The 144,179-nt window shown below is 37.9% G+C and overlaps 2 protein-coding genes and 1 non-coding gene across 8 annotated transcripts; all 3 read left to right on the top strand.

Annotated features, from left to right (window-relative positions):
* The first annotated feature begins 3,438 nt into the window (after positions 1-3,438).
* On the top strand, positions 3,439-12,333 carry EIF5 (eukaryotic translation initiation factor 5). Of its 2 annotated transcripts, XM_039368907.1 has the most exons (12): positions 3,439-3,654; positions 3,826-4,056; positions 5,593-5,872; positions 5,958-6,039; positions 6,672-6,844; positions 7,417-7,528; positions 8,876-9,021; positions 9,263-9,418; positions 9,553-9,714; positions 10,970-11,134; positions 11,632-11,769; positions 11,956-12,333. In XM_039368907.1, exons 3-12 carry the CDS (start codon positions 5,801-5,803, stop codon positions 12,046-12,048), a joined length of 1,299 nt encoding a protein of 432 aa, XP_039224841.1. In that variant the 5' UTR covers positions 3,439-3,654; positions 3,826-4,056; positions 5,593-5,800; the 3' UTR covers positions 12,049-12,333. The 2 variants fall into 2 exon arrangements, with proteins under 2 accessions (XP_039224841.1, XP_039224842.1); XM_039368908.1 differs by lacking the exon at positions 3,439-3,654 and having other exon boundaries at positions 3,787-4,056.
* Positions 7,673-7,797, top strand: LOC120319764. The gene has a single exon (XR_005559829.1). It is a non-coding gene; the product is annotated as a small nucleolar RNA SNORA28 (small nucleolar RNA).
* A 54,400-nt stretch (positions 12,334-66,733) lies between the features above and the next one.
* Positions 66,734-143,976, top strand: MARK3 (microtubule affinity regulating kinase 3). 5 transcript variants are annotated; one of them, XM_039368931.1, is made up of 18 exons: positions 66,734-67,706; positions 86,638-86,829; positions 96,872-96,925; positions 100,278-100,326; positions 105,331-105,396; positions 111,563-111,633; positions 113,980-114,036; positions 114,975-115,211; positions 115,330-115,449; positions 118,900-118,999; positions 119,188-119,300; positions 121,211-121,364; positions 125,203-125,420; positions 129,606-129,709; positions 131,478-131,735; positions 135,520-135,546; positions 139,455-139,499; positions 141,103-143,976. In XM_039368931.1, the coding sequence occupies exons 1-18, from the start codon at positions 67,650-67,652 to the stop codon at positions 141,446-141,448; spliced, it is 2,268 nt and encodes a 755-aa protein (XP_039224865.1). In that variant the 5' UTR covers positions 66,734-67,649; the 3' UTR covers positions 141,449-143,976. The 5 variants fall into 5 exon arrangements, with proteins under 5 accessions (XP_039224865.1, XP_039224866.1, XP_039224867.1 ...); XM_039368932.1 differs by lacking the exon at positions 135,520-135,546; XM_039368933.1 differs by lacking the exon at positions 139,455-139,499.
* The last annotated feature ends 203 nt before the right edge of the window (positions 143,977-144,179 follow it).

Here is a 144,179-nt window from a genome sequence, read left to right as displayed (position 1 = left end):
ACCTCTTCTGTTTCAAATAGCATCATATATTTGATTAACTACAATTAGCTGTCATTAAAAACTTGCTGTTTAGCAGACTGAAAAAAGAAACCTATCTAGGGCAATAGCCATCAACTCTTTATCAGTCAGCTGCATTGAAAGAGAAAACATATTTGTTCTTTAGCAATCACAAAGGCTGGCTCAGCTTTTTCACCAGGCCTGTTTCATGTGACATCAAGAATGGCCACATCAGTAGTATTTTTCCTTTTGTCCCCAAGACAAAAAGGAACATGCTTCTATTGTAATAATGCCTTTTTATATTCTTTCCATCCTTCCATTCTTCCAAACCAAAAAAAATGCATGAGATCAATACAGTAATTATTTCTTTCTCTCAAATGTCTGGATTCTGAGACAAGAAACACCTGCCTTAGCCCAGAAATACTTTAAAAAGCATTGTGATGTCCAAAACATGCATTCCACACAAACATGCCTACCACTACAGCAGAGTTTTTTCTTCTTTTCTTTTTCTTCATAGGCCAAGATTAAAACAATCCAGAGCAACTCAGAATCCACCAGAAGAATCTGGCTTAATCATATTCTATAGTTAAATCAAGTTAAAATACAGACTGGAACACCTTCAAAACAAAGTAGTGCTTATGCAAAAGAGTAAGTAAGCTGCTAATTTAGCTGCTCAAGATACTTTACTGAATTGCATAATTTATCACATGAACGACAATGCTTGAGAACCACAACAGCATAAGCTCAAACTAAGGAAAACATTATGACTTAGCCTTAATCGCTGACATGAAGGTATGCCTTCTTAAAAACTTATAAGTTCTTCTCCTATCTGAACAGAAACAAAAAGACTTTAAAAATTCAGGCAGCATTAATCAACTCTTCAATATCAGTATGTGCTTATACAACTAGAGGGATTTAAATTATTTAAAAGAAAACAGAGCAAATAAAAGAGTAGTTGCAATATATGTAAGAAATAACTACATTTCTACAGAAATAGAGCACAACAATGATGAAAACTGTCTTGAATGCATTTGGGTCAATATAAAAATGGGGAAAAAATAACATCGCCATAGGTATATAATAATATAGGCCACCTAACTAAACAGAAGAAATAATAGAGGAACTTTTTGCTAATCAGTTAATTAAGGTATGTAGGAAGACCTCCAAGGTCCCTTCCAGCTCTATTCTATTCTATTCTATTCTATTCTATTCTATTCGAGAAGCAACCTAGAACTAAGGAGAAATTTCGTGACTGTTAGAATAATTAGTGAAACAACTTGCCTTCAGAAGTTGTGAATGCTCCAACAGTGTAAGTTTTTAAGAGACTGGAACACTATTTGTCTGAAATAGTATGGGTTTCCTGCCTGAGCAGGGGGTTGGACTAGAAGACCTCCAAGGTCCCTTCCAACTCTGTTATTCTGTTAATGTTGTGAATGGTTTTCTTCAGTAATAGAGTTATCACTATCTTTTCTCTATTTCGTTTTCCTCTGATTTTATTATTTATAAATCCCTCTCAAGCAGATGTATATTAGTAGCTCAATATTTCATGCTCTTAATGAAATGGGATAAAGTACATAAATGTTATTTTATACTAGGTTTTGCTTCAAAATCCTTATATTGTTTACATTAGGACTGTTTTACAAATATTAAAAGAGAGTACAGTATTGCAATGAAATATTGGCCATTATGCAGAATCATTTTATTTGCATACTGATTGTTTGAAGTATTAATGTAAACCGCATTGAGTCTTTCCAATTTGGCAGCTATAGAAGTCTAATGAATAAATAAAATGTTCTATCATATTATGTTAAACCTTCTGAAAGGTAATTATTTGGTTTGCTAAAATTCCAGAATTTTAGAATTTGAAAATTCCATACATACTCTGGATATTTTTGAATATCAGGAAATACTGGTATCACCTTCAGAAAGGCAGGAATGCATTTTTACTTAGAAGCAATAAAAATTACAGATCAGGGTAACATGAAATTACAACTAAAATAATTGTTAAGCGCTGGCCTTGGACAATTCAACATAATTTTCCTAGAGCAATATGAGTTAACATACTATTATTGCATGTTACAAATATAACCATAAGACAAAAACATATTCTTTAACTAATAATCTGAATAAATAATACAACATTCTATGTCAAAGACACAACCCACAGGAAAGAATATTATTTTGAATTTTTTTTTGTCATTCTATCCTCAAAAAATTTCCCTAATTTAAGGCCTGTTACAATTGTGGAGAGTTTGTGTGGTGGGTGGATTTGGGAGGGGCATTTTAAAATTATTAGCAAATGCTAATAGAAGCAAATAGAGAGCTCTTTTCTTGGTTTTAGGGTCTATATTAGCAACAGTGATAACAGTATAATGATAAAGAGATGGGGGAGTTGTAATAGAAAAGTTCTGATAACTAGGTAAGCTATTTTCATTCACTTTTGAAAAGCTGAATTGAGTTTTCAAATGTATTTATAAAGCAGGCTCAATAATTAAATTCTCCAATCAATTTGTCCTTAATTATTTTCCGTGTGCTTTCAAATACCTTGTTCTTCCAAATACCATATTCTTCCATTGCATTTCACCAAATGCAATGGAAGTACATACCCAGCAATTGCATTAATACACTGATTCTTTAAAGGACCCTGCCACAATTTATTTCTATTTTAAAACATTTATACATACAGTACACGTCTACTTGATAATGAAAGCCAGAAGTAGCAATGTTTTAAAAGCTATTTTCGTCTGAAAACATATTTAATAGAAATAATCTTCCATATTTTCCTGCACACCGAAGATTAACACGAAAAGCTAAACTACTGTCCAAATGAACAGATCACCCTTTACAGCACATAGCTACAGAATATACACGAGAACGGTGACAAGCCGATTCTTGGTATTTTTTATCCAGTGGCTTAACTAAATCACAATATTCTGACATCGGAAAACGTGCCCCAAATACTGCAGCACTTTTCTCAGATGAGCACTCAAGGCAACCAGCCCTTCCTAAAAGAATGTAGTGATTAAAGCATTGCATAAGATCCGGGAGACCAAGGTTGAAGTCCGTCTTTTACCACAGAAACCCAGGGATTAAAGCTAGTCCAGTCACTTTATGCCCGACCAAGGGGTTTCGGGGCACTAAAACAGGATGAAACTATATCGAGCGCCTTGACGAAAAGCGAGATACAGTAAGTATATTTATTTCCCGCCTAAAAAAAAGCTACTTTTTTAATGCAACAGTAGCATTCAATAGTAAAGAATACGGAAAAGGTATTCGGAGAATAAAATTCATTTCTTTACATGCACTCTCTGCACGCAAGCTGGTAAGAAACCGTCCCCTCCCGCCCCCAACAGAGAACACTGACTCATTCTTCCCCTTCTGCATAACTCTCGCGACATTCTGGCTCTCGTCAAACGTGATGTCCTTTTGGGCGCTGGTATTTCTTCAATCGACGGAGTTGACAGGGTGGGAACATAGAAAGCGAATATAAGGAGAGGTCGTCTTACATGATGACTGACAAGTACCTGAAACCAATGAAAAAGAAGAACGGCGAACGATGAGCCAATACGACGAAGAGGAAGGCGTGGATTCTCCGGCGGTTGATTGATCCCAGCCTTCGCGACGGTGTTGTTCAGTCGGCGCGAGAACATTCTAGAGGTAAGTACTCGGCGGCCATTACAGCGGTGCCCCTCCCCCTCTCCTTTTTTAAAAAAACCTATCCTAATGCTGCCGCTATGGCAGATTTGATCTCGGTTTGAATTTAGGTGCGGGCGCTCCGCCGCCTGACTAACAATGCTGCCTCAGCTGATGGTCTTTCCCTTCCGGCAGAGTAACCGGCAAGGCTGATCCCGCTGATCCCGCCCGCCTCAGGACGCTTGGACCCCCCCTCCCCTCTCCTGGCGGTTGCGGCGTCCGCATCCGCATCTGTATCTCTTTAGGAAAAGCGCCCGGGTGCTCGGCGACACCCTCAGCTCCGCCATCGTTCTCCTCGTACTAATTCGGCTTCGTCACAGCCCGGGGCGAGCAGCGTTGGGTTTATGTCTGTATTGGACGAAAACGGTAAGTAAAAGAGAAGGGGAGCGGGTGGGAGAGGGTAAGCATATGGAGGGGGGCAATGGGGGAGGGCTTCGCTTTGCTGGTGGGGTCGGGAAGACGGGCAGCGGCCTGAAGAGCTGGGCGCTTGCGGGTCGTTCGCCCCCCCCCCCACATGTACACACTTGTGTAAGTGGAGGGTGTTAATATTGGTCCGTAATGGCTCGTCCCGAGTAACTTCCTGGCGGACAGAGGGGCAGAATGCTGAGTGGGGGACGAGCAGACAAGGCACTTACAGACATTGTCCTCGGGGTTTGTTACAAAAAGAGCTCGTTCTCGAGAAGGGGAGGGCGGCAAGGAGGACTCGTAGACCAGACTTCGGCCTTGGATCGAATTACCCTAAGCAGCGTGCGAGATGGGCCGTGTAGTCCAACACCTCTAAGAAAAGAAGCTTGCACACGGGGGGGGGTTGGCGGCCTCTCCTTCACTCAACTGCCGGTGGCGGTCGTTTCCCCGCTTCGCCTCCTCGAACGAACGCGCAGCTCTACAAGATGGCGGCCGCCAGGTCTTCCGCGCCTCAGTCCTCGTGATGGAAGGGGGGGCGGGCGGAGTGCGCGCTCTATGGCGCAGTTCCTAAACCCGCAGTGTGCGAAGGGGGAGGGCAGCGGGCGGATCCGCTCCGGCGCTTTCGAAGGAAGGGGCGATGGGGCGGGGAGAGGGATGAATGGCGACGACACCGCCGCCCGCTGCTGCCGCTTTGTATTTAGGGCTGACTCAGTGCTTAATTGCTGCATTTCTGAGTCATTCCGACGCTGGGTTGAAGAGAGGGAGGAGTTCATTTTTTTTTTAAGTGGGTTTTCGCGATAGCTGCATCGTAGTTTTATCTCTATGATAAAATACTAGACTTCCTTTCTTCCCCCCCTTGTAGGATTATATTTTTTTTCTTACCTCTTCATTTATATTTCATACTATAATAGACACGTGTGTAGAGCACGTGGGGGGAAAGAAGTTCGGTAGTTTTTAAATTCATCTGCTTAAGTAAAAGAATAAAAGGCATGATTTAGTTTAAATTTTTGCAACAACAATTACGTTATAAGGCATAGTGTAATCAGCTCATTTAGATATTTTTTAGAATATTTTACTCATTTTTGTTAAGAATTAGATAGTCATTGTTTCTCTCAACCTCATAGTTCCCAAAGTTCATTTCTTAATAGAGGATACCACTGAAGTAACTATTGCATTGCAAACTAATATATGGCTCCTGCCAAAATTAGGACTGGTTATCAACAACAAACCAATAAAACTTAAATGGAAATATTTTCTCATTGCTGGCTATAGAACAATATAATGTAATAAGTTATAACTGTTAACAAGCAGAGAAACACAATCTACCACTGATTTATCATATCATAGTGTTCTGACAAAATCAGCATTTATAATTCAGTATTGTTAGCTGTAAGTTTTATATTGGATAAAAAATATAGACCAGTTATGATGTTTGAATTCAAACAAAACAACAGGCGCATATGTGAAGTATAAACGCTTTCTATATTAATATTGCAGAGCTGTTGCGCAGCCATTGGTACCTGTATTGGGGAAATATAGCATACAAGCAAGAACCTCACAGCCTCAGTGGCGAAAATTTTTTCATGTCAGAGACCGAGAACTCTTGCAGTCGTTTATGTCATCACGTCTTCTCCAGACAGAAGATACCAAAAAGTTGCAATCAAAGATCTCTCCATCTTATTGATAAAGCTACTAATAAGCCAAAATGTCTGTCAATGTCAACCGCAGTGTTTCAGATCAGTTCTATCGCTACAAAATGCCCCGTTTGATTGCCAAGGTAGATATTTCACCATTTCTTTAAATGTGGGTTAAAGTTGCCGTTTAATGATGTGATATCATATATACTTAAGTTTTCTTTTCAGGTTGAGGGCAAAGGAAATGGGATAAAGACAGTTATCGTCAACATGGTTGATGTTGCAAAGGCGCTTAATCGGCCTCCTACGTGTAAGTTGTATATCATTTTCCCTTGAGCTTCATTTTATTAGTAAAAAAATATTTTTAAAGTATCTTTTTGGAACATTTAATAGTACTATAGTAAATAAATAAACAAACACACACACACACCCAGAGCCCTACTCCATTTTCTTATTTCCACCCCTTTCAGTTTCCCTTGCTTCATGGAAGTGTGAGATAACTCAATTACACTGCTATTGTCACTGTGTCAGCCTAAATACACAGTTCTGTCTTCTGCCTCATGGAGTCAGCAACTTTTAAAGCAGAGGAAAAGAGCTGACATGAATAGCTTTTATAGTAATGATTTCTATTGCGCATGGTAATCTAAAGCAATGCATAATTGTTTTGAGGCATTCTATATTAAATAGGGAATGCTTCTGCAGAAACAGTTAATTGATGTGAATTCTAACGCTTGTCTTACAATTGTAGTAAGATAATAAAATAATTATAAAATATTGCTTTTTCATGGGCAAATGGAGGAAGAAATAGCTATCCAGTAGTGGTTTGGAATTGAGTAGTGCTAAAAATGACTAAAGAAAAATAAATTTGCAGAGGTTTAGTCAGAAGTGAGTGTGGGGAGTTGATGGGAAACTTCATGACTAATTTTTCTTCTTTCTTGAAAGATCCCACCAAATTTTTTGGTTGTGAGCTGGGAGCGCAGACCCAGTTTGATGTTAAGAATGACCGTTACATTGTCAATGGATCTCATGAGGCGAATAAGCTACAAGACATGTTGGATGGGTTTATTAAAAAATTTGTTCTCTGTCCTGAGTGTGAAAATCCTGAAACTGATCTGGTAGGTGATGCTTTTAGAACGCTAAGACTTTATAAAGAAAATTATATACAAAGTTTTTTTAAAATCTGCAATGCAGTTTCAGCAATCTCAGTTTTATATTTGGTCAACCCTGAGGTTTCTCATGAGGTGGCCTACCAATGTCACACTAAATACTTTCAAGAAAGGCAGGAGATGCTTAGCTTAATATGTCTAATTAGAAGACAACATTTCAAACAGGAATACTTTGGTACTTAACAAAGAAACAGTATGTGTGACAATAAGGTAGAATGTAAATATATGCCAAAATTACTTATGAGTAAATTTGAGTAGTCTTTGTGGTAATAAGTTAAATGCTAAGCTCCCAATGTCTAGGTAGCTCTAGCATCTGCAGTAATTTAAAATAGATTTCCAGGACTGCTTTATATAAGAAAATAAAACTATCAAGCTAGTCCAGAATTTTCTACACAAGTTAGTTAGGGCATATATTGCTTCTGCTGTTTCATTTTCTTTAGAAAAGGGCTATAAAATGGAAGGAGATAGCATATATAGATATAAAAGAAATAATTGGTATTGAAACTTGCTCTCTTTGGCAGCATGTCAATCCTAAGAAACAAACTATTGGTAACTCTTGCAAAGCCTGTGGCTATCGAGGCATGCTTGACACAAATCATAAACTCTGCACGTTCATCCTTAAAAACCCACCTGGTGAGTGAATGTTCTTAATTTTGATATTTACCTATAAATGATCATTTATTTCCTACTTAATTGAGGCAGAAAACTGGAGGAGGTTTTTAAACAATGTGTGTTGGAACTGGTATGGAAAACAGTGCTATGTGGCAACTGCAGTGCAAGCAACACTCTGTGGTAGATAACTTAGTTGTGTATCTCAATTTAAGCTTGCAATACTAAACATAGCCTGGCCTATTCCAGTGGTCTTTAAAAATGAGGCCATCTGTTATACAGGCTCTAACAATATATTGATGATGTTCTCTATAAGCAAACATTCTGGAGTGGATCTGGATATATTCATGGCTGCATTTTCAACTTTGTATTATTGGCATTAAAAGTATAGATACCAATGACCAAGCACAAATACAAGTAGTACTGGACTTAACAGTTCATTTAATGACTGTTCAAAGTTACAATGGCAATGAAAAAAATGACTAGAACCGTTTTTCACATTGCAGCATCCCCATGGTCACATGATCAAAATTCAGACACTTGGCAACTGACTCATATTTATGACAGTTGCAATGTCCCGAGATCATGTGATCTCCTTTTGCTATCTTCTGACAGTCAATGGGAAAGCCAGATGCATTTAATAACCCTATTACTAACTTAACTGCAGTGATTTACTTAACAGCTGTGGCAGTAAAGTCATCAAATGGGGCAAACTCACTTAACAAATGTCTCACTTAGCAACAAAAAGTTTGGTCTCAATTGTCGTAAGTTGAGGATTACTTGCATTAGTGCATTCCAAGCGATGTGAAATCAAACCGCTTATTTAGTATTGTGCATAATATCTGTTATTTCCCATTGCTTTACTTTTTATTTTATAAATTTAAATAACCTTAATTTAGAAATTAGAATGTCCATAACAGGTTGGTTGCTGGATTACTTGAGCTAGAAATAAACTTCAGTGGGATTTCTACACCTTTGGAAAGCCTAATGTTTACTTTTTGTTACTTATTAGTCATATTCCCATTTCTCTTGCCTGTAGGAGTCTGTCACAGTCTTGTAATGCCTGTATTATAGAAAATATAAATGTCCTTGGGGAAAAAATCAGTCTAAAGGCTGATAAATTGCATGTGGAAGTTATTTGTTATATATTAAGACTGAACCCAAAGTTGAATGTATAATAGGCTTTGTAATTGGAGAAACTAAGCTTCTGTAGTTCAAACATTTGTATAGAAGCTGACTGGTCTAATATTCCAAGTATATCCAAATACTTTAAGATACAATGGCCAGCTAAAGACTGAGTTTGTAAATTAAAAATCTGGATGCATGTCTGTTTAAAAAAATATTTCATTGGACACTTGCTAATGTTCACAGAGAGCAGTGAGTCTGGTACAGGCAAGAAAGAGAAAGAAAAGAAGAATAGAAAAGGCAAGGATAAAGAGAATGGTTGTGTATCTAATACCGAGACGCCACCCCCACAGTCTGCTCCACCAGAAGAACTTAGTCCTCCAAATGTAGTGGTAAGTAGATCTGGTCACAGTAAAATGTGCAACAAATGTATGGTTTCATTGTAAACATTGTGCTTTCTTGAAGATGAGTGACCTTTTTCTGATCTAATTAGAAGGTTTTTTATTTTTATGATGAATTATTCAAGGGAATAACAGGTTTTTTTTTCCAGGAAAACACAATATCAAAGTGGTTGAATTGTTCATATTTCTTAAACTGGTAATGTATGAAAATGGTTAACTTTCTAAATTTCAGGAGGAAGAAGATGATGACTGGGGTGAAGATACCACTGAAGAAGCCCAAAGGCGTCGAATGGATGAAATCACTGATCGTGCAAAAGTACTCACATTGACTGATGATCTAGAAAGGACTATTGAGCAAAGAGTCAATTTACTATTTGACTTTGTTAAGGTATTTCAGATAAATGGAGTGTTTTTCTCATTTCAAAAACTTTTAAGTTGAAATGAGATAATTTCAACTAGTGAAATAATTTTAACTATTGAAAAATATATTTCTTTTAAAACAAAATGTCTTTTTTGTTCCAGAAAAAGAAAGAAGAAGGTGTCATAGAGTCCTCCGACAAAGATATTGTGGCAGAAGCAGAAAGATTAGATGTTAAAGCTATGGGCCCTCTGGTGTTGACTGAAGTCCTCTTTGATGAAAAAATAAGAGAACAGATAAAGAAATACAGGCGTCATTTCTTGCGTGTAAGGTTTTTTTGTATGTCAAAAACATTCTAAGATGATGGGAGGGCTTTCTGCTTCCTGTCTCAATCTGATTCACTACAGAATGTATAGAATTTGTTAAATTTTAAATTTTAGCTTCTTGCACATGCAGTTTAATAGCACAACAGGGTGTAGTATTGAAAATTTAGTTTCTAGACCACAGGTTGGGAACCTGCGGCTCTTTGAGCCTTCCCCTGTGGCTCCCAGCCTCCTGCCTTTGCAGACAGAGAGAGGCAATTGCGCTTCTCTCTCTCTCTCTCTCTCTCTCTCTCTCTCTCTCTCTCTCTCTCTCTCTCTCTCTCTCTCTCTCTCTCTCTCTCTCTCTCTCTCTCTGTGTGTGTGTGTGTGTGTGTGTAAAAGAGACTGCACTCCCAGCGTTCTCCGAGGGGCTGAAAAGCTTACTGGGCGGAGCTCCTCCCTTTGCTACGTCTCTGCAGGAAGCAGGAAGGGCAGGAGAGAGCTAGCTAGCCCAGCTAGGCTGACTCAGGAATTCTGGGAGTTGAAGTCGATGAGTCATAAAAGAGACGAGGTTGCTTACCCCTGAGCTTGTTGGACAACAGCTTGAAGCTTGCCAGGTGAGCAGCAGATAGGAGGGGGAGAAAGAGAGAGAGAGAGAGAGAGAGAGTGGGGGAAGAGGAGTGGCAGACCAAGGGCAGATAGAGAGGGAGGGAGAGAGAGAGAGACCCTTTTGACATCTAAAATGAAGATAACACTGCATATATCCTTTTTTTACCTTTGTGTGTATGTAATTTTATTCTTTTAAAGCATTCTCTTGGCGACCATTGTTTTAATAGTATGGATATTCCCAATAGTCATATTTTTACTTTTTTTTTTTTTTTTGTGTGTGTGTGTGTGTGTGTGTGTGTATATATATATATATATATATATATATATATGTACGTGTACACACACACACACACACACCCCTCTAATAAAGGTAAAAAAGGATATATGCAGTGTTATCTTCATTTTAGATATCAAAAGGGTTTTGTGGCTCCCAGTGTTTTGTTTTTGGTGGGAAACGGGTCCAAGTGGCTCTTTGAGTGTTTTGGGTTGCCTACCCCTGTTCTAGACTGAGCAGGTAGGACATGGAAGTTATCTCAATCTAAAAAGAAGTATTTGCATTTACCCAGCTTATTTTATTTGTGTGAAATATCTCTTAGCTTATATGATTAAGCAAGTGGGCTACACATGCTAATACAGCTTTTTTCCTAATATGTTTTGGTTCGCGTTTTAGTTCTGCCACAACAACAAGAAGGCCCAGAGATATCTTCTTCATGGCTTTGAGTGTGTAGTAGCTATGCATCAATCGCAGCTGATTTCTAAAATTCCACACATCCTGAAGGAAATGTATGATGCAGATCTTCTGGAAGAAGAAGTCATATTGAGCTGGGCAGAAAAGGTCAGTTTTTACAAATTAAGGCAGCTCTTGCAAGCTACATTAATCCCTACTATTTGAAAAACTGCTTGCATTGTAGGATTTGTGCTTGATAGTACTTCATTGTTGATGCTAAAAAGGAAAGGGAAAAACCACACTCTAAATGTAATCTTTATAATGGAGGGGCAAGCACAAAATACATTGGTATTTTCTGGTGATTACATTTATATGGCATTTTTGATTATTCTAAATGTTGGGGTGTAGAAAAAGTTTTTGAGTGAAGTAGGGCTAGAGCTTGAAGTAGCTGTTTTTTGTTTGGAGCACCTGTTTTCCATTCAAGGTAAGATTTCATGGATAGAACGTTCCAACCTTGGAACTAAATATTTCATTCAATTGAAGCAGTTAAAATTTCACATTCTAATCATTTTGTGTATCCTATACAATTCTATTACTTCGGTTTAAAATACCATGCTCATAAAACAAATCTGCATAAATTGTTTAAATTTTTTTTTGTTTTTTAGGCTTCAAAGAAATATGTTTCTAAAGAGCTTGCCAAAGAAATTCGTGTCAAAGCAGAGCCATTCATTAAATGGCTGAAAGAAGCTGAAGAGGAATCATCTGGCAATGAAGAAGAAGATGATGAAGATGAAAACATTGAGGTGAGCTTTAAATAAGTGCTCTTTACCCACATGTATTGTAAGCTCTGATTTGAAATATCTAAATGTATGTTAACTGAAAAGGAATTGTTGCTCCAGTGCTTTGCTCATTTTATAATAATTACATAGAGATAAAAAGCCTCAAATATGTAACAGTGTTACTATGAATAAACTTGTCTGTTTTTGCAGGTGGTGTACTCAAAGACAGCCAGTGTACCTAAAGTTGAAACAGTGAAAACTGCAAACAACAAGGAAGATGACATTGATATTGATGCTATTTAAAATGAATCTACCTAGTTTCCAACTTCTCTGCATCTCTTGCCAGAAGTGCAACTTTGTGCACAAGCTATAATAGCTATAAACATCGTGCTATACTTCTTGAACTCAAATGTATGTTACCATGACTGGTATTTGTAACTAAGCTTAACAGATGAGAGGAGTTAATACACCAGCAGACTGATCTAAGTTTGCTTCCTGGCATGTTTCTTTTAAACTTGTATTGGACATAAATACTTGGAGCACATTTATACAGTTGTGAAAATAAAGGATTTGGTTTTGGAATCTTCAGTTCCGACACATTTTAGTGTTTTTTCTAACCTAATGTGGGCAGTAATCAAAAATTAGGTTGTGTTTGTGAGCCCATTTAATTCCCATTTGAGCATCTTTTGTTTTCTCATTTGGTATATGGAGAGGAAAGTAAACTGGGGACATTATTATAAAACCTGTCTAAGATACTCAGTGGCCTGGCATAGATTAGTATATGGTTGGGATATAATCCATATAAAATGACTATGAAATCATGATAAATTTATGCTTCAAAAGAAAAACTGAAATTTGTGGCCAACTTTTGTTAAATTTTTTAATTGATGTTCTCCAGCTATCTTAAACGTCTTGTCTGGAGATTCTCGGTCATCCAGATCATGGTTGTCCCAAAGGCGCTTTTTCAAGAGGCAACTGGACTTTCTTGTTTTTCTTTGAAGATGTTTCGCTTCTCATCCAAAAAGCTTTGAAGAAAAACAAGAAAGTCCAGTTGCCTCTTGAAAAAGCGCCTTTGAGTTAAATGCCTTTTCTTTGGGAAAAAAAAAAACCTTGCAGCTGCATATAAAGCATACAGAACTAGTTAGTAGAAATATGATTGTCCTATGCAAATAATTTGGGTATGTTCCCAAGACTTAGGCAATTGTGAGGACTGAATTCTTTTAAAAGGCTTATTGGGTAATGCAGGAAAAATTAGAACACTGATCTAGTCACTAGATGTTTGTTTAAATTGGTAGCATTTCAATACAGAAAAGTATTGTAAGGAAAGTTACAAGTAATATTCTGGTCAGTACTAGTAAGCATTTAAGAGCAAAATAGATGTATTTTCTTGTGCAGTACAAATCTCAAGCTAGTTTTATTTATGAGGGTAATGGGCAATGTTCACTGAGGGTGAAAAGTTGGAGAAGCCAATTTAATTACAGTATGTCCCTTGGTTAAAGATGACCCATAGTTAAGAATGAGTCTTGTAGCAAAATCTGAGTTAAATACATGATGAATCAAACACACAATGGCCTAAGTTCATTACTCAATTTTCCTTATACACTATTACATAATGCTTTTTGGCTTAACATACAAATTTGACTTAAGGATAGGCCATAGGAACAGAAATCTGATTCCTAAATTGGGGGTTACCTGTATAAATATTTCAGGCTTAATATCACAGCAAGAAAAATTGTAGGAACAAATGAAGATTTGCTAAATCGGTAACTGGCAGAACTATGAACAAATCTACCCTAATGTCGCGATGCATGATCTTGTATTACTGAATTGTATAAGGAATACTCTTCCCTGCTTTTTAAAGCTTGGAACATAAGTAGCTGGTTATTTTATTTAATTATATTCTAAAATGAAAAATTTGGAGGTAAAGGTTGTTTCAGGGTTAGAACTTTCCATGATGGACTGTTTTATACACCTAAGTAGTTCTTTTCTCTAGCAAGTTCAACTTTGACCAATTAAATCACCCAAGAGCAATCACTTGCAGTCAGTGCATATACAGTTCTCCCATCAAAGCTACTAGTGAGCACAAAGAAAACTTACATTTTAAATCAAAAATCATGACCAAAAGTACATCACATACTAGATTATCCGTGGTTCAAAAGCAAATCTAGGAATGTTGGTTACAGGGTTTTATAATAAAGTTGGAAGGGACTTGGAGGTCATCTAGTCCAACCCCCTGCTCAGGCAGGAAACCCTACACCATTTCAGACAAATGGCTGTCTAGTCTCTTCTTTAAAACGTCCAGTGTTGGAGCATTCTCCACTTTTGGATGCAAGTTCCATTGGTTAATTGTTCTGTCAGGAATTTTCTCCTTAGTTCTAGGTTGCTTCTCTCCTTGACTAGTTTCCATCCGTTGCTTCTTGTCCTGCCTTCAGGTGCTTTGGAGAATAGTTTGACTCTTTGTGGCAAGCCCTGAGAAATTGGAATACTGCTATCATGTCACCCTTAGTCCTTTTCATTAAACTAGACATACCCTTATATGTTTTAGCCTCCAGTCCTCTAATCTTTGTTGCTCGTCTCTGTACTCTTTCTAGAGTCTCAACTTTTTTACATCATGGTGACCAAAACTGGATGCAGTATTTCAAGTGTGGCCTTACCAAGGCATTGTAAAGTGATATTTATACTACATGTGATCTTGATTCTATCCCTGTTAATGCAGCCCAGCACTGTGTTGGCTTTTTTGGCAGCTGCAGCACACTGCTGGCTCATATTTAAGTGATTGTCCACTAGGACCCTGACATCCCTCTCACAGTTACTATTATTGAGCAAGGTACCCCCTATACTATAACTGTGCATTTGGTTTTTCTTTTGGCTGAAACAACCATAGAAATCCTGGAGTAGTTTTAAATGGCAAGTATACATATATGGAAAGACACTAAATATTAGCATAGAAAATTCTTCCACCTTGGCTTTTTGCTGTTACCTAGATTAACTTGGTTTTGTGCCTATTTACATTAAAACTACCCAGTTTCATTCTGAGAATGGTCCAAAACACAAATTGGCCCTGGACCAGAAAAGAATGCATGTTCTTACCACAGAAATAGCTGAACCAGATCCCTTGGAAAAGTAACCCTTTGTCCCAACATTTGTGAAAAATCACTTTTTTTTTCAAAGCTTCTACTGTAACAGGGAAATTCTGCAATTATTTTCTACTCAACAACAGAAAAACAGTATCTCATTGTCGATTTCAGAAAAGTCAGGCACAACCACACACCTCTAGGTATTAATGATTTTGTGGAGGTTTTTAGCAGCATCAAGTTTCTGGAAGTTCAGGTACCGAATAGACTAGCTTAGTCACTCAACAGTGAGACACTGATGAAGTAGGCACAGCAGCGCCTGCATTTTCTGTGTTGCATGAGAAAAGTACATCCTTCTTCCCTATCCTTACCACTTTCTACAGAGGGATGACGATGAGCATCCTATCCTATTGCATTAAGCAGTGTTTCTCAACCTTGACAATTTTAAGGCATGTGGACTTCAACTCCCAGAATTCCACAGCCAGCATTGCTGGCTGTGGAATTCCGGGAGTTGAAGTCCACATGCCTTAAAATTGTCAAGGTTGAGAAACACTGCATTACAGTCTGATTGGAAGCATTACTGCTTCAGACAGGAAGGCGGTGCAGAATGGTGAGTATTGCAGAAAAGATTATTGTCGATTCAATTCCTTCTATCCAGGACATAGCATATAAGCAATGCTTCAAGGTCCTCAGGATTGGGACACTACATATCTTCTTCACAACCTGTTTTCCTTGTTATGTTCTGGGAGGAGGCTTTGTAGTATCCGAAGCAGAGCATCCAGATTCAGCCACAGTTTTGTTCACATACAGCATCAACCTTGTGAACTCAAGTTTCCTCTTTCTGCTATTTATTCAAAATATACAGTGATTAATATTCATATGTTGTATGGGGTAGGTATGTTTTTGTGTATATAGCATGTATATATGTGTGTTATGCATGTGTATGGGAAGATACATACTTTTGAGAGCAGGCAACAGAATTTCATTTTTAATGTGGGCCAGTGTGCTCATAGTAAAAATGACAATAAAGGTTATCTTACCTTACCTTATCATCTTATCTTGGGTTTATTAATGTATTACCATGTTAATTATAATACATTAAGTATTAGGACTTCAAAGGTATAATTAACTTTTATTTTTTAAAAAAATATATTTTATTTTTAACATAATCACCTTCATTTTTGGTAAACAGCGTGTTGTCTGGGTTTATACTTAAAAATAATAACAATTTCTATAATTCTATAGTCCATATAATGGCTTTGCTTGATTTTCTCTTCTTCCTATAATATTCTTTTCCTAGCCTTAAATTAATACACTTCTTATTATTTGAATAAATGACCATTAAATATAGACGTTTTTCTCATGTTTCTGCAAATAATAACCACATCAATATAAAGCTTCTTTTCTAATTGATCATCTTGATAATTAACTTTTAAATTTGACCCTAAAAGAAAATGGGAAAAAGAGACACTGTAGGTATCTACTGAACAAATGGAAAGAGCTTCCAGGAAAGGCCAATGTTCTTGTGAAAGTAGAGAAAAACATTTTTTTGTCTAAGAAAATAGACTTTTAAGACATGGTCAATTTAAGGCTGGTATAAGGGTAGAAGTTCAGGTCAGAGTCTGCTTGTTGTCTAGAGTCTGGGCTTTGCCCTTTCAAAAATCATATTAACTAAACATTTTATGTTTAACATGTAATTAAGAGATTAATTACATAAATTAAATTAAATAATTTAAAAAGCCAGTTTGGTCTAGTGCTTAAAGCACCAGGCTAGAAACCAGGAAACTTTAATTCAATCCCATTTTAGGAATGAAAGCTGGTTGCATTACTTCAGGCCAATCACAATCACGTTCAATGTTGTGGACATAGTATACTCATTTCAATAAAGCATTTGACAAAGTAGACCACAACCTACTTCATTGTAAGATAGAAAAATGTGGGATAAAAAGCATCACTATTAGATGGATTCATAACTGGCTGACAAAGCGCACTCAACATGTTAGTCATTAATGGTATTACTTCTATATGGAGGGAAATCCCAAAGGTTCCATTTTAGGCCCAATACTATTCAATATTTTCATAAATGATTTATATGAGAAAATAGAAGGGGAACACATCAGATTTGCAGACAACACTAAACTGGCAGGAACAGCCAACACTCTAGAAGATAGGCCCAAGATACAGAAGAATCTCAATAGACTTAAATACTAGACCCTATCTAACAAAATGGAATTCAATGGTGAGAAAAGTAAGGTTTTATACTTAAGCAAGAAAAACCAAATGCACAGATATAGAATAGAATGCCTGGCTCAATAGCAGTAACTGCGAGAGGGATTTCAGAGTCCTAGTGGCCAAATATGAGCCAGCAGTGCAGCTGCCAAAAAAGCCAACAAAGTCCTAGGCTGCATTAACAGAGGAATAGAATCAAAATGACATGAAGTGTTAATACCGCTTTATGATACCTTGGCAAGGCCACACTTGGAATATTGTATCCAGTTTTGGTCAACATAGTATAAAAAAGATGTTGAGACTCTAGAAAGAATACAGAGAAAAGCAACAAAGATGATTAATGCTGGAGGCAAAAACATAAGAATGGTTGCAGGAACTGTGTATGCCTAGTCCAGGGGTAGGCAACCTTGACTCTTTTATGACTTATGGACTTCAACTCCCAGAATTCCTGAGCCAGCCATGCTGGCTCAGGAATTCTGGGAGTTGAAGTCCATGAATCATAAAAGAGCCAAGGTTGCCTACCCCTGGCCTAGTCTAATGAAAACAAGGACTAGAGATGAGATAATAGCAGTGTTCCAATATCTCGGGCTGCCACAAAAAAAAAAAAGGGGGGGGGTCAACCTATTATCCAAATCACCTGAAGGCAGGTATAAGAAGTAATGGATGAAAACTAATCATGGAGAGAACTTAGAAATAAGAGAAATGTCCTGACAGTGAAAACAATTAACCAGTGGAATGGCTTGCCTTCAGAAAGCTGTGAGTGCTCCATCATTGAAGAGTTTTAAGAAGAGACTGGACAATCATTTGTCTGAAATAATATAGGGTATCCTGCTTGAGCAAGGGCTTGGACTAGAAGACCTCCAAGATTCCTTTCAACTTTGTTATTCTGTTTCTCTCAACCGAATTCACCTCACAGAATGGTCAGGAAAGTAATACAGAGAGGCATATTGGGAGTATTTGCTTCCTTGAATTTGTAAAAATGATAAAGGTGGGATATAAATTAAAATAAATTTATAAATAAAATTTAGTTTTTCTACAAAATTCACCGCCATGTTTGGCCCTTGATACGACTCCAGAGTTGTCCATTCCTATGCAATGGGCAAGTTAAGAGACTGAAATGTAAAGCATGTGGTCTTTTAGTTTGGGTTCCATTACCCCATGCATAACCACATTGGCTACTGGAAACCAGCAATACAGTATGGGAAATAATAGTAATATTGATAGATCTTATAGGGTTGTTATGAATTATTTATTCATTATTTACTGGTTTTATTTATTTGCTTTTTTATATAGCCAACTATCTCAAGTACATGACTGAGCAGCTAACAAAAAACCCCAATAAAAACATGAAGCAAAATTATAAATAAAGCATACATATGCTTTGAACATTTGAGAATGTTATAGTAAAATAACACCATTATAGATGCAACTCAATACTTTGCAACTAGATTTAATATTATTTTCTTAAGTATGATATGACCTATTCTCCTTGAGAAAATAATGCTACAAAAAACAGTGCTATAGCCATGTTTCTGCCCCCCAAAAGGGTAGTCTCATCCTTCAAAAATATTTATTTATCAATTGAGGTAATTTCTTTAGATTTCCTGTATGATTAGTTTTGGTTTTTCTCAGCAGGAGGCAGCACCTAGCTACCAAATCTGGGTTTAGAAGCTAAAGTTGGTCATCTTATTTAATACTTGGAAGAGTATTAAAAATCTCCAGAAAAAAGAAGTCCATCTTCCAAGTAAAAGAACACAATCTTGGAGGAGACTACAGTCGTTGAGAAGGGAAAAAAATACCTAGTTAAACAAATCTCGTTTTGAACTGAATTTGTCTTAAAGATATAGGATACAATCTGTCTTAAAGAAACAGGAACATGAATCTTATCACTGTCAACTGTCGTCTGCAAGCTGCCGACAAACTCCAAACACAGAAGGAACAGGTGACCAGCAAACTTTAATGCAAAGAAAAAGTCAGCACTGGGAGTGAACTGCTCCCAGTGCTTTACATAGATGTGCCTCACCCACCAACCCTACCCCAATCAGCAAACCAGCATCCGGTCCATATGGAGAAAAGGCGCAGTTCAACGTCTGCATTCCCCCCCTTCAGACGCGCTCATGTAGCCTCTGCTGTTCCAGGAGTCTTCGTGGGCAACCAGGCAGCATTCTGCCTCCTCCTCCCTGCGTCCGGCGGGAGGGAGAGGCAGCCAAGGTGAGGAACAATCCCCCCTCATCCGGCTGGCTTGGCCCAAACATCCAGCCAGCGGCAGGAACAGTCCCGGCGTCCCATTCTTCAGGGGGAGGCACCCGTGGCATCCGACAGCCATGCCAAGCCTCAGCTGCTGGCAGGGAGCTGGGCCGACTCCCAGCTGACTACCAGAAGCCGGCCGATACGCAGAGGCTGGGTGGCTCCCAGCTAACCTTCGGGAGTCTGACGGTGCAGGCATCTCTGCCGACCCCCAGCTGGCTCTCAGGCGCCAACCCGACTATCAGCTGGCTGTTAGGAGCCAGTAGTGGCGGCGCGTAGTGGCCTCGCTGGTCCGCCGCCGAACTTCAGACTCCGACCCGACTCCCAGTTGACTGTCGGGAGTCGGGCGGTACACAGGGCTCCTACACGGACGTCCTTCGGCTGCTGGCTGTGTGCTCCCTGTCACCCGGCCCTTGGCAAGCCCAGGGGCTTGACAATCACTGGTAGAATACAACATGCTGAGCTGATTAATTATGTGCAATTGGTGCACAACTGTTTCATAACTCCACAAAATAAGATTTGGCCAAAGAAGGAAGGAGTACACCAGTTTGGTGTAGTGGTTAATGCACCATGCTAGAAATCAGAAGGTCCACCTTACATAGGAAGCCAGGTGGGTGACTTTGGGCCAATCACTCTTTCTCAACCCTAGGAATAAAGCAATAAACCACTTCTAAAATGTGGCCAAGAAAACTGCAGGGACTTGTCCAGGAAGTCACCAAGTGTTAACACTAACTTGAAGGGACAAGAACAACAAAAATCAACAAAGAGGGGAAAGGCAAAACAAAGCTAAATGCTTTAATTTCATTTAATCAATAGTAATCTCTGATTAATCAACTTAAAATAATTATATATAATTGATATGATTATTCTTTAACTATTAAATCATTTGTCACATTAAATACTGCCCTTTAATTTTAGAAGGGCTTGCGATCAAAACTTCAAAGGGTCTCAAGTTGTGCATCTCTTCAAAATCTCCCAAAACATGTTCAAGTGCAAATTAAATATTTTAATATTTAATTTTATTTATATTTCATATTTTTAAATCACCCATCTCTTAATAAGATAGTAGTGAAACAATGGATTGGTATTGGCATGCAAAACAACCCTAAGTCAACAAATTTTTCAGTGTTGGGACATATAGTTATACTTTGATATTTTAAAATGTATTTATTAATTGGCAAATACTTTTTATTATTTATAGTTTTATCATAGATAATAAAGTACAAAACAGTAAAACAAATATACAAAATGAAACAAAACAAAAGCATACATTCAACCCTAACAACATCAAAAAGAAAAAATAGTGTACAAAAAAAAGAAGAAAAAGTGCTCAATTAAATTTAACATTTAATATGCAGGATTCACCCTGGCTGGGTGCTGGAAGAAAAGTAAATTCTCCTCCCCTTTTACATACATACATACATACATACATGCATACATACATACATACAAGCAGTGCTTTTTTTCTAAAAAAAAAAAAAAGTGCCGGAACTCACACATGTCATACAACCCACCTTGCCTACCCTACAAGGTTTCATCCAAAAAGATGCCGGAACTCCCTTCTGGGCGTTCTATGAGAAAAAAAAGTCCTGCATACAAGAAGAAAAAAGAAAAAAACAGTCAACAGGTTGAGCTAAACATTACACTAATTTTCAAATCCCCCTGTTAACCATCTATTATTATATTTAGCACATAGAAAGTCTACAAATGGTTTCCAGTCTCTTATAAAGCTGTCTAGTCCATTATCTCTAATCAAAGCAGTTAATTTCTCCATCTCTGCTAGTTCAGTCAATTTCAAAATCCATTCTTCAACAGTCATCATCTCTTTTTCTATTCCATGTGAAGGAATAGCACCCCAACTTCTTTTTCAATTGGCTTGTCCATCATACCTAAAAGAAAGGTTTAAGTTTTCATTAATATTTTTATCTTAAATATTTTTTGCATTTTCATTGCTATGTTTATCCAGTATGTTTTCACATATTTGCAAGACCACCATATATGATAAAATGAACCTGGATTTTTATTACATTTCCAGCACTTATTAGAAATCCCTTTATACATTTTCACTAGTCTATCTGAGGTCAGGTACCAACAATACATCATTTTGTAAAAGTTTTCTTTCAAACTATAATTTAATGTGAATTTTAGTCCATTTGTCCATACATTCTTCCATTTATCTAGCATTATATTATACTCAATTTTTTTGCCCATTTTACCATACATTCTTTAGCATATTCATCTTCTAGGTCAGTGGTGGCAAACCTATGGCATGGGTGTCAGAGGCGGCACTCAGAGCCCTCTCTGTGGGCACGTGCACCATTGCCCCAGCCCCGCCTCCTCCCACGGTCCCCTCCTCACCAGCAGCCCCCCTGGAGGAGAGTCACCCTGGAGCATGGCCCGTGCAGAGCAGTGGAGCCAAGGACATGGCAGCGGGGCAGCAGGGACATGACTCCACCCTTGCGCCCTGTCGCGCACAGTTGATGCTGTAGGGCATAAGTGGAGGGCGTGGCTGCCATAGCACTGCTGGGTCGCCTGGGTGATCTGTGGCAGGCCATGGCCCTGCGGGTGGGGGCGGAGCTGGGATGGAGCAGGCAGGAGCGTGGGCAGAGCAGGGGGGGCAGGGAGGGGCCAGGTTTTGGGCACTCGGTCTCTAAAAGGTTCGCCATCACTGTTCCAGGTTCATCTTAAGTAATATTTTATATAATTTAGAAATCAAGTGGTCATCTCCAGAACAAAAATTAACGTCCAATTCAGATTTAGTTCCTGTGAAAACAAAACTTTACCAAACTTAAATCTTTCAAAAATTCTATAATAATTAAACCAATCACAAGCAAATCCTTCATTTACTAGTTGTTCTCTTGTCTCTATCTTAAATCTCTCTTTTTCAAATATCAATAAGTCTTGATATGTCATCCATTTACATTCCGAAATCCTCTCGGTTCTATGCAGCATTTCATGAAGTGATAGCCAAAGTGGCACTTTATCAGCTAATCTTTTTTTATATTTCCACCGTACACATGCAATCAATTGCCTAATAGCATGAACCTTAAAAAAAGTTTAACTTTTACTTTGTCATACCACGGATAGGCATGCCACCCAAATCTCAAATCAGAACATTCAAGGTCCAAGAGCCTTGAATTTTTTAAAGTTATCCAATCTTTTAACCACACCAGACAACAAGCATCATAATATAATCTAAGATCCAGCAAACCAGACTTCCTCTATCTTTAGAATCTTGTAGCAGCTTATATTTAATTCTTGGTTTTTTATTTTTCCAAATAAATTTAGATATATCTTTCTGCCACTGTTTGAAAATGGAATCTCTAATCAATATCTGTCTAGTCTGAAATAAAAATAGCTTTCTAGGTAGTACATTCATTTTAATTACTGAAATTCTTCCCATTAATGACAAATTTAATTTTTGCCATCCATTTAAATTTGATCTCCTTCCATATTTTACTGTAATTATTTTTGTAAAGCTTAGAATTTTCCTCAGTGAGAGTACCTTTTTCACAACTTTAAAACCAGTTTTAAATTATAATTTCTTCTGATCTCCCACTAAGTTCTTAGTCAGTATTATTGTCTGATTTATTTATTCTTAAACCTGATATTTATCCAAACATTTAAATCTTCTTCATAACATGCTCAATGTTCACCATGATATAAAAAAGATGTTGAGACTCTAGAAAGAGTACAAAGAAGAGCACAAAGATGATTAGGGGACTGGAAGCTAAAACATATGAGGACCAATTGCTGGAATTGGGTATGTCTAGTTTAGTGAATAGAAGGACAAGGGGTGACATGATAGCAGTGTTTCAATATCTCAAGGGCTGCCACATAGAAGAGGGAATCAAGCTATTCTCCAAAGCACCTGAAGGCAAGACAAGAAGCAACAGATGGAAACTAATCAAAGAGAGAAGCAACCTAGAACTAAGGAGAAATTTCCTGACAGAACAATTAATCAGTGGAACAACCTGCCTCCAGAAGTTGTGAATGCTATAACACTGGAAATTTTTAAGAAGAGACTGGACAGCTATTTGTCTGAAATGATATAGGGTTTTGGACTAGATGACCTCCAAGGTCCCTTCTAACATCATCATCATCATCATCATCATCATCATCATCATTATTATTATTGATCATCGCACAGTCAGCCAGATGTTCAGACTGGATTTGGCATTTTGTCTACCTATCGAGTCCTTACCCAGGATCTGGGATAGGCAGATGTGGATGTTTGATGGTATTACAGGTATCGTCGCAGGATGGAAGCAGTTCCTAATAAGGCCGCCTTTTGCAATTGACTAATAGCGAATTTGTCAATGCCAATGGTGTTCAAGTGGTGCTCCAGTTGTTTTGGGATTGCACCCAAGGAGCCTATGACTATTGGTACTACCCTTGCTTGTTTTTGCCACAGTCTTTCTATTTCTATTTGTAGGTCTTTGTATTTTGTTATCTTCTCCAGTTCTTTCTCGTCTATTCTGCTGTCTCCAGGCACTGCCACGTCCACTATCCAGACTTTTTTGTCTTTCTTATCGACAATTGTTAAGTCTGGGGTGTTATGTTGCAGGTGCTTGTCTGTTTGAATTCTGAAGTCCCAGAGCAGTTTAATTTTATCATTTTCTATGACTTTCTCTATTTTATGATCCCACTAGTTTTTGCTTACAGGCAAATGATATTTTTTGCAGATCTTCCAATGCACCATTGTTGCGACTTTGTCATGCCTGTGCAATCTTCTTGCAACAGCTTACCAGGTGGTCCACTGTTTCTTCAGCTTCTTTGCATAGGCGAAACAATGGACCACCTGGTAAGCTGTTGCAAGGTATTATTATTATTATTATTATTATTATTATTATTATTATTATTATTATTGTTGTTGTTGTTTTCTAGAGCTCTTGCACACTCAATACTAAATCGTCAGCAAATGCATGTAATTTGTAATTATGTGCTTTAATTTGTAGTCATTTTGCTCTGTTATCCTGTCTAATATCTCTATGTAACAGTTCCAACACTAGAATAAATAATAAAGAGGATAAAGGACACTCCTGTCTTGTTCCCTTCTGGATTTCACATGGTTTTGTAAAGTCTCCATTCACCTTTTTTGTGCTTTCTGGAGTGTATAGATGGACTTCAGACCTAATATAAAGCCCAATCCAAAATCCATCTTTTCCACTACTTTAAACATAAAGCCCCAGTTCAAGTTGTCAAAAGCTTTTACTGCATCCAGAAAGACTAATGCAACCTATTTGTCGCTATGTTGTTATAAATATTCAATTATATTTGAAATTACTCTTACATTATCTTTTAGTTGTCTTTTAGGTAAGAAACCACACTGATCTTCATGTATATAATCCTGTAAAACTTTTTTAAGTCTTTCAGATAAAATAGATGTAAAGAGTTTGTAGTTATTATTAAGGAGAGAAATTGGCCCGTAATTCTTCACAGAAGTTAAATCCAGTTCCTCTTTGGGTATTAAAGAAATGTAGGCATTCTTCCAAGAATCTGGTATAGGGTTCCCCTGTAAGATAGAATTAATTAAGTCCTTCATCAAAAGAAGTAGCTGATCTTCAAAAATACTTTTAAAGAATTATTATAAGAAATATGTTATACTTCTGAACACTGAGAAGGAAATCTTAACTTTAATGGATCTAGTGTGAGTTGAGGATGCACTGCTTAAGCAGTGTTTTAAACAATACGGAAAATTCAGAAATTATATCTATATATCTCCCAGTTGTTTTTCAACTGGGCACATTTATAGTCAGAAATTTCTTTTTTCATTAGTGGGATACAGTATTGTAGAAATAAATTTTAAGGTGTTTATCAGATTATGAATAACATATTGTTTTAAGACACCTAATACAAAACAGCATTTTTTGATTTGCATTATTTCACTTCTTGTTTTCAATATTAATTTTATGAATTATTAAGGTAGAAAAGAAAAAAAATACAGCTGTGGGGGTGGTAGAAAAGATTAAGATAGTAGCCACAGAAAGCCTCTCCAATTTTTATATGTGTCACATGTAAAAGAAGGTAGAGCTTTAATGAGAAGTCGTGGTTACCATCTTGAGTTTTGATGTGAAGCTACTACTCAGTGTTCTTGAAGTCATGAAGAAGGTATATCTAGGTCTTCTTGTTGTGATGTCAGAACTAGGGATGTGAAAAGGAAAGCACTGGAAGAAAAATATGTACAAATCAGCATGATCTGTCATCCACTGGCCAGATCACATAAGTTCTGAGAAATTTCATACAAACAAGAAGCTAAATGCTAACGTCGGTCTTTGCCTGTAAGTGACATATAAGAAAGGGCAAAGTTTCAATTGCATGGCAACCATCTTGACTTTTGTGACCCCAAATACCCCTGGCTATATATAAATTAGAATCTATAGATTTTCATGGCATGAATCTAAATATGGACCCCATCAATTCACTTCGTATTAGGCTGGTTTAAAAACAGATTACAGATGGGGGCTGTTTCAGAAATGGCAAACCAAAATCAATGGCTGGGGAAGAGGTTATGATGACAAGATTTCAACATTTTTGTATAATTCTGTAGATCAGAAACCCTAACATAAATAACTGCAAATAACAAATTCATTAAGAAAACACTAAACTCAAATTCATCAAAAGTTTTAACATCTCATAGAATAAAATGAGACTAAGATTTCTTATTACAGGTAGTCCTTGAGTTACAAGTGTAATGGAGCCTGCCCATTCCACTCGTAACTCAAAAACTCGTAGAGTGAATCTCGTTTGAGGTATGAGATCAACCCCTTGCTTGTTAAAATGCACATGGCTCGTTAAGTGAACATGAGGTATCTCAGGATGGGAAATGCCATGGAGGGCCTTGTGCTGGAACAGGCTCCCAAGACTCCCTGACCCACTAAGATACCACATGCTTCCCCCTCCCTTCCTGCCATGCCAGACTCACCTGGAAAAGATCCATCTCCTCTCTGTTGCAGTTCCTGCTGCCACCTGGATTTGAGGCTGTGGAATGCTTCCTAGCACCCCACGTGGCCCGATCCAGGCTCCAGAGGCCTTTTCCAGGCTGCTGCTGCCCGGATTTGAGCCTGGGGAACACTTCTGCGACCTCCCCGCAGCCTGGTTGAGGCTCCGGAGGCCTTTTCCAGGCCTGATTGTGCCGTGGGAAGGCTGTGGATGTGTTTGCCAGCCTCAAATCCAGTCAGCAGCTGCCTGGAAAAGGCCTCCAGAGCCCGGATCCAGCCTCCGAGGCACATCCCCCAGCTTTGGTTCCATTCTCTGTTGCAAAGAACAGAGGCCTAAAGTACCATGAGATGACGCGAGATCAGTAGCGTGAAATCTTGCCCCACTGATCTCATGTGATCTTGTATTACATTAGGCCTCCATTCTCTGCGAACGCACCAAAGGCCTGAAGCAACCAAGAAAGCGCAGGGTGAGTATTGAAGACCTGGTGCCTAGGAAGACCCGGGGTGGGGCTGGGGAGGGAGGGAATAACCAGGGTGAATGTTGCAGAGCCATGGTGGTCGCTCGTAAGGGCGAACAACTCCCGTGGTGCTGCAATATTCTTAACTTTGGGACTTGCTCGTAAGCACTAGGGGGCGCTCATCACATAACTTTGACCAAGCGTTAAGTGAACGCTCATAACTCGGGGATTACCCATACTTGTCTCACTGATGCCAGAATGCCTGTGTCATATTATTGTAATGTTCACTACCTTTCCTGTTCCTCACACCTACTTTTCTCCTTTTTTTCCCCTCCCCTCTTGACAACAGCTATGTGCATCTATTGTGCACTTTTCTCAGGAATATACTCCATCAGTTTAATGATCCATAAACACTTATGCAATAATGCATCACTTAATGTTTAAGAGATCACAGAATAATTTGGAGTGGTGGTGAAAAAATTACATAGTCCTTTTGAATTCAAATTGACAGCTTCCCCAAAGCATTTATAGAGTGATAAAATGAGATAATATGTTCCCTGGCTTACATCTTAACAAGATAAGACTCCAAAGAAAAAGCTGTGGAGAGGAAAAGGAACATCATCCTTCATTTAGTTTACAAAGGTTCAGTTCAACCTGACTACAAGAGGTTGGAAGGATTTTTGGTTAAACTGAGAAAAAATACAATAGGAATAGCTCAGTAATAATTCCAAATCTAAGGTATTGTAACATAGGTTTTCTTTCCTCAACAACTTCAAGCATTGGCTAGATAGATATGTATCAGACAAGTGCTATATTTTTTGCCCCGAGCTGGATTATATGGTCTACAAAGTTCCCTAGTTTTATTTTTCAGTTGATAAGAAAAGAATGTGGAAACAAACTGGATGATTTTTACAAATCTCCATTTCCCAAAGGTCATCTGTAAAGATAAAGATAAAGAAAAACAAAGATAATTATGCTACAATATTCAATATATACATACACAAACTACTCAGTTGTGCCACCCAGCTTCAGAGGCAAAATGTGTAGTTCTCCAGCAAAAACATGGGTTAAATGTCAGTACTATGGTAAGGATATCCCAATCTGGGTTAATAACCTTGAAGCTTGCTCTGGATGAAATGAGGATTCAGGGGCAGTAATTAGGTTCTGCACTATGAAACTTGTCACCAAAGAGAAATGATACCTAATGATATCAAAATTCCAGCATTTTGGCTCTGAAATGACCTAAGAGTGATACAGGTTTTAGTTAATAATATCGATGTGGACATAGTTTTGGAAAAACCATGAATAATACATTTCAACTGCAAATCTGATGCATTTCAGTATAAGCTTCTCTTCCTTACATCAGGAGCTCTTCGATACAGTGCTTTCTATGGCTTTAGGAGCCTACACTGGTCCTCCCATCCTGTTTGACATTAAATGAGGCATACAATTGGGTGCAAATTACATCCCAGATCATGATGTCAGGAGAGGAGTTTAACAGAGCAGAAGAACTATGATGAGTGCTGCTCAGCAGAAAACTAAATATTCTGTTGTATATGGATGAAAGTATCTCTCTGTGTGTGTGTGTGTGTGTGTGTGTGTGTGTGTGTGTGTGTGTGTGTGTGAGAGAGAGAGAGAGAGAGAGAGAGAGAGAGAGAGAGAGAGAGAGAGACGGAGGAAGGGAGGGAGGGAGGGATGGAGGGACGGAGAGGGAGGAAGGGAGAGAGAGATTATAGCTGACTGCAGACATCCTTTTAATTCCCATAATGGACCAAAATTCGTGTAATTTAAAAACTTGTTAGATTTATCCATATTCCAGGACTACTCCAATCAAACGAGCCATAGGGTAAAGAGCAGGCTCCACAGAGGATTCATTGTCCAGAGCTCTTTGAATTGAAAGCTGGAGCTGGAGAGATGAAGCAGTGGGCTGCCATTGTCCTATATTGTGGCTGTGACTAGCTGAGCATTCAATTGCCCCGTGAGGAAGAGCAAGAAGACCTGTTTCAGAAATGATGGAGGCATCTAGAACATCCCAAATCATTCATTTCTACCATAACTGACCATTCCTGAAATAGTTTGCCATCAAATACTGGTTCCCTGATAATTTAATTTTCCTTTATCTTCCTTGTCTATTTCACTTTCTGTATTTTTTTTCTTTTTATAATGTTAAACCTAAAAGGACAAAGGTTAATTTATATAATATTTTAATTACCCTGTCAATCTTTTGGACTGAAAAATAAAGTATAAATACTTTTAATAAAAATCAGTAATCATCTGTGTTGGGAATCTGGCAAACCACAGAAGGGCATTTCAACCTTTGTTAATGCCAAGGAGATTAATATAATTAATCTACTTTTACTTAGTTGCTGTGAATTCATTCATGTACTGTAAGCGCAGTTTTCAGCTGGTTTCAATATGGTTAATTACAGAGAATGAGGCTATCAATGGCCACTAATTGTGATGGCTCCATAGTACCGTCATCATTAAGAATAGGTTTGTTAATATCAATTGCAAGTATAGTATGTTTCTTAAGACCAATCATTAAGAACTAATATAGCAGACTGCTCTAGCCATGTACTTCCAGAAGATGCAATACTGCAGATAAGCACTCTCTGTAGTGGGAGAGCAATTATCCAGATTTGGGGCTTTTCTTATTGTTGTATTCTACCTACAGTGATCTTTGCCTGTCAATTACTCCAGAATCACCTCTTTATATGTAGGATGGAGATGATTCTCTGCTTTGGAACAAGAGCTTTACTTGGCCTTTGAGCAGCATGCTGGGGATGGTACCCAAAATGGGCTGGCCGAGACAAAGACTTTAGGGAGGCCCAGACAAATTCAATTTAATTAACACTATGCATACAGGGTCTTCACCTGTACTTCATAATTTTGTTTTCTCACACATTAAAAATTCTAATTTTTTAGCAAGTTTTGGAATTGTTCAAGAGGCCACGTCTAAAGTTTTGAAGGGCAGGGAAGAACCTGCAGTTATAAATTACATCCTCTTCAAATAGGATTTTGTATCATTATATTACAGAAACCACATTGTACTACTTTATTTGCTATTTGATTTGCATTCAGCTTTTCTGCTTTTTATTCAGGAGCTCAAGGCAAATATACAGCACTCAGTCATATTTTTCTCCACAACAACAAGTCAATTGGGCTGAGAGGGAGTGGCTGACCTAAAGGCATCCAACAGGCTTCCATTGTTGAGGGAGTAAGTTATCCTTGCTACTTCTGTTCCGAACTCTTAACTATTTCACTAAACTGGCTGTATTATAATTGTTGTTACTGTTGCTACTGCAACCAGGGCAATGAAATTATAATGCCAGAGGTGATATAGGATATTCAATTAATCTCTACCTTAACTTGTTTTTTTTCATTTTATACACAAATTTGTTTAATAATTCAGCAGTTGAAGGGCTCCAGACTTCCAAAACAAGATATTTCCTCTTAACTGATGGTCTGATGGGCATATTTGATATTATCACAACATGTTATGGGAAGCATTACAATTGGCTGCTGTGGTGTGAATTGCAAGTTCCACACACATATTAGAAGGCAACGTGGTAAGGTTGTTCTTTAGCCCACCAATACCTGTGTTTGTAGAATTCCTTGAAAGAAATTCAGAGACGAGGTTCGGAGTAGCAGAATAAAGTTTCTTTTATTATCAAAAATCAAGTTTAGCAGGAAAAGACGGTTTGCAAAGCGTGGTGGAACTTAACCCGTACTCACAAGAGTCACAAGGAAAAGCCACACCTCCTACAGAAGCTAACAGCAGTTATACCCCTCCCTATCTCCTCCTATACCTACGTCAGCTATTCCTGACGTGGCAGGTCACAAACCTATCAGACGACACAATTATTCTATCTTACCTCCTACCTTACCATATATGGGTATTCTTTTGTTCTCTACATGCGGACATTCTTTACTTAGTTCCAGGCACGTACTCAGGTTTTCTTGCACATGCTCAGTGAGCCTGTTGCTGAATAGAAAATTTTAAACTTTTCTAGAACCTTCCCATTCAATTCCCCCATTTCTTATTTGGTCACTAGTTTAATATTTTCTTTTATTTCATTTAACCTACTAGTTTCCTCTTTGGTAGTTTTCATTGGATGTGAAGTATTCATATTTTCCAACAACTGGATTTGGTCCTCAATTTCTTTTAATACCATTATGGACTTAGCATTTTGTTGGGCTTGTAATATACCGTGGACTGAACTGTTTACTAGGTTCTTTATTACTGGAATCAGACAAGGTAACATCATTATTCCAATGAATATAATACATACCATAAACAGAGCCTGTTTCCAAATATAATTTCGTTAACATAGTTTTAATCTTTCCATTCATTTTCAGGTCTCTGTCTTGCTCCTGTTTTAGCTAGACCTACATATATACTAAAATTGAAATATGTTGGCATTGATGGATCATAACATTGTATCTTCTTGTCTTCTCCCTTACAAACTGAATATTGTGTGTTATTTAATTGACACATAGATTGAAATATACATCCCCTAGGTGCTGGGGTATAATATACCAAGGTTTTAATTACTGCGTTTCCTTTGGTGGCATTCGTAATGCAGGCTTCACATCCTTCTGTTTTTGTTGCTCTCCTATATCGTTCTCCAGTCATAGATCTGGTTTGGACATTCGATTACTGTCGCTTTAAAGGTTCTGGATTTGGAACACAGGTCCACTGTTCTTTTGGTTCAGCTACTGGTCCCTTCACTCGTGTGTAGTGGGTCCACCCTTTTTCTTTCGTCCAGACTGTTGTTTCAGAGGTCAGCAACACTGGAATGGTCCTTCCCACTTAGGTTGCAGTTTTTCCTCCTTTCACATTCGGATCAGGATCCACTGTCCCACCTCAAACTTGTGGACAGGAAATTTCAAAGGGGGTGTTTAGATCAGCAAGCCTTGTTTCCTGAGATAAGACAAAGCAGAAAACAGCCCCAGTATCTAATTCTTTATAAACATGTCATTAGTTTTCATATTGTGGAATTTCCTACTTGAGATGATTTAAAACCAACTTGAATGCATTGAAATAGCCTCACCATTAGATGTTATAGAGCATTTTATGTATTTGTCTACATATCATATAACCAACCATATATTAACCATAGAAAAGTATCAATTATCCCTCCCCTAGCCATTTCTTTTATCCGTATTTACAAACACATTGCTTAGTAAAGAGCCAACAAAGGAGCGCTCACCAACTCTGCTTGAGTTTGTTTGCATACAAATCTTTATTCAAAACATAGCTCATTTATAATCCCAAAATTTTCTCAACTCCTTCGTTTTAAACAAGGGTTGAATTACCATTCCTTCAGGTCTCCTAGATATTATGTTTTTATCAGTGTGTCCTGCACACAGACATAAAAACATAAAAATAAAACTACAGTATAGGTGTATTCAAGTTCTTCTCATATTTCATTACTATAAGAATGGGTATTAAATTTCACATCCACCCCACCTTCCTCCCAAAGCAGAATTCCAAGCGGAGAAAAAAGTTAAAATGAGCAGCCCCCCCCCTTTTCTTTCTGTCTCTCACTCTTAAAGCAACACAGCCAGCTGAAAATGAAGGGGGAGGAATGGCTTTCTCTCCTTCACATGAATTTGCCATAAATTCTCTCACATTCTCCATGGAACTCTTCTCATGCAAACACTTGCTAAAACAATAAAACCTGCAGTTTAGATGGGGGAGAAACTCACTCACACACACAGAGAGAGAGAGAGAGAGAGAGACAGGATCAGCATATCCATACATTCACTTCCATTCAAACTGCTTGTATAAACACTTTCACATAGGGATATTTCATTTCATACTTTCTCTTGACAAATCAATAACTATTATTATTATTTCAAGGAGCTGTTCAAAAGCCAATGAGCTCCTTTCCCTCCCCTAGTAAAAACTATCCTCTTCTTCCCACACTGAGTAAACTTGCTGTTCTCTCGCGCGTTTAGGGCAATTTTTTTTTTTTTTTTTTTTAAAGTGGCCCTTCATTCCACATCCAAAGCACGTTGTCTCCTTATTCTGGTATCCACCTTGAAATCCTCCAAATTCCCTTCCTCTACTCCCATTAACATACTGGTTCCTTTCATCCCCCCTATATCTTGTCTCAAAGGGACTCTTCTTATCCCCAAACTCTCTTCTAGGAGGTTTTTCCTGCTTCATTACTTGCTGTTCTCTTGCTACCATCATCTGTCACCCAAATTAGCGCATAATCTAATTCATTATCTAAACTCTTACATTTCTTTTTCTTCACATAGTTATATAAATTGTGACACTGAAAATAATCTGTGGAGCCATTCCTTGGCCACTCCACATTATCGTCCTCCCACCAAACAAAACAACATAAATTAACCATATCTTCTTTATTCAACCCCAACCTCAAAATCTCCCGGTTATAGGGCGGGGATCCCCATCCAGCCAATATTTTGCCCAAAGGGCCATTCGGGTCGATTTTAAGTTTGGGGTTTTTACGGATCCTTTTAACACACTTTTTCCCCGGATTGGTCGACCCTGTATTGCCCCCCATTTCTTTTATGGGTGCTCAGCCTATCTTGAGTATGTGTGCCTATGTCCCTCCCAGCAACTCCTTCTCAATTCCACACGTCACCGTCTCCGGATATTCAATAATATCCCCTTCACTCACTCCGTCCTGCAGACCTCCCCGAGGTCCCTCAAAAGGACTTCCACCCGGCCCCGTTGCCAGTTCTCACATCCACACACTCTATCCCGACCGCCCTGGACTCTTGTGTTCTGGTGTTTTCAAACCAGTACTCACCAGGGTCTGCGCGCAGATGTTACCCGGTCTGTCTTCAGGCTGTTCCGCACTTTATTCACCCTTCTCCTAATACTCGTCTTTATTAAAATTTTACGGGTTTTCCAAGAGCTCCGCAGTCCTCTGGGTGGTTCCCCTCCTTTCAAAAGGAAAGGGGTGCACCTAAGGAGGACCCCTCAGAGTCCCAGCGCAGATTGGATCCCGGTCGAGCCCCCAATTTGTTTGTAGAATTCCTTGAAAGAAATTCAGAGACGAGGTTCGGAGTAGCAGAATAAAGTTTCTTTTATTATCAAAAATCAAGTTTAGCAGGAAAAGACGGTTTGCAAAGCGTGGTGGAACTTAACCCGTACTCACAAGAGTCACAAGGAAAAGCCACACCTCCTACAGAAGCTAACAGCAGTTATACCCCTCCCTATCTCCTCCTATACCTACGTCAGCTATTCCTGACGTGGCAGGTCACAAACCTATCAGACGACACAATTATTCTATCTTACCTCCTACCTTACCATATATGGGTATTCTTTTGTTCTCTACATGCGGACATTCTTTACTTAGTTCCAGGCACGTACTCAGGTTTTCTTGCACATGCTCAGTGAGCCTGTTGCTGAATAGAAAATTTTAAACTTTTCTAGAACCTTCCCATTCACCTGCTTACCACTCCTTACTATTCTAAGCTTGTTTTTTCTTTGATTTTTCTTGGGCGGGGAACAAGTGAGCATGTCTCTAAATAAATATCTATAGTCTCCTGCCATTTTCATTTTCTAAGAGTTCCTATGGGCCTGATGTGATGAGGCTATAATAGGTACTGGCACTTTGCTTTCTGTTTAGAGTATAAATATTATTTAATTTAAACAAATTCAATTAAAATGTGAACATCATATGAAATATAAAGCCCAGCAAGCACCATATTAAAGTCGCTTCAAGTAAATAATATGAATGAAAGAATAATCCAGCCCAGATATTTTCAGGCAAAGCTCTGAAAGAATTCCCATCTATAAAAATTATGGAGAATTTTTGTTAGCCAGATTAGATATAAGATAGCAACCTGAACTTCAAAGAGAGCATGGACAATTTGGCTGTATGAGGAACTGAACTACAAGTGAACCCACCACATATATTAGCAAGTTATGCCGCAGCAGTCCATATAGTTTATAGTACTGGATGTTGTGTAAATGCTGCACATTGGGCTAAGTTACTCATAGATAAGGGTGTCATGCAATCTAACTCATTTCACCTGCAGCGTTCACCTGTAATCTAACAAGAAACACTTTCAGGTTTTACTGGTTCATAAAACCTGCATTCTGAATCATGTAATCTATCAGTAAAAAACAAAACAGTATGACTGAAGTTTTGGGACAAATTATTCCCTTATATATAATCATATTTTGCCCAGCATTGTTTTTCCCTCTCTATTCTTACACACTTGAGAAATAAATCCCATGTTCCTTTAGGTGCAATGAAACTGTATAGGCCATTCAGGAAATATAGTCATGATTTATATTGCCTGGAAGCACATCTTAAATTGCAGCTCGTTTCCAATTTCATTGCAGAAATGGGCTTCTTCCAAGGAGGAAGGAATGCAATTGATGTGCACTCATAGGAGACTGTAATATTGCCAAGAAATATATTCTAAAACTGTAAAACACAACTTACATTTTCAGAAGAAACTCTCTCCAGACCACTCTCTTCTCTTGTTTTTCATCCACTGGAGTAACTTTGATTCACTTTGCATTTATAGAAATAATTTTATTTAGACTTTAGGAGAAAACTTGTTTCTTTTAGAAGAAGCTCTCCGATTCTACCTCCTCTTACAATATTAGGCAACACAGTATTAACAGGAGAGACCTTCAGGTTTCTAGGTTCTATTATCTCCAAGGTCTTGAAATGGATACCTAACATTAGAACCAAAAGGCACAACAAAGAATGTTCTGTACACTGCACAAACCAGAAACAGGACTGAGAAAATAACTATAAACCCATCAAATCCTGGACATAAACTGTTTCAACTTCTCCCCTCTAAACGTTGCTATAGGGTATTGGATGCCAAAACAATTAGACACAAAGATTGTTTTTTCCCTTCATGCCATCACTCTGCTGAACACCTAATTCACACAGTACTGTCTTTGGCCTAAAGATATTTACCAGGTAGTAGGACTGTATTGATTGTCTCATCTTTCTCATTTTCTCATCTTTCTTAGTACCTTCTCCTATTGGTATCTATGATTTATCACTTGTATCTTATGATTAATTATTGTAACTATGATATATGAGCTATCACTTTGTTGTTCTATGTACAGTGAGAGCTTATGAACCGAGGACAAATTCCTTGTGTGTTCAATCACACTATTCTATTCTATTCTACTCTATTCTACTCTACTCTACTCTACTCTACTCTACTCTACTCTACTCTACTCTACTCTACTCTACTCTACTCTACTCTACTCTACTCTGTTCTATTTGAGTTTAGAATAATCTGAGTGTTTTCCTTTATTCTAAGAGATGCAGTAGAAACTCTCAAAATTCCAAGTGTGGGCTCCATAAAAAATGTTTCTTTTAGGCTGGTCTCATTTAGTTTACTTTCTGTAGATTTTGAGAAACTCTCAGAATGGTATGTAAAGTCCATCTTCTGTTAAGTTCTCAGAGTAGTTATAGACATTATGTTAGATCCCCATGTAAGAGGTTTCTTGATATCTCTTCTGTAACGTCTGAATAGCAGGACCAGGATAACTCCTAAAGTTAATGTGTTACATATATTGCATTTATCTAAAATGCAAAGATCTGTGAGTTCAATTCCATATAGAGAGTTTGAACTCTATTGAAAAACAACTGACTACCTGTACTTGATGATTTTCAATAAGGATGAAACTGAAAATGTGGTACCTGCTTGCTGGTCAGCTAAAAAATAACTTCATTCCTCTAAAAGATCCAGAACGTTTTGTGCTCCAATTGAATTTGAACAAGATCTCACTGAGACATGACTCTGTTTTTCCTTGATTGCAGAACCTCAAACTCTGGAGACAACATCATCAGATATCTACTGAATCCACAAACCTGCAGGCCTGCTGCTATTTCTGCCTTTTTTTTATCTAGCCATTCCAAAATTTATGATTTAACAAAAGCCAAGGAGAAAAATCCATAGTTGAGTCTTTAGCAATATCAAGAATGTTGTATCATACATTAAAAGCCTGAGAACCATAAACATGTGGATTTTTTAAAACAAATATTTGGAAGCCATATTATACTGAAGTATCTACACCAGGGGTATCCACAATGTTAGGTACTGATTTCAAAATGGCAAGCAAGACAAGGCAATCTAAACTGTGCCCTTTTTTTTAATGTGTAGCACTTATATTGTGCACAGACAAAAAGTGCTTCAATTGCCTATCTAGTCTGTAACCCTTACCCCCCTAGTTTGATGTTCACACACATCAGCTGCAATGGAAGATCATTTTTATTGCCATGCATTTTGCTTGTGCACACGGAGCAATTACCAGGATCACTGAGATAAAAACACAATTATGCTACAGAGAATTAATATAAACAGCTGCTCTTATTTCTGCGGAGTAGTTTGATTTGAGTTAGCAGCATGTAGTGTGAAATCACTTTTTTGTCCAAGTGCTTTACATATGGTGTTCTGCTAGGTAGCATGTGGAGCCTGTCAGCATACCCGTATTATTTGCCAATTGCCTACAATTGAGTCACATATGTCCATTATTAAAGATGATCCAAATATACCAAAGGAAGTGTTTTTACACTTTCCAAGATCTCTGCTTTCTCCTGCTGCTCGTTCATTGCCAACTGTTCAGGCTAAGAATGTCCATCATCTTAGGATGACAAAATTGGCCATTATCAGATGGCCTGACTTAGCATTTTAATTGTTTTTTTTAATTCAAAATTCTCAGAGTCATTGTCATAGAAGAAAAAGGTCAATAGCCAGGTTCAGACATCTCATTAATGTTTGGTTTGTATTAACTATGCTTTGTAAAATAAGCTGCAGTGGCTGATTTAGAACAATATCTTAAGTCTTAAAAAACATTGTTGTTCACATAATGCATGATTCAGAGCTATAGTTTATAAATCACAGTAAAGGTTTTATAATGTGATTAAGTTTGATTTTATTGTGGTGTATCTATCACCTAACTTTATGTGAAATTATGCACTTCCTTGGAAAAAGTAATTGCAGCCACAGGATGGGTGGGTGTCAAAATAAGCAAGATGGTGCATATGGCATTGCAGTAGATACCTCTTTGTACATGTGTCTGGTATGTGTAACTCAGGACTTGCCATCATGATGTCAAGTCTGTAATATTGCCTGTTTTGAACTTTTGTAGATGCCTCTGCCTCACATATAAACAGATGGTGTTGAAACTGACTGCCATTGTTAAGGAGAGAGATAATGGAGGTGAGGTAGTGACATTTTCATACAGGTCTAAAATATAGAAAAATGCGGGTTAGACAGCATCACCACCAGATGGATCCATAGCTAGTTGACTGGCCATACTCAGCATGTGGTCCTCAATGGAACCATGTCTACATGGAGGGGTGTAGTGGGGTACCCCAGGGCTCTGTTCTGGGCCCAGTGCTCTTCAACATTTTCATCAACGATTTGGATGAGGGGATAAATGGGGAAATCATCAAATTTGCAGATGACACCAAGCTAGCAGGAATAGCCAACACTCCAAAAGACAGGCTTAGGATACAAGAGGATCTGGACAGACTTGAACATTGGGCGCTATCTAACAAAATGAAATTCAATGCTGAAAAAAGTAAGATTCTACATTTAGGCAAGAAAAACCAAATGTACAGGTATAGTATAGGGGTACCTTGCTCAATAGTAGTAACTGTGAGAGGGATCTCGGAGTCCTAGTGGATAATCATTTAAATATAAGCCAGCAGTGTGCTGCAGCTGCCAAAAAAGCCAACACAGTGCTAGGCTGCATTAACAGAGAGATAGAATCAAAATCACGCGAAGTATTAATACCACTCTACAATACCTTGGTAAGGCCACACTTGGAATACTGCATCCAGTTTTGGTCACCACAATGTAAAAAAGATGTTGAGACTCTAGAAAGAGTACAGAGAAGAGCCACAAAGATAAAGGCTAAAACATATAAGGAACAGTTGCTGGAATTGGGTATGTCTAGTTTAATGAAGAGAAGGACAAGGGGGGACACGATAACAGTATTCCAATATCTCAGGGGCTGCCACAAAGAAGAGGGAGTCAAGCTAATTTCCGAAGCGCCTGAAGGCAGGACAAGAAGCAACGGATGGAAACTAATCAAGGAGAGAAGCAACCCAGAACTAAGGAGAAACTTCGTGACAGTTAGAACAATTAACCAGTGGAACAACCTGCCTCCAGAAGCGGTGAATATTCCAACAATGGAAGTTTTTAAGAAGAAACTGGACAGCCATTTATCCGAAATGGTATAGGGTTACCTGCCTGAGCAGGGAGTTGGACCTGATGACCTCCAAGGTCTCTTCCAACTTTATTATTATTATTATTATTATTATTATTATTATTATTATTATTATTATTATTATTATTATTATTATTATTATTATCGATCATCGCACAGTCAGCCAGATGTTCAGACCGGATTTGGCATTTTGTCTACCTATCGAGTCCTTACCCAGGACCTGGGATAGGCAGATGTGGATGTTTGATGGTATTACAGATATCCTCGCAGGATGGAAGCAGTTCCTAATAAGGCCGCCTTTTGCAATTGACTAATAGCGAATTTGTCAATGCCAATGGTGTTCAAGTGGTGCTCCAGTTGTTTTGGGATTGCACCCAAGGAGCCTATTACTATTGGTACTACCCTTGCTTGCTTTTGCCACAGTCTTTCTATTCTATTTGTAGGTCTTTGTATTTTGTTATCTTCTCCAGTTCTTTCTCTTCTATTCTGCTATCTCCAGGCACTGCCACATCCACTATCCAGACTTTTTTGTCTTTCTTATCGACACTTGTTAAGTCTGGGGTGTTATGTTGCAGGTGCTTGTCTGTTTGAATTCTGAAGTCCCAGAGCAGTTTAATTTTATCATTTTCTATGACTTTCTCTATTTTATGATCCCACCAGTTTTTGCTTACAGGCAAATGATATTTTTTGCAGATCTTCCAATGTACCATTGTTGCTACTTTGTCATGCCGCTGCTTGTAATCAGTTTGTGCACTCTTCTTGCAACAGCTTACCAAGTGGTCCACTGTTTCTTCAGCTTCTTTGCATAGGCGGCACTTACTGTCTGTTGCTGTCCTCTCAATTTTGACTTTGTATGCATTTGTCCTTAAGGCTTGGTCTTGTGCAGCCAGAATTAGTCCCTCGGTCTCTTTCTTCAATTTTCCTGCTCTTAGCCATTGCCAGGTTTTATTGTTATCTGCTTTCCCATCTATTTTTTTCATGTATTGGCCATGTAGTGCTTTGTCTTCCCATGCCTCTATTCTGTTCTTCATTTGGTCTTTCTTGTAGGCCAGTTTGGTCTCTCCAGTAGTCAGTAAGCCTTCCTGATATACTAATTTCAGTGCATCTTCATCATTGTTCTTCAGATATTCTTCCAAAGCCATTTTTTCTTCTTCAACCATCTGATGTACTTGTAGCATTCCACGCCCACCTATTTGCCTTGTAGATAAAGTCTGTCAATGTCACTGCGTGGATGAAGGGCGTGATTCATTGTCATTATTTTTCTGGTCTGCCTATCCAGTGCTTTTAGTTCTGCTTGAGTCCAGTCCACTATTCCAGCTGTGTACCTAATGACTGGGATTGCCCAGGTGTTGATTGCCTTTATGGTATTTCCTCCATTGAGTTTGGATTTTAATATCTTCTTCACTCTCTTGATGTATTCACCTCTAATCTTTTTCTTGACTTCAGTGTGCTTGATGTTGTCCGCTTGAAGGATACCCAAGTATTTGTAGTACTCTTTCTCATCCAGACTCTTAATGTTATTTTCGTGGGGCATCTTGATTCCTTCAGTTTTCATTATTTTTCCTTGTTTGATAGTAAGTGTGGCACATTTGTCCAAGCCAAACTCCATTACAATATCTTGGCTATAAATACGGACAGTGTTGAGCAGCAATTCTATTTCAGATGATGCTTTTCCATACAGCTTCAGATCATCCATATAAAGGAGGTGGGATAGTCTGGCAGATGTTTTTGATGTTTGATAGCCATGTCCTGAGTTATTCAGTATTGTTGACAGAGGAAACAGTGCAATAACAAATAGTAATGGTGATAATGAATCTCCTTGAAATATTCCTCTCTTGATATTAACCTCTCCCAGCCTCTCGCCATTGATCTGCAACTGTGTCTTCCATTGTGCCATCGATCTTTGCACAAATTTTCTGATGTTTCTACTGACTCCTGTTATTTCGAGGCACTTTATTATCCAATCATGTGGCAGAGAGTCAAATGCCTTTTTGTAGTCAATCCATGCAACATTCAGGTTGGTCTTCCTTCTCTTGCAGTTTTCCAAGATCATTTTGTCTATTAGGAGTTGATCTTTTGTTCCTCTGCTATTGGGGCGGTTTCCTTTCTGCTCAGGTGGAAAGAGATTGTTTTCAACTAGATGCTGTTGTACTGCATCAGCTACCACACCAGTTAGTAATTTGAAAGTTGTTGGTAAGCAGGTAATTGGCCTGTAGTTACCTGGTGTTGCCCCTTTTGCTGGATTTTTCATTATTAGGTAGGTTTTCCCAGTTGTTAGCCACTTTTCAATTTCTCCTCCTTGTAGTATATTGTTGAACTGTTTGGCAATGAGTGGGTGTATAACAGTTAGATGTTTCAACCAAAACCCATGCAGTTCATCTTCACCTGGTGCTGACCAATTTTTGATTTTCTTTGCTCTTTTTTCTACCATTTTTGTTGTTATTACTAGTTCTTTCATTTCAACTTCTGTTTTATTTGCATCCACCTCTTTTAACCAAGCCGCATCCTTGTTGTATTTCTTTGGGTTATCCCATATCTGCTTCCAGAACTGCACTGTTTCTTCCTTGTCAGGTACTGACTGATTCCTTGCAGTTTCTCCATTGATGGATTGGTAGAAATGTTTCTGATTGGATTGAAATTGGAGGTTCTGCCTATAGTTTGCAATTCGAGCTTCATATCTACTGATTTTCCTGGCTATACCTGTTGTTGTTGTTGTTGTTGTTGTTATTATTATTATTATTATTATTATTATTATTATTATTATTATATACCACCAGAGAATACAGTAAATCCATGTTATGGCTACCATACCTCATAAAGGGTTTCAGCAACATCCTATGAGGAAAATTTAACATGTTCGTGTTTTTTTTTAACTTGAGAGGGAAAAAAAAGTAAAGGAGGATTCTAAAATAATTATACAAAATTGCAGATGGAAACAGGATTCCATTGCATTTATCTCCACCATTCATAATACTATATTTCTGGATAAATCCCAGGGACACTGAAGGAAGTGAATGGTGGGAGATGCAAGGCAGCAAAAGGAAGTATTTTTTTCCTTACGGCATGTACTTAAACTCTAGAATTTGTAGCAATGCAATGCTGGCCAACAGCTAGGACAATGATAGCAAACCTTTTGAGTCAGCATGTCAAAAATTTGGAAAATGCCTAATTTGATTCTGCTGGCCTATCACTCCCACCAATGAAAAGAGAAACAATTCCCTATCTCTCTTCACCTAATCTAGGACACCCTGAACAGCAGCACTCAGCATTGAGGCTGGGCCACCTAGTACAACCACTGTCACTGCCATTCAAAAGGGCCACCTTACGCCATTCCCCAAGGCACACAAGCCTTGAGGAACTGCATGATTGCCTCCACAGGCCAGTTGTCCCTGTTAAGTCCTCAGTGAAATGGCAATGATGTGAGAAGCAGTTGTAGTTCTCAGGAACCTCTTTATTTCTGTTCAACATACTGGTTACAAGACGCCAACAACGCTCAAGTCTCCCTGCCCCTTTTATAGGCGATCCCCGGGCCAAACTGTAACATTTGGCGCGCCTGCACTTTGCACATGCGCGCGAGTGCTGGTGACAGCCAGTCTGGTCCCGGGCAGCTTGCACCTGCCCGGGACCGTTGCAATGCCCCGAGCCTGCCTTCACAGGCTCAGGACATAACAGTGCCCATGATCGGTTGTGCACTGCTTACCTTCAGACACTGTTCTCTTTCTGTTCACAGGCTGCTGCAGCCTACCCGAAGCTACTCAGGGCCACATGAGTTTAACTCTGTTTCCTACTGCTCAGGACTCTAGGGTAAGCTTACAACTTGTCTGCAGTCGTTGTAAGGCATCCCATCCTCGTCGCCAGTGTTAAGTCCTCAGCGAAATGGCAATGACGCGAGAAACAGTTGTAGTTCTCAGGAACCTCTTTATTTCTGTTCAACATACTGGTTACAAGACGCCCAAGTCTCCCTGCCCCTTTTATAGGCGATCCCCGGGCCAAACTGTAACATTTGGCACGCCTGCACTTTGCGCATGTGCGCGAGTGCTGGCGACAGCCAGTCTGGTCCCGGGCAGCTTGCACCTGCCCGGGACCGTTGCAATGCCATAACATGACATAACACCCTATCATGACATAACACCCCTTCCCCCCGGCTAAGACTATAATCATACAAATAATAATATGCAACCCAATACGAGTGTGATACCCATACTAGCTTTCGTACCAGTTATCTCTTTTGCTTCTATTGTTCCCAGTGTTCCATTTATTTCTACATGTACAGGAATACTCTCTGTTAACTCTGTTTTGCCAGTAGGGTTACAAAATCTTCTAAATACTTAGGAGATCTTTTAGCTCTCTGTGACCTCCTGATTTCTGGGTACCTTCCAAGTACCCCTTGACTGAGGGGTGCTGTATGCTTGTTCCCCTTGCTTGGCCCTGGTGATTCCCAAGGACTGTGCTCCAATGCCTGGCCTGCTTGCTTGCCCACTGGGCTCGTCAGGCCAGGGCTTCTTTCTCTGTTTGACCTGGTTGTCCTGCCTGGTTGCAGGCTCTCTGGCCCTCCTAAGTGACTGCCACTGTTGGGCAACTCTGTAGAACCTCCCAGGTCTGTCCTAGACCTATCAAGAGGCTGTCTTCCCTCATGTTCCCGTTCTGTAACTGGGCTTACTAGGGTTTCAGAACTGTCCCAAAACTCAGTTGTCCCCTGAGTGATGCCAGAGGTGTTGTAGTCGGGATTCGGTTCCTCGACCACCTCCCTATGTGCTTGCCCCCTTCTAGGAGCAGTGGCAGTGTTGGGCCAACTAGACGGAATGTGTGCCAGCTCTTCTGCAGGGTGTGGGTTGTTTGGATGCTCCCGGATATCCTCCCTGACTGGAGTACTGAATGATGCTGGTGTGTAGTGATTATGCCCCCGGGGTGACTCCCTGGCTGGAGTAGGCACTGGTGCCTGAGTTCTAGTTGGACTCCATGAATTCCTGTTTGGAGCACTCGCGGAATTTTGGAATGAGCTGTCTGTGGTTCCCTCGTTAATGATAGGCTGCAGCCCACACCCTTCACTTTGCCCATAGGGGTCCCCCTCCCCCCTGGAAAAGAACCAGGAGTCTCAGTGGGAAGGTCCCGTCTTGTGCGTAGCTGATCGATATGTCGTTGCAGGACACGACCGTCTTCCAGGGAAACCTCGTAGGACAAAGGACCTGTGACCCTGGACACAGTGGCAGGGACCCATAAATGTCCAGGCCCATAGTTACAAGTCCAAACCGGGGCACCCACTAGCAGTTGTCTAGGTGCCCTGGGGTGTGTGATTGTAGAAGGTAGTCTGTCCGGGTGCAACCGGTCAAGCTTGGTAGTCAGTTTGCGCCCCCAACGAAGTTCAGCTGGGCTCCTCCCGGTAGAAGTGGAAGGTGTAGTGCGATAAGAAAGGAGGAAGTCAGCCAACCTGTGATGCCAGTCTCCATAGGTTAGTTTCTTCAAAGCATCCTTGGTGATGCGAACCATGCGTTCAACCATACCGTTGGTGGACAGGTGGAAGGGCGCAGAGGTGGCATGACGAATCATGTTGGCCTGTAAGAAAGCTTGGAATTCGGAAGAAGTGAATTGAGGGCCATTGTCAGATACGAGGACATCAGGAAGCCCGTGTGCAGCAAAAATTCAGTACTTGAATAGTCTTTGCAGTGGTGGTGGAAGAGACAGGTACAACCTCAAGCCATTTTGAATGGCTATCAACTAAGACCAAGAAGAATTGACCCTGAAAGGGCCCAGCGTAGTCAATGTGCACCCTAGACCATGGAGACTGTGTTTCCCCCCATCTATGTACAGGAGCTTGGGGCATTTCAGAGCATGAGCATTGACAAAGGTGGCATGCATGCACCTTAGCTTCAATGTCTCTGTCTAACCCAGGCCACCACAAATGGCTGCGCGCAAGCGCCTTCATACGTACAATGCCAGGATGACCCTCGTGGAGGGAACCTAAGACCCTAGTCCTCATTGAGGTAGGAATGACAACTCTGCTCCCCCAAAGCAGACAACCCTGGAAAGTGGATAACTCGTTCTTTTTGGACCAGAAACTCTGAAACTCAGTGCCTGGACAGCTCTCTGGCCATCCAGATAAAACCCAAGATAGGACACGAGAAAGTGTGAGATCTGTGGCTGATTCAGCAGCCACATCCCTAGCATCTAAAGGGGACTCAGGCAAGGCTTGAATTGAGAGGATATTGATTGTTGGTGCAGGGTCAGCCTCTACTACTGGCAGGGGTAATCTACTGAGGCCATCAGCATGGCCCATTTCTTTCCCAGGTTTGTGAAGTAAAGAAAAATCATAGGCAGACAGAAAGATAGACCATCTCAGCATTCTGGGGGAGATGATTTGGGGGGTTTGTTTATGTGTGGTAAACAGCCCCAACAAAGGCTTATGGTCAGTGAAGACCGTGAAATGCCTGCCATATAGGAAATCATGGAACTTTTTGATTCCAGCAACAACAGCTAAAGCCTCCCTGTCAATTTGAGCATAATTTCGCTCTGCAGAAGACAAGGTCCTGGAGTAATATGCAACAGGAACCTGAGTTCCATCTGGTCTGAGGTGGCTTAGTACGGCTCCCACCCCATAAGGAGAAGCATCACAAGCGATGCACACAGGAAGGGATTCATTGAAATGTGCAAGCACACTGTTAGAAGTGAGTAAGGCCTTAACCTCATTGAAACTTGCTTCATGTTTTTGTGACCACTGCCACACTGCCTGTTTGTCCAGGAGCCTATGAAGAGGTTCGGCTACACTAGCCTTGTTTGGAAGGAAGGAGTTGTAAAAGTTCAAAAGGCCCAGGAAGGCCTGTAGTTCGGCCTTGGACTTTGGCCTAGGAGCATGCATAATATCTTTTAATTTGGACTCAGCAGGGTGAATCCCAGTAGCATCAATTTTGAATCCCAGAAAATCTGTAGAAGGCACCCCAATTTTACATTTGTCCTTCTTGAGTTTGAGGCCCGTTTCCCTGAACCTCAGCAGGACAGCCCTTAATCTCTCAGCTAAGTTGTGTGTGGAGTCTCCAGCAATTAAGACATCATCAAAATAGGGGCAAATCCCTGGTATACCCCGTAGTGTGTTTTCCATTATGCTTTGGAAAATTCCAGGAGCAACATTTACTCCAAATTGTAACCTCTTTACCTTGAATGCCCCCCTGTGGGTCACAAAAATTGTTTGAGCTACAACAGCAGCAGCATCAACAGGCAACTGTTGATACGCCGGAGCTAGGTCAAGCTTTGCAAAAACACGCCCCCCCTTGAGGGAGGCCAGAATATGACTGACCACGGGGACAGGATAGGCATGTTGCTGCAATGCCTTATTCAGAGTGCATTTGTAATCTGCACAGATGCGAATGTCCCCATTTGCCTTAAGAGGCGTGACAATGGGGGTCTCCCAAGGACTGGAGTCGACAGGTTCTAAGACTCCTTGCTGAATCAATTTGTCCAATTCGGTATCAATTTTACCTTTCAAAGCAAAAGGAACACTTTAATTCTAATAGGGGTGACAGTGGGGTCTAGTTTTAATGACACAGGGGGTCCTTTGTACGTGCCCAGCTGTGGGCTGAAAACATCTGCAAATTCTTTGCAGACTTCCTGTAGGTCTACTGCTTGCAAGCTATTGAGCCCTGTGACATGTATTCCCAAGGCCTCAAACCAATCGAGTCCTATGAGACTCGTTCGCTCACCCCCTACTACTATTACATCTAATGGACCTTCAAAATCCTTGTACTGCACGTTAAGGGTGGCCTCCCCCTTAACACACACTCTGGAGTTTTGAAAGTCTGTTAACACAATGTCGGAAGGCCTCAGTTTGGCCTGAATTCCGCTGCCAGAACAATCTTCCTGAACGTGTGCATGGAAATGATTGGAAGTGCAGACCCCGTATCCAGTTCCATAGCCAATGGAACCCCTTGTAACTTCACTTTAAGTGACAGCTTTTTCTTAATGGGCTTGTGTGTGCCTGTCCTATAAATGCTTCTTCGCGAAGCACAGAAACCCACCCTGTTTTGGCTGGGGACCCTGGTACCTTTCAGGCGCAATTCTTCTCGAGGTTGTACCTTCTGACGGCCCAGACACACAGCTGCAATGTGGTCCTGTTTTCCGCATGCTCTACAGATAGCGGAGCGAAATCTGCAGTCGGTCCTCTTGTGACAACCTCCACAACCGAGGCACTTGGGGACAGCTGAAGAGCTTTCCTTCTGCTTCCCTTTTTTTGTGGGGTAGAGACGGTCTACTTTATCGTCAGGATCCTCCTCTGGGTTCCTTTGGACTCCTTCCTGGTGCACGGACACAGCTTCTGGAGTACTTCTGATCGGCCTCATGTTCTTGATGGCGCCACCTGCTGCCTCTTCTGCAGTAACCTCTCTCACGGCATCTTGGAATGATAAGTCTTCTTTAGCGAAAAGTCTCTGCTGCAATTCTCTATGTCTCAGTCCGCATACAAATCTGTCTCTCAGCCGTTCTTCTAGATCTTTGAACTCGCAGTGTTTAGCGGCTTTTCTCAGCGCAGCAATGTACTCTCTAGCTGATTCTCCGGGCCACTGATCCCTCTGTTCGAAGGTGTGGCGCCAAGCGATGACTGACAACTTGGGCTGGAAGTCTTCCTTTAGTAGTTTTTTGAGATCTGTGTAGTTAACAGATTCTAGAGGTGCAGGTGCTGCTATGTTTTCAGCGATCTCGAATGCGTCTTGACCGCAAACGCACAGCAGGGTGGCAGCTTTTAAACTATCTTCTCTTACTTGATTGACTTTAAGATAGTTTTCTACCCTGGCTACGTAGGACTCCCATCTTTCCAGATGCGAGACGTCGAATTCTGAAAGTCTTCCAACTTTTGCCATTTTTGTAGTACAGGAAGGGTCTATCAGCCAGCTTACCCCTGATGTTCGCTGAATTGTCAGTCAGCTGCTGAGTTTAACGCCGTTTCCTACTGCTCAGGACTCTAGGGTAAGCTTACAACTTGTCTGCAGTCGTTGTAAGGCATCCCATCCTCGTCGCCAGTGTTAAGTCCTCAGCGAAATGGCAATGACGCGAGAAGCAGTTGTAGTTCTCAGGAACCTCTTTATTTCTGTTCAACATACTGGTTACAAGACGCCAACAATGCCCAAGTCTCCCTACCCCTTTTATAGGCGATCCCCGGGCCAAACTGTAACATTTGGCACGCCTGCACTTTGCGCATGTGCACGAGTGCTGGTGACAGCCAGTCTGGTCCCGGGCAGCTTGCACCTGCCCGGGACCGTTGCAATGCCCCGAGCCTGCCTTCACAGGCTCAGGACATAACAGTGCCCATGATCGGTTGTGCACTGCTTACCTTCAGACACTGTTCTCTTTCTGTTCACAGGCTGCTGCAGCCTACCCGAAGCTACTCAGGGCCACATGTGGCCTTTGTTCTGGAACGGGCTTCACAGAATGCTCTTTCACAGCTTCTGTAGCTCCTAAAAACCTCACAAAAGCACTTCCCACTCTTGCATGATTTTCAAAAATTAAGGAAGCCTCACACAGTCTCCAGAGCCTCCAAAAATCATGTGAGAATAGGGTGTGTTCTCACACAACTTTGGATCGGTCTGCAGACTGTGTAAAAGCACACCCCACTATCATGCAGTCTTCATAGTTTCTGAAAATTGTCCGAAAGCATGTTGCAATCATGTTGCACATGATTTTGAAGACCCTGAAGGCCACGCGACAGCATAGCCCTCTTGTGCGATTTCCAAAGTGTCCAGAGACCATGTGAAAACACATTCCATTCTTGTGCAGGCTCCACAGCCTCTAAAAACCACACAAGAAAAGGTTGTACTTTCAAGAACAGTTATCAGGTGTTAAGTAAATGATGGCATGTCACCCAAAACTTCATGGTGTGTCAGCTTTGACCCGTGTATTATAAATTCCCCATCACTGAGACTTAAACAAATGTATAGAATTGGATAATCTGGGAATTAATATAATAAAAAGTAGTCTAATACCAGCAATATGGCTCATGAAAGAAATGAATTGCAAAACTATATCAGTGCAATTGGACCCCAATTCTGCTGTATGAGTAATATTGCAGCATGAATTTGAACAATTTTTCAGGCATACTGAAATACTAAAGCCAACAGAAATACAATTAAAACTTCATGATGGAGAAAAGTTAATTCTCACTGGAGTGATATCTATAAATGGAAGTTACAATAACCAGCAATGTGTTAAGCTTATTGGACTTACATCTGAAAACAGGTGGATTATTATTGTTGAAGAAGTTGCTATTGGATAGAAATCAATTAACAAACTGCCAGCTTCACTTTCTATCACAGAAAGTAAGCTGAAAACCACAATGAATGATGTTGTCCCTGTCTCAACAGGTCAACAGTAGAATCGTGCTTCAAGAAAATGCCACATCCGAGTTTCACAAAACATCCCAGTACGGTACACTATACACAAAAAGGTATGTATTGAGTCGGATAGGATAGCTGAAGGAATTCTTTCAAAAGTTGATTGGATCCAATGGCCTATATACAGTATATATTTTCAATTCTATAAAGAACAGAACTATCATGATCTGTGGTGATTTTAAAGCTATCATTAATCCACCATAAGAGGCTGAGCAATACCTCTTGCCTAGAATTGAGAAAATTTATATTAAGCTTATATTAAGCTTAATAGGGAACATTTTAATAAAATAGAGGTAGCAAAGATTTATTTACAGGTGGAAATGGAGGAAGACTCCATGATGTTCCTCACTATAAATACACACTATATTATGTAATAGAATTGTTTTTGAAATAATATCAGTCCTAGCATTTTCAAACAAAGCAATGGACCAAGTGCTACAAGAATATTCTTGAGGCATGCAAAGCTACTTAGACATCCTTACTATGACTGTACAAAACGACAAGGTGCATCTGCAAATTTCAAGGCATTGCTTGTAGAGATGGGATGACTAAAGCCTTAGAATTTAAAATGACAAATATGAGTTCTTTAAAACTGGCATTACATATTGTAATTATATCATTGATGCACATGACCTGTACAAATGTACACAGAAACCTTAAGCAGTTAGGAATGCCCAAAAGCTGCAATATGTCAGTTACAATGCTTTTTAGTGTTTATCAATTATTATAAAAGACTTCTGTCAAACTTAGCCACTGCAATAAATATTAACTACCCTTTGAACTCTTTATTTCATGTGGGGAACACATGATAATAGTGTAAACAAGCTTTCATGGAAGCAAAGAAAACAGTGATATCAGGTACAGTGCTCACAAATTATAACCCACACTTACCAATGACATTGGCTTGTGATGCCTCATAGCACCGAAGCAGTTATGTTACACTTTATAAAAGGCAGCAGTGAACACCCAATAGCTTTTGCATAATGCTCACTCACAGCTGCAAAGCAAAAAAATGCACTAAGTTTAGTTAGGGAGCTAAATGTTTGAAGCAGTATTTGTACAGAAGGGAGTCTACCCTTATCACTGGTCATCAGCCACTACTGTCAATCTTTGAGTCCACAAAAAGGATTCTTCTTACAGCAGCTGCTCAACTGCAATGTTGGGTTTTGTTCCTTGGAGGGCACATTCAGAACAATATTCAAAAGGCTGCCTAATCCCCATACCTGTGAGATAGAGCAGGGAGAGAGAAGGAAAGAAAACGACAGGCAGTCCTGGTCCAATAACTTAACCAGTACAATACATATAGGTTCAAACAAATTTGTACCAATATTACTAATTTAAATTAGTTGTTCCTTTTCTTTTCCTATCTAGTAAGAAATGTTTTCAGTATGCCATTTTGGTATCGTACAATGATTGCACACTTTTTAACTTACAAGGTTCAGTTCCTGCTGCCAGAAGTAGCTTTTTCTCCTTTTCAAGGGTACACTGCTTATAGCCCTGAACTCCTATCCTTCTAATCAGCAATGTATCCTTTTAGCAGATGATGCTGAGCTGCTAATGGCAAACCTCCACCTCTATTTCAGCAGCAATATCCTTGCCTCCTCCATGCCTGAGAAGGTTTTTCATTTGAATTGTGCTAAATTGTGCTGTGGATTGTGCTAAAAAGAATGCTGCAACTTGATGGGATAGCTTTCAGCACTATTTCAAAATCCTTTTCCTGGTCACATCCAGCTCAAATGTACGCATTTTGTACAGTCATGTACATATCAATCTGCACCTTCTTATACTGAACTGCATTTGCCATTTTGATGCTGTTTACCAGTTTGGAACAAGAGCTTGGAATGATAGGTAATCCTTTTTGATTTTTACTAGCCAGAAAAGTTTGAAACAACCAACAAGTTTTTTAATTATACCACTCACCATTTCAGATTCCTTATAAACAATTTTATTACAAAATGTATTTTTCAGAACACAGGCAATGCTCCCTGTAAAAGTAGTTTCAACATGTTTAAAAATGCAACCAAGATTAGAAGTCTAGTATCAGTTGTCAGCAAAAGGACATTCTGCTCCTTGGAGCAATGCAAAATGTTATTAGAATATGCTGTGATGACATCCAAGATTGGTCTATATAAGTAATACAAGAGGACTGAATGAGCACCAGGCACAAATCCAGTCTACAAAAGAAAAAAATATGGCACACACAGAAACTTGTAGACAAGAAAATCTTTCATTTCAGGGACAACACTAGTTGATGCAAGTAGTTTTGGGACACTTGTCATGATCAAAGTAAAAATAATTTTAATTCTGAAAGAAGTTTTAATTTTCATTCTTAAGCAAGTTTTTAAAATATATTTCAAACCACAAAAAGATGGTGCTTTCTTCATCAATTATTTCAGGGGGAAAAAATCCTGATCAAAGTGAAGAATCCAACTGGCTTCAATTAGAAAATAAAGGAGGTGACCTTGACTGAAATATGCAAGAGCCATTATCTAGGCAAAGAAAGCTGAAGCATTCTTTAAGTCCTGGGAAACAAGATAATATTCAGAAGCAACTCAGACAAATGTCTCCTTGATTCATTGAGGTAGAAGAAGAAAGGGAGGTACAGCACAATGAGATTTACAAGATTTTGTTATTATGGAATATCTCAGTAAAGTAAAATTATAACTGGTTTTCTAGTGTGGTCTACACAGTAAGGCTGACACTATCGGGTCCCCACAAAATTTATTCTTTTGTGCATGAAAATTGTTTACCTAAACTCTCCCTCATACTCTGCCCTGATGGTGAAAGGGCATCACTTATGTCCTGGCCAAACCCATACAGTCCTTTCTCTCCCTATTTCTCTCTATAGTTGAACCCCACTGCTTTACCATGAGTACAGAGGCAGAGAGAGAGGTTACAGCAATTTCGGAGTCAGTTGCTCCTCCTCTGCTTTCAGAGAAGAAAGAAAGTGGGAAACCATTTGAATATGGCAATTCTACAGCAGAAGCAGATTGATCTCTAAGCCAAATGACAGCCACACTATTTCCCAAGGATATGACCAAAAGGGGACCAGAGAAGGAATCATTTGGTTCAGTGCTCTATTATGGCAGCAACAGAGAAGCAACTATTGTGGTGATTTGTGAGCCAGTGCTCGCTCTCTCGATTTCCCCAACATGAATAGAGGCAGAGGCTGGATCACTGGAAAATACAGAGCCTTTCAGTGCTCTGTATTTTTGCTATCCATCCCTATTTCAGTTGGCACAAACTATACTGACATGAAATTTCCTGTCTGCACTAATAGCTGTCTTACTTGTATTGTTTAGTTATGACTCACTGCCAAATAGTTATGTCCTGATCATGCATGTGCAGGACATATGAAGTAAAGCTATTAGTTTAATTCAATGATTTTGCAGGCTCACCCACCTCAGTCATCACCAGCCAGTAAGGAAACATCCAACAATCACTACAATGATGTGGAAATAGGGTGGGGCAACTTGATGTCTCAGAGAAATAAAGGTTAATCCCAGGATAGCTATCATGTTTGTGAAGAATTTGTCCGAAAAGGTGTCATTTGTCCCAAATGGTGTAGGGTTTCCTGCCTGAGCAGGGGGTTAGACTAGATGACCTCCAAGGTACCTTCCAACTTTTACTACTATTATAAGAATGTTGAATCACACATGCATATATCTCACGAATATATTCCATCAGCTTCATATTTCAATAGCCACAACAGCACAATCATTAAACTACTCATCTTGCACATCCATCATGATGCAGGAGGGAAGGAAAGAAACATTTCTTAAAAAATATTAGATTGTGGCAGCAGCACAGCTTGTATTCTTGGATATTCTTCTTCTCACCACCAATGTGATTTTCTGGAATGAAGCAGCTGGGTGTCTGTCTAAACTTATATTGTCTTGTTGGCAGCTAAAAGTGCCTACAAATTTAGTGCCTTCCCATTCCATACTGTGCTGCTAATCTTAACTTGGGGCATTCATGTCAACAGGTGCCTTCAAGAAAAAGATGGATGTGGGATATTGGTACAGCTGGGGCAAGTATTTATAGTCTCGATGTTGTTTTTAAAGAGTAAGCTTCTATATCATATCTCTGTTAATATATGTAACATAAGCAGGGAAATCCCTGTTTTTTAATATATTCCACTGATACAGAATTTCCTGTGGAATCTTTTTCAGACCACAAACTTAAGACTAAAAATAAACATTATTAAAAGCTACACGTGAAGTGAAACATTGCAAACATGGAGATTTAAAAATAATCTATGTTAAGCAAAATACTGATGAACTATTGATGAATCAGCAATGACTATATAAAGTACATTTGATCATTTCCTGCCTTATTAGCAGACTACAGGACTTTTTGTCAAATCTATTTGCTAGCAAATGCTAAACATTTCAGAACTGGAGCTGATTAGCATCAGCAGCTCAATCTGTCTGTTCGAACTCAATCAAACAAGATGCAATTCCACTGCATTTCATTATTCTACAAGCCCCTGAAGATTGTTTGGCATCTATGTACAATTGTTTACAGCACCAGAATCAGCAAGTATATCCATGTCCCATCAAAAAATTGGTTTGGATGGTCTCCAGGTTTCATTTCTAAATCAGGCTTTCTGACTCACATATTCAGGTAACAATGCATTTGTTCTCAGTTCGGATATGAAAGATGCTGACCAGAAGCTCAGGTTTAACAGATTCCTTCAGCAAAAGTAGCTTTTGAGGCAAAAGCACAATACCATCCAAGGCAGCAGCCTGTCAGACTGAGTTGCCCATTTTTTTTCCATGAATAAATAATTGATGTTGTTTAAGCATAATGGATATCAGATCATTCTTGCAGCTCTGGGGATTGTTTCAGCCTTCATTTTCATAGAGGCAACTGTTGTGTTCTGAGCCTGCAAAAGCAGGCTTGGGACGTTGCATTGGTCCCGGGCATTCCAAAAGCTGCCTGGGACCAGACTGAGTGGCACTGGCTTTGTACGCATGCACAAGGCGCAAAAACACCTTGTTACTTTGTTTTGGATCTCCGGACACATAAAGATGCCTGCGCGCCTGTTGTTTTTGTTCGAGTATTGATTGAGGAGGAATAAAGAGCTGTTGAACTTCGCCATGTCTATTCATCATTCACAAGCAAACGGAGTATTTAACAGCAACCATTTTAGTTTGGGACAAGATTATGTTTATATTTGTGAACACAGTAAAAGCAAAATAGCTGAAAAAGGTAGCGAAAAGATCTGTATATCTTATAATTCCCTATTAGAATTAGCAATACACATGGGAGGTCAATCTTTATAATGTATGGGAAATGCATCAATTCATTTTTGTCCTCTAAGCTCTTAGATAGCATGGTGTGGATACAGGGAGGTGGGGATGCAGCCCGAGCTTTTTGAATCTATCTTATTTTGGCTTGGAGGACATGTTCTTTGAACCATATGTGCATGTGTATATGTGTGTGGGTGCATATATTCATACATGCAACTATTGCTGATCTGCCACTTAGTTTTAGCAATGTGACCTTGGGGAACTCCAAAGGCCTCAAAAAGAGGAAGTTGGAGGGTTGCAGATTGTTCTCCCATGTTACACTGTGTGGCTTGTGCAAAAAAGCTGATTAACTCTTTCATAAATGGGCTGGTTATATTCTGTCTTATTACTGAGATACATCTCACTGATGGGATCATATGCAGCGTTTGTCCTAATTTCACATCTCTCATGAGAAGAACAGAAATTATATGAAGGAAATGACAAAAAATTTGTAGTCCCTCCTTATTTGTGGCTCTAACTTCAGACCCATCCATCAAATGGACCCCAACTCTGAGAGAATGTGGCTCTTTAAAAAGGGGGCATAGTCTTTTAAACATCAAACAAACAAAAAAAAACCCCACACAGCTAACTCTACCCCAATAGTCCTTTAAGAATCTCTCCCCATATCCCATCAATATGACTTCATTATTTCATTAATATGTCCACTGCAGCTTTTGGCCATCTCAAAATAAAAGTGTCCCCTGGCTGCTAAAAGATTGCCTGTCCTAACATGCGTGCAAAGGGGGTGAGTAGGATAGAAATGAAATTACAGTGGTCAGTCTTTTTGCTACATTTCCTTGGTTATGCCATTTCTCATGTTGGAGGTTTGTCTAGATTTTTAATTGCTTTAAAGTACAATTATCACAGGTTCTTCCTTTGAACTACCAATAACTTGGCCGATCCAGATTCAACAAACAAAAAGCATTGGAAACTTGGCAGTTGATTGGGGTTTGCATGTCCCTTCAATGAATGGGGTGAGATTTTTATTTTACAAAAGGAAAGCTGACAAATTCAATGGTTTTTTAAAATCTTTTTAAGTTTCTGCTTTCTGTTTCTGTACTGTTAAAGTCTTTGTTTCCTCTTCATCTTTTTTCCTTGTTTGATCTTGGCTGGGCTTCTTGATTCTTCTTCTCTTCTTCCAAATCTTTATTCCATCGGAGGGAAGCCACTTTAAGAACTTTTACCTGACATCAGTCTGAAGGAAGGAGATAAATGCCTCTTTCCCCCCAGTTTTCTCAGCTGCTGCTCCCTTTCATGTTGCCTCTTCTCAGTCTCTCTACTTTGACTCCTGGGATTTGGCTGTTTATCCAGCCTATATCTTGTGCTGGCTCATATTTAAGTGATTGTCCACTAAGACTCCAAGATCCCTCTCGCGGTTAGTACTATTGAGCCAGATACCACTTATACTATACCTGTGCATTTGGTTTTTCTTGCCTAAATGTAGAGCCTTACTTTTCTCACCATTGACAAAATTTCATTTTGTTAGATAGGGCCCAGTGTTCAAGTCTGTTGAGCTCCTTCTGTATCTTGAGTCTATCTTCCGGAGTGTTGGCTATTCCTGTCAGCTTGATGCCATATGTAAATGTGATGAGTTCCCTTCTATCCCCTCGTCTAAATCATTGAAGATATTGAAGATTGAATATTCTTTTCTATTAGTTGTTTAAGTGCAAAACTGCATCTGTGCATCTTCTATTTCTTTTAAAACCCATCTGCTCTTCTTCTAGTTGTAGTTCTATAATTAGTCTTAATCTCCTTTCTATTATCTTGGCGTTCATTTTCCCTACATGACTTAAGAGTGAGATGCCTTGATACTGCATTCTCATTGCTCCCTTTGTTTTTCCATAGTGGTATTATTATTGTTCATTACCAATCAGTAGGTGCAGTGAGTTGTGTTCATGCTTTGTTAAGGATTCTATGAAGGCATCTGATGCTGCTTTCCCATGCTGCTTGAATTATTTCTGTTGGTAACCCATCTATTCCTGGAGCTTTGTATTTGGGTGACTTTTTAATAACTCTTGCCATTTCCTCAATCAGTATTTCTGATAAGACAAATCACTGCAGATTTCAATTTTTCAGATTGTATGTCAAGAATATGAATTAGTAGTGTAATGTTATTTTATGCTTGGCAAAGTTTTGTAAAACCACATTGTACTGGATTGATAATAAAAGCAATTATCACATATATGTCATGATTGCGGTCAATATTTTGTCATCATTTTACAATGAAATTGGGTGATAATTTGCACTGTCAACAGGAACCTTATCAGTCTTCATCAGTTACACAAGCATTATTGTGGAAGGTTAGAAAAACTTTACAGTATTTAAAAAGTCATCCTCTTAGACCTCAAATGATATTGGGACACAGAATTCCATAGATAAAGCATAGGACCAGTAGACCATGATTTTCTCTGTTTTCATAGATTTAACTGCAGCTAAAACAGTTTGATCATATATAATTTTAGGAACAACTAGAATATACAAAAAGGATTAATTTCTTTCTCCATTTACATTTGATTAAATATTATAAAATAATAGACTAAACATTTAAAAGGCTAAAACATTATTGAGTCAGAATTGCTACATATGATACCCTGCGCATTCTTAACACTGTGTTAGAAGTGATTATTATTACATTGTGGCAAGTATTTCAGTGAGATAACTTTCCTAAGTCTTTCCTTTTGTTTCCAATTATCTTTGCTTATATGATTAAATAAATATTTGGTTTCATATGCATAACAGTTTTCTAGCACTCATAAAAATTTAATATAATTCTAGCAGGTCATTTTGTACATTGCCTGAAAAATAAGAATTATGGTAACATGACAAACATTCCAACCTTAATCTGTACAGCTTATTGTTTCTATGGCTGAGCATATATCTTCCTCATATATCCCCTTTGTAGTCATTTGAACAGCAGGAAGATAGGAATTACTTTGCTCAGTAATATAATGGACTCTCCTTCCTTGGATATATTGAAGCAGAAGCTAAATTGCTACCCTTCATGGGCCAGTCACCTGAACTAAAGAAGAAGTAAACACAGTAGCCTAAATGGCCTTTTCCAACTCTGTGGTTCCATGACAGGTGGAGAGATAAGTGTACAAATTAAGAAGTGGATAGGAAGATATTTCTATATTGGTTCTTTGAATTTGTAGTAGTAGTAGCTTTATTCATATAGTAATATAATCAATTATATTATAATTAAAATAAGGAATCTATAAACTAAAAAGTCCAGGACATATAATTAAATTAATCCTAAACATTCAAAATAAAAATTAAGAATGGATATATTTATTTAAAAGGAATTTGTTCCTTGGGATTCAAATCATAAAAATAACGTAGATGCTTTAGATCAGACATGTCAAACTCCGACGTCACATGACATCACGCAATGTATCGAGACTGTTTTGGGGTGGGCGCGGCTTCTGTGTAATGTGTCTGGCCCATGGGCCGGCAGTTTGACACCCCTGCTCTAGATTCTATATAGCCATCTCATCTTAAATTGTCCCTCCTCTTGTCTAGAACATACTGTTTGTATATAGCTCTGCCCTTTTTGTTCTTTTAAACATGGAAATGTGATTGTTTATGAACTAACGAAAATTAGTTCATAATTACCATAAAGTGGGAGATTTAAGAGGCAAAAGTCAGTATTTCTCTACCTAGGGTATGGAGTTCCTACTGAAGACCCACCACAAAATGAAACAAGAATAATCTGATATTTCTGCTTTGGACGTTTGGCTAATTAAGATGCCAACAATCCTAACATTAGGAGAGATATGTGATTAAAAAGTTTCATTTTCAGATTTATTGAATATATAAGATGGTTGGACTATACACTTGTATTACATTATAGCTTTCAATTTCTTTAGGGAATGAGTAGTTTTTCCTTTGTTTCTCTTTTAACTGCATACATAATAATTGACTAAATCACTGCACCACTGCACCAATCTGGGAATCTTAGGAAATATCAAATTTCTTAAGGCAATAATAGTACCAATTTAAATAAAGGACACAATCAGTTAAAGAATTACCACAGAATTATTCTTTTGTCAAACATGGGCAAGGTGTTTATGAAAGCAGTCCAAAAATGCCTTCTGAAGAGAACAAGTCAAGAGTTTCTGTCAAGAAGATGCTGTGTCCAAATTTTGTATTACAATAATTGCTCAAGGAACACACCAGAAGTGGAAAGGAGCTCATAATTGTGTTAATCAATTGCATTAGCCTTTGATAATGCCCATCAACCAACACTTTGATAATGTCCATCAAGCACACGCTGCAGAACATATGCCTGCTAAAACACTATTCTTTCTGCAGTAGCTTTCTGATAGATCATGAAATTCTATTTGCATTAATGGCAAAATATCCAAAGATTTACTGGTCTAAGGCAAAACTACATTGTATTTCCTTTGCTGCTCAACATCGTGACTGATGCGGTCTTACAGAAAATCAATGACAATGTGGTGTCAAATTTGGACAAGATGAATTCATCACAGATTAATGCTTGCCAATGACAGTGTGATTTTTGCAGACAGTGAAAGAGATGTTTATGACATCCTACTCAGTGTAAAAGCTTCTGCTTATACAGATGGCTTGACCAGTTGATCTTGAGCAAGTTGAATTATTTAAATATCTTGGCTCAATTGTTCAAGAGGAGAAGATAACTGCTACAGCCAATATTAGCAACTTAATCAGTCAGGCTGCCTCAGCCTAAAATAGTGCCTCTAAGTATTGCTATCAAAATGTGCATCTATCAATCATTAATACTACTGATACTTATATGGTGCAGATTCTTGGATTTTACATCAAATAATTGAAAAAAGCTTGAAATTTTCCAAATTCATTGCCTGTCCCTTATTCTATATTAGGGTTTTGAATTATATAAGCTATAAAACAAAACTAAGAATCCTGCTATTATAAGTATTATTATTAGATCTTTGAGTTTAAATCCAAAATTGATTTGTACTGTTATAAGCTCTATAAAGGCTTTTTAAAGGTGTTAAATGGAAAATGGTACAAATGAAAGTTTGCTCTTATTTAAAACAAACTAACAAGAAAGAACACTTTATTTTTATTTTATTTATTTTTTAAAATTTATAAGCCGCCCCACTCCCGAAGGACTCTGGGTGGCTAACAATAAAAAAACACATAAAACATAACAAAACAACAGTACAAAGACAATCATCCAGGGGTCAGGTTTTAAAAACCCCAGGCCTGCCGGAAAAGCCAGGTCTTAAGTAGCTTACGGAAGACCAACAGGGTGGGAGCGGTCCTAATCTCCGGCGGGAGCTGGTTCCAAAGCGTGGGCGCCATCACAGAGAAGGCCCTCCTCCGCGGCCTCGCCAAATGGCACTGCTTGGCCGACAGGGCCTGAAGGAGGCCCAGCCTGTGGGATCTAACCGGACGTAGGAAACTATGAGGTAGTAGGCGGTCTCGCAAATAGCCTGGCCCTGAGCCATATAGGGCTTTAAAGGTAATGACCAACACCTTGAATTGGACCTGGAGACCAATAGGCAACCAGTGCAGCTCACGGAGGATAGGTGTAACGTGGGTGTATCGAGGAGCACCCACTATCACTCACGCGGCTGCATTCTGGACCAACTGTAGTCTCCGAATACTTTTCAAGGGTAGCCCCATGTAGAGCGCATTGCAGTAGTCCAAACGTGAGGTGACAAGGGCGTGAGTGACTGTAAGGAGAGCCTCCCAGTCCAGGTAGGGTCGCAACTGGTGCAACAGGAGAATTTGTGCAAAGGTCCTCCCAGCCACAGCCGTCAATTGATGTTCCAAATTCAGCTGTGGATCAAGGAGGACACCCAAGTTGCGAACCCGCTCCGAAGGGGGTATATTTTACCCCACAAAAGTCAACACTGGACAGTCGACATGATCCTTGGGAGGCAACATCCAAAGCCACTCGGTCTTGTCAGGATTGAGCCTGAGTCTGTTAACCCCCATCCAGACCCTCACGGCTTCAAGGCAACGGCCCTTCAAGGCACTTTAAAGTAATATCCAAGAGCATCAACTGTTTTTGGAATCCATACTTTTTATTATAATTATTTTTAAAGCACAGTTCTTTAATATTGTTGTATATATTTATATTTCCTTTTATCAAGTAGTTTAGAATAATGCAAAAGGGAAGAGAAAAAACATCATTCTCATGTTTTATTATCAGTTCCATCTGGTAGAAAAATTACATTATCAGTTTCAGTTGACTATTGTCAAATTATTACTCTTATTGTTACTCCCCCCCCCTCCTCCTCCTCCTCCTCCTTTTAACGCAAAGGTTGCATATTTCATTGCTGCAGAATACAATAAGTTCCTTTCTGCTAATGTTCAAGCTTATCAATAATTAATTTGTACTTAAACCTCTTATATAGACTGAAATCATGCCTTTCTTCCTGTCGTGAATGGAATCTTTGATTCCATATTAACCACATAGAAAATATAATTTTGGTGCAATAACATACCTGACTCAGAAGGCAGAGCATCCAAAGAAGGTGACTCGCCAAAGAGGACATGCTATGATATGAATAGAACATTTCTATAAAACAAGTTTGTTGGTTTTAGAACACGTTAGACAGAATAATTGGCATGACTTCATCATCTTCAAAAGAAAAATGTTAAGAAAAATTTAACCCATTGCTCTTAACAGCATTTAATTTACACAGCTTGAGTATCCTGTACATACATTATGGGAACTTAACAGAGCAATATTAAACATCTTTAATTAAAATAATGATTTCAGTATGAAAGGAATTAAGGTATCATAAATATTATCAGGGCTGCTAACTAATAATGCTATCAATGACATATTTTCAGCACAGTTATATATGTATAGCAAAAAATCAGCCCCCTTCTGTACAATCCAAGGAAATTTGATTAGTATTGTTTAGTTAAGAGTAAGGTCCAAGTTAGCATACATATAGCTACTATTTTCATTAATCTTTTGTTTGTTTTGTTTTGTTTAGAAAGGACAATTGGGACCTATCTGGTATGAACTATTGGTCTATTTTCTACAATGATTTCTACGAGAAATGCATACAGTATTTCAAGAGAGCTGGTAGCACAGATTTGTATCAAATTATTCTCTTTTATTTGTTACCCATTTTCCTCTATTTGGTGCTCTCCAATGTGTGAGACTTCAATTCCCACAATCTTCAACTGACATAGCCTACAGCTAGGGAAGTCCCATAAATCTAGAATGCACTAGCTTGGGGACAGCTGTTCTATTTTTCTCTTAAGATTTCCAGTATGATCTTTACTTTTTTCATAGAAGCCACAGTTCAGTTTTAACTGCACTACTCAAGGCAAGCTCAAGATCTGTTTCCTCTTTACTCATTGGCTATAATATACCCATGCTTATGCTAAATGGCAACATTCTTTTTAACACTCTCTCCTGCATTTTGGAGAAATCATTATGGGCTCTAAATCACTCAGACATAACTTTGCATAATCAGGAACCTTGGCCATCTCACTGCAAATCATTTTTTAACAAACCTATCTCCAGTCATGAATTACTCACTACTGAGCAAGAAGGGGGAAATAAATACTTAGCAGGGTCAATATGGTAGAGATCCCTTGGGGGGAAAAAAACCAGAGGCCCACTGTGCAGATGACTAGTTGTTGCTTAACATACTTTGAGATGAGTAAATGATTACATGTTACAGTACTTTAAGAGAACTTCATTATAAGATAATTAAGAACAACAAAATTGCAATTATATTTGCTTTTTTCCTCATTTGTAAAATTACATATTCAGGCAAGAACAATTTCAGTAATATTTCTCCTTCATTATTCTTAGGCTATGAAAACTCAATGCTGCTATCTAAGCAGATGTGATATTGAGTATTTATAGTCTACTAATAAGTATACATATTAAACTAGCAAACTATTAAAAATACAAAAAAACAAACAGGACACTATACAAATGTCAGCACTATTAATTGCCACCATTATACAATGTAAGGTGAAAGCTGTTTAAACCAGTGGTTCTCAACCTGTGGGTCGGGACCCCATTTGGGGTCGAACGACCATTTCACGGGGGTCGCCAAACAACGCAGTCCGCCATTTTTTCCCCCTTTTCCTTATCTGTGCTACTCCCTTTTATTCTATTGGCTTTTGAAAGCCAATAGAATAGACTCTCTTGAATAGAGTCTAATTCTATTGGCTTTCAAAAGCCAATAGGAATTGTCCAGGCTGTCTCTGCCCTGCTGAGCCCGCCAAAAGTCCCATTCTGCAAATGGTGCTGCATCAGTTGAGTAGTCCTCGACTTACAACTGGTTGAGTAGTCCTCGACTTACGACCGGTTGGGGGTCGCGGCATTAAAAAGGTTGAGAACCACTGGTTTAAACAGATATTTCAGATGCTAGAAATACTTATACATTTATACAAATGCATCCTTTGGTCCTTTTTTAAAAAAAAAAAATGCCGCACATGAAATCAAAAGCTACAAAAAATAGCCAGAGAAGAATGATATTTGGAACTTATGGCATTTATGAAGCACATTTAATAAAGCTATAGTGATAATTCACAATATGGGATTGAAAACAGAAAATGTTATATATTTTATCTCACCTTTGTTTCTGTTCTCCAATTTTTCAAAAGCAGTAAGAAGGGGATTTATGATCCTCAAATTTGCTGACCTCAAAACATAGAACAGTAGCTACCGGTAGGAGCCACTGACTGAATGGACAGAGGCTTGCATTCCTAACCTATCACTGGTTTTAATTCATCGCTTCTCCAAGGAAAGTCTAGTATCTCTTTGATCCCGTTCATCTGCTTTATCCATTCTCTTCTCCATTTATTTCCCTCAACCCTGACAAGCATATTAGTTTTTCTAGGCCAGGGGTGTCAAACTCGCAATGTCATGTGATGTGCCATGACGTATTGTGACTTTTTTGCCATTGCCGGCAATGGGATGGCTGTGGTTCGCTATGATGCATCTGGCCTGTGGCTGGCAGTTTTACACCCTGTTGTAGGCCTTCATCTGCTTCTATCACATGCCCAAGATATTTGAGTTTCTACTTGTTGAGAGGTCATTCTTTATTTTTTGTAGGCTAAATTTATTCCAGCCACCTTCTCTTACAATCCTGTCATTTTATAATCTAACCATTGTATACATTAAATAAGATATCATTTTTGTTTCACTCCATTACCAATAATTCTTGCAATAGCTTATTTTTCTCTAGTTTACTATTTGCACACTCTCTTGTATCCCTCTTTTTTTTGTACAGATATGTGTACCAATCTTTTCCACACTCAAAGCCAATCATATTTTCTATTTGTTGACACAGAGTTGTTAATATTTTAACTCCCTCCTCTAGAACTATAGACATTTCAACAGATTCTCTTCTATTTGACAGTAGATATATACAATGGTATAGTATATATTTTAACTGCAGTAGATTTTTATTACCAACACATACAGTACCTTATAAAATCTTTTTTGAGTAACATTGTCATATTATTCTTTCATATTGTAGTAGAATAGGAGAATGACCTTGGAAGATAAGGGCTGGGGTGGGGGAGAGATATTGCCTAGAGAATGATCAGATAAAAGGAGAAACCTGCAACTGAATAACAGAGAAAGAAAGCTAGAAAGAAGCCACCTTAAATAATCAGGTGATAAAAAGAAAGGTGGGAGATTTGTATTTTCAGACTTGTAAGTTTCTGTTAATGTAGCCTTACAAAAAGTAGAATTAGTTTATCTTGGTGTGTTCCCTGTCTATTTGTGAGACTATACAGATGGATTTGTGCTTTGTAGATAATAAGGACAGTGACCATGATGGAAATATGCAAGAATCATTACCTAGGCAAAGAGTTGAAAATGCTTTTTAAACTCCAGAAACAAAATAATATTCAAAAATAGATCAGGCAAACACCTCTTTGATTCATAAGGAGTATAAGAAGGAAGGGAAATATATCATAAGCAAACTTGCTAGATTCTATTGTTATAACTTGTCTCAATGAAGATAGTTCTATTCTTCCTATGGAGTTGGTCTCTTGATCTGGGTTACCTAATGCAGCTGCCAGTTCTGAATAATCTATAGTAGACATGTCAAACTCGTGATGTCACGTGATGTCGCAAGACGTATCAGGACTATTTTGCCATTGCCGGCAATAGGGTGGGCGCGGCTCCGGTATGATGAAACCTGCCCGCGGGCCAGCAGTTTGACACCCCTGGTCTACAGTATTCACCTAAATTAAACTGGCCTGTTTCAGTTTATCTAAATTATTCGTAAAATATCCATTTTAGCATGCTTAGCTTTTGCTTTGACACATTATTTCCTTAGTTTATGCTTCTCACATTCCATGTACCTATTATGTGTTCTTGTAAAGTACTGATATCCTGAGTTGTCTAATTTCTTTGTGGCTTAATATATTTTATTCCCTTCAGATCTTTAATCTCCTCCACCACTTCAAAGGCCACTTTACTTTACTTTCCCACCACCACTTACAAGGCCACTTTCCTACTGGAGGATGTCTCATCATCTAGCATCCAAATGCAAACAAAATGTTACAGCCACTTTTTTACAATATTCTTGACAAAGAAATAGAAGTGATTTGCCATTGCCTTCTTGTGGGTTTGACCTCCAAGTTCCTTTTCATAGGTAGAACGGTGTCTTTCATGCTCAACATGTCATGACATATTTTACTTTAAAAGGTCAATTAAGCTGAGAAGCCAGGAAGCACAATAAATTATAATATGGAGGGGAAAGGGGAAATGAACCATTCTAGAAGCTGCAGCATTTTAAAACAAAGCTTCATATAACTGCAGTTTGAAATATTCTGCAGATGTGCTTTAAATAAATCAGATCAGCTACTGTCAATTAAATAGGATCGAACTGAAATAGCTTTCAAAGTAGCAAATGCCTTGCATGGAACTATCCTAGGAGTCATCAAAAACTACTTTACATAAAACATTAAAGTTCAGAGTATACTTTTTAAAGACTAATGTGTGTCTACTTTATTTTTCCTCCCACAAAATTGTCACTATTTCAAGAACTACTAATAAACTGGAGTGAATTTCTCAGAGAAGGCAAATAAAGCACTTTACACAATATGAAAAATACTTTTACCATAGGAAGTAAATGTAATAGTTTCTTATTTGTACATCTGCCATCTCCTTTGATAGGTTCCAGAAGTCCTCAATAGGTTGCACCATACCACTAGAATAAATTTTGTACACTTTTATAGGGCCAAAAGACACAAGACTCTTGTCTGATGCTGTGCACGTTCTGTTGAAGAAAAGGCAGTTCAACGTTTTATTTGAAACTACGCTCTCCGGAAGAAACAGGACCTTTTCTAAAAGCTTGCTCTCTGAACGAGCCGTACGATATTGCTGATTGCAGCCACAACTGCCGCTCAAGAAAAATGGTTGTCTAACCTCAAATTTAAATAATTCTAATGAAGACGAATCCACTATTTCCGAAGCGGTTTGTTAGGAAACCCCACCAATTTCTTAGACAAACGTCTGCTTTTTCCACTCTCGGATACCGGGCTGCCCTTCCGAGCAGCGAATCCCAAGTCTGTCTTAACACAGATCACCTTTCCATATACTAGAATTCCGCTACCTTTAAATTTCTCGCGCGTAGGCTAACCGTGGCTATGTTCGATTTTCCAACCATTTGCAGAAAGCCTAAGCCTAACCCAAGTTCGGCAATAAAAGTGATCGAAGCCTTTAAAGGGACCGTAAGTTGTCCGGGTGACTGCGCAAGCCCTCAGTCTGTCAAGAGAGGAGCACAAGGCTTCTCGTCTATGGCGATTCTCAGTCATCCAGATCATGGTTGTTCTCAGAGCTGAAGAAGCTTCTTGGATGAAAAGCGAAACGTCTTCAAGGAAAAGACGTGAAAAAACACGTTTGGGGTAACTATGATCTGGAAGACTGAGAATCTCCATATAGACGGTTGTCTCATAGGTGTTTTTTCAAGAGGCAACCGGACTTTGTTTTTCTTTGAAGACGTTTCGCTTCTCATCCAAGAAACTTCTTCAGCACTTTTGAAACACAAGGTTTCTCCTTTCCTCCACATGAAAAGCGCCCAACAAACGCCGCCCCACCCTGCCAAAACACCTTAGCAACAAGAGGCGAACCAGGCACGCACGCCTGCGCTTGCGCCCTCGGCCTCCCCTCCCCATGGCCTGTCCCTGTGCAAGGGGCGGTCTCTTCCGGTTCATGTAGGAACAGAGGAAGCCGGGCGGCCATCTTGGATCATCCGGGAGCGGCGGCGTTGTTGCCGCTGCTGCTGTTGCTACTACTTGAGAGAGAGCAAAGGGGACTCGTTTGGCGGCGGCAGAGGGTTCGCTTCTACAGCATTCCACCCGGCAAATCCTCCAGGCTGTGACGGGAGGGTCTTTTCTCCTTGGCTCTGAGCCTTCTTCCCCTTTGGGATAGGGGTAGGGAGCCAAGGAGTTGGGAGTTGTCCCGGAGAAGAAGGAAGAGGAGGGGGCGTAATTAAAACATGAGAGCCGAGGCCCGGTGAAGCGATCCGTGTAGAGAGATAAAACGCTGAGGGCTTGGCCCGCTCCTTTGACCAGCTCTGGGTGGTTCCTTGTTCTTTTCGCAGCCGACAGTGGTTGCGCGGAAAGCGACTGCTGGTTTTCCACTTTCCTTCCTCAGCAGCCTGCAAGTTGGGCTGTACCGTATTACTGCAGCGCCCTGCACTCTCTTTGCCGCTCCATCTCTCCCGCTCCCAGCTTTTTCTTCCTCGTACGGCACCGGACAATTTTTGGCCCATTTTTCTTTTGGTGCTCCAGGACAATCCTCTCCTAATCTGTCGTCCCCACCTTCTAAAGACTATAAGCTGTCTATAAGATGATTCCTGAAAATTCCAAAGAGGATATAATGCTCCATTATCAGGCTGGAAGATAGATGAGAAAGAGGGGTAGCGGTGGTGGAGGAAATAACTCAAATTTCTTTCCCCATACTACCTTTTTCTTGATGGTGGCACTTGACAGCTGCTACCATGTTGTAAAATCACATTTATTTGTAAATATATATGTATATGTGTTCGGAGGGAGGGAGGTGTTAGGATTTTTTTTTATTTTTATATAATAAATAGTTGGATTTTGCCATTGCAAACGGTGCTTCCAGCTAAGTGAATGAAAATGTCTACTAGAACTCCATTGCCCACGGTGAATGAACGGGACACTGAAAACGTGAGTGCACTTAAGGATTCTTCATTGGTGTAATGTGTACTTTCATAGTAACTGAATACCATTTTAATAATTAATGTCTGTCATACAGAGTATAAGTGATAATGCAGATCCTTAGATTAATGAAAAAATCTTTTGCTGTTTTCAGTGAAAAAAAAATCAATGTAAGCAAATAGCATATAGAGAAATAGTCTATATTCATTTAAAATATAGCTTAATATTACATAGAGAATTCTCTACTGCAGGTTTTATGGAAGCTGAAAATCTGATAATGGTTATTTTTTACAGGTTGCTTGTGGCAAAATGTCAATTGCAAGAAAACTCCTATGAGGCCTTCCTGTTGTAATAATCTTCCTTTTTATTGTTTTTGGAATCCTGCTTTTTCTCTCATCTCTTTTTCAAAATAAGCCTCTCATGCTTAAAAATATGTTTTCAGAAGACAATGGAGAATTGAGAAATGAATATACGTTCTTAGACATAAAATATATTGCTAAAAAGGGATCATGAATACATATATTGTGAGAAAGAATGGGTCATTTGTTTTGACAGATAATGAACAGTATTACCTCTCTCTTTCATATCTAATTTGTATTTCCTTTAATTATTCAAACTTTGATACTGATATTCAATTGGGTAATAAGAGAGCTTCATTTTTGGGTGGTACTGGAGAAGAATTATCCATCCTTAAATAGCATATTTGCTAATTTCATGCATATTGAAAAAAACTATTTTCTATTTTAGATAAAATCGGGTATTTTTAACAATGTCAAACAGCTTAGATACAGATGTTTTGTGGAAATGAAAAGCAAACTGTATGTTGAACCCAAGCATTTGTCTTGGTCTGTCACTTTAAAAAAAATAATCAAAGAAATCCTGTACTGTAGAAAAAAACATGTTGATTGATAGAGATCTTAAGTCATAAGAAATAATTCTATCTGTATTTGGTTTGATTGCAAGTTAATAGTAAACTAGAAGCTTATTAGGTTCCAGGAAAGAAAAATGTTAAGTTCCATTAGGATTTTAAATACAGGAATGAGAAATATAACCATGTTTTATAATGGCTTTTTAATCAATTCTGCTTATTAATCAATTGGATGTGATTGACACAAGTTTAGATACAAGAGGAAAATATGTAATGTATTATCAAGGTTTTGTATTCACTATCATTGTTGATAAAACTTTTATCCTTTGTTTATTTTAGCTCTTGATACAACCTGCAGATTTGTGTTTAGCAAAAGTTAATGCAGAAATTCAGCTATAGAACATTTTGGACTTCAGTTCAAGCTTTCAAAGTTTGATTTTAGATAAAATTGTTCAGAATTAGGTATTTCTGTAAATCATGGTTACTCTTGAGAATTTAGTAGGATTATTCATATGCACTTTCCTTAGATCTTTTAGTGTTGTTTACATCAATCACTTAATGTAATTTAAAAGTCATGTGTGAAGATTGTCCTTATGCTGTACTCCAATACGATTAATAAAGTTGCAGAATATATGAATACTTAAATAGCTAATTAATGTATCATTGTTATTCAACAAAGAACACCATGGAATATTTGTCAATCTGAAGTATGCATGCACCTTGAGAAAAAACATAGGAGTTTAGAAAATTGGGGGGCAAATTTTCTACGCTTCTTTGTTTCTGAGCATATTATTTGTAATTGCGTTGTGGCCTATATAAGAAGCAGTAAGCAAATCTGGCTTGTTGTATGAATGTGGCTAATATCATTTTAGCCTGTCTTTGATCAAACAGGAATAGAATACACAATTCTTCTAAACACATTTTAAATTTCAGAATGTGTACCTGTAATTTCAATTGTTTATAAACTTGCTCTTTTTTTTGAATTCCTAATATTGAAATACTTCCTCATTGCAAATGTGGCAATTGTAGAGAAGTTTTAAGTGAAATGGATTTAAAATGGAAAATACCTTATCAAATTTCATGTCAAATTGTTATGAATTCAGTATTTTGTTATTTAAAGGTTTGTCATCTGTATGATACAGAAGCTATCCAATGGAGCCCGGGTGACATTTTCCAAAATAGTATTCTGCAGCATTTACTAGAAAAGATTACAGTTTCATATTGATTTCTAGAAAAATGCTGAATAAAAATTATTCTTGCTTCTTCTTGTAGTGCAATACCGGTAAGTAATTTTTAAAGTGAAATTGTATATATTAGTGTAGCAGATCACTTTTTCTTAAAACTGCTGGTCATAATTTCTATAAACAATTTCAGGCTTTGGTATTCTGAAATCAGATGGCTTATTCTGAACCTGTAATTTTTGACCTGACTTTCTGGAATTATTTCACTATGCTTACAAGTCTAAGCTCTTGAGTTTCTGTTGCTGGTTTCATTCAAACGTACTGTGAGTATAGGATTTTTATTTGTGTTGTATTGAACAAGTCTTTGTAGTCTGGTTTAGAAATAGCATGATACTATAATGAGTAGGCTTGCACATCACACCAAGACTAAAACAAATAACATTGCTAAACACTACAAGTGAATTTGGCTTTGATTGTGAAATTCTATATACAATGCTCTCATTCATATTTTAACATGAATAAATGCTCATTTGTATTCTAGCAATATTTTTTCTGCTTGCAACATCCATCCTGGAGGTGGCTTTCACATTTGATATTTTCCTTGCAAGCCATAGCTGTCAAACATGGGGGGGGGACATATAAAGAAATCTACATTTAATGGGCAATCCCTCTTCCAGTTTAATACATTTTTGATACCACTGGAAACATCCCCAGATAACATTTGACATGAAACTATTGCACAATTGCACTCATTCCACATGCTAGTAAAGTTATGCTTAAAATCCTACAAACTAGACTCCAGCAGTATGTGGATCGAGAACTACCAGAAATACAGGTAGGATTTTGAAGAGGCAGAGGAACTAGAGATCAAATTGCCAACATACGCTGGATCATGGAGAAAACTAGGGAATTCCAGAAAAACATCTACTTCTGCTTCATTGACTATGCTAAAGCCTTTGATTTTGTGGATCACAACAAATTGTGGCAAGTTCTTAAAGAGATGGGAGTACCAGACCATCTTATTTGTCTCTTGAGAAACCTATATGCGGGTCAAGAAGCAACAGTGAGAACTGGACACGAAACCATGATTGGTTCAAAATTGGGAAAGGAGTCTGGCAAGGCTGTATACTGTTGTCCTGCCTATTTAACTTATATGCAGAGCACATCATGAGAAAGGCAGGGCTAGATGAATCAAAAGTTGGAATTAAGATTGCCGGGAGAAATATCAACAACCTAAGATATGCAGATGATACCACTCTAATGGCAGAAAGTGAAGAGGAACTAAAGAGCCTCTTGACGTGGGTGAAGAAGGAGAGTGCAAAAGTTGGCTTGAAACTCAACATCAAGAAAACCAAAATCATGGCATCCGGCCCTCTCAATTCCTGACAAATAGAGGGAAAGAAATGGAGGTAGTGACAGATTTTATTTTCCTGGGCTTCAAGATCACCTCAAATGGGGACTGCAGCCAAGAAATTAAAAGACGCTTGTTCCTGGGAAGGAAAGCTATGGCAAATCAAGACAGCATACTAAAAAGCAGAGACATCACCCTGCCAACAAAAGTGCATATAGTCAAGGCCATGGTTTTCCCAGTTGCAATGTATGGATATGAAAGTTGAACCATAAGAAAGACTGAGTGACAAAGAATTGAGGCCTTTGAACTATGGTGCTGGAGAAGACTCCTGCGAGTCCCTTAGACTGCAAGGCGTTCAAACCGGTCAATCCTAGAAGAGATCAACCCCGACTGCTCTTTAGAAGGCCAGATCCTGAAGCTGAACCTCAAATACTTTGGCCACCTAATGAGAAGGAAGGACTCACTGGAGAAGAGCTTAATGCTGGGAAAGATTGAGGGCAATAGAAGAAGGGGACGACAGAGAATGAGGTGGTTGGATGGAATCACTGAAGCAGTAGGCGTGAACTTAAATGGACTCCAGAAGATGGTAGAGGACAGGAAGACCTGGAGGAACATTGTCCATGGGGTCGCGATGGGTCGGACACGACTTCGTAGTTAACAACAACAATTGTATCCAAAGTAGGCTAGATAAGGCATTTTTAAAAATAGAGAACCTTCATTAAGTTTATTTAAATGTCATTTGCATCATTATGATAAAATAATATCTAATGGACATTTGAAAAAGATGGAGCCCCTTTACATAAATGGTCTATTAATCAAAGATTCATTTGATTGTACGTGGAAATAACTGTTTTACACAATATTCTTAAGAATATTTATCACACATCTGTATACCCCATTGTCTTTGCACAGTTCCTAAAACAAACCTAATTTATTTTAGATTGAGAGTCAGTTTAGTGTGGTTAAAGCATCAGGCTAGAAAGTACGGTAAGAAATTTTCCCACCTTAGGCATAAGGCCAGCTGGATGACTTTGGGCCAATCATTCTCTCTTAGGAAGAAGGAACTGGCAAGCTACTTCTTAAATTGTTGCCAAAAAACTACAGGCTATTGCCAGGCATTCAAGACACAAATTTAGTTTGTTACTGAGTTTCTTCTAATCTAGACTATATCCTTGCAGTGCCTTGAGCCTGCTTTCCCTAGTCTGATATTTGCAGATGTGTTGCACCACAACTGCTATCCAGCCTAGTAAGCACAACCAATAGCTATGGTGGTTGACTGTAAGCAGAGTTGTAGTCTGGAGAACCCCATGTTGAGTAAAACTGAATTGTGGTAAATTGGAAAACATTGTTCTTATAAGGCCTGTGTTTGAATTGCATTTTATAAGCTCTGTGAACTAAAACAATTGCACATTTATTAAAAGACCGATTTGTAGCATGAAATAAATGAATGAAATCAGACTTTGCTATGGCACCATAACATGTGCCATAGACCAGCTACTGTGTTTAAATTAGAAATAATACATTTAAGGTGATTTACCACTATCATTTTTTGAAAATGTTCATGCAGTATTCCACAGTGGTGCATTTGCCATGCAGTCTTTCTCAATAGTCCATGGACTTCATAGTGAATTATGTACTATTAATTCATAAATCAAACTGCCTATGCTAAGTGACTTGTTTTAAATGAACCATTATATAGTAGAGGTTAGGACGTTGCTGTGGGAATGTGAATCAAGTGTATTTGCTGATTCATCTTTATTTATGAATTTGTAAACTGCTTCAGTCAAGGCTACTCTTTTCATAAAAAAACAGCAGTCAAAACCAATATATAATCACATATAATTTATTTTCATGATGCAGTGTTAATGGCTTTTTACTTGGAAGCAATTTCACTGGAGAGCCAATTTGGTCTAGTGGTTAAAGCATTATGCTAGAAACATGGAGATCATCAGTTCTAGCCCTTCCTTTGGCATGAAGCCAGCTGGGTGACCTTGGGTCAGTCACACTCTCTCTCAGCCTTAGGAAGGAGACAGTAGCAAACCACTTCTGAAAAGCCTTGCCAAGAAAGTGCAGGGACGTGTCCAGACAGTTTCAGAATCTGACATGATAGAAGTGAAGAAGAAAAATTGAGTTTATTAGAGATGGACCTTACCCTTGTATAAGTATTTTTTTTATATTGAAAATTTTTATTTTTTTCCATTTAAACATTATAAAAATACAGTACAATTTTAATTTTAAATAAAATAAATTCATAACCATTGGTGCGACCCGCCTAATCCCCCCAGGCTGCGTCCACCCTTTCTTAAAACATTCCCTACTTCCCTCCTCTTTCTCTCCTCCTCTCCTACTCTTTTCCCCTCCCCCTCTCCTCTCAATACCCTACTTCCTCTCTACACCTTCTCTCCTCCCATCCCTATCAAACCCATGAACGCAGCATAAGGGGAGTGCCCGGGCCGCACTCCTATAAACAACCATTATCTATACTACCCTTACCCCCCCTCTTACCCTCCCTCCCACCCCCAACCCCCCTCCCTCACTTCCCAGAGCAGAATACAGGGTTAATAATAACAAAATTTATAATAATAAAAAAGAAAAGAGAAGAAAAAAAAGGAAAAAAGAAAAGAAAAAAGAAAATATCATAATTAACCTTTAACTCCATAACCTATAAAACAATTCTCTATAATATTTGTTATAATATTCATTCATAAAATAAATGAAACTTTTTAATTCCATACTTTTTCTGAATATAATCTATCCATCTTCTCCATACAATGATGTATCTTTCTTGTGTATGATCCTTTAAATAAGCAGAAATTTTTGCCATTTCTGCAAAACTAGATACTTTAAATGTCCATTCTTCTAAAGTGGGCAAAGAATCTTTCTTCCAATATGTATAAGTATTAATGCAGTTGTATAAGTATAAGTATTAATGCAGTTGTTTTGGGAGTGAAAATAAAAAATAAATTATATTTAACAGTTATATTCACATTATACAATATGTATATTGGAATATGGAAGTTTCACAGCATTTGTTTTTTGGGGTTTTCAAAACCAGTTAAATAATGACACACACATACACACACACACACACACTTGTATAACTAAATAAAAATTTAGGGTTGACATTTGACATTTACATTCCTGAATTCCCAACTTAACATATCTCCGAGATTTTATCTGTAAGAGAACTTTTGGGGCAAAAAATAACTTCTTAAAATAGCTTTATGTTACATAATAAAATTGAAATGTAAAAAGATTTTTTCCCAGATCTTTGCCTGTTGGATGATAGTATGGTTCCATAATTACTAATAATAGCTGAATGAGAAGTGGCCTAGGTTGACAATTTTATTGATGAATTGGGCTTTGACTATGTCTTACTCTTAAATTGCTATATTTACATTTAAGTACTGATAACAGTAAGAACATAGTCTGATTAGTAAACAGACTTGGCATGATTGAGACAGTATATCAGATTGTGAAAAAAGCAGCAATTTTGTTCTCTCCTGAAAGTAACAATGAAGCTAGAATGCTCTTCTATGTAAAATAATTCATTATTATTTATAATTCAGTATTATTTATTTTGTACAGGTAGTCCCCTCGGTCCCTAACTAACTCATTATTTTGTGATAAATCCAAAGCTATTCTTTGTTTCCAAGTAGCCATATCATGGGAAATGTGGTGCATTTTGAGCACAAGAATGCCCATGGACACAATTCTTGGCATATAACAATCATTTGTTGTTGTTTTTAATTAGAAAAATAATATTGTGAGGTTGGTGTGCTATAATGCAGTGTGCCAGTGTCCAGTAATATCTTCTCATGATTGGCACCCTTTTCCAGCATTGAGATGTGTTTGAATATTAGTATTTTCCAGCATTCATGTGATTTTGTGAAATGGGCAGTCATCCAAACATGTAAAACTGAAAATAAAAATTACAAAAATTTCCCAAGATTTCAGTGATGAGATCCCATAGAAATATTATATTTTCATGTAAGAATGTAAAAGCCTCTTGAGAGTTCAACCACTTTTAATGGTATTTTTTATATTATTCTTAAGATGCATACTTGAGGAGTGTTATAGAAATCTTGCTGGCTGTGGGTGCCATTCTACTGAATTGTGTCTTGAAGAATGATTCTTGGCCACACTTCCATAGAAAAAGTAAAAAGTAATAGGATGGTCCAGAATATTCTGTGATTCTGGAAGGGATTTCAAAGAGCACATTCATCAGCTTGCCTTCTAGTAAATTATTACTAGATAACTGGTCATGTCCATTACAGTAGCCATTAGCCACTCTCTGAGATTGACCATGGTACGGGCTCAAATTTCCAAATACGCTTCCTACCTCAAAATGGTTGCTAATTCTTAACTCAGATATTCAGGTAACCCAGAAATACTGACATAATTTAAATTTGAAATATGAGTGCTTTGCAATTAATAGTACCTAATTATTATATATTATTTATCATGACATTATAGTAAACCAATGACCAAAATTAAAATTGCTTCTTCGTTGTCATAAGCCATCTAGAGTCACCTCAATAGAAAAATGGGCAGCATGTAAATTTAATGAATAAATACATCGATGCAACTAAACAAAAGCTGAGAAAAGTACCTCCCAAAAAATGAATTTAAGGATCATAGGAGCCCCTGGGACATGCATGAGGAGATACATAATGCAAAGATTTAATGAATTATTTCCAGTTCTCTCTCTTTGGCATAGTGATGTCCAGCTTTGTCATTCTTGTTCTGTCTGGTAATTGGCTACGGATAGTATTTAATATTTTGTCTTTGACCTATACTGTTAAACCTTCATGTGAAATAAAGTACACTGAGAGATGATGGGAAGAACTCCATCTTGCTGAATCAGCTGCTTCTTGTCATTGATCAATATTGCTAGCTTTCTAGTGGTTGCTGAATGTGCAATTCCTCTTGTATTTTTTTTTGGGGGGGGGGGTAGTGCAATAGTTTCCAGTCAGGTTTAAATATGTTGGAAATAATTTTGTTAACATTTGAATATAGAAAAATATTAAAATATGTATTCAGAAGATTGAGGTATTCATAGTAAAGAGATGAGGATTGAGGTGTTCATACTAAAGAGGTGATCCTTTGGTAAATATCATCTACTGAATCTTGTCAGTTAATTTAACAATGTTTAATACTGTAGCTATATAATTGTACAGAAGACAAAGTGGGTCCAGAGAACAGAGGTTATATTGTACTGGACATTGTTGCAATTTTTAAAATGTAGCATAGTTTCTGGTTATAATGTTCTAATTCACTATGGCTGTTTCATATCTCTTATTTTGCTTTGTTTTCTCACTAAGTTTTATTCAATTTCTATGGCTGCTCATCTCAAGCAACTGAAAGTAATGGTCCAATATGTATGCCTCTTTAGCATATTCCCTTGAGAAATCATTTTATTTACAAAATAAACTTTATTTTTATCCAAAGGATAGATTTGCACATGGGAAAAAGTTAAGTAAACAATTCAACTGTTCAGCAAAAACAGATAATTTAATGGTCTTCTGCATTAAATGCAGCCCAAAATTTCAAGCCAGTGCAGTATTTTAGTCTAAATACGACTGAAGAGCACCAGATTAGAGAAGCATGATTGAATGCATGAATTCAAAGGTTGCATAGATTATTGCTAAAGATTATCATACTACTAACATGATTCTAGTAGGATGACATTGTGGAGTTCAGGGTAAAGATGATGATGTGCCATCATTTGATTGTGTTAGCAATCACATGAATTTTCTCCATAATGATCTGTCCCTAACTGGTCCTTCAAATCTTTCAATCATGCAACCATCACCACTGTAACTGAATCTATCCACCTTGCTATTGGTTGAGTTCTTCTCTGATTTGCTTCCGTCTTTCCTAGCATTAGAGCTTTCTCCAGAAAGCTAAGACTTCATATAATGTGTCTGAAGTAGGTTAAGCCTAGCTATTTGTGCCTCAGGTGAGTACTCTGGATTGATCAGGTGTGAACCTATATACTAATATAAAATAGGCAACGTGTGATGTTATGATGTTGAAGTATCCCAGGCTTAATCCACAGCTTAAATCAATCTCACCTGCTTGTGTTAATCTATAGAACAGGAAAATATTGATAGATTGCTGAATGATTTGCACTATGTGGACAATGACTTCTTATTCCCAATTGTTCTGTAGAGTTGTGCTATGTATTTTGAGGGATGCTTTATGAAGCAACCAAACTACTCCTTTGAACCTATGTTTGAAATGTTTGGATGGCATGGTTCAAAAGTTTGATGTAGTTTATTGAGGTCACTCTCACTGAGTTTGCTCCTGAAGTAGACTCACACAATATGGGAGGTCCTTGAAGCAGCCATGGGAAACCTCTGAGAGGATATGCTATCTCAACATTTTGAGCAGCAAGTTTGGACAAGCATTTTTATCACTTTGAAAATTACCTTCCAAATGTTTACATGCCTTCAGTGTAAAAAAGATATCCTCTCCATTTTTTAGAATCTATAAAGTCAATATTTGTAGATCCAAAATCATTCAGAATCTATCTCAAAATAATAGCTTTAGGGTCTAACAAAATAAGCTGATCTCTGAAGATTGAAATCTGCTCATACTAAAATCTTGGTAAGCAAGAAATAGAAATTCAGGGTGATTACATGTCCTGTAGAGCATATAAAATTAATTTCATTGTGACAAAACTGTATTGAAGCTGTAATTTTATTGCAATGAATTTCTGCTTCAGTTATGTACTGTATTGTACATTGTTCCAAACATAGTCCCTTTAGATTATAACTTTTATAACCAACCTATCATCTCTGATATTTAGGCATCAAAAGAGGGGAAATTCTCAGAATGATGCAGGATAGGAGACATTAAAATATATCTCCCATTATGTCTCTTGGTCATCAAACCAGTAATTTTAAAAAGTGTGGCACCTGGCTACTGAATGTTTGCCTGCCTCTGTTTTAAAGACAAAAGTCCTAAAATATATTGTGAGAAGATTGGTAACAAATAAGGATTTTGGGAATATGTGAATAAATTATGAATAGAACTAATAATCACCATTCAAATATGTTGTAAATAGGGAAAAGTTTCTGCTGCATTCCTTATCTTGGTGTAAAAAGAATCTGTCATCAAAGAAAATTGACTCCTCACATAGTGTTGTATGATTTCAGAAAAAATAGATAAAATCTTCTGTCATTTAATTTCATTTTTCAGCAGAAAAATAGTTTAGAAATTGCTGCATAATCAGATATATTCATTTTATTTTAAAAATCAATAGAATAAAATCAGTAATTATCCATTTTTTTAAAAAAAAGGTCTTTGATATCAAAAGGTCAGAGTAGGAGAGAGTAAATAAAGTCATATGTAGCTAACAATACCAGATCCTTCTTTGTATTCAAAGTATTTGCTGTAACTAACAGACATCACTTAGTGATTATTATTTTATTGATATAATAACTTTTCTTTATAGTATAATTAAGGAAAAAGTTTAAATTAGTTTTGGTTACCTTATCAATATTTTTGATTACAATAGAAGATATATATATCCTGGGTAAATCCATATAATATCCATATAATAGAAATAAAATAGTTCAAGCACCAGAATAATATTAAAACAAACTGTTTAATAATATATGTGTATGTGTGTGTTCTGAGGTTTTCGCGGGTGTTTGTATGTAGGTCTTTGGTTATTCGGGTTTTCTCCCGCGTAAAATTGGAAGTGTCTTGGTGACGTTTTGGCGAAGTCCCATTCGTCATCTTCAGGCTGGTGTTTTCAGCTTCGTGCTTCGAAGAGCAATGTGTGGTCTTAGCTGTTTCTTCCTTTTAACTGCCAGTGGGGGTATGAACTGATTGGGTGGAAGCTTGGGTGTGTTCTGATTGGGTGGAGGTGTGTTCTGATTGGTTAGGGGCTTGGCTGTGCTCTGATTAGCTGGGGGGTTGGCTGTGCTCTGATTTCCCCCCCTTCAAAAAAACCAGAACTATCGCCAAAACTGAACATTTTAATAACAGAATAATCAGAGAAGCCATCGAGATAGAAAAACGCCCACACAGCATGAACAAACGAGATGATACCTCCCGCCTACCAGCCATTTGGAAACCCGCCCTTATTGACGAATGACTTCCTAACACAAAAAATGACACCAGACTCACACTCACAAGGATGTCACCACCACACATCCACGCAAAAAGCAAACCCAAACCCACACCGATGATTAGGCACGACCACAAACCAGAAGCCAGACCACAGCTGCATCATTAGCCACTTTAAACCCCTCCAATCCATACATGAAGCAAACTGACACCCACCATGAAGATGAGGCACGACCACGAACGCGAAACCAAAAAATAGCAAGGCAGCCCACCATCTTAAATCCCCCTGCAACTCAGACTAACCTAAGCACAACAGAGCCCCCACCCAAACAGAACACTCCCCCATCCAATCAGAGCACAGCCAACCCCCCCATCCAATCAGAGCACAGCCAAGCATCAAATTGGAAGTGTCTTGGCGATGTTTCGACGAAGTCTCATTCGTCATGTTCAGGCTGGTGTCTTCAGCTTTGTGCTTCTAGGAGCAATGTGTGATCGTAGCTGCTTCTTCCTTTTAACTGCTAGTGGGGGTATGAACTGATTGGATGGGAGCTTGGCTGTGTTCTGATTGGGTGGAGGTGTGTTCTGATTGGTTAGGGGTTTGGCTGTGCTCTGATTGGATGGGGGGTTGGCTGTGCTCTGATTGAATGGGGGAGTGTTCTGTTTGGGTGAGGGCTTTGTTGTGCTCGGGTTAGTCTGAGTTGCAGGGGAATTTGAGATGGTGAGCTGCATTGCTGTTGTTTGGCTTCGCGTTCATGGTTGTGCCTCATTTTCATGGTGGGTGTCAGTTTGCTTCATGTATGGTTTAGAGGGGTTTAAAGTGGCTAATGATGCAGCTGTGGTCTGGCTTCTGGTTTGTGGACGTGCCTCATCATCGGTGTGGGTTTTGATTTGCTTTTTGCGTGGATTTGTGGTGGTGACATCCTGTGTGGTTTTCGTGAGTGTGGGTCTGGTGTCATTCTTTGTGTTAGGGACTCGTTTGTCAATAATGGCGGGTTTCCAAGTGGCTGGTAGGCAGGAGGTATCATCTCGTTTATTCATGCTGTGTGGGCGTTTTTTTATCTCGATGGCTTCTCTGAGTATTCTGTTATTAAAGTGTTATTAAACTTCAGAAAACACACACACACACACACACACACACATATCCTTAATGGTTATAAAAATACGAATCCCGGGCATATTTATTCAATGATGCAATTTTCGATCGCCGGGAAGAGTATAATCCAGTTATTTATTGTTAAAACAATAAAAACAGTTATATACAAAATTAAAACAACTTAGCTTTCGCTGGTCCTCTGCCAGCATCCTCAGAGTGGGGCTTAGGGGGTGGGAAAGTTCTTTTTATCCCCTTGCTGATCCAACTGCCTACTCATTGCCCGCATGACAGGGCCACTCTTCCTGATGGCCCGTATGGATGCACATGATTAACACCGGACAGTCATTTGATTTCAAGGAGGCAGAAGCCATTGCCCAGGACGCCTCCAAAGGAGGACGCCTACTAAAGGAGGCCTGGTTTTCCAACACAGACTCCATCAATCGATGTGTAGAACTGCCCTCGGCGTATCAGGCATTAAGAGCGCAGGAAGAGCATGTTAAGAGACGGATGCCGATTGTCAGATGCGAAACCAAGACTGGGTGGGGTACTCACTACATGACCAAGCATAGGGAGGATCCCAAAGACACGTTAAAGGTAGAGACAGATGAGGAAGCATTAGAGTCACAGACAGGTAAGGGTATTAAGGGGGGAGGAGGTGGGTATGATGAGGGACTACAAGGAGAAGGTGACCAGGGAAGAGTCTTGGGAGCAGCGGATTTGATTGTACGACCCAGAACACGGGGGAGGGGAATGCCCGACCCCATGGGACTGATCAAAAGGGAAGGGGAGGGAGAAAAGAATAGAAAAGATGAGGCATGTACGATTGGAGGCATATCCACGGGGGAGGAAGGACGTTTGAGAAGGGAAGATTGGTAAGAATGGAGGAGAATAGTCAGGAACAGCAGGCAGAGCAGCGGATTAGAAGGGGGGAGGAAACAGGAGAGGGTGGGATTGACAGGAATGGAGAAGGGAGGCGGGAATAATATGCTGGACGGCAGACTGGCGGAGAAAAGTTTGGGAAAGAGAGTCCAACAGGAACGCATGTCGGTATGTGGGAACAGTATGTAGGACAGCAGGTAAGGGGAGGAAGAATGCTGGGAAAGAGGATGGACAGTAATGGATGAACAGCAGGCGAGTCAGCAGATTAGGGGGGAGATATTGGAGAGGGGAAGATGGGTAGTAGAGGAGGAGGGCAAGCAGGAATAGCAGGTAGAGCAGTGGACTAGGAGGGGAAGGATATCGAGGAGAACATCGATAGGAATGGCTGGCGGAAGGCAGGAGCGATATGTCAATCTACAGGTTAGATGGTTGGAGAAAGGGGGATTGACAGGAATGGATGACGTAGGGCAGGATTGGCAGGTTAGAGGTAGAGGAGAGTTGGAGGAAGAAGGATTGATGGGTATGAACGATGGAAAGCAGGAATGGCAGGCGGATCGGTGGGCGGGGGGGTAAGGGTATTAAGGAGGGAAGAGTTTTGGAAGTAGCAGATCTGATCGTACGACCCAGAACACGGGGGAGAGGAATGTTCGACCCCATGGGACAGATCAAAAGGGAAGGGGAAGGAGAAAAGAATAAAAGAAAAAAAGATGAGGCATGTAGGAATGGGGGCATAGCTACAGGGGGAGGAAAGATGTCTGAGAGGGGAAGACGGGTAAGAATGGAGGAGGATAGTCAGGAACAGCAAGTAGAGCAGTGGATTGGAGGGGGGGGAGGAAACAGGAGATGGTGGGACTGACAGGAAGGGAGAAGGGCAGATAAGAACAATAGGCAGGACGGCAGATTGGAGAGGAAAGCTTGGGAAGGAGAGTTTAACAGGAATGGATGTCAGTATGTGGAAACAGCATGTGGGACAGCAGGTTAGAGGAGGAGGAATGCTGGAAAAGAGGATGGACAGAAATGGATGGACAGCAGGTAGGTCAGCAGATCACGGGGACATTGGAGAGGGGAAGATGGGCAGCAGTGGAGGAGGGTAAACAGGAACAGCAGGTAGAGCAGCGGACTAGGAGGGGAAAGATATTGAGGAGAACATCGATAGGAATGGTTGACGGAAGGCAGGAGTGTTATGTTAATCAACAGGTTGGAAGGTTGAAGGAAGGGGGATTGACAGGAATGGAAGACGTGGGGCAGGACTGGCAGGTTAGAGATAGAGGAGAATTGGAGAAAGAAGGATTGATGGGAATGAACAATATAAAGCAGGAATGGCGGACGGATCGGTGGGCTGGGGGGGGAAGTGTTGAGGGAGCAAAGAGGGACAGGAATGGATCGGGTAGGACATGAACAGCAGGGAGATCGGCAGACCGAGGGGGTAGACAAACTACCTGAGAGAGGAGGGTTGATAGGAAGGCATAATGGGAAACAGGAACAGCAGGTAGACCGGCAGAACAGGAGGAGAAGGGAAGAGCGATAGGAGAGGATGATGGCAGGCAGGAATGGTATACAAGTAGGCAGGTTAGGGAAAGGGAAAAATTGGAGAAGGGAGGGATGATAGGAATGGACAACAGAAGACAAAAAGGGTGTATGAATTGGCAGGTTAGGAGAGGAGGGGGGTTGGAGGAGGGAAATGAGATAGGAACTGGCAATGGAACGCAAAAACGGCAGGTAGACCAGCAGTCTAATAGGGAGAATAAAAAGGAAGAACTCCGTGACAGGACTCGTGTGGTGCCGAATCGGAGGAGGCGCCTTGCATTGGGTAGAGAGGAGGGATTGAGGAGAGTGTTGGTAATAACAGCGCAGAGAGGAGGAGGCGGTACAAGGATGACAGAGCAGAAAAATACAAAATTGGAGTGCAAGAAAGAGAGGGCGGAACGGTTAAGGCAGTTACAGGCAATCAGGAAGAGTGGCCCTGTCACGCGGGCAATGAGTAGGCAGTTGGATCAGCAAGGGGATAAAAAGAACTTTCCCACCCCCTAAGCCCCATTCTGAGGACGCTGGCAGAGGATCAGCGAAAGCTAAGTTGTTTTAATTTTGTATATAACTGTTTTTATTGTTTTAACAATAAATAACTGGATTATACTCTTCCCGGAGATCGAAGATTGCATCATTGAATGTGTGTGTGTGTGTGTGTTTTAGTGCATATATATATATATATATATATATATATATATATATATATATATATATATATATATATATATATATAGGTCTTTGGTTGTTCGGGTTTTCTCCCGCGTAAAATTGGAAGTGTCTTGGCGACGTTTCGACGAAGTCCCATTCGTCATCTTCAGGCTGGTGCTTTCAGCTTCGTGCTTTGAGCAGCAATGTGTGGTCTTAGCTGTTTCTTCCTTTTAACTGCCAGTGGGGGTATGAACTGATTGGGTGGGAGCTTGGCTGTGTTCTGATTGGGTGGAGGTGTGTTCTGAATGGTTAGGGGCTTGGCTGTGCTCTGATTGGCTGGGGGAGTGTTCTGTTTGGTTGTGCTCAGGTTAGTCTGAGTTGCAGAGGGGTTTAAGATTTTGGGCTGCCTTGCTATTTTTTGGCTTCGCGTTCGTGGTCGTGCCTCCTCTTCATGGAGGGTGTCAGTTTGCTTCATGTATGGATTGGAGGGGTTTAAAGTGGCTAATGATGCAGCTGTGGTCTGGCTTCTGGTTTGTGGTCGTGCCTCGTCATTGGTGTGGCTTTGGGTTTGTTTTTTGCGTGGATGTGTGGTGGTGACATCCTGTGTGGTTTTTGTGAGTGTGGGTCTGGTATCATTTTTTGTGTTAGGGAGTCGTTTGTCAATAAGGGCGGGTTTCCAAATGGCTGGTAGGCGGGAGGTATCATCTCGCTTGTTCATGCTGTGTGGGCGTTTTTCTATCTCGATGGCTTCTCTGATTATTCTGTTATTAAAATGTTCACTTTTGGCAATGGTTCTGGTATTTTTAAAGTCAATTTCATGTCCTGTGGCTTTAAGGTGTTGGACCAGGGAAGATGTTGGTATGTGTATGTTTAAGATGCCTCTTAATTACACTGCAGAATCACGTCAAAATGCATTGAGTACCCGATTCTATGAGTTTTGAAGCAGTTGCATATCAAGGTACCACTATATGTTGTTTTAATTTTTGATTGAGAGCTCCCCAGAGCTGGTTATAAGATGGGCAGCTGTATAAATTTTATAAATAAGTAAATAAATATAGCATAAAGTGCTAAACTAAATAATTCTCAGTTGGCTAAAAGATAAATCCTGGGCTATTTAATTATGTCTGATAGAGCACTGCAAGGAAAGGAACACTATGCAAGCAGTGTTCAAGGATAGCTTCTTCAGTAGTTTGTGATACATTGACATTTGTAAGTGGGTTCAAAAAACAAGAGACTTAAGTTTCAATCACTGAATGAAGGTTGATGATTTTGTAGCTGTCATTATATTGGGATGAACTAATTTGAAATTTGCAGGATCTTGCTTTTTAATATAGCCCTGAAGGCTGCTTTCTGAAGCCAGTTGCAGAATACTTACTTGGGCAATATTTCTAAACACACATTCCAATACAGAAATCAGATTTTAGTATCAGTACTAAGGCTAAAATGATATTCATAAAAAATTTACTCTTAGTCTACCCCATCGCCAGTATTTCTCTAATCTAAAGTAATTAAATTTGGGAAGAGTGAATTCATTTAAATATTGCTGTTATTAGGCAACAAAAACCTGATCAAACATTTAGAGACATCAATAGATTTAAATCTATTATCTTGTTTTTAAACTTACATTACAGTATTGTACATTATTTTGTAGAAAGAACAACAGTGAAATTAATATGTAGATGAATTACTGCATCAGTTTAAAAAGTGATGGCTAAAAAAGAATTGGAAAGATATAATAAATATTTTCCCCAAGTGCTGGGATAAGATTATGACTGCACATATAGAAATTTTAACTTGTTATCAGGTTGTTGTTGTTAATGTTTTAATGTGTTTAGTTTTATAGTTTTACTAGGAGAAGAGCCTGAGGAGGGAGGCTGGGAGAGATTGAGGGCAATAGAAGAATGGGACGACAGAGAATGAGGTGGCTGGCTGGAGTTACTGAAGCAGTAGGTGTGAGCAGTAGGTGTGAGCTTAAATGGACTCCAGAAGATGGTAGAGGATAGGAAGGCCTGGAGGAACGTTGTCCATGGGGTCGCGATGGGTCGGACACAACTTTGCAACTAACAACAACAAATGATTTTATATGTTGTTTTAACTTTTGATTGGGAGCCACCCAGAATTGGTTAGAAGATGGGCAGCTCTGTTTTAAATAAATAAAAATATAAAGGCAATGTTTTAAATAAATGTTTTAAATAAATAGAAATATAAAGGCAATACTAAATATAAATATAAAGAAGAAACAATGAAGTTAGAATATTATTGTAAAACTAATATAGTATATATGGTAGTGTTACTTTAATATAATTCCAATAACAAAATTGTAAAGTCCAAAACTTGTTTTGTGTATGAAATTGCAATGGCCAGTTTATGCATACAATAAATGATAAGTTATTAAATAAATAAATACGTTATTAAAAAGCTGGAAAAATATTTATATCTAAAGTGAATATATTCCAAAATCCAAGGTCATACAGGAGATAAATTGGGACCAAAACTGTTTCAGGATTTCTAAATTTCTTCATTAAACAAAGTTTTATTTAAAAATGGTTGTGAGGAGAAGGGAGGACTTGGCTTTCTTTGGAAATCACGAAGTTTGAATACCCAATCCTTTAAAAAAAGTAGAAAATGGTTCATAAATATAATTACTTAATTCTGTCTCCAAGTTTAATTAAAAAAGAGGTTGGGCACATGATTATCTTTTTTTTTCTCTTTTTGCAGACAGGACAAAAGTGCTATAGATCTTATAATCAAATATTTTAAATAATTATGCAAAATATTGACTTTACATCATACTAAAATGTGAAATATGGTGGAAACTGAATCTCTCCAGATCATTGCAAGAAATGCCTTATATTTGTATTAATGATTTAAACTATTCAACAAGAGTGTCTGTTCAGTAATAATACCATTACGTTATACTGCATTTAAAATAAATTTTTAGAAATCAAAGTATGAGATCCATGTAATCTATTTTGTTCCCAATAGTTACTGAGATTGTTCAATAGGCAGACTGCAGAAGTTGTAAAAAAATCAGGTGTTGCTTGTTGGGTTTTCCAAAAACTATTAACAGAAATCTTCTCTGTTTAAATATCAAATTTTTAATTTGATTATCATAACTTATATACATGAACTGTTTTAAAATTACCTCAATTGCTGGCTATCACCAGATGTTAACAAAAGCTGTAATGGTTGAACATACTACAAAACAATATTTTTTTCTGTGTTTCCTAATCTGATATCAAGTTATTTATGTGTTCTAGTCTAGTCTAGTTGTGTTACAGTGTACCTAAATTTTTCTATTTTTATTATAGCATACCTCTCATGGTGAAGGACGACAGGAAATTTCCTCCCGAACTAGTCGGTCTGGGGCTCGCTGTAGGAATTCCATAGCTTCCTGTGCAGATGAGCAGCCACATATTGGGAATTACAGACTCCTTAAGACAATTGGAAAGGGAAATTTTGCAAAAGTGAAACTGGCCAGACACATCCTTACTGGCAGAGAGGTAAAGTCTTGTACTAGCATTTTTTTTTTAGATTTTGCAGAATAAATATCTTAATATAATAATTTTTAATAATTAAAATAATGTGCACTTTACATAGAATCATGTACATTTAACAGGATTTTTTTTCCCCTCTATAATCAATACTAACAAAATGTTTTGGCCTAAAAAGTACAACTAAAAGGTTGATTAAATGTTGCCATATGTTGTTTTCAATCACTAAGTCATGTCTCATTCTTTATGACCCCATAGACATCCTTCACTATCTCCTGGAGTTTGTCCAAATTCATGTTCATTGCATCAGTGACACTATTTAACCACCTCCTCCTCTGCCATCCCCTTCTCCCTTTACCTTCAATCTTTTCCAACATGAGGGTCTTTTCCAATAAATCCTCTCTTCTCATTAGCTGGCCAAAGTATTTGAGCTTCAGCTTCATTATTTGTCTTTCCAAAGGACAGTAAGGGTTGATTTTCTTTAGGATCGACTGATTTGATCTCCTTGCAGTCCAAGGGACTCTCAAGAGTCTTCTCCAACCGCACAATTCAAAAGGATCAATTGTTCAGCACTCAGCATTATAGTCCAACTGTCTCAGCTATACATTACTACAGGAAAAACAATAACTTTGACAATACAGAGCTTTATTGATGTCTCTGCTTTTTAATATGCTGTTTAGGTTTGCCATAGCTTTCTCCCAAGGAGCAAGTGTCTTTTAATTTCATGGCTGTGGTCACCATCTGCAGTGATCTTGCAGCCCAGGAAAATAAAATCTGTCATTGATTCCATTCCTTCACCTTCTGGATGCCATGATCTTCGTTTTTTAATGTTGAATTTCAAGCCAACTTTTGCACTCTTCTCTTTTCGCTCTCATCAAGAGGCTCTTTAGTTCCTCTTCACTGTCTGCTATTAGAGTGATATCATCTACATATCTGAGGTTGTTAATATTTCTCCCGGCAATCTTAATTCCAGCTTGTGATTCATCCAGCCCAGCATTTCACAAAATGTACTCTGTTGTCGCACTCCTTTCTCTATTTTGAATCAATCAGTTGTTCCATATCCAGTTCTAACTGTTGCTTCTTGACCTGCATACAGGTTTCTCAGGAGACAGGTAAGGTGATCTGGTACTCCTATCACTTTAAGAATTTAATACAATTTGTTGTAATCCACACAATCAAAAGTTTTATCATAGTCAATAAAACAGAAGTAGATGTGTTTCTGTAATTCCCTTGCTTTTTCCATAACCCAGCAACTGTTGGCAATTTTATCTCTAGTTTCACTGCCTCTTCGAAACTCAGCTTGTACTTCTGGTAGTTCTAGGTTCACATATTGCTGAAGCCTAGTTTGTAGGATTTTGAACATAACTTTTTTAGACTATGAAATGAGCTCAATTGTACAGTAGTTTGAGCATTTTTTGGCATTGCTCTTCTTTGGGATTGGAAAGTAAACTGACCTTTTCTAATCCTAGAGCTACTGTTGAGTTTTTCGAATTTGCTGGCATATTGAGTGCTGCAGTTTAACAGCATAATCTTTTAGGTTTTTTAAATAGTTGGAATACCATCAACTCCAGTAGTTTCATTGTTGGTAATGCTTCCTAAGACCCACTTAACTTCATACTCCAGGATGTCTGATTTGAGGTGAGTGATATCACACACCATCATGGATATCGGGCATTAAGATCTTTCTTGTATAATTATTCTGTCTATTCTTGCCACCTCCTCTTAATCTCTCTGCTTCTCTGCTCATCTTTGCACGAAATGTTCCTTTGATATCTCCAATTTTCTTGACGGGATCCTTTGTCTTTCCCTTTCTATTTCCCTTTCTATTTCTTTGCATTGTTCACTTGAGAAGGCTTTCTTATTTCTCCAGCACAGGAGATGGAGAATCCACCAATGGGTTTGCTCTGTCTTCCTGCCGATTAGATCAAGTCAGTCAAACTTGCCACGCCCGTCCTGGACTAGGACACATCCAGTCTTGACTTGATCTTCAGCCCAGACAGACATGGCAATTTGGCTCCCAGCATAGGAGGGTAGATCAAAACCATTGGTGAATTCTCCTTTCTTTCCTCAAAAGTTGCTACAGTCTCCTGAGTAGCGCTGGGATCAGCACTACCCCAGTCTGACTGTCAGAGGTTTGGGCTTTTCCCTTCTCGCATTTTGCGGCGCTGGGATCAGAGCTGCAGTTGGGACTCCCCCCTCAGCTTCTGGTCTTTTACAGAGGCCTTGGATAGCCACCTTCATTTCTGGCTTCTCTCAGAGGACTTGCATGCCTTTCCCTTGCGACCGGAGCATTGCGGCTGCCATTTTGGAAGCCGCGTGGCAATCCTCCGTGGCTTAATTGGCCGGCTTCGTTGGTGTGCGGTTCCCTTTTTAAGCTTTTCTTCAGCCTGCGGCTCCTCCGGACTCTTGGGGTTTGTACAGGTGACTGCCTGCTGACTTTCCAACGGCCGTTACAGCCTTAGATCGGCGCAGCCACCATTTTGGACCACATGGCTGCTGCTGCCGCCGTCCAACTGAGTCAACAGGCGTGTGGGGGGCAGCATTCCTTCTCTTTAGGCTTCAGGCCTACTCTTTTTTCTTCGGTTTCTCTCCTTTGAAATTCGTCCTGCCCTCTTGTCAATTCTACAAGGAGTTGAAAGGGTAGCGGCCGCCATCTAGGACGGCCTGCATACCCGGGTACCCATCTCCCCAGGTATCAGGGCACAGGGCGCATAGAGGCCCCTTCCCCTGGATGCCATACTGTCAAGGGGAGCTTGGCTCTATTGATAGACACTGCATGTTTAGGCAGTGAAGCAGGCCAACAAGGCCCGCAGCATAACACAGTCCCAAATACAGACCTCAGTCTGGTGTCTCATCCTTCCTGGCCACCATTAGCAGGCTGAGCATTGGATTGCGGTCATCACGCGAGTGCTTCTACTGCCTTTGCAGAGTCCACCAACTGTGCAAAGTGCTGACACATACCAACTTGCTGGCCTTGTCACCACTGCGCGCTCTACGAGCAGGCAGGCTGTCATCACTGACCTGATTTTGCCATGGCCGTAGACACAGCCGGACACCTAGGGTCAATTACCGGTCAGGTGGCCAGGGGGGCAGGGTAAACTAGCATTCCCCTGCTCCATCTGCACTAATCTTATCCGCCAATTGATCCACTGCCAGAGTTCCCTCTCAGCACTCCTGAGATAACTCATCTAAAGATGGAGGACACCACGGTTCCTCAGCCTAAGGACATCACCCCTCCGTCCACCAGCCGGAAAAGGCACAGGTCCTCCAACCAGGAGGCGGCAGGCAGGATCAAGGCCAAGGCTAAGACCATCTCTGGAAAGAAGCCTTCAAAATTGGCGGAGAAGCAGGCCAGCAGGAGGCACCAAGCTTTGGAAAAGAAATTTTCCAAAGCACAGAGACAGGCCAGGGTGGAGGCAGAATGGACAGAGGCCTTGTTCTTTGATCTCCCGCTGGGGCCCTCGACCTCCACTCAAGGGGTCTGGGCCCCAGAGGGGATTCCCACACACACCGCTTCTCCTGGGGTGGATCAGGGTCTCACCATCCACCATCCTTCATTGACACCATGGGTCCCACATTCGGGCCCAGAGGCTACTTTCACCCCCACAGCTGCCAGCCTCAGGGTGACTGAGCCCGAAACCATTCCTTTTGATGACCACCTTCAAGCCTTGATTTCTCAGGTGGTTGACTGGGCCCTTGCAGCCAGGTCCTACCACATGCCCAGGACTGAGTATGTGGTATCCTTTCCCCCATCCAACCCCCATGATCCTCCCTCACCACTATGATTCTACATCGAAGATTTTCTATCATTGGTGCGAAAGACACCATTTGACTATCTCAGACTTGACTGTTCCAAGGATCTTGGACTACTTACTGGAGGGTCTTGACAGGGGCTTGGCGCCTAATAGCATACGTAGACAGGTGGCGGCTTTCTCCACCATACCTAACTGTGACAACTCGTTTCCATTAGGTCAACATTCTTTGATATGCTCCTTTATCAAGGGCGCCACCAACACCAAGCCCCCTGTGGTTCATAGGTATCCCTCTTGGGATTTGCTGCAGGTCCTATGGGCCCTCACCAGGGCGCCCTTTGAGCATCTCAGAACCTGTGACCTGCGATCCTTGTCCCTCAAGATCGCCTTCCTGGTGGCAATTACATCTGCCAGGCGGATTTCTGAGTTGGTGCTTTCCATCAGGGATGACTATGCACTTTTCATCGGGACCGGGTAGTCCTTCGCTTGGACCCTACCTTTGTTCCCAAATTCAACACTTTGCTTCATAGGGCTCAGGAAATTGTCCTTCCAGATTTCTGCCCTACTCCGTCTCATGACCTGGAACGCCAATGGCATTCTCTGGACGTCCGCAGGGCCCTCTGCTGCTATGTCAGGCAGACGGCGGCCTTCCGCAAGTCTGAAGCCGTCTTTGTTTCCTTTCACTATTCCTCTATGGCAGTGCTTCTCAACGTTTGTGTGACGGCAACCCCCGTCACACAAACGTTCTGCGCATGCGCCGGGCTGCGTGCATGGGGGCGGGGGCCCCACGCGTGGTGCGCATGCGCAACGCCCCCCACGCGCGGCACGCATGCACGGCGCCGCCCCATGCGCGACGCGCATGCGGGGGCTCCCCCCATGCACGGCGCACGTGCACAGTGCCGCCCCCATGCGCGGCGCATGTGCACGGCGCCGCCCCATGCGTGGCACGTGTGCACGGCGCCGCCCCATGCGTGGCACGTGTGCACGGCGCCGCCCCCATGCGTGGCACGTGTGCACGGCACCGCCCCCATGCGCGGCGCGCGTGCACGGCACCGTGAAAAATGGCGGATCGCCGCCTTTGGCGACCCCCGAAAAATGGGCGATCGACCCCAAATGGGGTCGCGACCCATAGGTTGAGAACCACTGCTCTATGGGAAGGAGGGTATCTGCCTCTATGATAGGCAGATGGATGCGGGGGCATACCAGTCGCATTCCCTGCTGGTTCCAGGTTGTGTTACGGCGCACTCAATGTGCAGTGTGGCTACCTCCGCAGCATGGGCTATTCAGGCGTCCATCGAGGACGTTTGTAGAGCGGCTTCATGGTCTTCGCCTTCACCTTTCGTGAGGCATTACAAACTGGACAGGTTTGCCTCTGCGGACGCCTCTTTCGGTCGGAGAGTACTCCAACAGGTGGTATCTAGGGACAAGACACCGGACCTGACTGCTTCCCTCCCACAGGGACAGTGAGGCTTTGGTATGTCCCATTGGTGGATTCTCCATCTCCTGTGCTGGAGAAGGGGCGTTATCTTACCTGAACGTCTTTTCTCAGCAGGAGATGGAGAATCCACTCCCGCCCATTTGGGTCTGCCAGGTCCAGTGTTAGGGTTCTGGGAGCCAACATGTCAGACTATAGTCAGTGGCTTTCGCCCTCATCAAGACTGGGTGTGTCCTAGTCCAGGATGGGCGTGGCAAGTTTGACTGACTTGATCTAATGGGCAGGAAGACAGAGCAAACCCATTGGTAGATTCTCCATCTCTGTGCTGAGAAAAGGCGTTTAGGTAAGATAACGCCCCTTCTCCTTGCTATTCTCTGAAAATCTGTATTCAGTTGAGCATATCTTTCTCTTTCTCCCTTGCCTTTTGCTTTCCTTCTTTTGTCAGCTATTTGTAAATCCTCATCAGACAGCCACTTCACCGTTTTGCATTTCTTTTTCTTTGTGATGGTTTTAGTTGCTGCATCTTATACAGTCACTCTGTCTATCAGATCTAGTCCCTTAAATCTATTCATCATCTCCATTGTATATTCATAAAGGATATGATTTATGTCATATCTGAATGGTGTAATGATTTCCCCTACTTTCTTCAATTTAAGCCTAAATTTTGCAATAAACTCATGATGTGAGCCACAGTCAGCTCCAGGTCTTGTTTTTACTGACTGTATAGAGCTCACCATCTTTGGCTGCAAAGTACATAATCAGTCTAATTTCTGGCAATGTCCACGTGCAGAATCGGCTCTCAGGTTGTTGGAAAAAGTGTTTGCTATGACCAGCATGTTCTCTTGACAAAACTAACAAAACAAAACTTTGCTAGCCTTATTTCACTTTGTACTCCAAGACCAAACATGCTTGTTATTCCAGTTACCTTTTGAAAATGTACCTCCTACTTTAGCATTCCAATATCCTATGATGAAGAGGACATCTTTTTGTAATGTTAGTTTTAGAAAGTGTTGTAGGTCGTCATAGAGCCAATTAACCTCATCTTCTTCAGCATCATTGGTTGGGGATAGACTTGGATTATTGTGATATTGAATGGTGTGGCTTGGATTCAAACCAAGATCATTTTGTCATTTTTGAGCTTGTACTCCAGTACTATTTTTTCCACTCTTTTATTGAGGGCTACTCCATTTCTTCTAAGAGATTCTTGCCTACAGTAGTAGATAATGGTCATCTGAATTAAATTTGTCCATTCCCATCCGCTTTAGTTCACTGATCCCCAAGTTGTCGATGATCAATCTTGCCATCGCTTGTTTGATCCCATCCAGTTTATCTTGATTTATAGATCTTACATTCAAGGTTCCTATGCAATATTGCTCTTTATAGTGTCAGGTTTTCCTTTCACCATCAGATACATTCACAGTGAGCATCCTTTCAGCTTTGGTCCAGCTGCTTCACTCTTTCTGGAGCTACTTGTAACTAGCCTCCACTCTTCCCCAGTAGCATATTGGACAACTTCCAACCTGAGAGACTTCTCTTCTGGCCTGATATCTTTTAACCTTTTGATACACTCCTTGGGGTTTTCCTGGCAAGGATATTGGAGTGGGTTGCCATTTCCTTCTCTAGAGGACCATATTTTGTCAGAAATCTCCACTATGACCTATCCATCTTGGGTGGTCCTACACAATATAGTTCATAGCTTCATTGAGCTGCACAAGCTCCTTTGCCATGACAAGGCAGTGAACCATGAAGGGGAATGATTAATTAAATTAAAATTTAACTAAAGTAAATTAAAGTATAATTAAACTATTAAAAATTAATGTTCTCGGGAATCCCAGTAAATTGTATTCATTACAAGAAGCTAAATATCTTCCTTTATAGCAATATTGGCCTGACACAGATTTCTTTATTTCATATATATTCTTGACAGTATTTATGTACAGCATCTTTATATATGCTTTAAAAATCTGCCATTAAAATGAATTTGGATTCTGTTGCTCAATTAAGAATGCAAATGTACTTCTGCATTAGGACATGGTCAATTATTCAAATATTCTCTTTTCTATTTTGGCTAACTAGATACCAAAGGATCAAAAGAATACAAAGAAAGTAGTCCCCTCTGCAATTGTTCCCCAGCAATTGTAGAATACAAGTGGAGCATATGTAGTGGACAATGTGACAGTAGTCGCTATCCATTAATGACCAGATTCCCTATGCACTTGTATAATCTTTTTCTGAAATCATGTCAGTGGTTGTAATCATTTTTCATAAACAGATGACTCCAATTCATCATGTTGGTTGCCCTTTTCAGCTTCTTTCTGCAGCTGTAGAATATCTTGGTGCTATAACCAGTTAGATACAGATGTGTTATACATATGCAAGGGTTGATGCTTTATGTTCAGTTGTCTTCTTTCTTATCTCCACAAACAACAAGAGCAGAATGTTTTCCTGAGTAGCCAATCTTAATCTGTTCAGATTGATGAGATACTTGAACCATATTATAATACCTAAGCTGAGAAGGGCCTCTACTGGCTCAATTTAATGCTCTTCCTTCAGTCATTTTGGAAGGCAGATACAAAAAAATTCCATATGCTGCTTGACTATGTCCATGTGATACAGATTCTGTAGAACAGAATTCTCCAACCTTTCTGGCTTTGTGTACTGGTGGGGGGGGGGCGGCGGTAGAGGGGATGGTTCTGCCCAAGCGATGGGCAAGTGCCCATGCGCACAGCTCCTTTTGTGCAAGTGGCGGGCTGCTGGCATGTGGGGATGCGCAAGTGCATGCTCTAGCTTGCTATTTCCATGGCCTGATTCTGAACAGTTCAAGGTCCAGTAGTGGGTTTCAGCCTCAGAGGTTCGGGACCCCTGCTGTAGAATCTATTGCCCACATTGTATTGTACTGCTGTTTTTATAGTGATACTAGATTCTGTATTTATTTCTCCTCATCTAATAAAATACCAAGTCATTTTGATACTTTTTCATACAAATTCTGCTTGGCTGCTGTGTAAGACTAGGAAAAGCATAGTTTTTTTCAAGAGCCAGTGATACGTAGTATAGTACAGGTATGCCAATGCTGAATCTGAAGAATTTTTCCCACGTCAGACCCAAATCCAATACATATCTACTGCATTTTATTGGCTAATTAAGTATTGAGCCTTTTCAGCCTGAATTTAAAATAATTTAATAGTACTAATACAGGAGAATATTTGTAGTTCAGGGTTGACATGAGGGGTCCTTGGTGGTCTCTGAGCTAGCTTGTTTTCTTACAGACATTTCATTACCCAAACTAGGTAACATCATCAGTGCTAGTGATGTTGTTACCTAGTTTGGGTAATGAAACATCTGCAAGAAAAGCAAGCTCAGAGACCACCAAGCATCCCTCATGATTTAATAGTCTTTTATTAGTCACCAGTTATGAAGCAATTTATCTTGTGTTTCATGAGAATATGTACATTTTTAAATTACCTTGAACATAATTCTAAGAAAAACACTAGAAACAGACAGCTATGCACTCTTCAAAATTTCTTTCTGCTCTTTCATTTATAGGTTTAGAGTCATCCACCTTTAATGGCTGACTTTTGATAACATTTACTATTTTTCTGATACCATTTGGAAGGACAGTTTCCCTTAAACATGTTTTTAGAGGCAATCTCTTTACTCACCGTACCTTATGTCTTCAAGTAGAACATAATGTTGAGGTAATAGATTTAGTACTCTTAACTCATGTATTTGCCTTTTATTAATGAAAAGGTTAAACTTTTGGAGATTTTTGGCAGAAAATTACAATGGAAGGAGATGTAAATAGAAGGGAATTATAGAAAACAGGAAAGATAATACAAATCATATGACAAATCAGGTAAACTATTGTTTAAGAAAAAATAAATGAAAATAAATACCACCTGTTTGCTGCTAATTACTATGGAAATATAGTAACACTGCTTTCAAGAAGAAAACAGTATTTGCAAACAAACAGCTGTCTATTGTATCAGCTGATGTTTCCAAGCAGTTCTGTTACACCCCCAGTGAATTATGTTAGAGTGAATTCAGTCTGAAGACAATAAAGCTGTATTCAATAAGGATATTATAAACACCTAGTTCAAACTAGTAATGTATTATCCATATATATTTTGAACTATGTTTTGTGTTAAAGCTGGTTGATTGACTCTTAACAGCAACCTAAACAGACAAGAAAAACATGGAATTCATAATTTTGAGGTCCACTGTGATTTAATTTGACCAGTTAAAATATTTCTGTTTGGCACAATGAAAGTCGTGATTGCAGAGTATTCATAATTTTGAAGAAATATATAAATACATTTCTACTTATCAGAATTCTAGATTCAGTAAATTATAGACACCCACACCCACACTTGTGTGTATGTACTTGTATATATGTAGAGAGAGAGATTCAGGAGATCACTTTCTATGTTCTAGGTAACAATTGACTGTCCATTATTAGTAACAAACGCCTGTCTTCACTGCAGAAGAAATAATGTAAATATTGATTATGGACTGTATTTAGAAATGGGATTTGAAGAAAGATTCTGTTATAACTTCCTTTAGATTCTATGGGCTGTTTTCCTTTTTTCCAATCGAGTTTTGTCATCCTTGTCATCTTTATTCTTCATTTTTGTCTCTTGTTGTTTGTCTTATCTTTAATGTTTTAAACAATTTGTAAACTGCCCAGAATCACTGGAAGCTAGGTGCTGTATATATTATATCATCATCCATTATTATTATTACTATTGACATTAAATTGATTTTTGTGCACTGCTTGCTCATTCGGTAATATACTATTAACAATAAGTATTTCTGCTTTGCAATACAGCTACAGTTAACAGAAATCAAACAATTGTATTTTTTCTAGGTTGCAATAAAAATAATTGACAAAACTCAATTGAATCCAACTAGTCTACAAAAGGTAAGTTTATTAGTTGTTCCATCTTTTAGGTATACTACTTTGTTTAGAATATTCTTTTCTGGCACTTCTGTCTTCCATTTTTAAACATTGTGTATTATTTTAAGAATAGCGTATTCAATATGATTTCATTTTAATCTTACCTTTCTCTTCTAATGGATAGAATGGAAGAAATCATGTAATTAATAAAATTAGTTTTGATCTGAGCTCAAAATTTTTATTAAAAACATGAAATCAGTATTATATCTATATTCTCTTACCCAAATCTATACTATAAACTGAATTGTGTCTGTCATTTTGATTAATGGAAAAAAATTATAAATACAGCATCTTCACAGATCACTTTTTCAGGCTAGAACTATATGGATTGAAATTAGGGATCCAGATTACAAACCAACAGGGAATATGAGCAGTGGAGGCGATATAAACCATGCCTGTAACTGTAACCTGTAACTTCCTGTTGCCCAAAATGTTTACTTGAGTTACGTAGCAAATTCATATCAGGAATCTCCTCTGTAGAACAGGAAGAAGTGTAAGGAGGATTAAGCATTCAATCTTGCCCATTGTTTCACTATAGAACATTCTCTGCTGCATTTTTAGGTTTCCAACAGTGAGACGGATTTTGTGTTGAATGTATATTTCCAAACTATGACTGATGCTATTTATTCAGTAAATTTTATAGCTGTTTGATGAGTGTTTTAATGCTAATTTCTTATGATGTTTTTTCTAAAAACTCTGTTCTATCAACAATGAAATGATATTTTGGTAGCATTAGCTCTGAGGCAGTGGTTGATTTAAAATAAAACCATTTGATTGCTGTGCTCCTTTCTCTATTAAGAGCAGAAAATAACAAAGCAAATGTTTGGAGTGTCAACTTGAAACCTTGGTTACTTCAAAAGCAGAAAAAGAAAACCATTGTGCAGATCATGCAGTTCTTAGGAATCAGTCTTTGCTTTTGGAATCTTCCCAACTGAAAATCCCAGCTGTCAAGTGAATATTTTATTTACTTTATTAACAACCTTGATGAAAATATCTTACTTCAAGTTGAAAATAATTTAGCATGCCGTTCATTTTCCCAGATAATGACTATGCTCTAATACAGGGGTGTCAAACTGCCGGCCCGCTGGCCGGATGCATCATCCAAAAACCGCGCCCACCCCATTGCCAGCAATGGAGAAAAAGCTCCGCGATGTTATGTGATGTTGCAAGTTTGACATGCCTGCTCTAATAGATGTATATTCAGTTTAGAACAATCTAGTTATATATTTAAATAGAATCTTATATATTATAGGAAAGTATAAAAGGGCATAATTGCCTTTCTTTTTAAAATACCTAAATGTCCAAAATGGAGCAAGTGCTTTAATAGCAACATGCATATACAAATGCAATTCTAAAACTTTCTGATGTCATATTCCTTATTAAGTATATGAAATCAAATTATAAAAGGAAGAAAAACGTAAGTATTGTTGAGTTATTATGAACCTTTAATGGTAGTCATTCCAGTGATTAAAAATTTCTGCCAATGGAGTGGAGAGGTGACTTTTAGCAATCATCTAATTCCTGCAGCACAGTGCATATTTGTGGAATTGATGTGGACATGTATAATGGATTGCAGGGAGAAAAGAATGGCCAGGAATATTCAACATCTTTATCTAGTTGAGGGAATTTTCCAATATTTGAATAACTGTTATTGGATATAATTTACAGTCTACAGACAGACTTCCCAATGTGGTGGCTAAGAGTACCAATATATCTAGGGGACTTCCTTTGCCACTCATCAGGCTCCTTGTCTCATTGAATTCTGAATTTCTGCATTAAAAAAATGAGGTTAGAGAGGAAGCTTGAGCACAAATGAACATGTACACATAAGTGAGGAAGAAATTCCCAAAGTCAAGAAAAGTCACCTTATTAGAGTCCCAAAGTTTCCATCTTCAAAGCAGCAGGCAAAAGAATTGTCAGGGAAATCTGAGGGTCAAAGAGGCATAGAAGATTTGTCAGTCAGTCTGCAATTCAAAGTTAGAGTCATGGGATTCAAAAGTTAAGATTCCAGGAACATGGAGTATGAATTAGTGAACAATTGTCCCTGGGCTTGCTACCTATCTACTGTAAGTAGACACAGTGTCATTGTTGCTCATTATGGGAAGGTGTGGGTCCTCTTTTGCAAGGAACCTTGCAGAGTCCCTTTGCTCCACTGTCTTCTCCATATGGTGAACCCTTTCACTGAGTGGAGGCAACAGCCAAGAGCCCTCATCTTCTGAAACCAATAGCAGGCAATCATGTTGATTTCCAGCTAGCTCACCTCAACTTCCTGCAAGTCCTCAGATAGGAATTCATCTGGTAACTCCGAAGCAGGGTTAGGATATTTATTTAGAACTGGACAGATTCCAGTCACCCTTCAAACTATAACATTATTTTAGAATGTTTTAGCTTTGGCACTTGAAGAATTAAAGGTGTGAAGTTTTATTTATAATTTTTCCCACATTTATTACTTTTATAAATTACCCAAGGCAATGAACATATCTAATACCTCCTCCTCTTCCTCCTCCTCCTCCTCTTTTTCCTCCTCCCAACAGGAAGCCTATGATGTGAGTTGGCCTGAGAGAGAATGACTAGTCCAAGTCACCCAGTCAGCTTTCATGCCTCAAATGGGACTAACTCATAGTCTCCTGGTTTCTAGCCTAGTGCCTTAACCACTAGACCAGTGATGGCGAATCTTTTAGAGACCGAGTGCCCCAAAACAGTCCCCTGCCCACCCACAGAGCCACCCACTGCCTCCATGGCCCACCACAGCAGATCGCCCAGGCAGCCCAGCAGCACCATGGTGGCTATACCCTCCACCCGCACCCTGCAGCATCATCTGCAAGTGATGGGGCGCGAGGGCAGAGTTTTGTCCCGGCTGCCATGTCCTTGGCTGCGCTGCTCTGTGCAGGCCATGCTCAGGGGCGACTTTCCTTCAGGGGGGGCTGCTGGTAAGGGGGCCATGGGGGGAGGTGGGGCTGGGGCAACGGCACACATGCCCACAGAGAGGGCTCTGAGTGCCGCCTCTGGCACACGTGCCATAGGTTCATCACTACTGCGCTAGACTAAAGTGACTCTCTAAAGTTCTAATCTAATCTTCAGGTTAAGAACACCTGAAAGAAGATTGAATGTTTTTCTGAAATTTTTAAAACTTGGTCTTCAAAGTATGCTTGCTTATATACGGAAAGAGAGAAAGCACTTATATCTTTTAAGTTTTTTTTGGTATACTTGTAATTTTCCAAACTGTTCAAATATGTTTACATGCACATGTTCTTACATGCACATGTTCTCACAGTTGCAAGGTATGTAATACTAACTTTTTAATTTTCTTTTTTAGCTGTTTAGGGAAGTAAGGATAATGAAGATTTTAAATCATCCCAATATAGGTAGAGTATGATTTAAATGTTCTTTTGTTGCATAGCTGTTTATCCATTCAAATATGTATTTTTAAAATATATGTACATTTAACATCTTCATAATACATATAATTTTTAAGCACATCAGTCATTCTCCTACTGCATTCACTTATCTTCCTATATTTCCACAGTTTCATTCAACTATACTCAAATTTAAAAATCTAAAGTCTCAGTGTGCAGATTGATCTCATAGTTATCTCCTATATGTGAAATCTTTTTACTGGGCATGCCACTCCCTTAATGATTTGCTGCAAAATAGAATTAATGGATTCGTCATAACATCACGAAACATTCTATGGTATATTATGAGCAGGTATCACAAATAACATTGGCTCATCATAACTCAAGTAGTTTCCACATTCTGCAGGGGAAGGCAGTTTTCAAAGTCAGAAGCCTTCTGGATGTAAATGAATACTTTATCTTGCCTGTGGTTTGTTCCCTTTCAGAGGAAGCAATTGTATATATATCCATTACAGCTGATAATCCAAATTTCTTCTGAAGCATGCTAAAGAATATTAATTGTTGAGATATGGGAATAAATGGATTAGATAAAAATTGAAAAGTCTGCTTTCTATGTTTCATTCTGCCCTGGCTTTGTCTTTTGTAAGGCTGTCTCATTATCTTGGGCACTGTTCCTTATAAGTGCTCAGACATGCTCTATTACATTAATTCTTTCTGGAAAGACTTGAGCTGCTCTGAGCAAACACTCAGCTCAGCTTCTGTTTCCTCCACCTCCAATAAGCCCTCATCCAACTGGGTAACATATGTTGAGGACCTTCAGGCTAACAGGAAAGGGAAAGCGCTCAGGAAAAAGGAGAGGGAACAATAGAGTATAAAGCAAGGAGGTGAAGAGAATAAGACACTGGGGAGAAAGAAAATAATTAGAAACATTGCTAGAGAAAAGGATGAGGGGAATATGAAAGAAAATAGGCTTCCAAATCTGGACAGAAAAAAAATATGAAGATGACCACTCAATTACAGTAAAACATTTTTGCAGCTCAGATCTAATAGCCTTAATAAATGGAATGGTGCGTCTCAAAGAATGCTTCCCTTTGATCTTTTCCACTGCTGAAGTACTAGAAATAGCCATGGTGGTGCAGTGGTTAGAATGCAGTATTGCAGGCTAACTCTTCCCACTGCCAAGAGTTCGATCCTGACCGGCTCAAGGTAGACTCAGCCTTCTATCCTTCCGAAGTCAGTAAAATGAGGCCCTAAATTGTTGGGGGCAATAACGCTGGCTCTATAAATCACCTAGAGAGTGCTGTAAAGTACCATGGGACGGTATATAGGTCTAAGTGCTATTGCTAAGTACTATCCATAAAATAATTGTTTCATTGTAAAATTTTCCCCAGCTTCAGGAGACTTTGTCCTTAAAATATTTGGATCTGCTGCAGCTCTGCAGCATTCAGCAGAGGGTCGCACATGCTGAATTTATAACCCAAGTACACATTTATTTTCAAATGAGATTGAGTTATATCAGCTTAATTGGGATATAAAAGTAAACAGCGGTATTGAAATTAGTTAGTTATTACTGAAAGTAATTTTTGTGAAGTTAGCATTTTTGTAGTTTGGATACTGAAGAGAATATAGTTTGGATATTGAAGACAATAAAGCAGTAACTAGTTTGTAGTTGCTAAGAGACTATTACTTTTGGATTAAATTCTGAAGTTCAATTAACACATTACTTGTATCTCGGGGTTTTGTTGTTATGAACCTATCAGAAAAAAAATGCTTTTCTCTCCCCCCCCCTTTTTAAATTAACATCTTTTTTCTTAAGATGTATAACTACAATACAGTATTTTTTGACATGGTAATGCTAAAGAACACACATTAAGTAACAACTGTATTCATGTGATTCTAATTTGAGAAAAGCTAATTTGAGAAAAACTAAGAATTAGATTATATATCTGAGATATTATCTGAGTATATGATCCAGCTGTGAAAATTGATTTGAATACTTATTTGAAAGGAATATTTTGAATCTTGTGTGTCTCTAATCAGTATAATTCATTAGCAATGTTTAGTTCTCAGTTAGTACTTTTGTAATTATCAGATATGTAGGAAGACTTGATCTTTGATAAGAGTTATAAGTTTACCAGAAATTGAACAAATATTGGATTCTTAGCTTGAGGCAAAAACCTTAATTAACCAAATGTAATATAGAGATTATAATTATGAAAAAATGATGTATTAATACTGAAGTCTGCCTTATTTCTATAAATTTCTTCCAGTAACCATATGCACATCTCTATTCAAATTAATCTGAAAATATCATTTCACTATCTAAACCACGGGTCTTCAAACTTGGCCCTTTTATGACTTTTGGACTTCAACTCCCAGAATTCCTTAGCCAGGCTGAGGAATTCTGGGAGTTGAAGTCCACAAGTCATAAAAGGGCCAAGTTTGAAGGCCCCTGATCTAAACATACGTAATATACTAGCATAAATAATTAAATGATATTATGTACATATACAGTATTATATGGTTAATAATGTGGGTAAAAATTTGACTCCTGGGTATATTCATATTGTAAAATAAATAAATAGCGATCACCAGGAGAATCAATGAGAAAAACATTTAATAAAACCTAGCTTTCGTCGGAAGCTTCCGACATCGTCGGGGTTAAAAGCAGTCATTGGGAAGAAACTTATATATGATCACTAAACGCCTGCATCCGGCTTCTGGACCGCGTCACCGGTCCCGGATGATCAAATTGCACTCTGAGCATACTCTTTGCGTCAGCGCCCAGCCCTTTCCTGTTTCTATTCTGTACGCTATTGTTCACTCCTCCATCACTAGTTCTGGGGCTGAGTGGAGTTCTGGGACTAGCCCCAGAACTAGCGATGGAGGAGTGAACAATAGCGTACGGAATAGAAACCGGAAAGGGCTGGGCGCTGACGCAAAGGGTATGCTCAGGGTGCAATTTGATCATCCGGGACCGGTGACGCGGTCCAGAAGCCGGATGCAGGCGTTTAGTGATCATATATAAGTTTCTTCCCAATGACTGCTTTTAACCCCGACGATGTCGGAAGCTTCCGACGAAAGCTAGGTTTTATTAAATGTTTTTCTCATTGATTCTCCCGGTGATCTCTATTTATTTATTTTACAACAGTATTATATGTATATATTATCATTTAATGTGGTGGCGCAGTAGTTAGAATCCTGAATTCAAGGCTAATTCTCCCAACTGCCAGCAGTTCGATTCTAACTGGCTCAAGGTTGACTCATCCTTCCATCCTTCTGAGGCTGATAAAATGAGGACCCAGATTTTTGGGGGCAATATGCTGACTCTGTAAACCGCTTAGAGCAGGGGTTCTCAACTTTAGCAACTTTACGACTTGTGGACAACAACTCCCAGAATTCCTCAGCCATGCTGGCTGAGGAATTCTGGGAGTTGAAGTCCACAAGTCTTAAAGTTGCCAAGATTGAGAACCCTTGGCTTAGAGAGGGCTGTAAAGCACTGTGAAGCGGTATATAAGTCTAAGTGCTATTGCTATTAGGAAACTGAGTAATAACGTTTTTTTCTGGTTTACTTCAAAGGCCATTTTGATTTCTTTCAAATGATAGTAATATGCTTTTGAAGAAGAAGCCCCATGCAGTAGCTTCTAAATATTTTCCAAGGGCAGCACCATGTAGTATCATAATCTAAATGGGAGGTCAGTAAGGCGTCAGTAATTTTGAGACCCCTCATCCAGGAATGGCTGCAATTGGTGCACAAAATGTAACTGCAAAAATATTTGCCACACCTGCTGCTTCCTGATCATTTACTAACACAGTAAAACGGGTGTCCAACTGCCGGCCGGTGGGCCGGACTCGTCATCCGGAAGCCGCGCCCACCCCATTGCTGGCAATGGCAATACCATCCCGATACATTGTCTGCAGTAAAACCTCAAATTATGAAGCACCTCTGAATGGAGGAGTACAATTCCCATATGTTTGGTTCGGAACCAACATCAGTATCAATCAGCATTTTACTTTTTCTTAATAAAACTTTCTATTCAAATCCTAGACAACTAAATAGAAGACATTTTTCTGACTTTCTTAAGAAAAAGAGTAATGGTAAAGGTTAATTTTCAGATTTTAAAATAAAATTGTTAGCATTAATGAATTCTTATGCTATCTTGAGAAGATATCAAAAGCAAGTCTTGTGTTGATTTCAAATGAGAATTGTGATGATATAATGGAGAGCTAGTTTATAATTATGTATTGTATGATTGTTAATAGGCAATGTCTTGTTATTTTGTTTCTATTGCTTTAGCTTGCTTATTTGAATAAATTTAGCTGTTTTATATATTACAGTAATAAATGTTTACGTATATAATATTTTAAATCTCCTGAATGTGACAGTGAAATAACAGGATGGGCTCACTTAAATGTTTTTGCATTATCCTTTGATTTGTTGGGGGGGAATTGGCTTCCTAAAATATAATCAATGGGTGCTTCCTGAAACTACTTAGAGGTCTGAACATAAGTGGTTTTAGTACTGCATCCCCTAATAGAGGAAAAAAAGTGCTATTGTTACAATGCAGAGAGCTTTCTTTCGGCTGATGTTTAGCAAGGCTTTTGACATTTTTCTGTGAATACTCATCTCTGCCTGTAAACTGCTTTTGAGATTCCCCTGTGATTTTAATTATAGAATATGCAGTTCAGCTTAAGGAGAGGCTATGACTCAGTGAAAACAACATACTACGTAGAGTCAGTCCTTAGCATTTTTAGCCAAAGGACATTAAATGGAAAATTGAGATGGCAATTTGCAAAAGGAGCCAGGTTTCTAATGTACTTAGCAATTCTTTGCTGTTCTTGTATTCCAAGGAAAATTTGATTAAAATTTGTTTTTGTATTTGATATCATTCACTGGAATATCAGGTAGGAGAATGAAATACAGAAAATATTGTACAAGTAGATACATATAACTGATAGCATCTCTAAATTGGTTCTTTCTCTTTCTTTTTTTTTGGGTTGTTATTGTTCCAGTTAAATTATTTGAAGTAATTGAGACTGAAAAAACACTCTACTTAATCATGGAATATGCAAGTGGAGGTAAGTTCAAACATTTGCAGGCAAGACACTTATCTAGCTTCTATTTATATAAAATTTTAATTTTGAATAAGAAATTTAAGAATCACCACTTGCCTTTCATTGTAAATATAAGAATACTTAATTATTTTCAATGATTACTTTTCCCTTGTTATTAAGCAAGGACTCTAAAGTTGTCTAGAATAGGACTCCAGAATTTTAGATATTTGTTCTTTCAAAAAACACTTGTACTTGTTAATTTATTTGCCCTGTTTAAATAATTGTATTTGTTATATTAATAAACTTCCTTTCTATCCAGTTGGGAAAATAAAAAGTGTAATTCTTGAAATGTGTATTTTCCCCTCAATTCTTTCTTTTATGTCTTTGGTGCTTTATATATTTTCTAAATAATATGTTAATTTACAAATAAACATTTTTACACTGGTTTGTCCTTTGTACACAGTACAGTATATCACTTGTACAGCACAATTTATCACTTTCTTTTTTATTTGTACACAATAAAACATTTTATACATAGACTGTTATGATTAGCTATCAAAATGTTTGGGGTTAACCCTAAAAATTGTCCACAAACAAGATAATTTTATCTTCATTACTTCCTCTTTATTTTGCATTTTGGAAAACAAAATGAAATCTCGGTCACTAAGAGTTATAAAAGAGATCTGATTGTTCGTAGACAGAACAATTTATTTATATTTAGCATGTAAATATACTGTAAGAAATGATTGGACAGATTTTTTTTATTTACATAGAATAGCTTCCTTCTACTCAGTGATAAAGAACACTGGGAAAGAACACCGATTAGATTAACTGGTTATTAAAGATTAACTGTGGGAACAGTTATGAGCCGAGGTGGCGCAGCAGTTAGGGTGCAGTACTGCAGGCCACTTTAGCTGACTGTGTTCAGCAGGTCAGCGGTTCAAATCTCACCGGCTCAAGGTTGACTCAGCCTTCCATCCTTCCGGGGTAGGTAAAATGAGGACCCAGATTGTTGGGGGCAATGTAAATATATATATACATTGCTTACTGGTGTACACCTCTTAGAGAGTGCTTGCACTTAAAGCGGTATATAAGTCTCATAAATAAATAAACAGTTTATAGTCATATTTTATAGAATATAAAAGAAATTTTAAATGTTTTTCAAAGCATCGGAACTTAAATTTTAACAATACTTTGATACTTTTATCTCCTCAGGAATCAGTGCTTACAGTTGTTTCTTATTATTTTAGAACCAGTTAGCTTTCCCAAATCCTCAGATACTTCTTAAATAATTTTGTGTTTTACATTTCATATTTAGTTTTATTTACTTATTTATTCTAAAAGTTATAAATGAATTAAATCAGGTCAGGATGTTCTTCATATTGGGCTTCAAATCACATTTAATCCCTTGTGGTATTATTATGATTGATTAGTTGCTACTTCAGTGTTTTTCCTATCTTGGCTTAGACATGCTTTTGGTTTTTAATTTAATTTTTATTAATATTCTGGACAATCCCAATATTTGATGTTAAATTGTCTTCTGAAAATGAGGTGTTTAATTGCTCTGATTTTTTCCTGCAGTTTGTCTTGCAGGTAGAAAAAGACATATTTCAATGATAGCTACAAGCTGAAAGCTATATCAAGTCTTATACATACAAATAATTTCCTCTGTATAAAATCCTACTACCATCTAAATAAGGCAAAATTAATGCTTTTCTAGACCATTGGTTAGCTATGTCCCAACAGTCAACTTGGAACTGTGATTATCTGCCAACTCTATTGGTTTTCTGTTGTTTCTGGGTTCAATATAAAGTACAGTTAATGATTGTTAAAGCACTTAATGGTCTTGGGCTAGATTATCCAAGATCAATTTGAGTCCATTAACCTGCGCAGCATTAAAAATGTTTTCAGAGACTTACTAGAGATAAGATGGACAGGTACATGAAGGGACCTATTTTATTGATGATATCAACATTGAGGAATATTTTTAATGCCTGGAAATCTATAGCTTTTCCCATCACCACTTATTATTGTTTTTGTGGTTGTTGTTTAAAACGTTTGACCTCACAAAGCAGCTAATGGATTCATCATTCTCCAAGCACTCCCCTTTCTATCTAGTCTTTGAATTCAGGAGTTTCTTTAACAGGGCCTCTCCAGCCAGTCTTCCCCTCTGGGTAGATGTTCTGCACCATCTCCCTCTCAGATAATACCAATAACAGCTATACCTCCTACAACTGACCCCATCCCTTTGGGTTCCCCATCTCTGGTGATTACAGAAAATGATGTGCAAGGTCTATTTCACAGACAAAAGCCTGGAAAAGCATCAGGCCCAGACAAGATAACTCCTTGCTTGAAAGCTTGTGCTGATCAATTGGCCCCCATCTTCACCCAAATCTTTAATAAATCACTAGAGATGTGCTATGTTCCCTCTTGCTTCAAATGCTCTACTATCATCCCAGTGCCAAAGAAACCCTCCATCAAAGAACTGAATGACTACTACAAACAGGTTGGTCTGACATCTGTAGTTACGAAAACCTTTGAAAGGTTAGTGCTAGCCCACCTGAAAACTATCACAGATCCGCTTTTAGACCCCTTACAATTTGCCTACCGAGCAAATAGATCAGCAGATGATACTGTTAATACAGCTCTGCACTACATCCTACCATATCTTGAATCTCCAAAGACCTATGCAAGGGTCCTTCTGTTAAAGTACTGAAGTTTGCAGATGATACTACAGCGATTGGCCTCATTCGAGACAACAACGAATCGGCATACAGATGGGAGGTTGAACAACTAGCCTTGTGGTGCGGCCGGAATAATCTTGAACTGAACACACTCAAAACTGTAGAAATGATAGTAGACTTTAGGAGAAACTGTACTATTCTACAACCTCTTATAATACTAGACAACACAGTATCAACAGTAGAGACTTCCAAGTTTCTAGGTTCTATAATATCTTAAGATTTAAAATTGACACCTAACATCAGAAATGTCATAAAAAAGCACAACAAAGAATGTTCTTCCTGTGCCAACTCAGAAAGCTCAGACTACCCAAGGAGCTGCTGATACAGTTCTACAAAAGAATTATTGAGTCTGTCAATTGCACCTCTATAACTGTCTGATTTGGAACTACAACCAAACAAGACAGACACAGACTTCAACGGATAGTTAGAACTGCAGAAAAAACAATTGCTACCAGCCTGCCTTCCATTGCGGACCTGTATATGGCAGGAGCAAGAAAGAGGGCTGTGAAAATATCTACAGACCCCTTACATCCTGGACATAAACTATTTCAACTTCTTCCCTCAAAATGACACAACAGGGCATTGCACACCAGAACGACTAGACATAAGGACAGTTTTTTCCCCCATGCCATCACTCTGCTTAACTAATTTCTACAACACTGTCAAAATATTTAGTAAAGCTGTATTACTATGATACTCCTCATCTTTCCTATTACCTATCCTTATCTTATGACTATAACTTCGCTGCTTGTATTTTACAATTTATATTAGGTTTTTTTTACCCTAGTATGATTTATGTTGTTTGCTTAGCTAGTACTCTATGACTATCACTAAATTTTGTATCTTATGATTTATGATGAAGTGTTATATTTAACAATTTATGATGAATTATTTTCATATTGTATATGATCATGACTATAACTATTACTTGTATGTACACTGAGAGCTTATGTACTGAAGCAAAATCCTTGTGTGTCCAACCATACTTGGCCAATAAAGAATTCTATTCTGTTCTATTCTGTGTAAAATTTTAAGGTAGGCTTGTTGTCTTTTAGTTACTGCATTGTGATTTGTTCTCTATTCTGTTTTTGACAATAGAGCTTATGAAAGAGAATGTTATCAATATCATAATCACAATGCCTAGTCTAAAATGAATACTGGCATTCAATTCATTGATGTCAGGCTAAGCCTAAGAACAACATGAAATACAATTCAGCTATAGTTTGATTCTATATTTGCTTACACATAACAGACCGAATCTTGCCAGACTAAATCCTTGCTGTCCTCAGCCTAACAGATATAACCTGTGAGATTCTAAGGAGTGGCTATCATTCTCATATCCATTTCCAGGCTGTGTTGCTTATTGTCTCCCTCCACCTTTCTGGAATGTGCTCCCTCTTTACTGGGAGGAAGTACATATATAAATTATTTAAAATAGTTGAGCCTAAAACCTATAAAAGAGGCTAGTTTCATGAATGGTTTTTAGAGATTGACTATACAGGTAGTTCTCCAATATGAACAATTGCTCAGTGATTGTTCAGTGTTATGATAATGTTATAATGTATTATGTGTTATTGGGAGTGGAAGTAATGCACATTCAATTCCCTACTGCAAATAGAGAACAAATAATAATTACTGACACATAAGAACAGGAAAAGATCAGAACAAAACTCAGGTGGGGTACTTGGAGTGGGGGATAAACAGTGATATCCCTAATTACGTTGTTCCTGACTTAAGTTCTCAATAGCAAATGAGCATATTCTGTTATATGTTATTTATAACACAACTAGTACTTCCCTTGAACAAATATATTAACAAATTATGAGTAATCTTTTCATTTTTTCCATTTGATATTTTACTTTTTATTTGCATATTATGCTATAATATATTTCATTTGCATACTATATTAAAATAGGGAGCCTTTGATTTTTTTTTCAATATAGATGGTTTGAAAAGAACAAATTACAGTTCTTAATTTGTATAATATAACAGCATGGTTTTGTTACCAAGCATGTTCCTAGAAGACTCATTCTGAGCAGATCAAAATTTGTTGTATTGTCATTATATTTAGGGTGACTTGTTAATTGGATTTTCTTTAATCAGTATATAGCTTTCAATTTGAAAGAATATTATTTTTCTAACTTTACTACTACTACTACTACTACTACTATTATTATTATTATTATTATTATTATTATTATTATTATTATTATTAAATCATGCAACTCTCTCAAATATAGAAGCATAGTAACCACAGTCTCTGCTTCCCTAACTATAGAAGTAATTTCTTACATATACATTATGGGGGAGCTTTAAAAGAATGCAAGGGATGTTATCCTGAAATTCTTTCCAATTCTCTAAAAATATGTGGGCTATATTTGTTATAGGATGGGAAAGCAGCTCACATAATTTCCCCAAAGTCATCTGTGGATCATTATATGCAAAAGTTCAGGAGAGCTACAGGATCTAAATATGGGTTACAGATGATGGAAAATTTCTAATAACTGGACAGAGGAATCTGTGGTAGTATAAGAAATTGATTCAGGCAGTTTCCCACTTCATATTATATTCATGTATTTACTCTTGATTCTAACATTAGGTACAAGTCATTATAAACTACTTCAGTTTCCCATCATTAGCGATCTAACTTTCTATGATATTGCTGCAACAATAATTTTGACCTTATTTAATACAGAAAATTGGGAAGAATTTGGCATAATGGAGAGCAAACATTCTCAATATTTGAACTGTCCCATAGACTACAGCTTTGGGGGGAAAGAAGCATGATCATGGCTTAACAAATCATATGCAAAACTAAAAATAATATAAAATCATATGGTATAAATAATAATACTTTTTTCTTTCTTGTGTTACTAAAAGTTAATTACCCAGTGCCATTTATTATAGGAGATTGAGCACAGGCAAAATTATCTCTTTCATGCAATATGCAGTTGAATTATGGAATCTACTAATCTAAATGAATCACCATTTTGGATCAAAATTAGATTTGGTGTTATTTATTATTGCTGTCATGATTATCTTACATCACCAAGATTAGAAAAAGTATGTTTTGGAATACCAATTCCAACATTGATGAGAAAGTTGGAAAGTGTTGTCATTTCTTGTAGTTATTTGGCTTACCTATCTAAACAATTATAGCCCATTTATCCTCCACAGAGTTTCAAAATGTTCACAGTAGTTGAAAATTAATCTTAATGTATTAATCTAATACTTTAGATTGTTCTAAAGTATTAAGCAAAAAACCAAAAATTGATAGAAATACTATAACAATTCTGAAGATGTTTAATAAAATATTACTTGAAATCTATAAAATTACACATGAATGTTCTGTTAGTTTCTAATTATACATTTATTGTCACAGTGAAGAATAATTTACTATTTGATCATTAAGTGATCTGTTTTTCTTTTTTATGCCTTAATTACAGGGGAGGTATTTGATTATCTAGTTGCACATGGAAGAATGAAGGAAAAAGAGGCAAGAGCGAAATTTAGACAGGTATAAAAATAATTTGATGTAAAAGATTTCAAGATTTTTTTCCTGTTAGTGATTGATCTCATCCTTATAGAGACGTTTGTTCATGGTGGAAAATACTGATAAAATTGACTTCAACAATGTGACAGCAGTCCACCAATATTGATGCTGTAAGTTATATGATACAGAATTAAAGGAAGGTAACTCCTACATAATTCAGTGTTTCTACAAGGAGTTAATAGAGAATACTTTTAATAGAAGAATCCAACCAGAGCAGGAAAAGACTTTTTAGGCCATTAAATCTAATCTCAGTTCTATAAAGGAACCTGAAGGATTGACAACTTATGTCTGTCTCTCTTCAGCTTTAGTATGTCAACTAAAGAGAAGCAAAAAAACATTATTGTGGAATGTTTCCTAATATTCAATTAGAATGTGCTTTCTTTATCTTAAATTGATTCTGATGCCCTGTAGGATGAGAACAGGTCTTGGTATATTCTGTTTAATATTTTTTCAGATATTTAAAGAATGCTGTCATATTCCCTCTTGTTTTCAGGCTAAATATCTCCATTCTTTCAATATTTCATCATAGGATTCGATTTCTAGCTCCCTGATAATTCGTTTTGCTATTCTCAGAACCTGTTCCAGTTTGTCTAATTCCTTTTTAAAATCTGATGCCCACAGCTGGGCACAAGCTTTGCGAGGCAGTGTGATGAACCTAGAAGAAAGTGGAACTATTGTGATTTCAATATGTGTTTATTGTTGTTTAAAATTTCATTTGCTGTTCATGCAGTAATCACATTGTTGCTCATTCTCAGTTTGCAACCAACTTGTTTTTGAAGACTTTTTTCACAAGTGCTGTTACCCGCTGTTCCTCATCCTATACTGATTTCTTTTTCCTAAGTGAAGAATTTTACTTTTATCTGTTATATTTCAATCCGTTAATTTTTAGCTCCTTTTTGTAAGTTGTGAAAATGGTTTATGAATGGGATATTAATATTCCATCCAGTGTGTCATCTGCAGATTTGATAAGCATTTTGTTCACTTGCTCAGTGAAATAATTAATAAAAACATTAAAACAGTTCCTTAGTGGCATTCCACGTGATTTTTTCTCCAGCTTGCTGAGCCCTGCCTCTACACTACTGCCTTCAGAGGTTATCCACAAATGTGACCAACTTCAGTTCCACATTCCAGCCTAAAACTCAACTGGAAGAGTTTCTCTCTTTCACTCTTTTGAGGGACATTTATTCTCTACATTCATCTGATACTTCATTACCTGTCCAGAATTCCATAACAGTTCAACTAGATTATCAATAAGCTCCCTTGCTTTGCATCTGGCCTTAGAGAGTTCAAGTTACTCATATTATGCTTCTTCAGTCCCATGCTTTAGACTTGCCCCTTCATTCTGCTATTTGTAATTGCCAAGAGGAACACATCCCATCTTATTGAGGAAGATTGAGCAGAAGCTGGAATTGAGTAATTTATGTTTTTGTTTTCTTTCTTTTTTTGTCTGCTAGTATTTTACAGTCTTAATTATGCAGATAATATATTTATTTCTCTCTTTATTTTGAACATTTCTGAATGAGTTCTTTTAATTGTTCTTGATATTCTTTGTCAATCTCTGCTCACTGTAATACCAGCTTTGCAATTATGGACTATCTCTGTGTACTCTTCCTTGGTGGTACATTACTCTTTCCTCCATCTATATGTATCTTTTATATGTGCTGTTTTAATTTTCAGATCTTTTACTAAGCATTTTGTTGTAGTCATGTAGACTTCTTATGCAGTCTTGCAAATTTGTTTTCCTTGTTAGAATTGGTTGCCTTGGGTTTTTTATTATAATCCTTGTTTATGTTATTGAAATAATTTTTTTCTGAACTCTACAATGAATTACTTTTGTATAATTATGTTATTATCATTACAATCTTTCAAATAACTTTCTTAGAACCCAGATTCCTATCTTCACATCATTTTCAAAAATAGATTTTTATTTTTGCATATGGGGACTAAAATGCTACATAGCAAAGGACTCACCTTCATCATTAATTTTATTTCAAGAATATGCATGGGCACATTTAGGACTCATGGGAATTACTTAAGAAATTTTTAAAAAGTGGGCTGCTAATGGAAGATTAATAATAGCCAGTGTAAATAATAGATTTGCCTTCAGTCTTGTAGTAAACACTACTATTTGAATAATTCTTACTAATTTTGAGAAATATATTTGGAGCTGCACCCCTTCGCACTCATAATATGTCCTGTATTAACTCTATAACTTTTCCTAATTTTAAGCACAGTTGCTAGAATATATGACTGCAAAATCTGATTCTATAAACAATGTCTATTTTTTTATCATTGAACCTTTCTATCCAGATAGTATCTGCAGTGCAGTATTGCCACCAAAAGCATATTGTTCACAGAGATCTCAAGGTAAGAGAATTATAAAGAATTTTACGTGACAATAATTTGCATTTTTAGTCCATATTTTTTTTACTCTTGCATTTAACTTAGTCTGAAAAAAATAATGGATTACATTCTGTGACAAAGATGAACGATTGCTTGGCATGTTAATAAGGTTAATATTTGGCTGGCATTTTAATAGAGTTAAACATATTTTAGGAAAACATATAAAAAGTATTTTAAAATGTTTTTTATACTAAATAGTGCTCTGTTGCACAAGTACAAGTTGATTTAAAGGCAAAAGTAGAAGCAACACATCTAACTCCTTATTTTAAACTTTACACAGCCTCATACTATTATTCCATCATTCCTTGTCTCTATGAAAAGTTGTTCTTACTCAATGTGATATAGTCTTTTTCCAGACTGTAACAGAAGCAACATTCCAGCTTGCATATACTATAATATCCTCAAAACTCCATCTTTGTTTGGGCTTTCAGCATCTTTGCTTAATTTCCCTTATTTCTTCAGTTCTTCATGTGTTGTTCCAAGATTTTAAACCTGTTTCCTTGCTTTCCTTTCTTTCTTCGGTGGCCACCTTTAAAACTTCAACTGTTTCACTTTAATTTCTCACTGCCAAAAGCTTCTACCTGATCTTTCCTTTTTTACTCAGTTCTAAACTGAGTAAAAAAGTTATGAAAGTTTCATTATGAAACTTCAGCTTTTGAAAAAAATCAGCTTTTTGGTATCTTTTCATAAAGATGATAAATCTTTATTAAGTAATAATATATAATTGGGTATATTTTACGTTCTTTATTTGTTTTCAGTTGCCAGATAATGTTCAGCTGTTTATCTGTTAAATCTTTAACTGTTATGCCAATTATATAAACTACTTCTTGAAGTCCAGCTGTTTATTTTTTGTGCCCCAAATCCCCCCCCCCCAGTCTTACCAAATTATTTTTTCCCTATAGGCTGAAAATTTATTACTCGATGCAGACATGAACATTAAAATAGCCGATTTTGGTTTTAGTAATGAGTTTACAGTTGGTAATAAACTGGACACATTTTGTGGCAGCCCTCCCTATGCTGCTCCAGAACTCTTCCAAGGCAAGAAATATGATGGACCTGAAGTAGATGTTTGGAGCTTAGGTGTCATTCTTTATACTCTTGTGAGTGGATCTCTGCCTTTTGACGGGCAGAATCTAAAGGTATGTAGCTAATTTATATTTAAAAGATGAGGAATGGGAAACACTTCTTAATGTCATTTCTCAGCTGTATCAGCATATTGACTGCTTTTTATAATGTTCTGATCGCTGTTGATTTAAGGAACTCAGAGAGAGAGTGTTAAGAGGAAAATACAGGATTCCTTTCTACATGTCAACAGATTGTGAAAACCTGCTAAAACGTTTCCTGGTGCTAAACCCAACTAAAAGAGGCACTCTTGAGGTAATAGCATACTGAATAAACTTTTATTTTACTGTAACAGTAGTAGTAGACTTAATAATTTTTATGTTTATTTTTGCATAGAATATATTCCTTAATAACTTTGCATCTGCTAGATCTCCCTGGTTGTATTTCAGTTGCAGAAAGAGAAAATATACTTGGATATTTTAAAACGCCTATAGCATATTTTATACCAGATATAATTAACTTTCCTCACATGCCCTCTCCATTACTTGAGAAACTCAAACCTTGTTGCTGGCTATAGAAACATTGCATATTGTGCTATTCATGGCATTATACAGTTGACCGAAATTATTATATTGTTAGTAATGAACTCTGTCCTTGGTGTTTTTAAGTTTCTGAATTTTAAAGAGGTGTTGTGTATCACCTGAAGTGTGCTTTGTGAGTCGTAATCTAGCTGAATGACTTAATTATAGCAATCTGGTCCTGGCTGATCATTAGATTTATTTTTGTACCAATACTCGCCCATAAATTAGTGTTTTGGCAACAGTTGTATTGAGGTTTTTAATGTTAAATATTGATATTTTAAAACGTTTGTTTAAAACAGTCTTGAAGAACTAGAAAATGGGACCATTTCTTTTTAAGATATGAGCAGAGTACTACTATTGGAGAACAGCTAGGCATGTGATATGTAATTATTACTAAATGATCATCAGTTACTAAATAGATTACTTACTGTCCATTACTAAAACTGGTTGATGGCGTTCTTTCTAAAGCCAACAAAGCTCTGAAGCCACACAATCCTTTCAGGAATTGCAAGGTGCTTGTTTTTAATATTCAGCAGTTTGTGGTGACTCCTGAAAGCATTATGTGTCTTCAGCGCTTTGTCAACTCAAGGAAGGAGGATGCTATCCACCATTTTTAGTAATAAGCAGTGTGTTTGTAAGTATAAGTCCCAACTTAAATAAAAAATTGGGTTAAAGTCAGAGTTAGAGATGGGAACTTATTCTTATCCAGCTAGATGTCTAGACTAGATTAGTCATGTTTATCCATCTATTGAATTCTTCCCAGGACTTGGAATATAGGCAGATTTTTATTATGATTCGTTGCACAGTCAGCCAATATTCAGACTGGATTTCCCAAGAACCTGAGATAGGCAGATGTGGATGTTTGATGGTGCTATCATTGCAGGATATAAGTGGTTGCAAGTAAAGCTGACTTTTGCAATTGACTGGTGGTGAATTTGTCAATGCCAGTAGTGTTTAACTAGTGTTCCAGTTGTTTTGGGATTGCTCTCAAGGCACCTATTAATATTGGTACTACCTTTGTTTTCTATTGCCACAGTTATTCTGTTTCTATTTGCAGGTCTTTGTATTTTGTTATCTTCTCCAGTTCCTTCTCTTCTCTTCTGCTGTCTGCAGGTACTGCCACGTCCACTATCCAGATGTTTTTGTCTTTTTTATCAACAATTGTTAAGTCTGGAATGTTACGTGGCAGGTGTCTATCTGAGCACTTTAGCTTCTTCATTTTCTGTTACTTTCTCTATTTTATGGTCCTACCAGTTCTTGCTTGCAGGGTTAGGGTTAGGCATTTTTATTTGTTGTTGTTTTTGTTATTATTATTACATATATATACATAATATCATAATAATAAAAGTTAGATTCATTTAGGGGTTCCAAGTATGAAGTCTGGAAAAATGTTTTCCCCACCTTTTTAATGATTGTTTGATACTGAACATTTTTTTAATATTTGTTTAATGTATTGTATATTATGTATTTTATTACTATTTTAATAACTGCATATACACAGTATATACTAAATAATATTTTATTTTCTGAAAGAAAGAAAGGAAAGCAAAAATAATTTATATACCAATGTTGTCCATGTTAGCCCTTTTCCCTTAGAAAGCGCTTGTTTAAAACAAACATCAAAATGATTTGTGAACATGTTTTTAGAATCAAAGCGGAGATCTATTTAAAGCATTTGTTTCATTGATAGCCAGCAGTCTGTCTCTAAGAAACCCAGAAGAGGACACAAGGCTCATAACTTTTCTCAACAACTAGTTCTGATATGCTAGAGATAATATGTACCCATCTTGATGAGTACGTTTTGTTAGCCTTATCCTTGGTCTAACGAACCTGGGTTGTAGAAATCCAGAAAATATCCACTCCATTAGTGCATCCATCCAGTTCTCTGAATTTTTGCAGCCCAAATGCTATTCTTCATGTTAGTTATATTATGTGAAGGAATCTTAAATACTAATTAAGTGGTATAATGGTAATTGTTTAACAACCGGCTCTGCTAGTTCCATTGCTGCCATTGCTACACGCTGAACAGCTGATCTGCATGCTTGGTATAGTAGCTTAACTCTGTTCCTAGGCAGCTAACAAAATTCCAGAAAATTTAACTATCAGCTCTTGTGAGCTGGAACAACCTGGCTCCACCACAACACTGTACCATACTATCTTAAGAATCATGGAGAAAAAGCTAATTTCTTCCACAAACTATCGTATTGGTAAGCTGTTGGTGAAAACAATGTCTGGTAAAGTGTACCCTTGGATACAGCCTTTTCTGTTTCAGAGCAATGGAAAAAAGGCATACATGACATGATACTTACAGTGAATCAGCAGACTTTTTTGAGACTCCTTGTGAGAGAAATGTCCCTATTCTTGTATACAAATTTGCCATAATGCAAATTGCAAAAAGAGAAAAAGTTACAGATAGAAAACATTTAAGGAAAGGACTGCAGCATATCTGAAATTATAGTGATTTGCTTTGATTGAAGCCAGTATTTTAACCCTCTACTATAGAATGATACAGGGCTTTTATTAGCATGCCTCTCCTTCTCTTTCTTTGGTATTGTAACCACAGAAGTTGTAGCCACTAAGACTTGTCTGTTTTAGCAGCAAGCATCCATCCCATCTTATTCCTTGGAAGAAATCAAAGATTGCTTAGATAACCATACTTTTATTTCCTTTGTGGGGACCACTTCTTTCTCTCTTTGGATCAGTGTAAGCCTATAAACCAGAAACATCCCATACTGTCCTTCCTTTCTCTGACAGTGTCTGACAGAAGGTGATTCAGTAGTTATATTCATATGGGGGAAGGGGTATGTGATGGATTGTAATAGAAAAGCTAGGTCACAGAATCATGATAATTTCAATATAGCCTGAACTAGTTCTTAATATGGACTTTTTAAGCTACCATTCCAGTTTTCCATTACTAGAATTTAAAATTTATGTCTGGTGCATTGTATGCAGAATAAGAAAGTAAGATTTGGGAAAAATAACATTGCCACAAATTAAAAATATACACTATTTATTTTGCTCTATATAGGATGAAGTCAATTGTTAGTATCAGAAGGAAAGGCAAGTGCCAGTGCTTATTTCTCAAATAAGGCAAGCTTACTTGCTTTCAGTTATTAGTATTAAGACGTGAGCTTTACTAGAGATGTTTGTTGCTGTTGAAATAATATAAAAACTGTCTTTGCAGCAAATAATGAAGGACAGATGGATCAATGCAGGACACGAGGATGATGAACTTAAACCTTTTGTGGAACCAGAATTAGACATTGCAGACCAGAAGAGAATAGGTAACCAATGAATTGAGATAGGAAACATCAATAATTAATAATATAGTGTACATTGTAATATGGAGTACTGCTTCATTTATAAAGGAGAAACATCTTTGCCATAATATGTCTGTAAATTGAGTTAAATGTTCTATTACAAATCTATAATTTATATAATATGCCAATCAAACCTAAAAACTCATTTTTAGATATTATGGTTGGAATGGGATATTCTCAAGAAGAAATTCAGGAATCTCTTAGTAAAATGAAATACGATGAAATCACTGCTACATATTTACTACTGGGGAGGAAATCATCAGAGGTAAGTAAACTCTGCAAACTAACATAAGCTGAATATAATCACAAAGCATATTGTTTTATTACTCTTTCTTTAAAATTTGTACTGTGTGTGGTCTGTGTGTGTGTTCAGTATTTAGCAGCACAAGTTAGTTCCTGTATCAAGTGTGCAGCAATTCTTTTTAAATAGACACATGAATTTAAGGCTTATGTTCTCATCACAATAAACTAGGGTGTAAGATATCTGAATTGGCTTATAGCCTTATATAAAAACAAATAATAGTTTGGCTCTTAATATAGTTGAAATAGTACATTTGGTGTTATGGTTAAGGCAGGCATGTCAAACTCGTGACATCACATGACATTGCACAACATATCACAACTTTATCCCCATTGCCAGCAGTGGGACGTGGTTTTGGCGTGACACATCCGGCCCATAGGCCAGAAGTTTGACATGCCTGGGTTAAGGCATAAGGCTAAAAATCAGGAAACGGTGCTTCTTCTTAAGCAAGATTACATTTTCTGTCTATGCGTCTGTTATTTAACATATATCTGTTTTCTTTTCATAAGATGGAAGAAAAAGGAAATTAGGCGCGCACACACACACACACACACACACACGAGCATTTTTAGTATTAATACAGTAAAGATAATCGTTTTAGAAAGAAATTGCCAGAGTTATTTATTAATATCCTGCTCTGTGATCAGGGGAAATGCAGATGCAAGATGTCAGATGCACATCTTCATCTTACTGATGCTGAAGTACTATAAGCTCTGAATATTCATTGACAGTTGCCAACTGATAGCAAAAATGCAATGGTAAGGGAAGCACTAGGGAATTTTATATTTCTCCTATAGCAGCCAATATTTTAAAATGAAATCTGTCTTTTTTTTCCCTCATTCCTAATTGGAATTAGGGAAAGAGAAAATAGCAGCTGGAAATGTTGAATCAAATTATTGATTATGCACCATCAAATCATTGTGGACTTTTAGAAACCACATAGATAGATTTTCTCCTTGAGGAACTTCTCTAACCTGTTTTTTCACATCTTTCAGTGATATACTCATCACTTTGGAAATGAATCCATACACCTTGCTGGTGGTCATCCTGTTCTTTTTCCCCCACCCCCACCCCTTTTATCTTTCTTAATATTAGACCCTTCTCCAGAGATCTAGATATTGGTATAATGTGTCCAAAATAGGATAATTTGAGCCTGGTCATTTTTGCCTGAAGTGAGAACACTGGCTTGATTTATTCAATGAGTCTGTGATTCTCAGGAGCCTTCTCCAACAGTATCAATATTCTTTCCATCCTTCTTCTCCAAAGTCCAACTTTCAGTTCTCTAGAATGTCACAGGGAATCCCATGATTCTGATCTTAAAATGCTGGATGGCTTTGGAAAAAATCTGGTAATTTTAGGCTTTGTCAGTTTGAATTAATTTCAGCTGGATGGTTTATGGTAAAATGTCTGAAGGCTGCATGCAACTTCCCACCACACTGCAATTGTGTAATCAGAATCAAAAATGGCCTGTTTGCAGTAGCTTTTTTTTCCAGGTTTAAGATAGGAAGCGGAACAGGAAATTCTGGCAAGCAAAATACTCACATCCCCATTTTTTATCTTCCCAACCACATCCAATCAGTAGCCTAAGAATAGCATCAAAAATAGTAATTTTAGTTTGATTGTTTTTTCAGGAGGTATTAAGCTTGAGAAAATTCTTTCAAGATGGGGTAGAAAATGTTCATATTGCATTATTTTAACTATGTTTGGTGGAATAAGCTATAATGACATCACACTAATCCAACCTCCCTCCCCACAATGTATTATAATTTAGCATTATGTGTAAAGTCAGCCGCAAAGAACTAGATGTAGTTTTCTTAAGAATGCAGATCCATGTTGCTAATGGCTTAACCTTTGTCCTATCTATTTATATTTAGTTGGATGCTAGTGACTCAAGCTCTAGCAGCAACCTTTCTCTTGCTAAAGTCAGGCCAAGTAGTGATCTCAACAATAGCACTGGACAGTCTCCACATCACAAAGTTCAAAGAAGTATATCTTCTAGCCAGAAGCAGCGAAGGTACAGCGACCATGGTGAGTGACCTTTTGTTGTTTCAGAACTCTTGTGCTGTAGAAAACCAATCCATGTTGAGTCTCTGCCTCTAGAGAAAAAGATTGTGCCAGCAATGAAGAGTTTAGCAAATGGCTAATCAAAAAGTTTTGAATTTAATGGTGGAGGCCAACTATGTACTATAGCTTCTCTTATTGCAGATTTAGCTATTATTCAAGACAATAGGCGATAAATGTTCATGCCAAATAAATTCTAAAAACTAATAAAAGGCTATTTGACAAATTGCTATTCATTATGAAATACATATTTGGACACATTTCTATATATTTACACCCAAATACCAATAGGAGTTTATTAGATACAGTATATTGACATATCTCTTGCTATGTCCATTATCTATAGCACAATTTTAAAATAGTATTTTTATAATATATATAGTTTTACTTAAATCTTATCAATAAGAAAAATATTTATATCAAATAGCATTCTTACCAAATGGATTGGTTTAGTGAGCACATTTGTTTTCAAGATTTCTTGCCACAATACACCTTTTCTTCTAGTTCTACTGTGATGGTATATGTATATGCATGCACATTTGTGTTTTTGTTTTTTTTAGGAACTTCATGTTTTATCCTACTCTCATTTCCTTTTTTTCTGTGGATAATTTGTCATTTATTTCACAAAGTTTCTAATTATATATGGGACGGCGCAGTAGCTCAGTGGTTAAGATGCTGAACTTGTTGGCTGGAAAGCCAGCAACCCAGTTTCAAGACCCGAACGCCACGCGCCAGGGTGAGCTCCCATCATTGTCTCAGCTCCTGCCAACCTAACAGTTCACAGACATATAAATGCAAGTAAATAAATAGGTACCCCTTCGATGGAAAGATAACAGCCCTCTGTGATGCTAGCCACATGACTGCGGAAATGTCTTCAGACAGTGCTGGCTCAATGACCTTGACACAGAGATGAGCGCCACCCCCTATAATTGGTAACAACTAGCAGAGTAAAATCCACAGGGATTCCTTTACCTTTTTAACCTAATTATACAGAGCAACGATTCAATCAGATTTGCTCTGTATGGATATAATAAAAGCAGACATTTTCTTATTTTTCATGAATTTGAAGACTTAATCCCAAACTGCAAAAGATTGTTTTTCTTTTACTCGTTATGTGAACAAAATTAAAAGCTCCATCTTTTTACACCAGTGCAATTTATTACAAAGCAAAATAGGTTGCATTTGAATTAATTTTCTAGAGGCTATATACCATCTGCCCAAATATCTATAAATTTAAAACACATTAGAAAAGCTAATAAATCTTAAATGGATCAAGACTATTTTGCTTACTACTATGGTAAAGTATGTCTTGGTGATGAGGTCATTGTGATTTTATTCCAAAAGTAGTTACTTCGTTTTGAAGACAAGGATATGTTGAAGTTTTTAAACTAAGAAAAGAATTAGATGGGAAGGCATATGTTCTTTTGTTGCCAAAATAGTGTGTTTCTTTGAACATGGGGATGATTTTTTAGGTCGTTACAAATTATACTTCTGCAAGGAAATTTCTCTATGATTTGCATTTTAAGTTTCACCTTTTTGATTAAATTAGCAGACCTCTCAACTAATGTGCACATACCTACACACACACACACACACAGAGAGAGAGAGACATATTAGTGAAAGTGCAGATTAAGTTATAGTAACTGTTATTAAAAAAAATTGCATAAAAGCAAAATTATGTTTAATTGTATAAAATTTTAACTTTGCTCCAGCTGACAATGTGAATGGCGCCTAAATTTGACAAATAAATAAATCAATCCTCATTTTTTAGAATAAAATAGCTACAGATTCTGGAAGTCCTGATGCCACCATCGAAAGTCCAATACAGATTCTGTAACAGATTAATTTGCAGCAGAAAGAAACATCTACAAAATATATAGGATTTCCTGCAGGGGGTTGGACTAGATGACCTCCAAGGTCTCTTCCATCATCATCATCATTATTATTATCCTGTATACAAAATGGAAAAAGGTTGCATTATTTTTTGTGTGATGTAATAGAGAATAGAATTAGAATTAGAGTTAGAATAGAGCTGGAAGTGCCCTTAGAGGTCTTCTAATCCAATCTCTTACTGAGGCAGGAAACCTTATACCCATGGTGGCGAACCTATGGCATGTGTGCCATAGGTGGCACGCAGAGCCCTCTCTGTGGGCACACGCGCCGTTGCCCAGTCCTAGGCCTTCAGCTGGGTTTTATAAAACCTTTTTGCTTTAGGCTTCCGCCGTGTGCAAAAAAAAAAAGGTTCAATCAATCAATCAATTTCAACTTCTCGCAGGGAAAAAAAGATTTCACAAAGTTGGAATTGATTGATTGAACTTTTTAGTCCCACCAGTCTGCCATTACCACTGCAGCCACGCCCACCCAATGGGCCACACCTACCCAATGGACCACGTCCACCCGTCACCCGACGATACATAAGTGGGCTTTGGGTTGCAGTTTGGGCACTCGGCCTCTAAAAAGTTCGCCATCACTGCCCTATACCATTTCAGGCAGGATATTGTACTGATATTGGAAGACCCAGGTTCTAATCTACTCTTAGAACAGAAGTGCTGTAAGACAGTCATTTTCCCAGCCTACATCAAAGGACTGTTGTTGTGGAAAAAAGAGAAAACTATATATGCTTCTTTGAGCTTTTGAACAAAAGGAATGGTACAAATTTCACAAATACATAAATTGTTAAATTCCTTCTGAAACACTTGCTAAGAGTTGCAAAAGATAAACATGGCTTACTCTTTTAATTTCTTCTTTTTCCTTCAAAAGAGCTAATGCAATCAGGTGTCTTAGGAATGTTTGAAAATTAACAAAAAAACAAAAAAGTCCACGTTTAATATGTGATTGCATATTAATAGGCATATAATAACAGCTGCAGTTAAAAAAGTTAAACAATATGATTTTTAAGATCAAGTGGTACCAGGAGCACTACTGCAATACTGGCACTACTAGAGGTCATTAACAAGGGTGACAGTGATGTTTCTGTTCAGCACCTAGGCTTGAATCTTGGCTGGAAAAGGTCCAGCAAATCCATTTCATCTCTGCAACAACCTTACTAAAAAGGAAAAGTTGAAGAATGGCTGATAGTTATCTAAAACAGAAGAGTCAAGTGATAACATCTTAAGATAGGGCAGGGACATAGTAATACTTCTTCCAAAGTAGGAGGTAACCCCCACCCATCCACATTCAAGAATGCATGTTCTTAATTGAACTATCTTCATTCTTACAAGAATTAAAACATGTCTCTAATTTTTTACTCTTGGGTTTCAGAGAGAAATGCTGCACTAGTAGTAGAAAACAAAAGAATTGCCCTAGAACAGTGGTTCTCAACCTGTGGGTCGGGACCCCACTTGGGGTCGAACGACCATTTCACGGGAGTTGCCAAACAACGCAGTCCGCCATTTTTCCCCCCTTTTCCTTAGCTGTGCTACTCCCTTTTATTCTATTGGCTTTTGAAAGCCAATAGAATAGACTCTCTTGAATAGAGTCTAATTCTATTGGCTTTCAAAAGCCAATAGGAATTGTCCAGGCTGTCTCTGCCAAAAGTCCCATTTTGCAAACAGTGCTGCACCAGTTGAGTAGTCCTTGACTTATGACCGGTTGAGTAGTCCTCGACTTACGACCGGTTGGAGTTCACGGCATTAAAAAGGTTGAGAACCACTGCCCTAGAGAGTGAGCAGTTAAGAAAAGTAGATGTATGGTTGGTAATGTCCTCACTAAATATTTCTTAGATATAGGTAATTATTTCTTAGGTATTATATTTTCATGGATACATTGCAATAATATACAATGATTCTGTATTGTTGTTTTTCAGCTGGTCCATCTATTCCTCCAGTAGTAGCCTATCCCAAAAGAAGCCAGACAAGTACTACTGACAATGACCTCAAAGAAGAAGGGGTTCCATCAAGGAAGTCCAGCAGCAATACAGCTGGAGGAAAAGGAATTGCTCCTGCTAGCCCTATGCTTGGGAATGCAAGCAACCCAAATAAAGCTGATATACCTGAGCGTAAAAGAAGTTCTGCTACTCCCAATGTAAGTTGTGGATTTTCTTTAAATTATAATTATAAAATTATCTTATTTTTCAATCAACCTTATGTAATAGGAGCAATTTGGGGCAAAACACGTTAGCATGGTATCTCAGACCTTTTAAATTCTGTGCTGTAATCATTATTCTATAAATTAGTTTAGTAGCCTATTCTGAACTGTATTCTGAATATGGGTATGATTGTGAGAATCTGTTGATTAGTTTTTTTTCCTTCTGAGTCAACTTTGAGCTTAGGGTGAACCAAGTCATTGTTATGGTACTGACACAATGTTTTTAATTATTTTTGGACTGGCTATTAGTGTGGACTATAAAGCAAATGGACATTGACCCATTTCAGAAACATGATATAGTTTTCCAAAAATACAGTTGGAGAATTACTACTTTTTGCTTGTTGAAATTTTGATTGTGGAAAGCTTCTGGTAATAAAATTTGTTGCTTTAGAGTCAGGTAAGCTTTCAGATTTAATAACAATTGGAGGTGAGTGAAACAGAAATGGAAAAAAGAATTGCACAACTTAGTATCATCCAGAGAGCTGATCAGTGAAGGCATCCTAGTCATGTCCTCACAAAATCATCCACGCTGTCTCTGGGTGGATCTTTTTTCCCAGTTCTCCCACTTTCTCAAACATAATCAGTCTGACCACCAGCAGATTTCCAGTCTGAAATGCAGTACATTTAGTCCCATAAACTTAAACTCATTTAAAGTTAATATAGAGAACCAGTTTGGTGTAGTAGTTAAGGTCTTAGGCTAGTGCTGCCTTAGGCACAAAGCCAAAGAATGCAATGGGAAACCAGTTCTGAAAAATACTGCTAAGAAGACTGCAGGAACTTGTCCAGGCAGTCCTTGAGAATAAGACGTGTGTGTGTGTGTGTGTGTGTGTGTGTGTGTGTGTGTATCCATGTGTATAATTTTTAAGCTTCACTCCTGGAGAGTTGCATACCATTTTCTTTGAAGAAACCAAGTCAAAATAAGGGCTGAGTAGCTGTGCCTTTTCTTTGTATTCTTAATATTTTACCATTTTCAGTGAGTAGCTGTACACTTTTTTTTTTAATTTGACACATATTTGAATAATGTTTTCATTAAAATCCATTATTTTGAATTACAAGATTTAGGTATGATTCAGCTTGAATATCCCTTAAAATCAAGAACAACAGAATTAGCGTGCTCATTATTCCCTAGTATTCCTACTTCTCGTATTACTCAACAAAAAATGTGCTATCTGTTAATACCCAGTCAGGGATAGATGATCTTCTTGTAGTTTCCTCCACCTTCTGAAAGAGAAAATTGTCAGCAAAATTAGTCAAGAATTCTTGAAAGGTCATGCTTTACAGATTTTATTTTTCAATAAATATTAGAATAATTAAGAGCACAAAACATCCTTAACATATGGATCTTCCACACCTAAATTCTCCCTGATTAACAAGAACTAGTCATCGACAATCCTTTATTAAAAGTTCAAGCTCATTTAGTGTGCATTTAGATTATTTCATCTTGACTTTACTTGGGGTGATTCTTGAAAATGCTGGAACATATTATCTAAGCTTCTGAAAAATACAGAGTAACATTATCATTTTTCCATAATAATCAAACTAAACAACAAAACAAAATGTTATTTATAACATTCACTATTATAAAATGGCAATTAAGACCCATCTTTTTAACTTGTATTTTTAAAATGCATTTGTTTTCTGCTGCTATCATGATTGTTTTGCTGTTGTCAGTATGGCATTTTCTTTTTGGTATCTATTTTAGTAACTTTTATAGAAAGGCTATATAAAAATACTAACAATAAATGAAATCCATTAAATTAGTAAGCTTCCATCAGAGTTCCATACAGTATGGCTGTCTGTTACAACCCCTGAAATGTCTTACAAAGACATAATGTCTTCATCTTCTCTCCATCTTTGTCCAGTTATAAACTGCCTTGAGATTTTTTCATTTCATTCAGTAGTAATATTGTTCAAATAATACATAATGCAAGATACTGAGTATTGTGTCAATGTTTTGCACTGCTTAGCTTATCCAAGCCTACTAGGCAGTCATAGAATTATGGAGTTGGAAGAGGATCATGTAATCCAAATTCTTCTTAAAAACCTCCAGAGATGGAGAACTCAGGAAGACCATAAATAAATTGTTTTATACTATAGATCTTACTGTCATGAATTTCTTCCTTATTTAAACAAACAATCTGTTCTAAAATTTAATTTATTCTATTTACATAGCTACCCGTCTGTCAGGTACAAACAACCAGACCCACAATTGAAGAGTTCAGTTAGTTGCTTTATTGCTAAAGCCTCTTATCTGAGTGATAACTAGATAAGTTCAAGGGCAGTTGGGGGGGAGGGGTGTCCGACTTTATCCTCTTATGCCCATGTAGGGATTCTGACAATTCCCCATTTTCACCTCCTTCTCTTGACTGGGCCAGTCTCTCTCCTATCTCATAAAAAAAAGACTCTAGACCACAGGTCGGCAACCTGCGGCTCTGGAGCCGCATGCGGCTCTTTGAGCCTTCCCCTGCGGCTCCCAGCCTCCTCTGCCTTTGCAGAGAGAGACAGAGACAGAGAGAGGAATTGCGCTTCCCTGCTTCTCTCTCTCTCTCTCTCTCTCTCTCTCTCTCTCTCTCTGTGTGTGTGTGTGTGTGTGTGTGTGTGTGTGTGTGTGTGTGTGTGTAAAAAAAAGAGAGTGCACTCATAGTGTTCTCCGAGGAGCTGAAAAGCTTACTGGGCAGAGCTCCTCCCTTTGCTGCGTCTCTGCAGGAAGCAGGAAGGGCAGGAGAGAGCTAGCTAGCCCAGGTAGGCTGACTCAGGAATTCTGGGAGTTGAAGTCCATGAGTCATAAAAGAGACGAGGTTGCTTACCCCTGATCTTGTTGGACAACAGCCTGAAGCTTGTCAGGTGAGCAGCAGATAGGAGGGGGGGGGAGAAAGAGAGAGAGAGAAAAAGAGGGAGAGAGAGAGAGAGAGAGAGAGAGGAAAGAGAGAGAGAGAAAGAAAGAGAGCGGGGGAAGAGGAGTGGCAGACCAAGGGCAGAGAGAGAGAGAGAGAGACCCTTTTGACATCTAAAATGAAGATAACACTGCATATATCCTTTTTTTACCTGTGTGTGTACGTGTGTGTGTGTGTGTGTGTGTGTGTAGATATATATATATACATATACATATATATACACACACACACATACATACACACACACACAAACACACACACCTATAATAAAGGTAAAAAAGGATATATGCAGTGTTATCTTCATTTTAGATATCAAAATGGTTTTGCGGCTCCCAGTGTTTTGTTTTTGGTGGGAAACGGGTCCAAGTGGCTCTTTCTAAGTGTTTTGGGTTGCCTACCCCTGCTCTAGACAGATGCTTTCAATGTGCTGTATTGTACTTCTAATGTGCTAATTCCCCTTGTCTCAACAATGATATTTTAAAAAATCTCCCACAGTTGAATGAAAATTGCAGTTTATGTAATCTGTTAAAAGTCCTACAGTAGATTATATCTAGACATTAATTAGAATATAGCTTAAGCAGATTCTTAGTAAAAAAAAAAACAGCCATTGGAAAACATTGCATTTATGACGTCAGAATTTCTCATAATTTCTTGAAATTTAAACAGATAAAGAGAATCATAATGGAATGGCTTGTGACATTTCTGGCCCACATTCTTAGTTAATGGGATTACTCAGAGGGAGAGAAATCAAAACCTTCCAGCTATTGTTTCCTATTAAGTCCCAAAAGGTGCATGTTGATTTCTGATAAATAAGCCCATTGTTTATTTGCTGCATATCTGTTTTTAAGCAGTCTTATATCTGATAATTCCATGTTCATTGATAGAAAACTATTCATGACTTGGGTACATTGTTTCTTTGGAAAGTAAGAAGCAAATAATTATTTAACTTTTGTTTTTGTACTGTTGTCCCCAAACAAAATATTTTAAATGGGCTTGTGGTTATTTTTTCAGTCTGTATATTTGTATCCATATTTCATCATGTATTGCCCAGTATTTTTGCCTATATCCTTTCTGTTTTTACTTTCTTTTCTATTTAACTAGACTTTCTTTGCAGCTGTTAAAAATAGACATTATATTTGTATTTTAATCTAAGTTACATTTTATACTCATATTCTACAATGATCCCTTCCTTAGGTAATCAGTATAAATGTGGTTTTTCTTTTCTCAGAGCAACACTACACCTGGAGCCATGACACGGCGAAACACTTATGTTTGTAGTGAACGAACTCCTGCAGACAGACACTCGGTAATTCAAAATGGCAAGGAGAGCAGGTAAGAGTTTCGGAAAGGAGGGTTAGGTACCTATTTCAGGATTATTGAAAGCATGTCAGTAAAAAGGTGCTTTTTAGTGAAGAAGATAAACATGATAAAAGCAAACAATACAGAGATGTGCAAAATTCTGTCCTAGGCCTGAAATGTTCTGGTATTTCCCAGAACATTCTGTTTTTCTCCTGGAATGTACCAGATTGGGTGAATATTGTTGAGAACTTTAGAATATTTTGTGCTTGGAAGGCAGTTTTACTGCATAAAATTAATCAATAGCTGAATTATTTAATTTTGTGATTATCTACTTTAGTATATGTTGATTTGTCGTCATTGAAAATAAGATATCTTATTATTGTACATATGTTAAAAAGAAGTAATACTATAGGACAGTAAAATTTAAATATGTTCAAAAATGTCTGCCTCTGAAGACTAAAATGCATATTAACTTTCAAAACTTGATAATTGTTTTCTGTGTATGTTCACATTCTATTATGTATCAATATATAATACAACATGCTGTTTTTTATCTACCTAAATTTAGAGCATAAGTAAACATTTTAATATTTATATGATTGTAAATTCTAAAGTGTAAAAACAGGTAGCAAGTAGTCTTCCCTTTCTTTCCTTCCTTCCTTCCTTCCTTCCTTCCTTCCTTCCTTCCTTCCTTCCTTCCTTCTTTCTTTCTTTCTTTCTTTCTTTCTTTCTTTCTCTTTCTTTGCATCTTGTTTAGAATGATGACCAAACAAATTTAGGCAGGAAGAAAAAGAAAGCAGGAGGCAGGGGAAGGTCCTTTGGTTTGATGTAATATCTCTTCCTGTGATTTTTGCAATCACTCTTTGGAGAAATTGAATCTCCAAGAGAAAGAGATTGAATCTTCTGGGAATTTGCATGTGTTTTTTTTTAAAGCAAAGATAATAAATAAAAGGATATATATGTGTGTTTGTTTTTGGAGGAGCATAACATATACTTTTTTCCTTAATATTTATTGTTGATTGTGTAAAAAGGTAATTAATTGTGTTATTTTTCTGCACATTGATAGTAAGCCTGCTTAGTATTTTAAAAACTTTTAAATGACCTTTCTTTTCTGCTGGTAATACCAGAAACGTCTGCTGCCTTTTAGCTATGTACTGCTATCTAATATGGGCAAAAATATGAAATATAAATAATAAAAAATATCAAATAATTGACCAGAGAAGCAAGTGTTAGTGTAAGGACGTTTAGTTAAAATCTGAAAATGTATAGGAAGTCTTTTTATAAGGAAAATATAGTAGGAATCTTAGGTAAGTTGTTTTCTCCATAGTCTTCTGTCTGTTATATATGTATATGGGGTAGGTGGATATGTTTTTGTTTGCTTGCTTGTTTTTTTTACAACTCAGTAGGTCGCATGTTTATCACTAGTTAATTGTATTCTTTCTGGCTGTCACTGAATCCAGCTCTCACAAACTGACTGAAATGCTCATGTATACAGTTTGCCCCAATATCCCTATGTTTGACTATGACATCACAAATCATTGTCAATGTTAACCTTTTTTCTGTATGTGAAAACAGTTTAATCTACACAAAACCTTTTTTCCTCTATATACAGATTCTTAATTACCATTTTGCAATATGTTTGTGTTGTAAAATGTACAATATAGAAAAATAATCTATATTATAATCCACAAATCTTTTTCTATATGCTATAGTTGTATGTTATGCTGTTTGTAAAGATAGCTTTGTAAACAATTGAAGTTATACAGTTGAAAAATTTAAGGTCCCTTTGGCTTTATTCTAGTACCATTCCTGATCAGAGGACACCAGTTGCCTCAACTCACAGTATCAGCAGCGCAACAACACCCGATCGTATCCGATTCCCAAGAGGAACTGCCAGTCGTAGTACTTTCCACGGGCAGCTTAGAGAAAGGCGCACTGCCACCTATAATGGGCCCCCTGCATCACCTAGTTTATCTCATGAAGCAACACCACTTTCACAGACACGAAGTAGGGGCTCCACTAATTTGTTCAGTAAATTGACTTCAAAGCTGACTAGAAGGTATGTATTTTTTAAAGAATCACAAACTAAGTTATGATTACTACAGGAATTTTCAGTATTGAGCAGTTACACCTATATACATGTTGCATTTTTATGCGTCAGTGATTTTTTTTCTGTAACTATTTTAAAAGTTAAATATTGACTATAAAAGTGTGGAAATTATAGATCAAGTTCAGGAGCATTACTTCATGATGAGCTGCCTGCATTTTCTCTCAATCAAATGTTACCCTAAAATGGATAATACAGTAGGTTTTCATCCTGCAAAAAGATTTGTAGTTGTGGAAGTCAATTAAAATGACTCTTTTTAAAAGTGTGAAATATAATGTAGAACATCTGCTGTAACGCAGCGTATTTTAATAAACAGGAGTGTAGAAAATGTTCTATGTGCCTGGATCACATAGAGCCGAGGTGGCGCAGCAGTTAGAGTGCAGTACTGCAGGCCACTTTAGCTGACTGTGTTCAGCAGGTCAGCGGTTCAAATCTCACCGGCTCAAGGTTGACTCAGCCTTCCATCCTTCCGGGGTAGGTAAAATGAGGACCCAGATTGTTGGGGGCAATGTAAATATATATATATATACACATTGCTTACTGGTGTACACCTCTTAGAGAGTGCTTGCACTTAAAGCGGTATATAAGTCTCATAAATAAATAAATCAGCAAGCTGGATTCAGGATTAGCTTTGATTGAACTGAAACATGCACGTTACTTTGGTTACATAATACTTTGATTCATGCACAGTCAACAGTTGATCAGGATGGAACTGTTTAGAGTGGATAAGGAGAGAATACTGTTCGCTAAAGGGAAGCAGGAGAAAGTCCTAAGAAGATTGGAGGACAGTAGGGCAGGGAGATATACCAAATGGTGATATTGGTATTGGCTGAAAGGAATGAATCCCTGGGAAGACTGGGAGGCAGACAGGCAGGGGAAATATTGTGCCAAGTTTTAACTTAGGAAATCTTATCAACAAACCTTTTTTTGGCTAAAGTTTCTGGAACGTTGCCTCTTTGTTGTTTATCTACTGAGTAGTTTTATTGTGATTCAGGTCTGTTACATATCATGAGAAAATGGGAAGCATTCTTTATAAGAACTTTTCTCAAAATGCACCACATACAGGACGCAAAGAATTAATTCTAGATACCATGTAAATGTTCAGTGCTTGAGACTTGTAGAGACAGAAGCAGATGGACAGTACAGGTGCTATAGCCTCACAATGAAAATCTGAGAATGTAACAGTTTCAAACGTAACATCGTTTACACCCTTTTGTCTACTTTCAAATAATTAATGTTACAGCTGCAAATTTTACTAGAAATGTGAGAAAGAAGATGGTTTTTGTGGGCATTTATCTTTGGAACTATTGATTACTAGGAGCTGCACATCCAAAACTCCCATGCTTCAGAGATCCCAGTTGCAACTAATTAAGCAAATGGGTAAAGTCCATTCCTTAGTTGTAGAAGATGTTTTGTAAGCAGAAGATACCAGGTTTTATCTTCAATATGTCCATGTAAATTTGGATGTTTGCGGTAATTCAAATATATTGATTAACTGAAGTTCTTGTGTTTTTTTCACCGAAAAATCTCCAAATGCTCAGCTGTTTTCTATAAGAGAGTTTTACTGTATCACCATTGCTTAGATCAGTGTTTCTCAACCTTGACAATTTTAAGGCATGTGGACTTCAACTCCCAGAATTCCACAGCCAGCATTGCTGGCTGTGGAATTCTGGGAGTTGAAGTCCACATGCCTTAAAATTGTCAAGGTTGAGAAACACTGGCTTAGATCATTTTAATGATGCCTGGTTAGGGTTTAAACCACATGTGCAATATTAATCCTTATCTGTACAGATGCATTGGGTATCCAATACAAATTTTATGACTGGTGAAAAAAGAAAGAATCCCATTCATTTGGTAGCAGGGAATTTGGACATGAAGTACGAATAAAGGAGAACATTTGAAGTGCTGTTAACAAAAGTTAAGAGCTGTGTGGAGAATATTTTGGGCCAACTAGTTAATTTTTTTTGCTGAATAACAGAGTTTTTACTTTTTAAAAGTCATTTTAGTCCAAAACTGGGATGTGCAAAATTCAACAGTTTAGGAATGGAATGTTTTGTTCCAGAGTAGGCAAATATTGTATATCCCTAGCCCAAAATATTCAAATACTTACAACGTGGGTTCCCATTGTATCTGAATTTTTCAAATAATTCTGTAAACAATCTGAAATGTGCATGGTACTTATCTATCTGTTCAGTATTTTTATCCACAGCTACACTCTTGAACCATACATAGATAGTTCTATAATTTATCGGCATATTTTTTAAGCACAGTCCTTTTGAATAGTTAATCATATTTGTAGAAACTTGTTTATAAGATTCAGAACAGAGTCCTAAAATATGTACATTCAGAAAGTACTACTTTTCATACCTTTATTACCAAGGATGTAATATGTACATTATTTCTGCAAGTGATCAGAGCTATGTATACAACTGACCAAAATGTAGTAATTTTATGTTTGGAATGATTCGTACATATTTCTCAAACCATCATCTTTTGTGTATTTATATCCTATAACAATGTTGTTTTAGGCATTTAAAACATTAAACAAAATATGGGTGTTTATCTTATTTGAAATATTTGTGATTCTGTCCTTGGGAAATAGAAAAAAGTAGTACATTTAGATCATATAATGAGGAAATAAATTGGAAAAATACATTTTTTCAAGTCCCCAGTGCTTTAAAATATACTTCTTTAGATGTAGGTATTCACTTATAGGGAGAAGCAGGCAGAAATTATTCAATCACTGCTATTTAAATCACCTGATTATTTCTCTCAAGCTCAGGGAATGTAGAGGAAACTGGCAAAACTACTTGTCAATTTTTTTCCATCCAGTTTTTGATGACCTTTTTCTTCTTGAATGCCTAGTGAGATTTTCTTTTGTAATAATATTGTAGAGAGAATGAGCATTTGTCAGTTGGCGAAGCAGGTCATCTTTCACCTGCCTCCTCTGAGGGCTAATATCCTTTGTTTTCAAATTGTCTTCAAGAACATGTGCATATTGTCTACTGTCTATTACAGTAGTATACAGTAATACACTGTCCTAATTTAACTGTCTTTGGTTAATGATAAATGTAGAAAGCAGAAGTGACATGAAAGGATTCTCTGCTACTCAGAAGAGGTTCTAGATCAGTGATGGCGAACCTTTTAGAGACCGAGTACCCAAACTGCAACCCAAAACCTACTTATGCATCGTCGGGTGCCAGTGGGTGTGGCCAATTGGGTGGGCGTGGCCAATTGGGTGGGCGTGGCTGCAGTGGTAACAGCAGACTGGGTGGGACTAAAAAGTTCAATCAATCAATTCCAACTTTGCAAGATCTTTTTTTTCCCCGCGAGAAGTTGAAATTGACTGATTGATTGAACTTCTTTTTTTTTGCACACGGCGGAGGCCTAAAGCAAAAAAGTTTTATAAAACCCAGCTGAAGGCTTAGGACTGGGGCGACAGCACGCGTGCCCGCAGAGTGCCACTTCTGGCACCCGTGCCATAGGTTCGCCACCACTGTTCTAGATCAAGCATTGATAAGTACTAGGAGCACACAGAGAAGAAAAATTTTGAATTCCTTTTAATACTGAAAAGCCATCCTTTTCAATAACTATTTTTAATTTAATTAATGAATTTGAAGTGTTTCCATATTTCATTCAACTAGACTTATTCTGTGTCTTACACAATGAATAGCTTTTCAGTTTATTTCATAATAACCCATTTGTTAATTATTATTTTGACTTTAATTTCTTTTAGAAACATGTCATTCAGGTTTATCAAAAGGTAGGATTTTATTCATATTTTAAGAACCAGCTCTTGCAATTAACACTGAATTTGGCTTTCTAGCCTTGATTTTTCTTTTTTAAAATGAAACAACACTAAACCTTCTGCTGAGAACTAAATACTTTTCATGAACCCAAGAAAATAAAATAAAAAACTTCATATTAACTAATGATAATCCCTATGGACGCCTGAATAATGAGATGCAAAGCATGCCTTGTGCGCTTTACTTACTTCAATAGTACCAAAAATAATTTTATTCTTTATACTAATACACTTAGCATGCTTGTGATTGGAGATTGATGTTTGATGATACTGATTTAAACGAGTAATGTACAAGAAACAGGTAAGTAACTCAGAACTTGCTTTATCATTCACATTTTAGTTTCAGTACCTTGTAAATTTCCACTAATAATACATTCAGAAGTGATCGATGCTTTGCAAATAAACTATAAAATATTGATAATGAGTGTTAAATATCTTCAAGATTTTCAGAAAGTGTGTTGTGTGTTGGTAAAAATGGAAGATGGTATTTTTGCTTGATATTGATGAATATGTTAATCAGAAAAGAAGGAGAAACAAAGAAGCCAAGTTGCTTCCTACTTCTCCCTTGTCAGTCTGCAGCCAGGAAGAGCTTGTCGGAGCTTGCCTGAATAATCTGCAAGTTTGAGAGGGATTTTTCATATTCCTTGGTTTGCGAAAAAATGGAATGTAGCTTATTGCATATGTGTGTAATTAGAGCTGGTTGGCTCATGTTCTTCTCCACTTTCATATGGACTGCATTCAGTCCATATGCATTATAAGCAGAGTTTTCTTATGCAATGGGAGTTACCTTTGCTTTGTTTCCCCTCTCCTGGCTGCTAGATAGTCTCCCAGTTCTTCTGAGTAGGAAGAAGGGAGAATCTGTTCTATTGGCAAATACTGTTCAGTGTTTGATAGTGTAATAGTTAAGACTGTTAGAGCTATTTTGCATGTATAGTTGTCAGCTTGCAATGGTTTTGAGCTAAATGGAGGTAGTTTAGTGACTATTCAAAGTTTACAACGGTGCTGAAAAAAGTACCTTAACGACAGCACCTCGCACTTACAACCGTCAAAGCATCCCTGCAGTCAAGTGATAGCAATCCAAGCACTTGACAACCACCTCATATTTGCGGCAGTTGCGGTGTCCTCGGATCAAGCAGTTGCCATTTTCAACCTTCCTAGCCGCCTTCCAATAAGCAAAACCTACAAGGAAGCCAGTGGCAAGATTGCATGTCAGTCATGTGATGTCTCATTTAACGACCACGGTGATTCACTTCAGGACTGTGGCAAAAAATGTAACATTGAGTGCAATCACATGCCTCACTTAATTGTACTTAACAACAAATTTTCTGGTCCCAATTGTGGTTATAAGTTGAGGACCACATATAGATTGAATTCAGCTGTTATTCTTGCAGGCCAAAATATGTTGTAAGGGTTACATAATTAAAGCTATTGTCAATGGGCATCCCAGGAAGCATATTTCACACAAATGAAATGCACAAGTCCTCAGTAAAAACACTATTCCCCACTGTTTTCAGTTCTATTCAAAATTAAATGAAAGCATGTTTTCTGTAGACATCGCCTGCTTTTATTTTTCTATGAGAGCACCTTGGTTAATTAGGCCACTGGATTTTCGGAATAATCTTGAATGAAAGTATATAATCTTTGAGACATTTTCATTTCAGTTTTTGAGACCAAAATATACAAATGTTATGTTACAATCTTACATATAAAAACTGCCACTTCTTCCTGTAAAATTACTTAAAACCTCTCCCCAGTGACAGAACCATTTCAAATACAATTAAAAATTATTTTGCTTTAACTTGTGTAGTCTTCCATATATTTCTCCAGTGATGTTTGCATCATAACAGCCTTATCTTACTTTTAGTGTAGTTTTATACAGCTGTTCTGGTAGTAGCAAATAGAGGCATCCTTGTTTTGAGTTAACTAATACATTTTACTTCTTAATAAAATATAAAACCAGTGAATATTTTAGTTTTGTTTATTTATAACTTTTTAACACTTTTGTCCATTCCCCCAAATGAAGTAATAAAAATATAAAAATCTGTTAAACATATTTTTAAAAGAAGCAACAGAACAGCAGTAGAAACCATTCAGGCACTGAAATCACTAAGAGAAGACTGTCTAAAAAGCACTTTTGATTATGTGTTGATATTTATAATTTTAATTTTAGCACATTCTGCCTGTATTGTTGTCAGTTACAGCTTAATTGACAGTATACAAAAGCCATCTGGTTTTGTTGCCGCCATACACCAGTTTTCCAATTATAAATTCCTATAGGTTTTTCTTATCGGCTTAACTGAGTTAAGTGCTTAATTTATAATGTTTAGCATATATCTTGCAGCACTATATTAACAAACTAACAACATTTACCAGTACAAGTGCCCTTGCATAACGGCAGTGCCAAAACAATAAATTATAGCCAAAGATTATATTTCTTATTTATCTTTTGCTATCTTCCAGTATATTTTGCTTTTCTAAGACACAATGCAAATTAACAGAAGTTATATTATTATTTTTATGTTACGTTAGAGACCAGTATTTCTAATGCTATAACATTAATTAGCCTTTTAATTGTTGTGTATAATGCTACTGTCAAATTTTATAGCTCTACAGAAGTGGACTTCACATTTGTATGGAACTCTAGATTACATAGTTATAAATCCTTAATAGATTTAAATCATAGTGCACTGAAGTGCAAAAAGAAATAAGTTTAATTTTCACAGATCTGTGAAATAATTCAGACATTCATATCAACCAGCTTTATTTTCATATAGCAGCCAGCCAGCCTCTTTAGAATATATTTAGACACTGCCTTACTGCCTTGTTTCCTATACAGAATAGATGTAGAATTTCACCTGAATGTGTTGAGCCAATCAAATATATTTTTATTGTTACTATATTTTATTCTGACTTTTGAGGTAAAATTTTCTATATCAGTATGATATAGAATTCCACACAAAGCTGTGACAGTTCTGCAATTAGGGATTCGGATAAGATCTGTATAAAGACTTTGTCAGCATATTTTCAGTTCAGAATCTCAATCTTCTAAAAATGATATAGGTAGCTCTGAACATACAGTGCCAAGAAAGGATTTCTTCCTTATTACTCTATTAGCTATTTATCTCTCCATTGACAGTAATTTAGTCATAGGCAGAAATTTATTTTAAAGAGAGGTTTAAATATATATCTTTTTAAAACCATATATTAATTAGAAAGTATAGAAGGCTAGTTGAGATTCTTGTTTCACATACAGTTTATGCAAGTTTTATTTTCATTTCTTCCTGAAAGAGTTAAGACATATTTATCTTGTATTATTTCTATTTTCTTTAAAGATTTATTGTTAACAGGTAAGGTAGAACTATGCTAAGTACATGAAGTTAAAGAATAATAAAATTTCTAACTGAAAATGTGGATACTGTGAATAGCAGTTATCAATTTGGCTGTAAAATTAGGAAATTTATGTATCAAAGAAATGCTTCCAAAATTCTGGGAAGAATAAAACACAAATATAAGGTGTTCTATTAGTTTATCTTAAACTGAAATGAATTTTTATTGCTTTAATTTTTTTCCTTCCTATCTAGCATCTTCTGCAAGTAATTGAATCTTTCATGACCAACTTGTTTCTAATATCTCTAGAATATCTCAAATAGCAAATACTTGAGGCTTCTCAATATATTTGATATAGAAAAGGGCATGCTTGATATCCTGAATGTACTCATTATTTCAGTGTTTAAACCCAAGCAGTGAATTGCAATTAAATTGAATGAGATGTCAGTGTGCAGTGTTCTGCCATCATTATTTGTGCTAGTGTAAGATTTGTCTTCTCTTTCCTGCTTTCTTTGTGCTTCGGCATTGTTTTCATTGAGGCTCCCGACTGAATATGAGAGGAATGGGAGATATGAGGGCTCAAGGTGAGGGAAAAATGTTTTTTGCTTAAAATTTTAACTTAGATTAGTATGTCTCGTTCTCCCCTCCTTCAAAATATGTAAGGGTGTTGGTGGTATGGTGGTGCTGGTGACTTCAGTATCTGAATTTCAAAATGCTTCCTATCTGCGAAACTGTGATTAAGTCATTCAAAGTACATGATTCTGATTTCTCATGCAGGTCTAGACCTACTTCCATATCATTAGAAAGAATCCATGATCTTAGCTGCAGTGTAATAAATCAGCTCTGAGAGATCCAGCAGGTAGTTTGCTGCTAAAGAATGCTCTCTGTGTAGCTTCAGATTGTCTTGAAAGGAAGCTACTTTCATTGCCAGATAAATAAGGAGCTACATGCTGAAATTGCCAGTTCAGATCCTATGATGGGAAAACATCCTGCCCTAGAAAACAGTTTCATGTGACTAGAACTTAATCACAGAAATGTCTGTAACAAGGGCTTTGTTTTGAATGATGAGCTAATATTTTTTACATAAATTCCTAGATTTTATTAGCCACCATCTCTAGGATCCTGTTAGAAAATACCACATGCTGGGAAATTAAATGAATTTTTAGAGTTTAGATGATTAATGCTTTTCAGAAGGGCATGGTAATTTTCACCGGATCAAGCAGCAGAAGAGTATGAACTTCTAAAAATTCCTGTGACCTCATTTTCTCTTAGCTTATCCCCAAAGAGTAAGGAAATTGGGTTGGGAAAGAAATGAAGCCATTTGTCATATACAATCAAATGTATTTTCACCCAGAAGACTGTAGTCCAATAAACAATAAACAAAAATCTTAACAGCTACTGGTGTAAATTGAACCAGATTGTAGTTTATAATTCTAATTCTAATTTACCTATATTTACAGTATAACAGTTTTGGAATAAGTATGTTAATTTTGCTGTTCTTCCTGGAGAAAAACATAAATAACATTTTTTTACCCATACAAATTATGAATGACAATTTATAAAAGAATTTGGTGAACCCGTATTATTAATGTAAAATACGAAAAATTATAATCTGTTTATTTTTTTAAAGAAAATAGAAAATTTTAAGTCTGAAATAATCTTCTAGCAATTATAAATGTTTAAAGAGTCTGTTTAATAGGTCTTCTGCACCTGTTTGAAGTGCAGCACCAATTTATTGTGCTCTCCCTAAAGAGTCTTAGTAGTGTAAGTTGTTCCTTAAAGCCCCCAATTGCCAACGTTGTAAATTTCCTTCAATATAATCTATAAAATTTGGCATAGGCAAGCCTATTTATTTGGTATTCTGTGAGGATAGGAATATGATCAATAAGGGAGAAACATTTGGAGCAGAGAAGTTGCAGCAAAGTAATACGCAATACCATAGTCACACTTCCATTTGCAGCCTTCACCCCACCCTCATAACATCTGTTTTCAGGAGGAAGTAACTGTGGCCTTTTTAGCTTTAGCTTTATAGGCCTGTGTCTAATTCATGTGTTGCTAAACACTAACCTAAGCTTTTAATACTGATAGAAGAATGTTTTTAATAATGCATGTTTCAAAAGACAATAGCTTTTACTAACAGCATCTTCCAGGTTCATCCGTGAATACTGAAACTTGATTTCATTTCAGTCGTAACGTGGCTGTTGATCAGAAGGATGACAACAAAGAAGCCAAACCCCGTTCACTACGATTTACTTGGAGCATGAAAACTACCAGTTCAATGGATCCAAATGATATGATGAGGGAAATTCGCAAGGTCCTGGATGCCAATAATTGTGACTATGAACAGAGGGAACGTTTCTTGCTTTTCTGTGTCCATGGGGATGGCCATGCAGAAAACCTCGTGCAATGGGAGATGGAGGTGTGTAAGCTACCCAGACTGTCCCTGAATGGAGTTCGCTTTAAACGGATTTCGGGAACATCCATAGCTTTTAAAAACATTGCTTCCAAAATTGCCAATGAATTAAAGCTGTAATGAGAAGAGCAATCAAGTTTGTAAATTAAGTAGCAAATTCAAGTGTTTTTGTTTTGTTTTTGAGGACACCAATGGTTATGTATAGAATACTTAGGGCAATAACTTCTGCATCTTCTGGATCGTGACATTAAAACAAAACAATTCAGACAAGCTGCTGAGCTGGGAGGGAAGTTGGACTTTTTTTATAAGTGCACTACAGCATTAAAGTTGCCTATGTAAAATATTCCCTTCTGCTTTATTTCCAATGCTTTGAGTCTTGACAAACAATCTAAAACACACCATGTATACATTTGGATATTCCTCCTGTTGTGTGGATGTGTGAATGTACAGTATGTGTGTACAATTATAATATAAAAGTATTATATGTAAACCATTTATAGCATCAGAACTGTACCAGTACCTCTTCCGGGTTAATTTTGGTGCTAAAATTGAAATGGCCAAGGTGAAAGCCCTTAAAAATACTAAATAATCGGTAAACACAAGTTTCACAGTTCACTGTTGTGTTTAAGATTATGAAGGTTTGGGTTTATAGGTGTGAACATTATTTCTGTGTTTTTTAAAATTAATTTTCATGACATTTAAATTTTTCCCCCAAATCATTCTTTCTTCTATTTATTATTATTTAAGTCTGAAATCAGTTTAAATTACTTATGATAATTAAAATTGTGGGGGAAATGCTTCAAGGTTTCTTTTTTTCCTTTGCTAAGCTGGTTGAGCATTTTATCCTCATTTTGTTTTTTTCTAGTACACATTATAATTTTTCAATTTTTACTTGAAAAGTTTGTTCTCAACTCCCATTCATTTCAGTGAGGCTGGTGCAGGCAAAACTTATTGGTAATGAAATCCTATAGAAACAGTCTGAACAATTGATAGAAATTTTGCATTTAATAATGCATACTGAAGTAAAAAAGATATATTCAGATCTTTCTAGTGTGAAAGAAATTCCTGTGGCAAAATAACTGGGCCGAATCAGCAAAAAATGATCAAGAGAGAGAATTCTTGAATTCCAGTAATTTAACTTTCTTGTAGGTATTGTACAATGATTGATAATGTTAATCATAAACAGAACACTATCAGCATAGTTTATAAAAGTAAGAAAGTAATGACCTGTCCTGTCAGGATTTATGTTTTACTTGGTCTTTCACAATTGTTTGCTGTCCAGATTTTAAAATTGGTTATGCAGGCTGGGAATTATGGGAGTGGTAAAAAATATTAGGGAGATTAGATGATTGAGGAAAGCTATTCTAAGTCTATCTTATGGTGTTAGAGGTTTAAACTTCCTTAAAGCCTTGTTGTTGGTCCAGTCTTCCTTTATCATCAATTGCATCAGTATAGCAAAGTCTGCCCTTAGAGACAAAAAGCTGTGAAAAACGGGGGGGGGGAGGGGGAGGGAGAGATGGAGAGGATTGCCTGCCAGTGACATGATAGATCATAATTTCCATTTGGAAATCTTTCTGTAAATCTAAGCAGATTTATATGCTTTCTTGCACAGCTTCATATTTAAAAATATTTTAGTCACATTGCACTGGAGTTTAGACAGGAATTGTAAATGGCTTAAATCTTTGTTGTTATGCTGGATGCATAAATCCAATCCCTAGACCTTTATCTAAACTTCTATCTTCTAAGCTTATGACAAAGCTTCAGACATTCAGTGTAATTATGATGACTAAAACACTTTCTAAGAAGGCTTGCTGATACGAAGCAATTTTAGGGTGTACTCTACATGAATTTGCTGTAACTATCTGCCTTTTTCAAACTGCTATCACCTCTGCTGGTCCTTACTAAACTAGGTATGATTTTTCTAAATCAAATCATAGGATGATATAATATCTTCTGCTGACTGAATCAATGCCTTTTGATTCAAATTTGGCAGGAGCTTAAATTATCATGTATTAGATATATGGTCTGGCAAAAAACTTCATTTAAAATGCAGTGAATTGAATTATAATATTTCATTTGGAGGCACCCAAATAAATTCAATCCAGAATGGTAATACAGAATACTGAGTGTTTCAGACATTTTTCATCTATGTGTAATTCTCCCGTGAAACTTTGTAAAGATGTTATATTAATCCTGCATTGCTGTAGTACAGCACAAAGTGACTGACTTCTGTTTTTTAAAAAGAAAAGAACAGTATTCTGTATAGAGATATAACAATTGTTCAACAGTGGCTGTAGCAAGTACTGGTTTTCCATTTTGTCAAAGCAATAAATAACATTTCAGGGCAATTATTTAAAACTTCAGGTGAGTAGCCATCTGTCCTGTTATCTTTCCTGTTTAAATCTTTTTAAGCTAATGGAACTTTTTAATGCATAAAAATTGCCCGTTTTTATATTGTTCTGAAGAGAGCCAGGCCAAACGTGACAAATAAAAAGGATGTTTCAAGATGATAATATATATTCTTTAGAGTCTGCAGACTTGCTGAATGAGATTTTACCATGTTCATAATTTCTGTGCTGAAGGTATTCTGCAATACAAACCTTCCGGTGATGCTATAGGTTTTCTAATAAATTTGTCACCTGCCATAACTTGTTTCTATTTGTCAGTAACCTATATTATACTCATTTTAATTTTGAATTCATTCATTCAAAGGTTTAGAATTTTAAAACAACTATTTAACTAAAGATTCCGTTGTCTACTTCATAATTCACCCAATTCGTTAGCTACTGTTTCTTCTACCAGGGGACACATTGGTGCTTATCTTAGCAGTATGGTGCAGTCATCTTATATA

This window comes from Crotalus tigris, unplaced genomic scaffold (assembly GCF_016545835.1).
Source record: "Crotalus tigris isolate CLP2741 ecotype Arizona unplaced genomic scaffold, ASM1654583v1 scf7180000020955.813331, whole genome shotgun sequence".
Classification (NCBI taxonomy): domain Eukaryota; kingdom Metazoa; phylum Chordata; class Lepidosauria; order Squamata; family Viperidae; genus Crotalus; species Crotalus tigris.
This window is presented reverse-complemented; position numbering and strand designations above follow the sequence as displayed.

Coding starts and splice junctions, on each gene's coding strand:
- EIF5 (XM_039368907.1), top strand. CDS start 5,801: ATGTCTGTCAATGTCAACCGCAGTGTTTCAGATCAGTTCTATCGCTAC. Junction 9,419..9,552: donor TACTATTTGACTTTGTTAAG/GTATTTCAGATA, acceptor TTTTTGTTCCAG/AAAAAGAAAGAAGAAGGTGT. Junction 11,135..11,631: donor TATTGAGCTGGGCAGAAAAG/GTCAGTTTTTAC, acceptor TTTGTTTTTTAG/GCTTCAAAGAAATATGTTTC.
- MARK3 (XM_039368931.1), top strand. CDS start 67,650: ATGAAAATGTCTACTAGAACTCCATTGCCCACGGTGAATGAACGGGAC. Junction 105,397..111,562: donor CATGGAATATGCAAGTGGAG/GTAAGTTCAAAC, acceptor CCTTAATTACAG/GGGAGGTATTTGATTATCTA. Junction 115,212..115,329: donor TTGACGGGCAGAATCTAAAG/GTATGTAGCTAA, acceptor TGTTGATTTAAG/GAACTCAGAGAGAGAGTGTT.